The sequence below is a fragment of the Lathamus discolor genome, chromosome 5 (assembly GCF_037157495.1).
Source record: "Lathamus discolor isolate bLatDis1 chromosome 5, bLatDis1.hap1, whole genome shotgun sequence".
In the NCBI taxonomy this organism is placed as follows: Eukaryota; Metazoa; Chordata; class Aves; order Psittaciformes; family Psittacidae; genus Lathamus; species Lathamus discolor.
This window is the reverse complement of record NC_088888.1, coordinates 92,637,923-92,782,101: the sequence shown is the minus strand read 5'-3', so window position 1 is coordinate 92,782,101 and position 144,179 is coordinate 92,637,923.

Here is a 144,179-nt window from a genome sequence, read left to right as displayed (position 1 = left end):
TTCCTAAGTGCTCAGTGGGCACTGCATGAAAGCCTTATGCCTTTGGTTAAGAGGCATGAGAGGAAGGGAATTCTCTGAACATTAGGCTTCAGCACCGGGGCCTGCATGGTCAAAAAATTTTCAGCAAAATAGCTGCAATCACTTGAGGTTCATTTGCAGTTGTAGAGATTCCTGGTGTATCATTGGATGGCAGAGATATAGAAAATAGATTTGGATACACCTCATTGCTTGTCTAACATTGTGCAACTTCTTTTGTCTTGTGAAATGCTTTTACGAATTACAGGTAGCTTTGCATATAAAGTAGGTGTACATTGCTCTGCAGTACACTGTTATCCTGATCCTTTTACCATTTTTGCCCCTTTTTTTGATCTTAGTAACTGTTACTCCATCTTTTCTAATACAAAAGAGACATTTTGCAAATTGCCAGTGTGGCTTGAGAGCAGATCTGCAGGTGTTAGCTCTAGTGTTTCTAACCCAGGCTACTCACTAATTTTAGAGACTTTTTTTTTTTTTCCCTTTAAACTATTATTATGGACCATCAAGGAAAAGAAAGTGAGGAGGGAAAAAAAGAACAGGCTCCCCTCGATGGCAGTAAATAGTATGATGTTGCTTTTTAGATCTGTGACAGAAAGGATTTCGGTTTGATGGTATCACCCGAGAAGAAATCTGAGAAGGAGTAACAAGAGTAGAGGTGTTAGATGAGTCTTTACTAGCCTTTGCCTGAGTGGAAGGGTGTGAGCCCATTTTCATTCCACTCAGTGAGACTTTCTTTTCTGTATCTTTTCTGTCTACTTATTTGTCAGTAAGCCAATATGTCTCCATTAGAATGGTCAAGTATGAGTGCAGGGTATGCAAATATACCTGAGGTGGCTTTGATCACTCTGTGCTGGAGTAGCTGTAGAAGGTGCAAAGTAGTTGAGAAGATCCTCAGTTGTTCTGTTGTTTGTTTTTTAACTTTATTTTCCTGAAAAACTAGTAAGAGTCTGGAGCATGAAATTTTGTGAGGCTGATAGGCTTAGCAAGATAAGCAATTCACTTGGTTGAAGAAAGTATAATTCATGTTTCCCTCCTTTTTTGTGTTTTGCAAGTGGCTTTTTTTGAAAGCAAGTTGATTATTAAGAGCTTGAGATAGATAGTATGTTATGACAAAGTGACATAGAACATTTGTACCTAATGTGCCTTAATGAAATGTTAGAACTGTATGCTGATCTAAGACTTTAAAAAGTGTGGAAGTAACAGCGTTGTTTTTTTTTTTATGACAATATTAAAACAATATCTGTGACAGTCCTTGTTTACAGCTCATACAAGAGTGTATTTTGATGCGGAGGTCATATTGTATATAATTTACAGGACTGTAGAAAAATTGGATTGGAAAGGATATCTTGAGGTCTGGTACAATCCTCTTTTCAGAGGGGTTCAAATCAGGATAGTGCCATAATAAAAGTCTAAAGTTCAGGCTGTACAATAGCATGCAAGTATTATGGAAACACATGAGAGGTTGTGAGAAAAAAAGAAGTGTATTGTAATCAGGTTCTCTTACTCTTGTTAAATGTGATGGTAAAGTATGCTGCTATAGCTATACTGACTTCACCTGATACTGCCATGTACAGGTAATTTCATTTCTGGCATCTTCACATGTCACTGGGAATAGAAACATTCCTAGAGGCAAGAGCCATCTCTTCTGTTGGATCAGGTGGTGAAAGGGAATCCACAACATCTGCACAGGTCAGAAGGGTGGGAGGAGAGTGCAAGCTGGAGGCCAGTGTCACTGAAAAATATCCTTTAAAAACCTCTCTACCTGCTTTCTTTGTTCTGAAATATCATTTGGGAGAGGAAACTCCATTTTTAATCATAGAAACACAGTTCTGTTGCAAGTTTGAAAAGGTACAGTAGGAATCAGTACACCACCAATTGAAAGATACCATGGTTTACCAAATAGGCCCTTCCCATTTAAAGTTTTTTCATAGAATCACAGAAACTAAAGTGAAAAGTGTGAAAAAAGACGTAATGTCCGGGGGAGTGGGACAAAACAGGGAGACATTCTCCTCAGTAAACACAACTTAGAAATAAAACTGGGGCAGAACAGTTCAGATTGTTTGATTGCTTAATAAGTCTTTATTTTGTATTAAGGAATACATTAGTTTTAACATGAGTAGTGACATTGTGGAATAATGAAAACAAGCAATTTTTGTATTTCCACAACAATACATTATGCTGTTCTGTCTCCTGTGTGTTTATGCTAGTTGGTGTTAACCCTAAGCGTTGTTGGGTTCATGGATTAGAGATGATACTGAGCTTCCTGATGCTAAAATAAAATGAAAGAAAAAATAATTCTGTTGCCTTTACTGTGCATAGGACACAGATGCGTTCACATTGATTTAGGGATACAAAAATCCCCACTTTGGACACAGCTAGGACATTAAGGATCAAACTCGCCTCTTTGTAGCACTAGTGTAAATTCAGCGTGTCCAGTGATTTTACTGGCTCCCTTGAGAGTATCTAGCTATTGCTGCAAGAAGAACTTGAGTACCTTGGAAAGGATTGCAGGCCTGGCAGAATGTCAGCTGTAAACACAGACTAAGGCTACAAATGTTAATGACAAATAAAAAATATAATTTATAGTTTAAATTCAAAAATTTGGGAGGTCATTTTAAAGAACCAAAGTTTCTTTCACAGAAAGCGCTGCTTTTTTATAGCAAGGGTTCAGGCACATTTTTAAGTTCAAAATACTCTTAGGTTTGACATGATTTAGTAGTCTATAGAATCTTCACTCACCTTTAAGGTTTTGATATTTTTTCACACATGCGGTGACATCTGTTTTGCACTTGTAGTCAAAATGAGATTGTTCTCAGCAATGTCAAGAAGAGATAAAGACAGAGTCATAGGGGATAGTGAGATGTGGAATCACTTGAAGCTGTATTTTAAGGCTCTATGACTGACAAAGCAGATGTGCTTTTTCTACAGGGACCATCTTTTTTCTTGTGCTATTTTACAGCACTTAGCACAAGGTGTTCAGTTGCATGACTTGGGCTACTAGCAAGAATAACATATGCATGTTAGACATCCTGTAGAGACAAGACTGCTATTTCATTGTGAGTCAAGGTCAGCTTGGATGAAAAACATGGTGCCAATTTGTCTGGCTAACATGGGGGAAAAAGAGCTTAAACCTTGTCTCTCATGCTGCATTTCAGAGTGAAACACTTATGGGCAGTGTTTTAAAAAAGCAAACAACATGATTACTGTCTGTCTTCTCCATATCTGTAACTACAATGCCAAACCCAGCAGACTGGTTTGTGTACAGTTATAGATATTATACAGTTATCCTGTATATTGATGCCAGACCACTGAACTCTGCCTCATCAGGCATGTTTTACAGCAGCACGTTTAAGAGAAGAATCAGGCCCACTGTTGGAAAGGTAAGATACACTGTTATAACTGCAGGTGATGCACAATTCCCGTTTGCCTCAAAAGCAAGTATGTAAGTGATCCTGTGCAGGGGATTGCTGAAGATAAGCTATTTCAAAAGAGAACATCTTTTTGATGTACAGTGTACTGCCTTCTGAAGACTCAGTGTACTTTCATCATTCCAAACAATTTCAGTGGTAATCATCTTTTGATTTTTGTAATGTATGGGTGTGGAACTCTGTGGCAAGCTGAAAATTCAGCAGAAGTGTTAGTTAATTATAAAATTCCTGAATATATGATTTTTCTAAAAATAACTCTTGAAATTAAAATACAGGAATATGTCAGTCTCCGTAGTTAGAAGCTACGGTTGTTAGTCAGTCTTGGAATGAGTGACGCTGTTTGTTTCTTGCACCCTGAGGAAAACTATGGGGTTGCTCAATTTTATGGATAAGTGGTATAGGGGGAAAAAAAAAAAACAACAAAGATTTTATCTTAAAAAGAAAAAAAAATTCTCATAATGTGGTAATGCAATCTGATTTATTTGATCTTGCTTTGGGACAGAAGGATAGGCTAGGTGACCTTTTGAGGTTCTGTTTCCTGTGATTGCATAGCTGCAAAAGAAAACCAGAGAAGTACAAATACAAAAAGCAATGCAAGGAAGTGAAACTGAAGGATTTGGCTATTGAATGAGGCTGATCCTGTCTTTCGATAAGTGCAGAGGAGGTGGAGACTAGCTAGCTGCTGCAGATACTGGTAATCTACTCACAGCAGTGTGGAACTTTGTGCCGACTCATTTATCAAGGTGCAAAGTGAAAAAAGGCTAAGCTCTGATTAATTTGAGCTTTGGCTTGGATCAGTCTCTTAGGAAGGCAAACATTTTTTAGAACCAAGGAAGTTTTGTAGGGGAAAATAATTACAAGTCAAATTGTAATAAAAATATATGCAAAGTTGTGCACATCTGGCAGAATTAGTTTCATCATGGTAGCTTTGGTAGTCTAGGACTATCAGAATGGACAGTTTTAGAGGGAAGGATAGCTGTCTTTCATTATTTGTTTACTCTAGCTAATATATTTGGAAAATAGACAAGTCTGAAAATCAAAGCTCTTCTTTGATTCAGTATTGGAAGGTTCTTTTCTCTCCCACAAGTTAAAGGAAGCAGCTGTGTTTTGAAGGTATGAGAATTTTAAGCATGGTGCAATGGTCTCCCCAAGTCAATGTTCACATAACTATTAGAGCTATTTACAGTCATTGGCTGTTCAGGGTTTGTATTTTGGTAGCGCTTAGGGTATCAGCCAATTTAGGACTTATGGGGAGGGTCCTCAAATATGATAAGTAAATGTCTTTCCTATTTTGCACTCAGTGGGCGTGGGCTGGAAATGGGAGTCTTTGTGGACTGATCTTGCTGCTTCATTCAGTTGCAGCATAGAATGATGATTTTCTTATGTCCACTATCTACAGTGAGAATTTAGAGATCCAGAAGTGAAATATATCTCAGCACCTGTACGTATTTGCAGTAGTGGCATAGCCCGTTGCCTGATAGCTTGTTTGGATTACTGGTTGGGCCTCCACTGTGCATATTCAAAGTGACTGGCAAACACTGATAGTCAGCATTTAAAGAACGATCCCTTAGAGAAATGGAGAACGCAAATAGCTTTAGCTGGTGAGGAGAGACAGAACACAAGATGGTAGTTGACTTGTGGAGTATGTGAAAGAAAGGATTTCTGCAACATGCAGGAAGAGCTTCAGGATAAGCGAAGCAGTTGTTACATGAGATAGTCGATCCTGTGGCCAAACTCTGGTAGCAGATAAATGTGACTGTTTTCATGGGTGACTTAGCATAGTAGTCTACTAGTGACTAGAATGTTCTTGCATAGTGTTGTTCTGCTCACTATAAGCAATTCTATGTCAAAATTGTGCCAAAGCTGAGTTGCCTCAGACAATCAAACTGCTGTCATGCTGCATATGTAAATGCAGCATAACTCTTTTCCCCAGTTGTGCAATTTTTTGCATTTTGATTGGCTTCAGGAGGCTAATTGGCATTTTAAGACTGCAGCTGTTGCTGGGTAACAATGCAGGGAAAGGAAATCCTTGCATTTTTATGCCAATCTGAGTACAGGTATTTGCATATTCATATTTAAATGTTTCATCTAATTGCATTAGGAATAGAGAAATCTGTATATCTTATCGGCTGTTATAAACCCTGACTGGTTCCTTTACTCAGACATGTGAAGCTGTGCCGTCCAGAAAGCTCACCTATGCTTGTGGTGCTCTTCAACTGCTTCTGGCTTTAGTAATGTGGCAGGCATGAGCTGGGGAGGTGACATTGAGGAGAAACTCTGGAAGTCACAGGTGGGTTTGCTATCGACTTCAGTTATACCAGGATTTCATGACCAGAGTCCAGTGCCTTTTGAAGATTTTACTAACCATTTAATGATGGGTACTCCAAAAAGAAAATGCCCAGCAGTTCATGTTAGGGTTACTGAGCAAGTTGTTCAGCTTTGGTAGCATCGGTATCAGATCCAAAGAATGCTAGAGACAGTGGAAGGACTCTTGTTGCCGTCTCTAGATTTTGGGAAATAAAATATCGAGGCCCCAGTAAATTCTTAGGAGTTAGAAAGATATTTACTCAATGGACTATGATGCTTACAGAACTAAATTAATTAATGCTTTGAAACCTTTTATAAAATTTGGCAATATGAATCACAGAGGAGTCAATAACATGCAGTACAGAAAAGTTTGTTCAATATGGCAAACAAGCTTGTAGAGTTTGTTAGACTTTTTTTTTTGCGTATGCTTTTTTCTTTCACATACGCATGCACCCACATCCCGCATTCTTCTGTTTCTTTCTTTCTCTGACAGCATTGCATTTTCCATTTTACAGGGTGGCTAAAATACTATTTTTGGTCCTTTTGGCCTTATCCAGTGGCCATTTGCTATTGGGAAGACTTCCAAGACCTATAGATCAGGTCTTTCACACAGATGTGTTGGAAATACATTATTATTTTTCATGCATCTATTTTCCTTCCTCAGAACTACCATTTGCAAGTACCAATTGTGCTTCTGTTATGCAATGATACTTTTTAAAAACTGAAAATAACTGAATAAAGGACCACATGAAGCTATAAAAAACAGGTCCTCTTTCTGCTCTGCATAATGCAGTGGCTGTAACTGAGCTGACAAGAGGATAACTTAGGACAAAACCTAGCCCTTTGAGCTTGTGTGATTGCCTTCCCATCAGCACTTTCTGCAGAGTGGGAGACAGATGGAGCAGCAGAATCAGAGCTTCATCTTCATGTTGTCCTTGAACCTCCTGGGCTGGAGAAGATTCCAGGTCATACTGCAGCTGAGAGTGATGATCACTCAGCCACTGCCCACACTAAGAGACTTTTGGCATCTGCTTCTGATGAAGCCCTTCACCTTCTCCCCTTCTATGAGCACAGGCATTGCTGTGACAGATGCCTGAGGTCAGGGGGCACTGGATATGTGTGAAAAAGGGCTCCAAAAGAGAAACCAGCTTTAAACAGTGAACAATTTGTTTGTCTCCCATTAAGAAAAAAAAAAAAAAAAAGAAGCCCACACCAGGAAGCTTTGCTTTAGCAGGACAATAAGGCTAACAACTGTAATTAAACCTAATGTCTGCACTTTTGTAATTATTTAATCATTAATTGCAGTGAACATTTTATAGGTCACAAATCCCTTTAAGTTAAATCCTTCCATTACGTGAAACAGATATATCCAAGTCATATATTCTATCAGTTTGCTGTATTGATATTCACCATTAGTCAGTATTCTCAGAGGAAATGTGCGTTAGTAGATGTCTCTTGGAAATGATTAGTGTTGGCTAGAACTAAGTATAGTGCAGGTGGGAGTGTGCAATCTCTCAACCAGTACTGCTCATGCACTGTAGTGCTGGCAAGGCAGTTCCTCTGATATGCTAGTGTGGAATAGCAGCTATAATTCTGCTGCAAACTGAGTAGTGCTTTTGTGACAGTGGCTTTTGGTAAAGCCAAAGACTGTAAGGAAGATCTTTACATTCATTTATGTCTTTTATCTTAAACTGGACAGGGACCAAATGCATAGAGGTGAAACACCAATCCATTAAAACACTGCACCACATAGATTTCAGAGTTTGCAAGAGCATGCTCTTGCACCTCAGTATAAAGTTTTCTGTCCTTAGACATGCTGAACTAAAGCTTGATTTAAAAAAAGTGGCAGAGAGGGAGGTAACTGTCAGCTCTGGTAGCAAAGGGCAGCTCTGAATATAAAGTAATTCTATATCTGAAAGCACTGCTGCTAGTAGGACTACTTTGTGAAGTCCCAGTACTAAATCTTTGCACAGTCCTGTATTCTCAAAGAAATCTTCCCATAAGTCTCAGGTAGGGTGGTAAGAACATAGCCTAGAGCAGACTTCTTTAATCTAGCTTTCTGGTATATTTGAGGATTCTGGTCCTTGTGTGTTTTCCACCAAAGTCCCAGCAAAGGCTATTAGACATGGCTATATTAGGAGGCCACAACAGGCTCAATCAGTATTTTATTCAGTGTAATCATGCATTGGGTAGAATTTGGTGGTATTGTAGAACCATAGAATAGTTAGGGTTGGAAAGGACCTTAAGATCATCCAGTTCCAGCCCCCCGCCATGAGCAGGGGCACCCACACTAAAACATCCCACCCAAGGCTCTGTCCAGCCTGGCCTTGAACACTGCCAGGGATGGAGCACTCACAACCTTCCTGGGCAACCCATTCCAGTGCCTCACCACCCTAACAGGGAAGAATTTCCTCCTTATATCCAATCTAAACTTCCCCTGTTACCCGTTGCCCTATCACTACAGTCCCTAATGAAGAGTCCCTCCCCAGCATCTCCTTATAGGCCCCCTTCAGATACTGGAAGGCTGCTATGAGGTCCCCACGCAGCCTTCTCTTCTCCAGGCTGAACAGGCCCAACTTCCTCAGCCTGTCTTCATACGGGAGGTGCTCCAGTCCCCTGATCATCCTCGTGGCCCTCCTCTGGACTTGTTCCAACAGTTCCATGTCCTTTTTATGTTGAGGACACCAGAACTGCACACAATACTCCAAGTGGGGCCTCATGAGAGCAGAGGAGCATAGTGAGAGGCTTCTGGTTTCAGTCATCTTGTGAAGTCTCTTCTTGTCTCATTGGTTCCTTTCTTTCACTGAGTGTAAAAGCTGTGGTTTTGTACTGTCTGGTGGTGACAGAATTCCCTCAATTATTTCCAAGGCCGTCATTCAGCCAAAGGGATTAATTCTTCATTTGTGTGGGATAGTAAAATCTATGCCTTTTTGTTACCCCCCAGCAGTCCCCATCTGACACCGTAAGTCTGAAAACAAATTTCTGCATTTTCAAGGGCAAGAGGAAGGGTTATGGCTGATCATCTGAAGGATACATCATCTCTGAACTTTGTTTTCAGGAATACTCAATTGAAAGTGCAGATCTTTACCTGCTGTATTTACACCTGAATGGAAATTACCTACAAGTCTTCAGCCATTTGCTATAATTCAGAGGTAAAAAGGCAAGAAAGGGACTGAGAGGTCCTATGTTTGGTCTGCTGTGTAGCACACAACATAGATCTTCTCTTAATATTTTATGCTTTGAGCCCAAGAAGTTTCAGATAGGTACTTTTCACTGGCTTTCCTGAGCTGTCATGTTCTACTGAAGATGCAAGATACCATGGAATGGATATCTAATGATATCCACTGGATAAATGGTTGCATTTAATTTAGTAACTCAGAATTTATGTCGTGCTTAGTCTTTCGCATGACCTGTGTATACTTCTTGGAGCAGAATACATATATGAATCTATATTTGTAACGAATTTGTCACTTTGAATGCTGTGATGAGTTTTGCTAGTTTCTGCGGCTTCTTGCCAACTAAGTAGTGACCTTCTGTAGAGTGATCTGAGGCAACTTACCTTTCTCAACTACCCATCTGAATGCATCAAACTGTTTGTCTTCCTTGGAAGAAGCAAGGATGTATTAGTAGGAGGAGATGCCAACTACTGTACAACTCAAATGTCAGGTTCTTTCAAGGTCTTTTTTCCCTCCTTTTTAAATGATAAACAGTATGAATGTTGATGCAATGCTAATATATGTGAGTAGGTGAGTGATGTAACCATTTAGCCTGCAATGTATCACATGAGCAGGAGCACATGCAGAACCCCTACAGGCAGTAGCAATTGGGGAACTACAGGCCATTTATTTTTCCTCTTCCTTTCTTCTCCGCTGGGTAAACGTGAACCTGATCTTTATCATTTTAACAGCAAGGTAACTTTGCACTAGAAACAGACCCTTTTTCATATTCCTTGGTGTTTTCAAAGAAAGAGAAGTGTCCAAACAGTTCAACTTCCGATGAAGGAGCCATCAAAGGAAATTTTTAGGATCTTTTTTTATAGACTGTATTATTTGTGTGTTCTTAATTTCTGTAGCGACTATGAGGTTAATCCAGGTAATTTAGCTACTTCACTGAGGACTTAGTCTGTTCAGCAGGGAATGAATTATCTTAATTTACATCTGTCATAAAATAAATCTTCACATTCATGCAATTACAGTGGAACATGTTAACTTCTTAATCCAGAGCAACCTGTTCATGCATGTGACTATGTAGATTTTAAATCCAAAATCTTTCAAGACCTTGCAATAGTTAATAATCAAAGACTATGATCTATGATGTGTATTTACGACGTACATTAAGGATAGAAGATTTTAGATGTAGTACTGATGAAATTATCTCTTACTATCTGTAGATTAACTGAAAAACTCACTGTGTTTTCATGGCTATTTGGTTTGGAGGACAATTTCCTGACATGGCAAAATTCTTAAGGATATATTTTAAATATTAGTAAATACTTAGATATCCTATGGCCAAATGATAAATCTCACCCTTGGATCTCATTAAGATACATGGATCTCATTTAAGATACTTTAAAATACTTTTTAAGTATTTCTGGTCAAGGCCTCATTTATTACAGACTAAATATAATGCCGAGATGATACGCAAACTATTGAAAAGGAGGCAAGGGAAATTTGCTTGAACTGGTATGTTTTAATGCTTGTACCAGTTTCTTACATGGCTGTAAATAACCATGGTTGTAAGTAACCATTTTAGTGGTAAAAAGTTCTAAACAGTTTAGTAGTAATTAGCACAGAGGATGTCTTCCTACTGTGGAAAGCACAGAATCACCTGGTGTCATAGTGACAATAGTGCAAAATTCACTTGAACCTGCAGGCTAACCCATTCATATGGGCAGCTGAAAGAAGTCTTTAGATAATGATTTCAGGGTATATTCTCTGGTTTGTGCATATATACACATATATGCTGTGAGTTATGTGAAATGTGAAAGAAAATGGACTAGCGTGTAGAATAGGAAACTTACATATTTTTGTTCATGTTCTTCTTGGATCAGACCTGGGTGTCAGCATTATATCCCATGTTTTTAAGTTACTGTAACTCTGCAATGTCATGCTTCAGGACTTTACTGCAATTAGCTAGGCCTTTATATGCTATTGTTGTTTTTTGAAATGTCCCTGAGATATCCATAATTGTGCTCAGTTAAAGACAAGATGATGAACAGGGCAGAGCAATGTTCTAAAGCAGTACACATTTTCTTCTTCCTAAGAGGCCAGGCCATTTTATCTTGCTTACAGTCTCAAGGTCAAACTGATTGCCATGTAAGTGATCAGTGAGGAATTTTCCCAGTGTCATTAACAGAGTCTTCTGTGGTGGAGGTTTGGAGGATTTCTTTGGTTTGTTTCACTTGCTGAATCATCTTGGTATGCTCTGGCTGAACCATTCTTGCCATTTCAGAAGGCATTGCTTATTTGCGGAAAAGGTGTACCCTTTGTGTTTTCCTGTGACACAAAGTAGTTTGGAAGGTTGAAGTACCATGATCTGATATCATCATCTATTTGATATCATTGAGGGCACAGTGATAAGCCTGAATTCTGATTACATGGTATAACAGTTATTTTGGGTTATAATGTTATTGAAACCTTTGGCAGCTTGGGTGCTAATAATGTACAATTACTTGCTTGGCCCAGTATTTTTGTTTTGGTTCATTGGGAGTACTGAAAAGACCTTGTAATTAGCTCTAGTACTTTTTCACAAAAACACTGAAGTTCATATGCATACAAACATGTAGTCAATAAAGGCAGAAATGCCCCTGTAGATATTGAAGAAGTTGCCTCTGATGAACAGAAAATGTGTATTGTTATTTGATTAGTTTGTAGTATTGCTATGAACAAGATTGCCAAAAGATTTTATTTTGAACTTATAGAGACAAGCATATTGGTAAGAAACAATCTGCTGTAAATGTAAGCATTCGCATGCCTTTTGGTGTCCGGCAACAGGCCACTGGGGTGGTCACCTCGTACTGGGAGACCACAGTGAGCACCATGTTTCAAGGAAACTGGGAAGGAGGAATATTCTGGGAGTGCGGGGTAGAGTGCACCAGGGGAAAGGTATTTGACCTCTTGGATATGGATGATAGGGCAGACAGTGGCCTCTAGAGGACGTTTCTGGGTACAGAAGATCATTCTTAATGGTCCCAAGAGACCAAGGAGAGAATATTCATATGCTATTTCACGCTTTCTTATAAGTGACCTGCTTAGATTTATTTGGCAAAGCAGTTGCGAACAAAGAGAGAGTGGCAGACAGACAGTAGAGGACATGACTACAAGTGAGCAGTAATCACCTGGGAAAAGCTGTGATTCATTATTTGCTTGGTAGCCTGCAAGGAGAACAGTAACTAACCATAATTTTGGGGTTGGGGGAGCCAAAGGTAGCAATGAGCCAACCTAGACTATGTCAAATAGCTAATATGCCATTAAATTAAATTAATTTTCAAGACATACGTACACTCAAAATTTAACCTCTGATAGCTGTTGTTTTCACAAATGTCCACATGCATAACATATCCAATGTGTATGGAAATTGGATTTGTCAAGTAAGTAAAAGAAGAAAAAAAAATCTTTAAATGCTGTTTAAAAGATAAGCTCATTTGTATTTAATGTGGTTTTCTTTATTAATTTTGGACTCAGTCTTTAAAATGTATTTATTATTGCTCTTCTGTTTACCTTTATTTGACATTTGAAAGACTTAAAGATGTAGTTGACAAATAAACCAAACTAATGTCCTGGTATAGCATTTTAGCATGTGCTTAACATGAAAAATATTAATAAGCCCCACTGAACAGGAAGAGGGTATCAGTGATCTTCAAGCTGAGGATTTTGATCTTTGAAAGATTTAAGACTTACCGTCTTTACCTTAATAGACTTATACTAGCAGTCCACTAAATTCTGTCATATTCTCTAAATAAGAAATCAGAAATAAAAAAAAAAAAGTGAAAGAAAGATTTTGTTAGGACTCTTTAATAGTCACAGTAATTTTATGGGCTCCTTGTAATACAGTGATTATAAAATTTTCTAACAGAAGTGTAATTTTGAATCTGGTGGTACCAATTTAATGTGCAAAATGTTTATTCCTCTCTTAAGAAACTGAGCAGCTAAGGTTTAATGGGTGATTTCTTTTCTCCTCCAGCCCTGTGCTATTAATCCAGGGCAATGCTCTTTGCTTCTGTTTCACCACAGGCTGTTTGATGCATTCTGAGGTGGTCCAGAGGGCTTGTTTACAAGTTACACATGCACTTTGCCCTGCGTGTTTGTGCCCTAACATTTCTTTAACAATAAAGCTGACTGGCTCTGAAAAGAGAGCAAGAGTGGAACCGATGCAGCTAAATTACATGTAAATGTCGCTTCAAATTGAAAGCATTTACTGTTCATACTCTGAGAATTGGTGAAGCCCTGTATTCCAGCTCTAGTGTTTACAGCAATTCTAGTCCCAGCAGGGTGGAGAGCCTGCAGGACCTATCTCTGCTGACTTCTGTCCCCTGCTGCTCTCGTTAACATTGTCTGACTCCCTATGGCCTATTGCCATTTCCCTTTTCAAGATGCGATTGTATCAGAACAGTATCAATAACAGACAGAAGTACAAAAAAGGCTGTATGGTTATATATAACATTGATGTTGCAGTGAATCCACACAAAGTCTGAACAGCACACCTGACTGTTGGTCTGTTGTACTGCTTATTCCATTGGAAAGATTTGGGGTTTAGTTTCTGTGCCTTTAAAATTCTAATCACTCTATCTGTCTGCAGAGGAAGCAGCCATTTTACTGGCACTTGTTACTTAATGTCACACACTCAATGAAAAGATTTCTGTGGGTTTTTATTATACATTTAACCATTTTGTGATTTCATTGCAAACATTCTGAAAGGAAAAAAAAAGAGAACCTCAGTGGAAGAATAAGTTTTTCAGATGGAGATGTAACAGTGCCTTTGAGAAATCATGGCATGATAAAGGAAGGGATGACATTGGGTAAACCAGGCAAGAAGGTAGGAGTGCAAGGGAGATTTAAACAGGATAAATAAGATAATGAGGACAGCTGGGATATCTATGCATAGCAAACAATTTGCTTGGCAAATTTGTCCTTGTTCTCTCTTCGTGAATTGTGTATGAACAGATTTTCCTCAATTTTTTAGCTATTCAAAACTATTCAACAAATGTATCTTGTGAACAGATTTAACATATGCATTGCTGGTAGACTTTCTTTGTACTGTGTTCTCATTACTATCTTCAGATGGCTGATGGCCATATAGTATCAGTTCTGTTCCTTCTCTGACCAGGGCACAGAGCTGCTGCTTTGTGACCTAAGTGACCACTGTTGACTGCTTATTCCTCACAGTGTACATGTCAAGAACAATCCAGTAATAAAATGGTTGTTAAAAATCTCTGGTAAGATTTAGGAATACTGAACGCTGTTGGTAGGGTCAAGGTCAGTTTACACAGCAGAAAAAAAGGGCCATTTTTCCACACAGAGGATTATTTGCAGTGAACAACTTAGCTAACTGTAAACACTGTAAACCCACTTTGGCAGATGGTTAAGTCTATGCTGTGACCCCCTTTTCCACCTGAGCGTGGCCTCATCTGGGTTGGCATTTTAATGTGAAAATACTTGTTAGGATGTTGCAAAGCTGTCTAAATCAAGTTACAAAATTCAGTGAATAAGAAATGTAAAGATTACTGGAAACTTAACATAGACCTCACTTGTTTTAATTTCTCCTGCCCTTCCCAACCCGCATAACAGTGAGTACTATAGTAGTAAGCTTTGTTTATGCAGGAAACAGAATAGTTTTTATAGTGAACTTACTACTTTTATGTGGTTATCCATCTAATCTGTGTTTAAAAGACTAACAAAGAAGTGTGTGAGCTAACAAGTTCAGAACATCTGTGTAATTCCAATAAAATAACATTAAGCAAGAGTCAGTTTTTTTTGGCAGAAATATAGAACACTTCACATGCCACAGCAAATATTGCTTTAATTATTTAAGAAATGCAAGTAATATGTTAAAAGATCCATTGGAGTACTACTAGCCTTGGTGATTCTAACATGCATTTTTTGCTTACAGAATCTGTTAAGAAGGCCAGCATACAATCTTTAATCTTTTTTGCCCTGAGCTCACAGATGCTACTGTAGGAGTACTGCAGAGGCTGACGTAGTTTTTAGCAGTTATGTTGGTGTAATTTTGTATAAAAGACACAGTGAGGAAGATATGTTAAAAGACAACAAATAAGAAGGAGAAAAATCAAATACTGTACAGATTTTATCAGCTTTATTGTTACTGAGGTCTTTGATTATGACAGTGGTACACAGTCCACCAAGTCTCACCAAGTATGCCAAGTGTTATGGTGTCTAAATATTTGTGAGGTGTCCCTGCCCATGGCAGGGGGGTTGGAACTAAATGATGTCCAGGTCCTTTCCAACCCTAACTATTCTATGATTCTAGATGTAGTAGTGATAACATTTTTAGACTTAGGTCTTTCTAAGTTGAAGGCAAGGTTACCTTGGGGTCAGTGTCAAGTATCTCTCAGTTAATCCTGTCAAAGATAAAATCAACATATTTAGCAGTATATATAGGGTGTAGGTGACAAAGTGTTTGTGGGGGGCTTCAGGGGTGGCCTCTGTGGGAGGTGGTCAGGGTCTACCATGACAGGCCACAGTCAGTTCCAGGTGACTTCACACTGGACCCACCTCAGGACACAGCCCATCAACCAAGATGGTGGTACCTCTGTGAGAAGATAAAAAAAGCCAGAAATGCTGCACAGGCAGAGAGGAGTGAGGGGAGAGAGGTGTGAGAAACAACCTTGTGAACACCAAGGGAAGAAGAAGAGGAGACAGGAGAGGAAGAAGAAGAAGAGACAGGAGAGGAAATGCTTCCAAGTGCAAGGGCAGGTACTCCTCTGCAGCCCATGGAAGATCTGCAGTCTGTGGAGAGCCCATGGAAGATCAGGTTTATCATAGAATCATAGAATAGTTAGGGTTGGAAAGGACCTTAAGATCATCTAGTTCCAACTCCCCTGCCATGGGCAGGCTCACCTCACACTAAGCCATGCCACCCAAGGCTCTGTCCAGCCTGGCCTTGAACACTGCCAGGGATGGAGCACTCACAACTTCCCTGGGCAGCCCATTCCAGTGCCTCACCACCCTAACAGGAAAGAACTTCCTCCTTATATCCAATCTAAACTTCCCCTGTTTAAGTTTTAACTCGCTACCCCTTGTCCTATCACTACAGTCCCTAATGAAGAGTCCTTCCCCAGCATCCCTACAGCCCTGCTTCAGATACTGGAAGGCTGCTATGAGGTCTCCATGCAGCCTTCTCTTCTCCAGGCTCATCCTCGTGGCCCTCCTCTGGACTTGTTCCAGCAGTTCCATGTCCTTTTTATGTTGAGGACACCAGAACTGCACACAATACTCCAGGTGAGGTCTCACAAGAGCAGAGTAGAGGGGCAGGATCGCCTCCTTCGACCTGCTGGTCACGCTCCTTTTGGTGCAGCCCAGGATATGGTTGGCTTTCTGGGCTGTGAGCGCACACTGAAGCTGGCTCATGTTCGTTTTCTCATCGACCAGCACCCCCAAGTCCTTCTCCGCAGGGCTGCTCTGAATCTCTTCTCTGTCCAACCTGTATGTGTGCCTGGGATTGCTCCGACCCAGGTGTAGGACCTTGCACTTGGCATGGTTCAACTTCATAAGGACTACAACCGGTAGAAGGACCCACTGTGGGACAGGGGATGCGTGAGGAGGAAGGGGTGACAGAGAGGATCTGTCATGGACTGCCTGTATTCGCCATGCACCCGTGCTGCTCAAGGAGTGGGAGGTAGGAGGTAGAGGAGTAGGAAATGGAGTGAAGTTTAGCCTGGGAAAAAGGGGGAATTGAAGAGAGGGTATTTTAGTTTTTATCTTTGTTTCTCACCATCCCAACTCAGTCTTTAATTGGCAATAAATTAATTTCCCCCAAATCAAGTCTGTTTTGCCCTTGGCGATCATTGGTAAGTGATCTCAGTGTCCTCATCTTGATGAATGAGTCTTTTCATCTCATTCCCTTGTCGTTTTGAGGAGGAGTGAGAGAGTGGCCGGGTGGGTGTCTGGCAATGGGGCAAGGTCAACCCACCACACAGTCATATTACCAAAGCTTGCAATTTCACCTTTGTAAAAGTAATGTATCAGAAAGAGTGAATTAGTTATTTGTGCTGAAGGGCAGTGTTAGCTACATATGCACATTAACAAAGAAACAAAGGACTAGCATTGTGGGATGGTTATAATGGGAATTGCAGGCAATTGGAAATACAGGTTGAGTTTTCAGAGTCCAAGTTCAAGGATACATTCTGTGCTTCAACTTGCATGCTAATATTCCCTTTTAGTTGAGAAAGTGAGTGAAAGAAACAAGTTTGGCTAAAGAAAACTTGTGACAGCAAAAGAGAAAAATATAGCACAGAAAGCATGATTACAATTGAAAATGAGTTGTGCTTAAGGGTTAGTTTTGTTCACATTCAATTTGACGCTATTGAAGTCTAGTTCTTACAGCCTGAATGAGGTTAAGAACCAACAAGTTTGGATAACTGCAGTTAATTAGAGATGCTACTCCCTTTATCACATAAATCAGATGAGAGCCCAACTGTTGAAATACACATTCACAAACATTTTAGACTTTTCTGAGGCTGATCTGATAGACAGACAGACATGCATGCATGTATGTATGTATGTAAAAATATTTTGAAAAGTTTTATTTCTCAAGGTTTGTTAGTTGGAAAAAATGAACCATCAAAGCCTGAACACGCACACATGCACAGGGACAGGTTTCCCCTTGGTGCATCTTATCCAACCACAAGAGAGAAAAAATTTGTCTTTTCTAGTTTCTTGCATATTTTTGCTGACCAAGAGGCTTGACTATTTCACTGACATCGAAAACTTCTATTTAATTCAGGAAAGATAAGACTGATGTAATTCTATAGGTTCTGCTTTAAAAAAATATGTGATTGGTACAGGTTCATGTATTTTTTGTAGGCTTTTATAACTGAAGTTTTATGAAGTGCGTTTTACAACACTGTGTGCACTATACAGCATTCCACAGACAGCTCTTTCAAATCTTCCTTTTTTTTAGAAAAAAAAAATTAAGGCATATTACCTGGTTAAAAAAAAAAATCACATTTCATAATCTGAAGCCAAATTACAGACCTTCTGAAGGTGTCTGTCCATAAACAGAATTGAATCCAGTCTTTCTCTGTATGTGAGTGTCACTAGGAGTTATCATTTGACAGCTAATGTCTTTTGTGAAAAGAGCGGATGATGTCAGTCCAGTTTCTAGTAAAGGCTTCCATATCACAAAATCCACTGCCTTAATTAGTGCTAATTGGCATCCTTGTTGGAAGTATCAGTAGAAAGGCCAAGGACTGAATAAGCATGAAGAATGAATTAGCCTCTAGCTCCTGGAGGTGCACCCTCCAGAACACACATGAGGCACCCAGGCTTAATAGAATGTGGGCTGAATATTGAGTTGAAGGTGCTGCCAATCTTGTACTTTTCAGAGGAAGTATATTTATTTATGAAAACAAAATGAGTGGAAAGGTTACAGAAAGAGAATTGAAAACCTAGAGAGATTATTAGAGTAACAAAAGAATATTCTAATCTTTAAAATCTATAAGAAAAAAATAGCATGAGGGTGTAATGGCCAGAAAACAACACGAAAAGGAAATAAAACTGTAGGATTAATCTAAATAAGTAAAACATGTAATACAAATAGCCACACAGATGAAGGACTTGTTTTTAAGAAGAGGAGGACTTACATACATGACTACTGTCTATGCAGTTGTGATTTCACGTTCATTTACATTATTTCTTCTGTTATTCAGTGCCTAGCTTATATTTGGTTTAAAGGTATGTGTTAGGTTTTGGCTTGGTTTTGGCTCTGATGTGTGGAAACAAGTCAAAATGTATTTTTCACATCTAAACTTTTTTCCTTATTAATCTTGTTTTTCTTCCTATAAAAGGACTCTATCAGATTGTGTTGTAAAGTATAGTAGTAGATACACACTAAAGTGGTGGACACTGAAAAGATTAAATAGATCCATCTGCAATAGATGCAGGAATGTCAGTGCTGAGTTTCCTGGTACTGCACCTACCGTCTCAGATGTTTCTGAGTTCTTCCTGTGTTTATTATGTTTCACTGGGCTTGAGCTATATAATTTCAGCATCTAGGATTTGATCTTTCATTAATGCTGTGTTCAATAGCCATATTGGCTTTGACTGAGCTCTTTGCTACATCAGAAGACCCTTGAAAAATCAGCTAGCTGCATACGTTGCAAAGTGGGAGAAAATACTTTTTTTATAACAATAGCTGATTTTAAAGCATTGAAAATTGAGTATTTATGGCTGCAGCTTTGTGGACACCTTTCTTGTGCATTTGATAAACTGCACAAAAAACTGCTGGGGTCCATTCCTGTACTTGACTTAGTGTCATTAGGAAGGTTTATTTCTTGTATTTAATTAAGATGTCTCCTTCTAGAGCTCTGACTGCAGGAGTGGTAGCAGTAAAATGCCATCAGAAATCAGGAAAGTCTGCCCAGATCCTCCTTGAAATTTAGATCTCTGTCTCAGTCTCCCATTCATTCATCCTTCACCCAAGAGAAAGTCAGGAAGTACAAAGGGGTTTTGTGGTATGACTTGAGGTTAATGAACTAAGCTAGCAAAGCAATTCTAAATTAACAACACCTTCTCACTGAAAGTGCCCTGCCTTCTACTATCTCATCTTGTATATCAGAGAAACTGTTAAATTGAGTGTATTAGATCCTGGGAAACAGATCCTCTTTCAGATGTGGTCTCAAAGACCTTGATTTCTCACATCTTTGAAACTGTGTGCCACAGGTCTTCTTATTGACCCTCTTAACTGGAAGAAGAAAGAATGGTTGTCAAGGTTCTGACATCCCTAGCTGGAACCCGAGCAGACCCATGCTTGCACAACAGCTGGTACTTAGCAGTACATTTGCTTCAGTGAATACATTGGAATATAGATACACACATGCAGCAGGGAGAGGAGCTATTTAAGCTAAAGGACAGTACTGGCACAAGAATTAACTAGACATGAGAAGAGGATTTCAGACCAGCAGATCTGTGAGGCTCTGGATCAGTTGCCCAGAAGGAGTTTTATGGGCTGCTTGTGAGTGAGTTTGCATTTATAAGCTGTCTTCACAATCGGAAGGGCTCTGATTTATACCTATCCTTAAAAGTAGCCAAAAGATAGGAATGCTGTCTCCCAGCTGGCCGCAAGAACCGCACACTGAATAATGGCTGAAGGTTTCTACACTGAGCTCCAAGACAATATATATCTTTTGGCTACTTCTGTCTGATTAAAAGCTTCATTATTAATTCAGCTGCCTACTTGAACACTGTCTAGGTTTTCAGACTGCTATGGCAAGACTATTGTCTTGTTCCAGGAGACAAGACGGTATCACTGCATCCTGTGTCACCTTCACTGGGTAATTCACATTATCTCTCCCAGATCCAGCTCTGCCTCTGTTCTTTCCCAGCCTGTCTCTGCTTATTTTTTTGTGCTCCCCTCTGACCTTCTCTCCATCTTTTTTCCTGACAGTTTGCTTGCTTTTGTTTTTTTTTTTAATCTAAAGTATTGTCCCTTTCCTCTTCTAATGACAACTATGGGTAAATCATAGGTGCTGTCTTTTTTACACCTAAATATTTCCTCAGCTTCAGTCACACATCTTCTAATTTCCACATCAAACATTCCTGTTTATCACTTTAGCTTGTGATGGACTTTAAAAATTGTTCATTTAACTCCATCAGTGGAGTCCTCTGATCTTCCACAGTGACTGCTCTACTGCTTTATATCTCAGGTTTTTCTTCCTCATTCTTGCTACTGTATTTTCACAAATCTATTATCTTTTTTAGCCTCGTAGAATTGCTAAATGTAGGATCTGTTTCACTGTCTCTAAAGAATTTGCCTTTTTTTTTTTACCTTGTGCACAAGAATTATATATATCAGAAGAGAGACAGTATGCTCTATGTTTTATCATTCTTCTGTGTGCAGATGAGAGAAACAGAAACCAGTAGGCACTATATGCAGACCTATACCTGCACATGATCAACTGAACTTTGGGGCAGATTAATAATCTTGTTCATATTTGGACTCAGAGAAGTACTAATCACACTTACATAAAAATATATGTGAATTGCAAAAGCAGCCTAATTTTCATCCTCTAGAGGAAGGGCTAGTCTGATTAGGGACTTGGTAAAAGGAGAAATAAGAGCTGTTTTATGTCTTCACGAGAGGATTTGGAAATGGTCAAAAGATTATGTAGTAGTTCAGCAATAAGGAAGATGTGATTTTGAGGCCTTCAAGAACTGCACAAATCCGGCTGCTGCCATCATTTCTTAATAAACCCTAATATGTTTTACTCGATGCTTACATTAAATCAGCTCCTGAACGAGCAGCTTTAGACCCAGTAAGGAGCTGCACCATACATTGCCTTCAGTTTAATTGTTCCTGATTTCTGCTATTGCTTAGAGCAAACAAGAAACCTCTTGTCACACAGATATTTTTGAAAACTGGAATATTTGAGTTCTTAATATATCATGCATAATTTGTGTTAGTTTTTGTCCATTACGTACTGTATATAACTTTTTATAAAAGTCAATTATCATTCATATAAAATGGTCATCACTCACCTCTGAATATTGCTTGGATCAGCAGTCCTAGTGAGTTTTGAACTGGAAAAGAAATGTAATAAGGACAGATTGGTAGCAAAAGTGTTGCTCCTCATACAAAACCAGAGTAACTGATTAATATCTAAATGAGCAAAAGGGATAAGATGATAAAGTCAAATTAAGGAAAGGCATTGGTTAGCAGAAAGTAATTAAAGAAGGAAAAAAAGACCTGTGTATTGCAGTACTTGTACCTTTTCATACTCATTGTTTCGTCTAACAAATTCCTCATGTCTCTTCCTGTTAGGCCTTTTTTTCTCTAACACCTGCCTTCTTGCCACGTGCATCAGTGGGAAAGAGAACAATGAATAATTTTCTACTTACTGTGATACAGGAAAGCAAAAAAGAAAAAAAAAAACTATCTCAACTTAGAATCTCATGTATTTGTTTGGGCACTGTTAGCTCTGCTGGCTGATACCAGCCTAGAGAATATGGTCTTGTTACTGCCTTCATTCAAATGAAAGGGAACTTTCTCTTGGATAGAACTGATGTAACAGAAATGTATTACAATTATAAGACTGAATGTAATAACAGTTCTTGGAAGTGAGATTCAGTTACTCCTATTGGAGATCTGGTTCCTCACAGACCAGTAAAAGTTGTATAAGCAAGTCTCTAATAAAATTCATTGAGACAGATTCATTTGGTCATGCTGCAGTATATTTAATCCACAGAATATACAGGAAAAATATTATTTGTTCTAAGCAAAAATGTACAAAAGGAATACAAAGTATCACTTTGAAACATTTTGAGTGGTGTTTAAAGGTATGAAATTACTTAGAATCAGAATGTTACTAATAGGTAGAAAAGCATGGCTTGATAACTGAGTGCAGCTCTGTCTTTGTCTTTTAACAGGATTTAGGTTTATAACTCCTTTGAGCTACAGCTTTAAAAAAGTGCCCTTCGTGCAGCTCTGCAATTGTAGTTTGGAAAGCTGCTTCCTTCACCTCAGCATAATCTCTCTGAAGAGCAGCACCTTTTATCTGGAACAACAGACTCCCCAAACTAGCTGCTAGACAGAAGCTAGAAATCACGCCATAGTGCAAGCAGGGTTCATGTGTTAATACACTGATCCGCTGTGTCAGACACCAGTTTAGACCTATATCTTGCCAAAAGCACAGGTGAAATGTGCTTGGTAAGCTGAGTGCTGCCTTGGGTGGATGGAAATTCAGAGCTAAAAACCAGTTAATGCCAGCTAGAAATAATAGGCAGGAGTGAATTTAAGACGTAGTGGGGAAACACAGGAGCAAAAAAATGTCACTTTTGCTTATAAAGGGTGCTGGGAGAACGTCATGTAGGCAAGGAATTGCGTAAGACAGTTTGCTTTTATCTACCCACACAACATTTTGCCTGTGGGTGCACATGAGGATTCAGTGTTCAGTGTTCAGAACTTTTTACCTCTCCAAATTAAATGTAATTCAATTCTTGTACCAAGATCTCTGTAATGCCATAGCTCCCTGATCTGACAATCAGGACACAGTCTTAAGTCAGAGGCTTGTCTTTTTGCTCTTCAATCCCCAGTTTCATACAAAAGCAGTGCTTAAATGTTCATCTGAAAAGAAGTAGTTCAGACACAAAGGGCTGGGAGTGCTTAGCTGGATCCTTTGGAAGGTCAAGTAATTCAGATGATTACCCACATAATGAGTAATTTGTTAGTTTATAACTAGATTTCATCTGTATTTTGATTATCTTGAGGCTACCTTACAGATTAATTTACATGCAGTTTATGTCTGATGAGGCTGATCCACATAAGGTCCAGCTGTCTTAATGTAGATATATATTACATTTTATTCCCCACAGTTTTCAGCTATGAATACCTTATGGTGTCCTGCTAAGAAAAGGGCTGGCATATGTGCTAACACATCATAGCAATGGTAATAAGCCTTAGATTTTCACCCTGAGTCTTGGCTGATGACACTTGCTCTTTAAGAGCAGGTTTACATCCTTGGACGTGTCATCTCCTGGGAGCCCAGCAAGTTAGAAGGAAAAGAATAAAAATAGCATGACCAGCATGAGAAAATACTTGTGATCCTGCAAAAGAGGCTCTTCCTCTGCCTTCCCAGAGGTATTGCCCTGACAGGTGGGAAGGGGCACTGAAAACTTCTGCTGATGGTCTGTGGTCAGACAGTGTCTAACAAGAGCAAAGGGAACAGCAACCCACTGCAGTGCCTGCATCCACACATTTCCTGCCAATGCCATTTGTCTGCCGAGCCTGTCTCCAAGGTCTTTGTTTTGAGCTCAGGACCTACTCCAAATCCTTACAAGCAATCTGCACAATTTGGTACTAAATGCATGCTGTTATGCAGCCAACTGTGGGTGGAGAGACCAGACTGGCCACCTCTTTCCCCTCTCCTCTGGAGCACCCATTGCATATTCTTTTACCTTTCCACTTGTGGTTTAACCCCAGCCAGCAGCTCAGCCCCACACAGCCACTTGCTCACTCTCACTCCTCCGGGGGATGAGGTAGCATTGGAAGAGTGAAAGTGATGAAACTTGTGGGTTGAGATAAAGACAGTTTAATAGGTGAAGAAGAAGATGCACACATGAAAGCAAAGCAAAACAAGGAATTAACTCACCACTCCCCATTGGCAGGCAGGCGTTTAGCCATCTCCAGGAAAGCAGGGCTCCATCATGCATAATAATGACTTTCCAACCCTAACTATGCTATGATTCTATGATTCTATGACTTGGGAAAACAAACACCATAACCCCGAAGTCCCTCCCTTCCTTCTTCTTCCCCAGTTTGCCATGCCTTATGGTCTGGAATATCCCTTGGGTCAGCTGGGTTCAGCTGTCCTGGCTGTGTCCCCTCCCAACTCCTTGTGCACCCTGCAGCCTGCTTGCTGGTGGGGTCGTGTGAGGAGCAGAGAAGGGTTTGACTCTGTGTAAGCACTGCTCAGCAGTAACTAAAACATCCCAAGTTACCGACACTGTTTCCAGCACAATTCCAAAGCATAGCCCTGTACTAGCAACTATGAAGAAAATTAACTCTATCCCAGCCAAAACCAGCACACCACTATACCACTGTTAGAACATTATGCATGTGTATATATGTGTATGTAGAGCTTCTTCAAAATCCTATATGCTTTAGGTCTCAGAAGCTGACCTAATAAGTAGATTTTGTAGGTAACTTTGCTGCTTGCTTTCCATACCCTTCAAGGCACTCCAGCCCTGTCTTTGAAAGTTGATGCGAGCTGACAGACACAAACTCTGGGTAGATTAGGAGTCCTTGAAGGTCATGCAGCTGGAAAGATACATCCCAAAGACTTAGATCCCAAACTGGACCAGTGATTTAAATATATAGATATTTAATATTCAGACAGATAAAGGAATTCAAGTTTTTTATTTTTTTTATACTGCTTAATAACAGGCCAATTTTTCATACAGTCAGTGCTCAATTAGTACTTATATATTACATGTATATAAGTACATTACAGTACTTATATATTACAGTATATAGTACTTATATATTACATTATATATTACATTATATTAGTACTTATATATTACATTGATAAAATTATGCAATGGTAATAAAATTTTGCAGTTTTACACCATAAATTTATATTTTTGAATATTTGTTTACTGAAAATATACTACTTATCTTACAGTGTGATTACTTCAAACAATTCTGAAATCTCTAGTTGAGGTTAATTTCAGAGAACTTGAATTCTGCTAAGGGTAACCTTGCAGGAGGTGAAACTACAGGGATGGAGTATAAGCCTGATGGCGTGGTTCTAAGGGAAGTGCTCGATAAGTAATATTACTGATAGGGTTTTGATGACAGTCTAGTGGTAGCTTTATAATAGATACTTTAAACATGTGGTTTTGTCCTAATAGAGTGGGGTTTTTTGTTTGTAGCTATTGTTAGGTCTTAACTACTAGATTATATCCACAATATACATGCTAGTAAGAATGATAATTTTTTTAAAAAGGTTTAAAATCTGTATTGCAGAACTAAGCAACAAGGTCATGTAACCCAGACACGTGTGCTATTCACAGGCATACAATGGTGTATGGCATGCCCAACGCAATAGAAAAGCTTATTAGTATGTGTGAGTGTGTGCAGAGTGCACATGTCTTTCAGATTGGAGGAACTAAGCCCTGTACATTAGTTATTCAAACACTTTTTGCAAACCACTGGAGCTGTTCCACATTGCATGACTGCAACTATTTCTTGCGTTCGTGGAGTAAACAATATGCCTTCTCAGGGCATAGACAATAGGGAGCTTCTGCCTACTCATGATTTTACATAGCTTTTAGCTAAATCAGAAAGCTGAATATAAAATTTAGTACTTGGGGACTCTGTAGATTTGGGACAATGGAGGCTCTATCAAAAGTGGCTAGATGATATACCCTTTATCTGTCTTTATTTTTTACAGAATGCAGTTCAGTATTAGAGTAAATCAAACTGGGTTGATTCAAAGCAGGTTACCAATATAAGTTGTAATTATTAGTCCTTTCATATAACTGGTATTAAAAATGTTTTTAGAGATCAAAATTGAACAACTTATTTGTGTTGGAGAATAAATTACAGCAAATAATTTATTCGGTAAATTGTCTCTTACTATGTTTGTAAACAGTCTGTGGCCAGCTGACTGCTTTCAAAATCTTTGATGTTGTCAAACCATTCTTGGACAGCAGGTCTTATGCAAGTAAGGTATACCACTTACTTATTGGGATATCTTGACTGCCTGCAGGTTGGGGTTTTTTTTGGTTAGAATTAGCTATTCTGAGTTGCTTATAAAATCAGGCAAAGAAAGATGAAATACATCCTGTGTTTGGGGAATCCCTTGTAGATGCATAATTCCCATAGCATGTAGCTTTTAACAGCTGTCCTAATAGCACTCAAGTTTATTAATTCAAACTAGTTTTGCGCTCTGATTTGCATTCATGTGTCAGGAGTGTGTGCTAGAGTTCTTGTGGTAGGCATGCCCAAAAGGAGAATGAACACATGAACATAAAACAGATTTAAAAATAGTAATGGAAAAGAACATATTTTTACTATATGATCAGCTTTATTACTTTATAAAATGTGTGGGAGGAATGAAATGTTACAATACTGTAAAAGTCCTTGCAAAGTGAATGGGCACGTCACCTTTTGAATTGCCTACTGAAGCATGGTGCTGCCAAAATAATCCAGTTGCAGTATAAGTTCATTGTCACTCAGAATCAAAGCACACCCTACAAAACGTGCTAAACCAGGATGCAAAGTTTTGAAGTACATTGTGTTGCTCAGCTATGAGCAATTTGTGGTGAGCAGAGTTCACAAAAGTGTGAGAAGAAATCGCTGCAGTCTGAAGAGACTTCTGCTGAAGAGTGTGGAACCTGCAGTGTCAGTCACTGGTTTCTTTGTCGTACAACAGTAATCTCAGTATGTTGTGCCAGGAGAAAAGAAAAGGATGTGTACCCTATTTTTAACAGGCAAAATGTGGAACACAGGTCAGATTCAGAATTTTTCAGTGCTTTTCTAAGACTCATGAGATGCCCGAGTTCACAGGAAAATGCAGTGATAGTCGTATATTATGTCTGTATGGGATACCACAATGAACTTGGGTGATTTAGGGTGAAGAAGAGTGTTCCTTCATATAACTTCATGGATAACAGGCAGAGGAAGCCAAATAAAATCTGTACCATGACCCAGAGTTGTACAAACTGCCAGGTATTGATGCTTTTATCATCTGTACCGTTATGTCCACTGCCATTTTCAGGGCTCCATTTTGATGAATTGTAGGAGTGTCTTAAAGGCCCTTTTTTCCTCCATATCAAGGGGGAAGTGTATAATTTACCAAGAACATAAGGTGAACAATATCTTCTCATGCCCAGACAATTTAAAAGCTTTCTTGGGCTGTACCTACCAGAATGTGTACTTGTTTTTTCATTGTACCCAGTTGTGACTGACAATGAGTTGAAATACTTGTTAGATTTATTAGGGAGGATTTGATCACAAGAATGTAAACTGAGATTACGTGCCCAAAAGTAGGCTAAATACAGAGTTAGAAATGGCCAAACATACAACTGCATGTAAAGAATTAAATATATAATTTGAAAAGAAAAACTCCTATTCTGCTAAGTAAGTTTTCCTGTTAAAATACTTAGTAGAAGTTTAAGAACTGTGATTAGGTGTTCATCTCAACTAATAGACTGTTAGCCTGTTAACTACGGATGTGTGTGTATGTAGCATTTAGTCAGCAGGCTGGAGAAGGGTTTTTTTGTGTGCACTCTGGCTTCAGAAGGTTGTTGTGAACACTGTAGAGACAGGAAAAGACACGGGGGGGTTGGGGGGGGGGGGAGGGATGGGGGGAGGAGGGGCAGAGAAAGATGTGTAGTCCTAGCTTTTGCTCTTTTCGGCCTGCTGGAGTTGTAAATGATGTGCAGATCCTTTTGTAAATTCCAGGAGGGGTTCTGGTACCCTGATCCTTTTACTAAAAACACCTTATTTAAAGCTCTCTTTTAGGAGAGCTGGGGCTCCACCCATTTGACACCACTTGCCTTACATGTTAAGTGTTACGCAGTACAAAAAGTAGAAAGAAAGGCTTGAGTCTGGGAAAAAATATTCCAGACAAACCCATGTTCTAGCTTTATCACAGCACAGTTTCAATGTTGCTTTTAGTTTTGAAGTGAACATAAGGGATTGACTTTGTGGATTGACACTGAGCAGCCTCGTGTAAGGACTGTGATGTTAAAGCTGTGTGTAAGGAAATGGTGATTATAGTTTCTGCTTTCTAACATCCTTGGGGTCAAATTCTGCCCTGATTAAACCATTGCTTAACCCTTGTAACTCTCCTGGTATAGCCCAGAATGAAAACGAGAGCACAGTGTCTGTTCCCATTTCACTACCTGCCCTACTTACCAAGTATCAACAACATATTCAGCGATATTCTCTCTTACACACACATGCATATCAACAACTTGAGTAAATGCTAACATTCTAACAGAAATGACATGAAACGTTTGGTTACCATGCACATAAACATGCTTACTTTGTTTGTAGCTTTCTTTTCCGTACTGATTGAAAGAGTAAGGAAATTGTTAAGGCTAGAAGACAAAGTGGGAGAGCAGAGCCGAATCTAAAGGAATCCAGCGTGGTGGATCTACTGAGCTTTCGTTGGAAAATAATTTCTTTAAAAAGTCAGTGCTCTTTTCCTTCTTTTGTTAACCTGTTCTACTTTGTCATTTTAGTTGTGGAAGCTTTGCAAGTTTAGAAATTTAAACCTGCAGGATCAAATGAAGTCTTCAGTATGAAAATTCCTAATTCATTGCTAGAAAACATGGATCACGCAATATTGAATAGAATTAATTAGGAGATAGGGATCTCTATCCCTCATGTACTGGAGCTGCGCCTCTGCATCTTTGGATGTCCTAGAGAATGTTTCACCTCTGCACTCACTGTGTGTCTTACTTCTGAACTGTGTTTCTTGAAGAATTTTTGGTACCGGCATGGTGTGGCATGTACCACTGGTTAAAGAATGAAACAATTCTGTGGGAGCTAGTTAATCTAATGGTTAGTTGCGTTTGCATCCTTTTAAATGGAATCTTGTGTAAAAAGTGTAAAATAAGGTAAATTCTGTTTGTACATTTATTTAATGGCCTTAAATATTGTACTTAAAAACATTTAGCATGCTTGGACTAGTGTTTTTTCTTCAGTGCTGCAACATACTGAAAGTGAAACTTACTCAGGATGCCTAATTATAATATCATACCAAATAGCATCACTTCTTATAACTGTAACAGTGTTTAGTAATGAATTAATGCCTTAGTTCAAGGAAAACCTGTAACTGAGTAGCTCTCTGAAATCTTTAGCAAAGGAAGTATTTCTGAATGGATAGGAACAAAAATGCAGTTTAATACAGAACAGTATTTATTGAAACGCCACTGCTCATTCATATAGAATGATAAATAAATGAAGTCTGCTTAGGATGTAGTTTGCTAAAGATTGAATGGAGAGATAGGAATGGTAACTACTTTGGGAAAAACCAACCTCTTTCCAGACTTAAGGTGTCAAATGAAAGAAAATTCTGGAAAACAGGAAAGGTGGCTGGAGGCATGCACACACATGCACATGCACTCTGGAGATGGGAAAGGAATGTGTCTTTGTTGCAAGGAAATGTCTGCCCCTATGATCTATTCCAAGCTCAAGGAGTCTTTTATTACTTCAGTCACAGAATCACAGAATCACAGAATCCCAAGGGTTGGAAGGGACCTAAAAAGATCATCTAGTCCAACCCCCCTGCAAGAGTCGATATCACACTTTCCCATCTATGTAAAAAGAAATCTTCAATATACAAATGCCAGAGTGCAAGATTTATCCTTGAGCTCACCTGTGAAATGCCAGCCACCATACATCAAATGAAGGGAGTATCCTCATAGGAGATCAACTAAAATGTTGACAAGCTTATAGCTAGACTGGGAGATGCAGATAGAGACACGGCTGGTATATATCTGTATTGCAGTTGCAGCAATGAGACACACTGTAGTGAAATATGAAGGTGTTTTATGTTTAAGCTAGCTCAGATACTGATAGAAAGGAGCTGGATGTGGGTTACAGGCCGTGCTCCTCAGTGAGGCACTCTGAACACTCTTTGGTTGGCGGGCAAGCACACAGTCTCAGCATTTATTTATTTCAATTTATTATGACTTCCCTATAAGTGAACTTCATGCAGGAAATTGCAAGCTTAAGTACAATACAATAAGTTAGAAAGGAGTTAGGTTCTGAGAATTGTTGTATGGCAATCACAAACAGGGTGAGGAGTCTAGAGGATCTCCCATGCAAAGACAGGCTAAGTGAACTGGGGTTCAGCCTGGAGAAGGCTGTGTGGTGACCTCATAGCAGCCTTACAGTATCTGAAGGGGGCCTACAAGCAATCTGGTGAAGGACTCTTCATCAGGGACAGTCCTATACCCATAGGACAAAGGGTAATGGGTTTAAACTTCAGGGTTTAAACAGGGAAAGTTCAGGTTAGATATAAGGAAGAAATTCTTTACTGTGAGGGTGGTGAGGCACTGAAACAGGTTGTCTAAGAAAGCTGCGAGTGCTCCATCCCTGATGGTGTTCAAGACCAGGTTGGATGGGGGCCTTGAGCAACATGGTCTGGTGTGAGTCATCCCTGCCTATGGCAGCAGGGTTGAAACTAGATAATCATAAGATCCTTTCCAACCCTAACCATTTCATGAATCTATGATCCTGTGTGTGTGTTTGTGTTTCATCACACATTGCTTTTGTAACTAAGCTGCTCTACCATTTTATTCCCTAAGGAAATACAGAGAATATGTTAAATATCTTGGATAAATTATGTAATTGAAAGTAAAAGTGAAGTATTCAGTGATGACCATGCTTTTATACATGCACACAAATATCTCTCAGATGTTTAGAAAAAGCCTGCCTTTTGTTTTCCAAGCAGGATTAACCCAAACCGAGTATCGATTAAAACTAGCCTGTTATGTTAAAGCTCCTGCAGAGAAACTGTGCCCTTGGGTTACGATAGTTCTTACCCAAGCAGAAGCTTGAAGTCCTTAGGGTTATCTGTGCTGCAGATGTCTCTTCTCTTTGGTACTTGTTTTAGTGAGTCTCTCTGGGCTTCATTTTTCTCTTCTGAAGTTAGGGGCTGCCAGAATAGCATCTTACCCTCTCTGTTTGCTAAGACTTTCCTCATTTGCCTTGTGCTTATCATAGAATCATAGAATGGTTTGGATTGGAAGGGACCTTGAAGATCATCCAGTTCCAACCTCCAGGCCACAGGCAGGGATATCTTCCACTAGACCAGGTGACTCAAAGCCGCATCCTACCTGGCCTTGGCTTCTTTCACCTTCATCAACCGGCAAGTTGATTTCTTACTAATTTTAGTCTAAAAAATGGGAATAAGAGTGTTCAGATGACCATTGAAACTTTCTCTGAGCATTGCCACTTCAGTTAAGTCATCTGCCTCTTTGCTTTTGTCCTCTAGCCTTCTTTCTATAACATCAACATGCATCACTCAACTTTCAAAGCTTTTCATAGGATATCCTCTTCTTCATCTTCTATTTATTACTCCCTTCATTATCTATAGTAATATTCTATTATTATGAGCTGATTCCTTCCTCCAAAGTCTACTTCTATAAATTTACTTCTATATGGCAGCATCTAGGCACTTCCTTCTGTGCTTTCTTTTCATTTTGAGAGGGCTAGCCTAATATTATCTCAATTTTCTTCACTATTCTCTTTCAAATCCCTCTTTAAAACTCTCCTTTGCTGTGATGCGTGCAGATTCTCTCCTATTTCATTCTCCTGAGCTAGAGGGATGCTATTCACTCTCTGTTTTCTATGTTAGAGTGCTTCAGAATCAATCCTGATGTATTTCTGGAGAGCTTCTGATTCCTGTTTGGAAACTTGACATATCTTATAATTAAGTGTTTTATGCTCTGAGGTGAAAATCAGCCCCACACAGAGAGTAGGCTAAATTTAGAGCATCATTTAAATCCCAGAAATGCATTAAAATATGTTGAATGACCAACACTAGAACAAATTAACATTCTTGTTTTTTAAAGGCACGTTAAGTGTAATAGGCTGCTTTGGCTACACACCCAGGAGATTTTGACGATGGACATCTCATTTCAGTAATGTAGGTGTATTTTAGGAAACTCTCAGGTTTAATTACTTAAAAATTATCAGCCCCTTTAAATACACAGGGGCCTATAAAAAAGATGGGGAAGACTTATTAGCAGGGCCTTTTGCGATAGGATGAGGGGTAATGGCTTTAAACTAAAAGAGGGGTGATTCAGGCTGGATGGGAGGAAAAAGTCTTAAAGAGAGCGGTAAAACACTGGCACTAGTTGCCTAGAGGGGTGGTAGATACACCATCCTTGGAGACGTTCAAGGCCAGCTGGATGTGATTCTGGGCAACCTGATCTAATTGAAGATGTCCCTGCTTATTGCAGGGGGTTTGGACTAGATGAGCTTTGAAGGTCCCTTCCAAACCAAACTATTCTATGATTTTCTAATAGTTGGAAGATTCATTTTTTTGGGGTTTTTTTAGTAAGAATCTCTTCATATCATGGATTTGCATCTGAAGTGCAGAGAACAAGGATTCATTTCACATTGAAGCAGCAGAAACCTTCCTGGATGCGGTGAATGAAATGGACCCCATTATGAGTTTCATAAGCAGTAGCTATTTTAAATACATTAAAAGAAAGACTATTGTAATTCGGTGCTTTAAGCTAGACTTTTGCTTTTTTGATTGTTTGTTTGTTTGTTCTAGAATTCCTTTTAAAAATTTGCAGGTTGAAATAATACTATTCTTTAATTGGCATTAAAGCATGCCACAGGAAGCCTGCTTGGATGTGTAACACTGCCTGTATGCTGTGTGAATACACATGTCACTGCAGGCTGTCTGCTTCCCCATCCACCACTGCATCCTATCAGACTACCAGTACTACTGTGGGAGCACCTGGGGATACTCTGTACTACTTGGCTGTTGCTTCCAAACGATCTGGATTTATAGTAGCAATGTGACACTTGCATGAATTTTTATCCTCTGTTTTTCACTAGATCTAAACAGTTAAGTGAAGCCCCATCAAGGTGTATAATCTTCCCATTTATTTTTCTTCAGTTAGGCTGTGAGCTTTTTGTCTGATTAATGCTTAAAATTAGCAGAACTAGTAATGATAGTCACAGCTTTTCATGCGTGCAGAATTTGAGAGTATTTTTTAAAATAATCCTGTCACTTCCTGGCATTCTGCGGTGGATTTTGAAAACTGTCATGTTCTGTAGGAAAGTTAGTGTTAGTTTTGTGGTCTTCAGTGCAACACAGAACTGGAAAATTCGGATTTGATTTGGATATTGGGCATTGTGTTCTATATTGTAGCTTACATTTATTTGCCTGTGTGATTTGAAACTGTGCTTATTTAGTTCATGACTAGAAGTAGCAGGTAAATGTGGAAAAGAAAAAGGTAGGTGGACATTGCCAGTCATGAGCTACAAAAAAGATGGTAAACAAGAGGTACTGTATTGAGTCTAGGAAGAAAGCAGTGTGAGGGTTCATGTTCTCAGATCAGTGGCAAGGGAGGCTTTGTGCTTTCCTGATGCCTTACACAAGGAACTGGAGTATCAGTGATTCTTCTTACATGGTAACAAGTGTGTAACTCATGCAAAGTTACGTTAAAGGAATTTAAAACTGAGTTGTAAAGCAGCATTTACATATTGTACGAAAAGTAGCAGAATAGACCCCAACTGCAAAACTCAGGAATACCAAAGCCCTACAGTTTGCTTTGGGCCCACTCTTAAAAAGAATGGGTTTGAATGCAAAAAAAGACAAAACTTTGCCAATGTAGTAGCATACAGAGGGTGCATGTGCAAGTGAGACGTTATATTGTATATATCTATTAGTTTCTGACTTTCTCTAAGGGTTTGATATAGCTTTTCTAGACGTAAGCAGGCACAGTTTTATATATATGTCGTTGTTCAGTCACTATGCATTCTAAAATGGATCTAAATTGGCAAGGTACAAAGCAGTGAATGTCCATATTTTCAAGAGCAGGACTGAGACCTGAGGTTGTAAAATAAACCACAAACATACACCCAACCTGAAACAGAAAAAAAAGAGACATTTTGCATACCCTAGGCACAATCAGGACTTAACAGCACTTTGAAGATGAAGTTGAAATCAGGTACAAAAATGTTAATACTTTAAATTCGCCATTTAAGTTTTTGTGCTTTTTTTATTCCTCTAATTTTTATTCATCTGTAGACTTGTAAGCCAAGGCAGACCACTTTTTTCTTCAGATTGCTCTAAATAGGAAAAAAAAATCAGATTTTTGACCATGGAAGTTTCAGTACAATGCGTTGTTCATGTACCAGTTATGAGAATTAACCTAAAGTATTTTTAGAGGACAAGTCTAAATATATGCACTGGTGGAAATGTTCTGCTGATAGCTTTGATGTCCAATTGAATGTATGTTTAATGTGGCTTGATTTCTGTACTGAATTAGCCATAACTTGAGTGACTTAGTTGTGCGGTGTGGCACTATCCCTTTACCTTTATTATGTGAATTGGCTCAGTGATTTTTTTTTCAGAAAGAATTGTATTTTGCAACTCTTATTCAAGTTTTCATTTAATGTTAGTTGTGTAAAGTTTTAGACCACTATCTTAAGGGTGGAATTTAGTAGCCCTATAATCATGGAATCGTAGAATACTAGAACAGTTTGGGCTGGAAGGGACCTTCAGAGATCATGTAGTCCAACCCCTCTGCAATGAGCAGGGACATCTTCAACTAGATCAGGTTGCTCAGAATCACATCCAGCCTGGCCTTGAATATCTCCAGGGATGGTGCATAATGTTGTGTCCGTCTCTCCAGTCACTGCAAAGAAAGCTTTTAGATGACTCCCCTGGCTGAGTTTACTGCAGAGCTGGCTTTGCAACATGCATGGTCTGAGGACAGAAATGAGTGAAGAAGATCTATCTTGTATTAGGCCGGATTTGTAGAGCCCTTCCTTACATCTGAAGTATAAGCATCAATTTATATTACGCTTAAGTAGTTTAGCCTCTCTATCTGTCTTTTACACATCCATTGCTTTGTGAGGAGCCATGAATAGGGTGGCAAAGTCTACACTAAAAATGGCAGAGAAAGGAAATATTACCCTGGGAATTGAACTTATTAAGTGTCCCTGAAAATATGAAAAGTCTTGATCGGATTTACTCCAAATGTATATTAGATTGGCTTGGGATGGAGTTTAATCTCTTGTTGAAGTTTTACTGAGTAGAAAATTAAATAGCTGCCGGATGCTGCAGACAGGTGTTTGCAGAAAGTCTGCTTTTGCACATTATCACATACAAATTAGCACTCAGATGTGGTAGCACTTTCCATCCTCTCTGTACTTCACGGTTTCTAAGCAATCCCCACAAAATTCAGTTATGCAAGCAAGACTTGCTCTGCTCTGCCTTTTTAGAGGCAGGGTATTGAAACAAGCTGAAGGAGATGATTACGTTTAAGCAGGCGTTCCGCAGACTAAATTAAAATGCAGACAGGATGGCCCCTGATTAAGGAAAATGTTTGTATAGAATAGGGATTTGACTGCAATTGAAGGCGTTTCTGCAACTATTTCTTTAGGTCATCTTCTCACTTAGTCAGGAAGGCATGTAGCAAAACTTGTGAGCTGTGTTTTACCTCTTGCCCTTGACCAAAGGCAGATACAGTCTGTGGAAGAATGCAAAGGCCTTTTATGCATAGATGCGTTCTCTGATGTAAGCCATAAAGGACTGATTGCTCTTTTTAATTTTCAGTCAGTTAAAGTGAAATTAGGCTGCCTGTTGGTGCTGTTTGTCTTCTTTAGGCAGAGTCCAGGACTGGGGATGAAATCTCTGCAACAAATGTGGAGAGCCCCCAGGGTCAAGCTCCTGTGATTTTTATTTATTTAAAATGAGTGTTCATAGACTCTTGTAATCATAGTATTTATTAAACTTAACCTTTAAAATAGTTTTGATTAATCAATCCTGAAGGTATTTATCAGCAACCAGGTTAATTAATAAATAAATATAGAAAAATGTACGAATATTTTCGTCTTCCAAAGATCAGTATTGGTATGTCCTGAATTTCTCTGCAATCCTTATTTAATGCGTCTTCTTTGCACCATTTCCTCTGCCTTCTAATATAATTCTGTGTCTGCAGTGCATTTGAAAACCTATGGTCTTCAGATTTCTAGCAGTAGGTGTACCTGGACTCCCAGTGCTTCTGGTTTAATTGCAGTCCTTTTTCCCCTGCAGTGCTCCATTGCTGACAACAGGATCAGTTGGTGTTGCTGGGCAGTGCTATTATGGCAGGACTCCTGACTGTGTTAACTCCTCCTGCATGGAGTTATATGCTGACTCTGCCAAACAGGCAGACATTTTTAAAACTAGTTTATTAATAACCTCCAAAGTTCTACAAAGGCATTTGTAGAGGACCTGTGGGGTTATATCTGTGGCAAAGCTCACTAGCCAAGGAGCAAATCCAGCAGTTTCATCTTGAAAATGGTCTGGCTTACGGATTTTCTGTGGCCTGCTTGCCAATTACACTGTTTGTACCTACACTGTGTCCATGCAGAGCACCACATAATGTTTCACAACAAGCATCAATTAAAACTGAAGATAAGGAATGTTTTCAAGGAGGGATTTATGGAAGGGAGTTGGATCCAGGAGGTGAGGGGCAAAAGAAATTGCAGTTACACGGAGCAGCAGAAATAAAAATGCAACTTCTAACTGCAGAGGAAGCTTTCATCGTTAGAGGGCTGGGGGAGATCCCTGTTCAAGAATAATAAATAAATTGCTTTTAGGAAAAACTGTGATTTACAGATGTCAAGGGTTCCTATACCCTGTTGCGAATGTGGTATCACATTCAGTATATAGACACAAATAGATGTTTCTGTTTATGAATATAATATGGGCTCTTGCATACAAAAAGAAGGTGGCTCATAGACATCAGAAAACCTCAAAACCATTAATCTGTGAATTTGTTTGCTTAGAAAAGAAGTCAGTGTCACCTGTGTGACATCACCAGTCCATAACTGAGATTCTCCGTTATCTTGAGCTTCCTGACAGTTATTAACCACAACAAAAATATTGCTAAGTACATGCCAGATAAGGTTTTCCCAGCATATTTACAGTATCATTTTAGGATGGAAAATGTTCCTCCTGCTTGAGGAAGGAAAAGTGTTGAAAGATGAGTGCATGAACGCACACACAAGTGGTTTCTTAAAGATGCTAATAAATCATTGTTGCTGCTTTTCCTGTGCTCCTCCATGGTAATAAGAGCCACCACACAGCTTTTGTCATGCTAGATCAGTGTGTTTAGACATTCAAATACATCATTCTTTTGTAAAATATGAGTAAGCAAAAGTACCTCTAGGATAATAGCGTTGGAAATACAGGTAGGAATTCTTCACCTCCCATACAGATTTTTCACTGGAGGCCATAGTGTTGATTTGCTGACACTGGAATTTGTTCCACCCTTTCATCATGGCAAGACTCAGCTTGTGTTTTAGCTTTGTGGCTTTATGCAAGTCTGTCTCCTAATCATTCAGATCACAGATATTGTTGTTCCCATCACCTCTGTCTGTGTCATCTTTGAAAGTATTATCTTTTCTTTCTTCTAAATATGGGATTTATTTGGTAAGCTAGGCACCACACCTGAATAAGTGTGAAACAGAAAAATAAAATAATATTTAATGAGTAAATTATTGATGTTTTAAATAGTGTAAAAGCCTGATGGAAAGATAGTGTCTTTAAACCATTTATGTTGTAATTCATGAGAAACCCACCAGTTGCTTATGAAATTGTGCAAGTGTCAGAACCTCCCACAAGCACAAAAGAATGGAAACACCATGACAATAGACAGGTTTCTTAACTTGCTTGAAAAGGTTGTTTCCAGGTGTAATCACTTCTGTGAAACTTCCTGTGTTGGCAGAGCCATGAGTGAAGGTTCTTTGTCAGTTGGACAAGTGCAACAAAAGGAATGCTGTGAGGTGAAGGGGAGGTTGTTTGTGGGGTTTTTGTATGTCCCAATCCAACTAAACCTGCAAAGACTGCTGCTTGTCCAGCTTGTTAACTGCCACTGTGTGTGTGCAATGTGAATAAAAATAGAAGCTTGCTTAATGTAAGTTTTGCAATGACCCATCTTGCAATGGTTAACATGAAAAAGAAAAAAAGCAGAGATCAGTAGTCAAGCTCCAAGAGAAATACTTAAGTTCCTTCAGTTCACCGTCCAAAAAGGGACAGACGCTTCAGGAAGGTGTCTGTAGCCACTGTATGACGTTGCAGAGGCTATTCTGACTGCTGCAAAATCTTCTCTTGTTTCCTTTGAACTGGAACATGTGCATGCAACTGGCAGTGCAGAGTTACATATAAAGTATCAATTAACAGGTACAAATTTCTAGACTTGATAGAAGAAATGGTAGGTTCTTAAGTTAGAATATTCAACCATAGCAGGGAGTTGTGTAACCCAGTGGCACTCAGAATACAAGGTGATTTATGAAAGTATTTCCATCATATTATTTTAAACCTGGAAGATACAGTTCAACTGTGATGTCAGCTAGGACTTCAGTGAGATGGTGACCACTTCTACCAGCCAGAATTTGATTTTACAGAGATGAAAGTGTTGTCAACTGAGAAGCTGGAATTTCTTTAAGAAATTGGGTTACTACCATTGTCATGTATGATGAATTCAGAGCTAACAGAAATGTTAATAAGGTTGCTTTGAGCTGCAGGTTTTTAGCAATGTACGCAGAGACAGAAACCATCAAATTGTTTTCCTTGTAGGAAGCCCTTGAGTATGCTGTTAACATCAAATGCTAACAACATTAAGTCATTAGTGACCTCCTCAATGCTTGAATTGGTGACCTGAAGGAGATAGACCTATTACCAATTTACTGAAATAATCTTGTCTGCACTTAGAGTAAATTTTCAGCTGTGGCGCATTAAGAAAAATCACTGCTGCGTGGCCATCAAACTCATCCTTCCACTTGCATGATGGTGTATGATCACTGTGTGTCAGTTTGTACAATGAAGTATCGATAAGCTCACACCAGCTATCGAGAATTCATTTCCTCAGACTGCCTGCCTTGCCTGCTTGCATAGTGGCGAGCGCATCGCAGACCGCCGCTACACAGACCTGTTCACATCTCACCAATTCTGCAGTTGTCTCCCCCTCTAGTGGCTCGTCTGGGAAACAAGATTGAAATGATGGTTCAATCTCAAGTGTTGGTATTTAAATTCTAGGATGCCATTCCCTGTATTTTCAGCTGACAGCTACGGTGTGGATGTACTTGCAAGCTACAGTGTAGTGGCTAATTTCAGTCTGCCTAAAATTAGGCAGATGCTGTCCACTGCTCAGGAGACCTCGATTACAGGGGATGCCAGGTAGCATAGGTTTTTCCAATGCTTTTCACCATTTATATAAGCCGGCCAGAACAGTGTGTACGGCAGTTTCAGAGGGTGGTGGTTTGATGTTATTCATATCTAATATAAAATATTTTTCAGTATGTGTCCAACTCCTGTGTTGTTGAAATCAGGCAGTGAATTTTATTCTCAGAGAAGCGTAAACGCTATGTGGTTAAGTGACACATCAGTGTGAAGCAGTGTACTTTTTGTTACACACTTGCACAGATAGCTTCTTTGCTTTGAGTTCTATCTCTTCATGCTGATAGAAAAATATTTTCTTTAAAAGCTTTAGAGGTCCTATTTATTTATTTATAAGATCTATGTGGATGTCTGAATAATGATACCTGAACAAAAGAATTAATGGAAGCATGTGCGTACACAGGGTATTGACTCTTCACTGCTGCAGACTCTCTCTTGATACTCAAAATAATGTGCTGGAGTCTTTTGTACCTACAGTGGATGGAAATGTAACATTTAATACCTGAGGAAGGTGAAAACTGAGTTGCTGATGGAGTTACAGAGATTTGGAAGTACTATTTTATGCTGGTTTTGCTAGAAACATAGGATGCATGACAGCTCTGCTGAAAATACATTGCTCATAGCACAAACCAACTTGAGGTTAGTATAGTATAGTAATTAATTTATGATACATATTTATATTTTAAGCTTTGTTCCACTACTGCCCTTGCATTATGTATTTAGGTAGTGTTTTTTCAAGGTATCAGGAGTGGGTCAACTGAAAAAAATTCAGGAATTAAACCTCATTGTCCTTCAGACAAGAACATCTCAAGTTATTTGGTAGCAAATCCTTCCCTATGAACAGAATAATATCAGATTTCAGACTGTTGAAATTACTGCAGTACTGGTTTCCCCAAAATGCAGTAACTGGTATTCGTGATCTGTTCCTATTGCTACTTTTGGTCAATCCAGGGCATGTTTGTGTTTATTGCTCCTTACCTTTAACGGTGCTGGAATTTAGGAAAGTAAACACATAAATCTCCAACTCCAAAGTGTGGCAAGGTTGCAAAGTTGGACACTCTTTCAGATAAAAATCATCGTGAGTATTTCTAGCTTCTGTAATCTTTCTTCAAGTCTCCATCTCCTCACAGATAGTGCTTAGACACAGATTAGTCTTTCGCACTAATCAGGGTAAACAGTGTTGTAACTTTCTGTAGGAGCTATTCCTGAAATTCAAGTTTTTTTCCTACTTCTGTTGGGAACTACTGCAAGGAAGCAGTGAGGAAAGAAACTCATTAAAATGAGCAACTACCTGTAGCAATGTAAAGCATGGGCAAAAGCTGCTGATTATTGCAGAAGGCAATGATGTTTGAAATGCTAGTAGTTGGCATTCCACGCTTCTGTATACTGCTGCGTCAAAGGTCTGAGCCTTACTTGTAGGGAGGTCTGAGCTGTATGAATCAGCCAGTATGGAACTGCTTGCTTTTTTATTCATTTTACATGGAGATCTCTCTTCTGAAAGGATTTTGGATAGAACTAGCACAAATTAGGTTGTGAAATGAGTTGCCATGTGTTCTCTTCTTGCAGATCATGATAGCTGTAAATGAGATGTGAATTTTCAAAACCAGTAAGTGATGCTAGAAGAGAAGCAGGAGAGGAAATATCTTCATCTGAGAGGTTTTGTTAATCGGGGTAGTGTAACCAGCTTCTGCCTCTGGCATGAGTTTAAAACCATGAGTGCCCTAAAAGTGAGATACGTGTTTAGGGTTTTTTGTTTGGTTTTCTTTTTAATAATGGGTGTGTGGTAACCAGAGCTTCTCTGAATAATTGAGGTACTTTCCCAAGCTCTGATGGTATACTGTGTTTGCACCACAAATTCAAGTGCAGTAGAAATAGATCAAGTATCATCTCTAAAGAAGTTTATGAATCTTCCTGTCTGCACACAGCAAAAGAACTGTTCCAGCTCTGTTTATATTACATCAGAAGATACATATTGTGTTTGGGCATAGGGTATCCACCGTTATGGAAACTATGCAAGTGTCTGGAATTGGTGGGTCACTAATTTTTGTATGGAAGTAAGTTTTTCACAGGCAGAATTCCATGGAAATGCTGTCTTTTTAAGTGTGGCTTTTGGATGAGGATGTGTGAAAGGGTGTTGAGTGACAGACATCATTTGCCTCAGCCAGTCTAACTGAATCAGACAGGCAAGAGGAAATGTAAAAAAAAAACCAAACAACAAAGGAGTAAGTTGCTGGTAAGGGGAACTTGCTCCAGGAACCAAAACTGCAGTGACAGAGCTGGTCAAGAGGTGACACGAGAGAATTTGCAGGGGGGAGCCTGGAGGAGATGGGGAAGCCTAAGGTAGTTGATGTGGATTCCTTGGAGCAGAAGTGGGACCTAAATCAGACAAATCTGCCTGAAAGGGCGTGAGGAGGTGGGCAGGCCGAGAGTGGGTGAATTAACTGGAAGGAAGATGAGGAGGACAAAAGCTTGAAGGAGATGGAAGAACGGGAAGAATAGAAGGATGGATGGAGGAAAGGAGGAAGGATCGAAGGAAGCAAGAAAAGAGGGAAAAGAAAGGGAGAGAGGCAGGGACATAGGGAAGAAGAGGCAAGAGCTTGGGAGGGAGGGAAAAGTAGCTACAGAAAAGAAGGAAGAAAATGCTCTGCAACCAACTTAGGGAAAACAGTATTGTAGGGTAAAGAGAGAGGTCGAACGGCACTTCATTTGATCACATAGTACATTTGTTCAATATATCTGAGACTTTATTCATCATTCTTTGATTCAATGGTACTGAAAAAACTATCCGATACTTTCAAAAAATCTCAAATATTTTTCACGATTGGCTTTTTAGCACTGATGTCAATACCATACCTTAGGACCCTGACACTTTGTGATAAGAAGTTCTGTTACATGTTATGGCTGTGGAGTATGTTGTATTTTTTAATTTTTTTCACCTATGTGACATTTTATAGTTTGCAAAGTTAGATTGGATGCTATCTATGTAGTAAAGCCAAAGTTCAAAGCTTAATTTCAGCCACACAGCACATCTAGTTCTGAGTACTTAATACCAAAAAATGAAGTGAACACGTACGTGGTATGAAGGCATGAATTAGTATTGCTTATTCTACTGACTCAAGCTTGATCACATGATTTTGAACATTTCATTTTGTCCAGAGTAGACTTTACAGTGAATCAGATTATTCTCATCTAACTTTGATCAGATTACATTCATTTCTTTGCAGCTGTCAGAAAGTCAGGAAAACAAAAAAGCTCATGAAGGCACCACAAAGTACTGTGTGTGTTAGTTAATTAAACAGAAATGCAATTAATAAGTTCATATCTGATCTGGAAGCATTATAATGCAAGAAGATCCAGTGTTAAGGCCTGAAATTCCATTTTTCTGGGCTAAACAGGTTTTGATTATAAAAAAAAAAGTCACTTCTGAATGTTGCCCTTGATATTTAACATGTACTTAGAGTTGTAAAATTTCAGCTATTGTATAAAAAATATAGGAAGAGACTCTTACAAAGGGCACATGTTTCACAGTAAAACCTGGTATAATAAACTATGTGCAATTGAAAGACCTTAAGTGGTTTGGGCTTTTTTTAAAACCTATTTTTTTGTAGCTTCAGTACCACGTAGAGACAGCAATCCTTTTGGCTGTGGGTTACTTGAGAAATAAACAAGTAGGGTTTACAGTCTGCTGAGCTTCATACGTTTGTCTTTAAATACTTCAAGCTATGCACAAAATTGTCAGTCCCAGAAGTTTCAGTTGCAGCATGTAAAAATCTTCGGTTGCACCTTATTACATGCAGTTAAAGAATTCCTGAACTGGTTTTGCCAGGCACTAAGCAGTTGTTGACGTAAATATGTTAGAGCCAGAAATCTAAGCAGGTAGGTTATTCCATAAAATTACTCCCAAATCATAATAAAATGAAAAGCCTCTCCAAAGATTTAACTCAAATTTTTCATTCTCACTACGAATATTTAGTCAAAATAAGGAAGGAAGTCAATTACTGTTATCCCATATCCCATACTATGTGTATGAGTGTGAAATTTTACTCTGTATTACTCTCCAGTATCCCATCTAGACTATTATGGTAGGCAAAGCTCGTAAGGTCTACAGAACAACAGTCTTCTGCTTTCCTTTGGCTCGGGCACATGGAGCAGAAGAGCTAGAGTGCAGTGTCTAGAAAGGCTGGAGTAGGTGTTGAATCAAGGTTTTGGCAGCTTGTACAAGGTGAACAGTGCAATTTCCAGTTTCTGTTTTGTCTTTCAATAGAAATCTGTGTAATTACTTCTAGATTTAACAGGAATTAAATATGATTTTCTGAGTGAATTGGTTTGTTACATCTTCTGGCATTAAAAGATGAAAGGGAACTTCACTGTAAAAATTACTGTGGAGCCTGATAATATGTGGAAGTTATGAGTAGATATATTTAGGGAAGATAAAGAGGGTCATTGTTTCATTGCCACAAAATGCATGATAATAAGAGATCCGTGGGGATCTTTTCCAGGAAAGAAGCAGAGTGTTGAGAAAAACAACCCACATTTTTCTTAAAGGTAATAGGAGTTGCCCCCTGCCTAGGAATGAATGGGTTGTGGAGCCTAGATGAATTCTTAAGAGCCCGGCTTGTCAATAATGCTCCTTGGCTTGATTCATCATCATTTGGTCTCCTCTATTCTTCCTCCAGTCTCTGTTCCTACTGTGCTGGCTAGCTTGCATCCTTGCTCTTGTTTGCTCTCATCCCCTCCTTCCAATCTCACAGAGTGCCAGCTCTGTCTGCTTGGGATTTGGCTGTGCTGTAGACCTTTGCTAATGGATGTAATCAGGGTAGAAAGGAAAAGTCAAGTCAGCCTTCTGAAGAGACTAGCACATGAATGCGTTAATGCGTAGCTTGAAAGGTACCTACAGTCATGTCTTGTGTCATTTTTAGGGCTGCTATTAGATCTTGTGTGATTTCTCCGGATATTGCATATCAATTTGTATTAACCATAGGATGTGTTATGTAAGCGATGAGAGAGGTTCTCTTGTGACAGCATCACAAGTAATGTACATCATGACTGTGTTTGTGCAATATCACCTCTGACTTTAAGAATGCACAAACACAGGGGGCTCATAAGAGATTTATAGAGGAACTTTTTCTGAAGCACATACGATATGCAAATATCTCAGGATCAAAGGTAAGTCAAAGAAAAATGGCACTGAGTAGAATAAGTCAGCTCAGCTAGCAGTCTAACTACATGACAGACCCACAGGCAACTTCAGAGCTGTCAGCTTCACTGCCTGTGGAGCCCACCAAGGCGCCAGATGCTGCTGCTGGATGACTATTTTCAGCAGCTTGGCATCTGGGCCGCGTGATGGCCTGTGTGTCACGTTGTAGTAGGAGCTTTCACCGTGCTGCTGGGGATGGACACAAAGGAAAACAGATTTGTTGAGGTTAATGGTAATTAAAAATAAATTGTCGTGACTGTTTTTAAGCCAAGTTCTACCTGCCAGTTATTAAAGAGCAAAACCACCCCCAAAGCCAACCCAAAGCTTTGATTTGTAAAAGCAGACATTTAAATTATACATGTGCTGTTTATTTCTAGATTCTGTCCACATTGTACTGGGCAAAAGTGGGAAGCATATCTATATACAAATATACACATATGTAAATCCCACTGTAAATAGGGAGTTACGTGTGTGATATCCATTTGTTCAGCCCTGTATCAAACTCAGTCTTGGCACAAAATTTACCTTCTCTACCCTCAGGATTGATGATAATGAAACTAATGAAAAAATAGTCCTCGTATTTACTTCATCTGACTAGCAATTCCCAGCGCATCACAAGTAAAAGCTGCCCTTGTTTACTGAGATAGTGTTATGCATGATGCTCTAATGCTGCTGTGGTTAGAAAGATAGTTTTAGCCCTCAGCTCTGTTAATTAGCAAAAATCACTGGAAACAGGGATTTAATTTTTTCCTTTCAGTTTTTTTTAACAACAAAAGTATTTTTTTTGGTATTTGTAACAATTAGAAAAGTAATAATCAAGCATTACTTATAGCAGTTGCTGAAGTCTTCAGATATCCTCTTGACTGTCTCACCTGAAATTGAAGGCATACTTTAAACAGACAAAAAAAGTATTTGACTTACTTTTATTTACTTGGAGGTGAAAAAATAAGGACAGATTGCTCAGGGTAGCTTTCTTCCATTTTTTGTTTTGTTTTGTTTTAAGCACATCAGCTGGTAGAATCAATGAAGAACAAACCAAGCCAGTGTCTGATCTTAGGAGAGCTCTTGTCATCCATTGCACCCCCAGAACTCACTGTAACCCACAGCCAGAGGAAGGATGCTGGTGTTTTACAGTTTATAGTATGATTAACTGCAGACACAGCTAAGAGCTGCATTGGATGGGCATTGCTTAGGATTGAACATAGAATCATAGAATCATAGAATAGTTAGGGTTGGAAAGGATCTCAAGATCTAGTTCCAACCCCCCTGCCATGGGCAGGGACGCCTCACACTAAACCATCCCACCCAAGGCTTCGTCCAGCCTGGCCTTGAACACTGCCAGGGATGGAGCACTCACAACCTCCCTGGGCAACCCATTCCAGTGCCTCACCACCCTAACAGGAAAGAATTTCCTCCTTATATCCAATCTAAACTTCCCCTGTTTAAGTTTTAACCCGTTACCCCTTGTCCTGTCACTACAGTCCCTGATGAAGAGTCCCTCCCCAGCATCCCTATAGGCCCCCTTCAGGCACTGGAAGGCTGCTATGAGGTCTCCACGCAGCCTTCTCTTCTCCAGGCTGAACATGTTTCTTTATGAGCAGTCAGTGGTACTATTTTGACTGAATTCATGTTCTACGGATGGATGAAGTTCAACCCTGAGCAGGGGACTAACATAACCAGTAAATCATTTGGATCCTGTTTAACCCTGAAATTTGCACATGTACATGCCATTTGGACAAGAAAGCCTGTAATTTGGGCAAGACAATTTGCTACCTGCAATCACAAATAACTATGTGGAGAGGTGTTTCCTCAAACATAAGGGTCTTATTTTTCAATTTGATTAACCTTTTTTTTTTTTTTCCTAAATCTGGCTTCATGTATTTTTTCCTGTGAAAATGAGGTAGTATTATCTTTTTTGACTCCTGAATGGCCGGAGAAGCACTTCAGAATATTTTAGAATGCATTCAGAAACTGCTTGAGATGTGCAAAACCTAAATGCCCACAAAAGCCTTTAAATGCAGGCCAGCTGTTTGTTGTAACCCTCCTCTCCAACCCAGCAGCCCTGTGCCCCAGTGAATTATTTTAAAACACATTTTAGGCAGGAGATGCAAGGGATAAATAGGACTATAGGAGACTTTCCAGAATGTTTATGACTGTTCCACAGAAACTGCTTTCCATTTTCATAAATGTTAGTTTTTATAGGTTTACTAATAACAACTGAAAATTTAAACCTACCTGAGTTAAATGTACACAAAACCACATTAAAGCATTTGATAGGGGTTGAGGCGGAGATAGTGCATCAAAGTAGTTACATTTATTTAGCAGACAATAAAAAAATAAACAGCCTGGAAAATGGTATTTTGGGTGAAATCCTGGCTTTGCTGTGATGAACCTCATCCAGTTTGCAGTCTGGAGGAAGATTTTCTCCTATGTTAAGTGTCTGAGACAGTTGATCTGCTGTTGTTTCTTAGTCATCTTTCATGATACCATTTCATTGACTGCTAAAGAAGCTGAATCAGACTAGTCAGCTGACCCTTTCTTTCATTTATGAACAAATGATTCCATTGCTAAATATATAATATGATAGACTCAATCAATTTTGATAAAGCAGGCAGTAAAGTAGTATTAAAGCCTGTCAGGAGACCTTTTGAATCTATTATAACAGTAATAGCAACAACAACAACAACAACAATAATAATCTGGTACCTAGAGCCAGTTCAGTGTTTTTACAGCATGAATGTATTCTTTCCATCTACCAAATCAAGTCAGAAGTAAACTCTGGAATTTGCTGGCTAACTGGTTCAAGAAATTCCAGCTACTTGTACTCCTCAAAATATCCCCACAAACAAAGGTAGTATATTGTGACAGCTGTGTGTATCACAACTGTGTCATCTCTGAATTATCGTGAAATCCTGATTCTGACTGAAAAGTGATTGTTCAGATCATTTTCTAGATATTAAGAAAATCCAAACCCGAAGTGTTTATTGACATGGGCAAAGTCTTGATCATAGGCTGGTGCATATGATGAATTTCTCGTCTTTGTGTGTGTGAATGCTAGAAGAACAAAAGGGGAAAATCAGTGCTAGAACAAGTTGCCAAGAGAAGCTGTAGATGCCATCCTTGAAGGTTTTGAAGACTCAGGTGGCCAAAATCCTGAGCAACCTGGTCTGGATTCGGTATTGACCCTGCCTAGAGGAGGGTGGATAGAAACCTCTGGAGGTCCCTTTCAGCCTGGTTTTCTATTACTGTAAAAAAGGGAGCTTGGAAAAAGAAGTAAATATTAAATGAAATGCTGGGATTAGAGAACTCCATAAAGATTAAACGGCAACCTGTCTTTGCTAAAAAAAAAAAAAAAACCAACAAAAAACCCCTGAAGATTTCCCTATGCCCTGCAGGGAGCCACAGTGATTTTGAGATTGTTCCCCGACATTTCACCTCTTAAAATCCCTACTGTAAGGAGTGATATTACAACATCAAAAATAACTCTGACACACCATTCCCAGCAGGTAACCCCATCCAAAGTTAGCAGTGTGCTGAATGATGTCATATCACAGTAGGCAAAGTACTAAGTTATTACCCCTGATTTAGCCAGAGGAACAGTTAACTGATGACATTATTAAATAGGGATTTTGGAAGGAGTAAATGAGCAAACAGATTTTTTCCTACAGTTTGGTCTGTGACTAGTAAGTCTTGATATAGGGTGGAAATGTTTGGTGCATAGGTGATGTTCCTAGCTAAAACATCCACTGCTGTATTCCAGAGGCTTTACAACTGCTTCAATTTTCCTTCTTTTATTTTCTTTCTTCACCAGTATCCTCAGAAGGCTACTTGGACTAATCCACTATCAAAAAGGATGCATATATCTCATTTTTTGCATAAATTCTATTTACTGCCCATAAGATGACTTAAAAGTAGAACTGCTCTGGAAGCTTCTATCTAAATTTTATGACAGAAAAATTAATATTTATGTTGACCAAGTAAAGGAAAGAATGATTTGTTGAATCGAAATATTTGCTGAAAAATGGTCAGAGGCTCATCTACCTCAGCTAGGAAGCTGTTTTGTAGAAATTAATAGTTCAGTAGTTTTATGTCTTTGCTTTCCATCATATAGCAGATTCCTTTGCCAATCTTAGCAAGAGCACACCTTGTGATATGTGATGGTATCTCACCTGGCAAAAGCCATCAGGTTGTCTCCAGAAAATCTGCTGATCAGTGTACCTTGTGGGAGACTTTCTTATTCTTCCATCAGTTCTGCTAGCAAGAGTTCAGCAATTAGATGAAGAACAACAAAGTTAAATTTACCATGGTAAAGTCAAAGAGAAAATTCCCTCAGACAGAGGTACTCATAATTCCTGTGTACTGGAGAAACTTGCTTCCTTTCCATCAAAACAATTTACTTGTATTCTATTTAAAAAAAATGTTGCTCTCTAAGTAAAGAAAATGTGTTTTTTCTGCTTCCTGCTGACTGTTTGCCCTTTTACCGTTTCTTTTTGGGTAGAGATTAGACCAGTTGTGTGTATTATCCTAATAATGGATTACCAAAATTTTCTGGGTTTGAGGATTATAGTACGAGGAATTGAAAGACTACACAGTACACAGAGGTAGAACTTTTCTGATAATGCGTGCTATAAGCACTCTTCCTAGTGTCCCATTGCCTTCTACTTTCTGAAAGTCCACTTGCACTGCCAGTTCCTGACTTTACTGCTAACGTGCAATTTGTTCTATATGTCTTCCCTCCTGACTCTGGTAATAGGCTGTTGAAACTGCCACTAGTTTGGAACAGTGCAGCTTGATGGAGCCGGGGATCAAACAGGAAAGATCAAGGGAAGAGAAGCTTTCAGGGACAAGGAGCCCAGAAATTCCTAAGTCCACTGGATTTATCCCAAGTTTGACTATTTTAAATATAGATTGTGGAATTGTTCTATTTGAGCAATCATACCAAATGCATAATGATGAATTAACCTTTTATTACTGTTTCCAGTCAGATCTTTTGGTCTTGTAGAGGGTGAAGAATAAAAGATTGAACAACAGTAATGGTGAACTCTGTTGGGCAGAGGTAACTTACTCTGAAAATGCTTTTACGTGTTACTTTCTGTATAAAAAAATATACAAGAATGGCTATTCCTGAAAAACAGCAATGGGAAAAGTAGTTGCTATTTTTCCAGAAGTACAAAGGTGAAAATGTATGTCTGCAGCTGGAATTAATGTGAAATTATATGCCTTAGGTTAGCATAATAGTTATTTTACCTCCAACGATGTGAACTGGAAGTCTGAGAAAGACATTCCCTTCAGAAACAAAGTGTTAAACTTGCCTGTGTTCTGTTTGATAGCATACATAAATGTGAACATGGATGTTGCCCTTTAGGTGAACTCATACGCCTTTTTTTTTTTTTTTGTGCAGCCCTGATTATGCAGATCTCTGAGTCTAGAGAATGATTTAATAAAGAAGAAAGATGTATGCAAGATCAATAGATGATAGTAACCTATGAAGTAATAGGTTTGGAAAGCTGGGAAATTGGCCAATATTGATTTCAGTCAACACAAGGGAAAATGCTTACTTTATGTCCATATAATGGTATGGCTAAGTATTCAGTTTGTGTTTCTTCCACTATTAAAGGGCATCTATGAGGGTGGTGAGGCACTGGCACAGGTTGCCCAGAGAAGTTACGGATGCCCCATTCCTGGCAGTGTTCAAAGCCAGGTTGGATGGGGCCTTGAGCAACCTGGTCTAGTGGAAGGTGTCCCTGCCCATGGCAGGACGGGTTGGAACAACATGATCTTTAAGGTCACTTCCAAGCCAGATCATTCTATGATTTTATGATTCTATGATATGACCTTGGAAGGGTTTTTTGCCTTTTCAGGTTTTCAAATTGTTGTTGTCTAGATGTAAAAGTAGGAAAACAAAGATGTCATGCAATGAGAGAAAAGACTCCAGAAAAAAAGCTTACTTAGTTACAGTTAGATCAGTGTTTGTCCTCTAGGACATTATTTTACTTAGTCCCACTGAACCTATCTAAGTTCATCTGGTGCCACCTGCTCAAAAGGTATATCGCTGTTTCTTTCTTATCCTGCTCTGCAGTTACTGTTTATTATTATTATTTTTTAAATAACTGAGCAGGTCAAATTGCTATACACTGTGTTGTGATACTCAAGTCAAAGGACAACCTAAAATGTTGTCTTATTTCAAGATCTGTTGGATACTGCATTCTTAATTTGTAGCATTTAAGAGTGAGAGTGGAGAAAAAGATGCAGATGTACTTTGCTCTACATTTCAGGCTGTTTATAAAGAGAAATCCAAGTCTTGTATGTACTGAGGTAAACTGCAAAGCTTTCATTGCCTACTTCAAAATATGAAATTGTTTCAGAAAAATGGGAAAAAAAAACCCTTGACCAAGTAAAACTTGCATAAAAACCTCTATCTGATAGACACCTTTCTGGTTCATGCAGTAATTACATGTGAAATTATGACCTTTGTAATGAGAACTCCTTTTGAGCTCTATCATGTAAAGATGTAATTGGGCCATAAAATCCTTATAAAAATTTATGAAAGAAATTTGACTGAAGGATTCTGGTGGATAATTTAGAAACTTGAGTACCTCAGTCACTTTGCTAATTTATACCTTAAAATTTCTCAGAAGTGATAGCATTGCCCCATCTAGGAGATGCCGTTCACTAAATGATGGCATCAGGATCTTCTCCAGAAGATCCTATTTAGATGAATTTTCACTGTCCATTTGTTCTTAACAACTAGAGGATGCAGACTGACCAAGACTATCCAAAGTGATGAGTAACCTTTGATACCCACCATAAGAAATCACAAAAGTGTCTTGTCTTCTAAATGATAGCAGCCAATAGTCATCTCAGCAACTCGGTAATATCTTTGACTGATTATCCTCCTTTCACCCTGAGTCCATCTTCTTTGTGGATTCCAAATATCTCAGACTTGTTTTTTTAAACTTTTAGCCATTAACAGAGTAAGAGTTAATCCTCTATATTTATTTTGGCATTTTCAAGTGACTTTCTGTGTAAACCGAAAAAAAAAAAAGGGTTTTCTTCTGTTCAGGTACATGATAAAACTCAAGTTTAGAAATGTCAATAGCTCACTCAAATCTGTGCAGCTGTTTGCTCATGAGAGGTATTGGCTTGTAGTTCCTCTGTGTTCAGTATGATTTCTCACTGCCTGCCAAGTGGATGTTGGTGCAGTCCTAACTGTAGGAATACACTGTTGCAATAATTATAAACAACACTTTCACGAAAAATTATTTTTAGAACAGCAACTGTCCTTTTCAATGTAAACATATTTTTTTCTGCCATAGTGGCAATTTTAATGTGGGCAAGCAGTATTCCGTTTGATTTTTTGTAGGTGGTATCCTTAAATTACATAGAAAAGATTTCCCTTTCCTTTCCCACCCTGAGTACGCCTGGTTATTTCAAGTTTAATTAGATTCATATGAAAGGTATTAATTTTTATTATTATTTTTTAATAAGATTGGGTTTGTTTCGTTTATTTGTTGTTCTTCCACTATACTGCATAGCTGGAAAACTATTCCTGTTAACTTGCTTTCAAACGGTGGTAATTCAGTTTTACCAGGTGGTATTTAGGTAATGTTATTTGAAAGAATCTCTTGTATGTTAGATGTCAAAGATAACTAGCATTGTACTGGCTAGGGTCTTGCACTAGTTCTGTCAATCTAGCGAGGTTCTTATTAACATGCTTAACTGCAAATACATGAAGAATTACTAAATTGTGTGGACTATAAATAATTATATAAATAAACTTGGAGAAAGCAGTTGTCTCACGTAATTCCCTCAACATATGCACAGAGCTGAAGTCTGTTACTTCTGATGAAAAATCTGCTCTTGTTTGTTGAGCGTAAAGAGAGAGAAAAAGAAGAGCTCTGAAATGAGGGGAGACATCTGTAGAGAAAAGAAAGGTACATGATGGTAAATGTATGAGAAAGTTACACTATTACTTTATTTTTTTTATGTTGTTCCTTGATTTGCCTTTCAGTGCTTTCACTTTCAGTGGAAACTGAAAAAAAAAAAAAAAAAGTTAAAAAATACTTAGGTGTCTAAAGATACAAGTAGAAACAGTTACAATAAAAGTGCCTAATCTCCACTGAGATTACCTGAACATGCTTCATATACATGCCCTGGAAGCCTGACTACTTTTTTCCCATTAAAACCAAAAATCGCCATCAATTTTAGTCTGTTTTTTTTTTTTTTTTTGGTTTTTTCCCTCTGATAAAATATATTGAATAATTTTCAGCAGGTATTACCTTTCTGTTATCTCCTAAATTTCAGTATTTTGTTTTTGTGTGTCTTGTATATAACATAAATATAAAACCCATGAAAATAAATCCAGTTTATAACCAATGAAAGTGAATGAAAAAATAGAGACATGACTGTCTCTGTCATGTCCTCTCATCTTTTTTGTGTTAATGCTTGTTTTCTCATGCCACTGATTTTAAATTACTATCCTGCTGAAGCATGAGCCATTGGAATTTTCAGGATGTGGTGTGTTGCAAGAGTGAAAACGTATTTGTGTTGTATATCTGTTGGGTACAGCAATGGGTAAAGAAAGAGCTGTGACTGTCACCATTTTAGTAAAATGCATATAATTGATGGTAAAATGTTCATTGACCAAAATGGTTTCCCACCTGCTATAGGCACACCTATTCATCTTAGATATCAAAAGGGCAGACCAATGAGCTAAGCACAGAAGACATACAGAGTCTGAGTCAGAATATGGGTTTATAAAAACCCGCAAAAGAAAAAACAAGATGCAGCACTTATGATAACAGTAATATTGTATCAACAGCCAGTTCCAAATTGAGGCCTGTTCTAACAGTTCATTCATTATTTGTTATGCTTAAAAGTCTTATAACGAAAATGGTAAATGAGAGGACATTTGACTCTTAGTTATAAAGTGGTACTTATTGATAATTCAGTTGAATCAACATAAATCCTGTTGCTTACTAAATGATGATTTCTCATTTGCTGTTCAATATGAAGACAACTAATCTAATGTGAATAGATAATTGTTGGGCAAGGGCTTGTGAATATATGTATGATTCACTTAGTATTTCTATGTTCAATTTATAGACATGCAATTAGATATAAGGGGGCAATGAGAATATTCAGAGACATGCATTACTCTCTGAAAAACAGAATGTATGACCTAAAAAGCATCTTTTTTGCAGTATCTTTTGTGGATACTATGATGATCTCAAATAAAGAAAGTGTGCTTTGAATTATCAAACCACCCTGACTTGCTACTGAGAGAGAAAATATGTTTATAGAAAGGTTTTAGGTGTGCTGTTCACTAATTCTTTTACTGTCTAAAAATGTATTTTTAAGTGTCCTTTTTATCCCCTGCCAATCACGTAATCAGTTACTGCCTGTTTCTTTTCTTGTGGGGCTAAGCTGGTTTCCTCATTTTTGCAGTTCATCAATACAAAACTGATTTGAAGCTGAGCTGTATAATAATAAGCCTTTCAGCAGCCAGGCTTGACACTTGCCTTGTAATTAAGGCCTTGATGGTTGTGTTGATGGCAAATGAAAGAAAATGGCTTTGTTCTCAATTCCAGAGGCTTGATTGCTGGTTCTCATTCTCACCTGAATTCGACCCATTCTGCATTGTGCACATGATTGCTGGAGTGTGAGTAATTGCAGCGCTGGCAGATGACATTTTCATGAAGCACACTCTGCACTGCTCCAGAGGGAATTTACAGAATTTATAGCTAGAGAAGCTCATCAAACATGGATTTAGGAAATGCCTATGTGAAAAGTGGGAGCCCACAACCAAATATCAGAGCTTTTCTTTTGACATTTGCTTTTACATAAAGGACTAGTGTCTGCAACCTGTCCTGCCGTATGGTAGCAGCCTATTCCTGACTAGATTTTGTGATTAAGTACAGTTATTGAAGTTCATTAGCACTTTTGGTTTTTTTGCATGTTTTCATGTATTTTTTTTTATTTGCTTGGATAAGAGCCTTGGGAAAGGAGACAGAAAATTGTTTTCTCATGTCCATTCATATTTTTACATTTCCCTAATCTTTCAACTATGTAAAAATTATCAGCTGTTTCATGATACTTATTGCTGACAATGTATGCTTATTTTTCATTTAAATCCTCTTACTCTTCTCAGCCTTTTTGCATTACAGCATATTTTGTTTATTTTAAATGAAAATGAATGTACATTTCAACACTCACAAAAGCTTCTACAATGGAAATATACTCTAGTAATTATAAATCAGATCTTTAGAAAGAAAACGTTAATGACTTTTATATTGGCAAGTTCACAAATTTAAATTAAGGGTGTTTTGTATGTTGTAAATAAGAATTTCATACTGAAATTTTGCATTACAGGTAACATATGCCACAATATGCATCATCTTTCCTTCCCTCTGCCTTTTCCTGTCCATCTGACAATCTTTGTGCCCATCTTGTGTTCACCATGTCTGTATCTGAGCCACTGGTGCTTCTCTTTGCTCTTGTTACACAACAGCGCTTGGATGACTACCTGTGGGTTGTTGCTGTGGTTATATCTTTCTCAGCACTTGAACCAACAGAAACATGTATGGAATCCTGCTGACCTTTTTCAGTCACAACTGTTTATGCTGTCACTGACTTTGCAGGTGAAGATTCATAGCTGTGGTGACTCAGATGTATTTTTACGTTGCTGGCTGTCCAGCAAGCCAAAATATCTGCACTTAGTTTTTAATATTTCTTGAAGCTTCTTAATCATGGCAAGTAGAGATCCTTTCCTCCTTGTATTTGCTATTACTGAAAGTCCTGGGCAATTGAATGACTGAAGGTTGCAGGGTTTTTTAATTAGGCTTATTGATTAACCCCTAGGAAACGTTAGGTGAAAAGTCCTTTCAGTTTCTGCAATAAATGTTTCATTCAGAGTGGTGCTGATTATTTAAAGTATGCATAAAAAAAAAAAAGAACGAAAAGGAAGTCTAAGCTGATGAAGTTAAACTGCCTGTTGATTTGGGGCCTAACATCCATATTTCAGTAATAGAACTCTGTATCAATAATAATAAATGGCAACAAGAGAAAAATCAATCTAAACTGCTGACAGTTGTTTTAATTTATACAATAGTCCTCAGGTAATTGGGTAGCACATGGGGGCACTTTCAGATGTCTTACCTAAATTTATGGATGTTATGCTGCTGCCATTTACAAAAGTAGGATTTTTTTTGTTGTTGTTGACTTGAATGGGAACAAGATGGAACCTCTTGTAAATACGTCTTGGTTTTAGTTGTACATAGTAGATCTCCTAAAATATTTTCCTTCCAGTGTTAAATTCTGCTCTTAAATATTCCTTGAGGACTCAACACATTCAGATAGAGATCTTCAAACATTCTTAGGCAGGTTAAAAACTTCTGAGAATTTGGGTCTCAGAGACTTACTTGTTGTCTTTTGATGCCATGAAAGTAATCACACTTAAGGTCTAAGGCTCAAGAGTTGGAGATGAATATCTGCAGTTCTACATTGCATCTCTTACAGTTATTACTGGAGAGCTGAGGTGCAGTCAGATATCTTTGCACTTGCTGATACTCCTCTTGCAGAAATTTTATTCACCCCAGCCATATACATTACACTTTTTGAGGTGCATTCGTGCTCTCAGTGTCTTCCTTTTGCAGCAGTCCTTCTCATACATTGATTTTTGAGTGGCAGCTCAGCCCCAGCAGGGGAACTGGCTGTTATCTTTCACAGTGCCTGTAACAAAGCAACCCATACCTGTCCAGGAGCTGTAGTAGATGAAGAGCAGGTTGTCATCCTCTGTGTCCTTAGTCAGGATCTTTGACTGACAAAATTATTTTCTTTGTCAGAAAGAGACTTGGATAAAACCTGAAGACGCTGAAAAAACCCTGAAGAATTTAAACAAGTTTACAAATCTGTTGCAAAACAGTAAACTATGAGAAAAAGGATGAAAACAACAGCCACTGGACTAGAACAGTGAAATCTGTCAGTGAACAGAAGCTTTTGAACTTCCTGAGTTGAAGAGAAGCAGCTGCCTAATACCATTACCTTAATTATTGTGATTGTCTGAGATATACTGGGCATAGTGACCAAATATTACCATGTGTAGTCTGATTTTGGATAATATTACATCTAACACAGGAGCTGTAATGTTGAGAATTTAGTTCCAACCTCCTTCCACTAGACCAGGTTGCTCAAAGCCCTGTCCAGCCTGGCCTTGAACACTTCCAGGGATGGGGCAGACACAGCTTCTCTGGGCAACTTGTTCCAATGCCTCACCACCTTCATAATGAAGGCTTTCTTCCCCGTATCTAATCCAAATCTGCCCTTTTTCAGTTTAAAGCCATTCCCCCTTGTCCTATCCCTACATGTCCTTATAAAAAAATCCCTCTCCAGATTTCTCATAGGCCCCCCTTTAGGTGCAGGAAGGCTTCGCGGGGTCTCCCCTGAGCCTTCTCTTCTCCAGGCTGAACAACTCTAAGTCTCTCAGCCTGTCTTTGTAGGAGAATCAACTTAATGCTGTATTGTAAAATTTAAAATATTGCAAGTCATGACAAATGTTCAACTGGCATTCCTATGACCTTTTTGCCACTACCTCTGGTACTTATTTGAAAGGTTCAGCTCACTTTAATAATCCTTCTCTTACCCTATTTGTAACCTTCACCTTCTACACACATCTCATTAGGTTTCTCAATAAGGATGTTAATAAGATCTTTAATTTTCTCTAGCACTCATTCATGCTTACTTTTCTATATCTTTTCCTCAAATTTCTCCCATTTGCCTCAGTGACTCAAAGCTCAGACATCTTGTTCCCTTCCTTCATCTCTCCCTCTTGTTTATCTCCTTACTTTGCTTTGTGTCTTTTTCTTAACAGTACAGACATGTGGTATTACAATAACTTCTCAGCACTGGCTCTTAATTTCACCTGTCTTTCCTATTCTTGCCTTTCACATGCAGAAGAAAAAGGATACCCATCTTGTGCTGTTTCAGACCTGTTGTGAGATGCCTTTTTGGCATGTGTGAGGGAGCTGACTGTGCATCATCCACAGCTCTGGCTATTGTGTGAGACCACTGACTATTTTGAAATATTTTATTTCTCTCTTTTAAGTCTTGAACAGTTTTTCATTAAAGGGAAAAGTCTCTTACCTTTCTCTGCTTCCTCTGTGCTTATTGTAAAGTCCATTACATTCTCTGGCACCACACAGCATGTTACGTTATCTCCTCCTGTATCATGGTTTTCAAGCCAGTGAAGTTCGTCATCCACAATTACTTGTTTCCACTGAGAAACCCAAAGTTCTTGGACACTATGATGAGTGTATGTGAGTAGTTCTATTACTCTAAGGAGGTAATGAAAGGGAAGACATTTCCTCTGTTCATTTATAAATAGGAGTGTTCCTGTGTTTTTTGTTACACCTTCTTGTAAGCCAGCACCTTTATTTGTTATGACTTTATTACAAATCTTTTTGACTCTAAATAGAATTTAAGCTTGTCTTGCTTTGTAGTATCGCTTAATCCATAAGTTACCTATTCAACATCTGTCCTACTTGCTAGTTAAGCGTTTTTGCTTTCTCTTTCATTCGACAATGTTCTACATTTGCTCTACAGATATGCCAGTACAACTCTTTGGTATGCAGTTCACATTTTATCTGATACATCAGCACTCCATAGTTTTCTGCTTTTGACACTAATAGAAATCAATCTGTTGTAGGCACTTGCCCTACAAATATCCCATTGCCCGTTTGAGGTCTTCTATACTTGCATCAGAGAACACCCAAGGCTTTGTCCTCCTAACCCATATGTTCATAAACATATTTTGCTTTTCTATTTATTTGTTATTGTAGGTTTTGCATTGGGTTGTTTTGTAGCAATTGTCTGTCTCCAGCTAACTGTGGTATATCCCAGCTTTGCATCCAAGGCACTGTTTTAGGTAGTGATACCAGTTATTGTTTTCTTACCTGGCAGTACTAGTGAAATATGGGGAGGAAAGAAGAGTGGGTTTCTGAGCTAATGTCACCTGAGAAATAGTCTGAAACCATGAAATTCTTTAACATAGGAAAATAACGGCCATGGCTATAGTTTTTACTGTAAGTACAATTTGGGATTAATTTAGTGCTGTAATCTGTTCACAAATCATTTGCAAAGAAATCCGATCAGTGGAACAATGCTCATTTTTCTCAAGTATTTTCCAATTGTTCATGAAGACAAATGTCAGCCTTGGAGGAGAGCTACCCTTTCTGTTTACACTTACACACAATTATTCTTAGTGTTTGAATGATCATGTATTGCTTTAGGTTTCGATTTGGCTGTCTTTGAAACAACAAAATAATTGAAAGGCAATGGATAGCTAGTAGTAAATATTAGTTTTCATTTTGGGATTTATCTTCCTCTAAATACAATTGCAAATATAGACCAGTTTGTAAACATTATTTATACTTTTCTTTTTTGTCAAGTGTCACTGAAAGATCAATTGTATTTCAAACAAATTGTTGTGAGTCTTGTACAAAGTAAGAGTAAGTTTCGTTCACATGAATACTTTCTGTGATGTAAATAATTACAACTGAATATAACTAATGGTAATTTTCAGATCCAGAGTAGTATTTTAGCATTAGCCTCTATAATGTACTATAAACATGCTGAAAAGACTATCACTCATATGTTTGCTACTAGTATATCTATTTGCAGTATGACTAACCACAAAACAAACTCAATGGTTTCATTTCCACATTCAATTTTTTAAAATCAGTATTGCAGTAACAGACTTTATTCTGCATTTAATTCACAGAGTTACATGTAGTTAATGTGTTGGTCCTGAGAAACTTAAGTATCTTAATATATTTTAAAGAGGAATCAATTGAAATGTGTCCATTTGTCTTGGTCAAGGGAAGTAAGAACTTGGAGCTTCAGAGGGTCAGCTGTGGGGGTGACAAGGTAGGGCAATGAAAGAGCATCTACCCATACGTGTCTCTCTTCTGTTGTGACAATAATGAAGCAGATTTCAGCAGAGTAATGTATGAAAAAAATCACTGTTCAATCAAGCTTGTTTGCACATGTCAAAATAGTAGTAAGGCTAGTGTGTGTCCTTCCTCCTTTCACATTATAAATAGAGAGATGGATAAAAAATAAAGATCAATAGCTATCTACCTATCTGTCTCTCTTTAATGTATATGCAACTTTGCTCATTACGCTTTAAAGCCATGCGTCAGTTTTATTTTAAACATGCCTCAAGTATATCATAGGACATTTTAAGTCACCATCAAACTGAGACACAGAAAATGGATCCACTATGCAAATATAGTGTGTTTCCTGGACCAGGCTAGAACTTTCTTTTTGTTGTACTGAAAAGGCTACTTCTGTGTGTCTTTATGTTACAGTATTGCACTTTTGACTTCATTTTGTTCAAAAGATGGTCTTGCTGTTAAATAAACTCAGTTAAGGATTAAAGGAGAGAGAATAAAGAATTAACGTGTGGCAACAGATGGTAAAACTGGGCTTTAGTCCACAGAGGAGTTAGTAGGCGCTCAGTACTTTCACCTGGAGGCATTAGGTAGTTCTGATCTTGGTGCCCCTTAGGTTGTGTAAACAGCTCTGCCCAAAATCTATCATTGTAGGCACATCAGTCACACGTTTCACTTTGCCTCATTCACTTATAGTCATCAGTGTAGGAAGGTAAAACTAAATTGGCTAATCGTTCTTGCTGTATAGAGTTCATAGTCTGCAGTATGTAGGTCTGTAATCTGTAGGTTAATGTATTTTTTTTACGCTTCCATATATCTGATGGTTTTTGTTTTTTAAGATGCCATCACTACCTCTGGTGTGCTGCAGAAAACAGCAGGAAAGATCCAGAAAGGCAAATTAGTTCTCTGCCCTACATTAGTTTAACCACAGGCAAGTTGCTTTGATTACCTTCCTGATTTTCTCCTGCTCTGGCTCTTTGGGTAACACTGTATTGAGGAGGAGGTGAATCTCAACACAGAAAAAGTATTTACCCCCAAATTGACAGCCCTTAACGTAACAGCCTTTTTCCTAAAACAATCTTCTTTGTAGTAGGGCTTTAATATGCAGGAGAAAGGACAACATTTTGACTCATCCAGAGCTGTTTGCGGTGCCATCCTCCTACTTAAAGCAGTTTTCAGATTCAATATTGTCCTGGCACTGGACACATTGCTCACTTTAGAAAAGACACAAGCAACACTGCAAAGACTTCCAATGTGTTTCCACCATCCTCTTTGCCTTCTGCAGTCAGGAAAGTCCTCAGATTTTTTACTCAGGTATTAGCACACTGTGTTTCCCACTTTCTGCAGTGTGCCTCACAGTCAGGCAATAACTGTTTAACCACTGTTTGAGGAGTGTGTGCAGCCTTTCCAAAAACTCCTCTCAATGCCAGTTGTGTATTTTCCTCATTAGTTTTAAATCCTTGTTTGGCAGCAACTGATTCTTTGAACCATTTATCCTACCTAAGCCACACTTGACATCAGAAAACATGACATCCAGTATTAACAAGGATGCACATGACTGTCTGCTTTTAGTGGTTAAATTTTCCAGGAGCACTAACTGCCAACTTTGGATACCTTCTTCCTCTGATGAAGGGCATTCACTCTGCTATATTTCTATATTTCAGGCCATGTTTTCTTAATCATCCTCTTTTATTTATATATAATAGTGTTTTATAAGTCTAGGTAATATTTATTTCAAAGCAGGATTGGGACTGACTATTAGTGGATTTGCATTAAAGTTAATGTAAGAGCTTACAAATATTTACTCTTTGCAGTTTTATATGGGTTCTTGATGGAGGAAGGCAATACAGGAAATATCTAATAATAGGGAAAAGAATTTTTCACTATAGGTTCTTGATTTTTGCATTTGGATTCAGAATTTCATATTCTGGGAGAAAAAAATACTGTATTTGTTATGCAGCTAATACTTTTGAACTGATTTTTTGGTTTTATATTTCTTGATCTTTGACTTAATGTTTATTTCTAGAGGTTGGGTTTATGATACTGTTTCCATTAGAAAGCATGGTAGAAGTCTCCCTAATGTCAGCAGAAGCAGGACTAGGCCCGCTGTATTTTATTTATACATTAATCTGAATAATCAGAAGCATGAGTTTAGTGTCTGTAAATTTACATCATCTGTCATCTGCTAAAATCTGTCCATAATCACAAATATCTCATAAATATTAATATGAACTCAATTCATTAAATAATTTTTAAAACTATCCAAATATTGGAAATAGTTGTAATTATTTCATCCTTCCCTGAAGAAACAGAAAAGCAAATTAAATTGTTGCGAGCAACAACTTGAGTGACCACTACTGTTGAAATACCAGAGCAGAAGGAGGCAGAGGACGTACACAGCCCATGAAAGGCAGGTAGGGTTTGCATGGGAGTGAGGTAGAGATGGACATTTCATGGTGATTTTATTTTACTGGTTCACTTTTTCTTCTGTAGCTTTGGGGATAATAAGAATGGGGAGCTCTTTATGACCTTCTTGGGAATTGCTGGGTTTCAGCATCACTTGGAATTTAACATTTTTGTGAGAATTTTCTTGTTTGCTACTAAAATGTCTAGTGCTCATAAAGATAAAGCATCCGTCCCGGGTGTTTTTGCCATTCTCATAGTCAGTACATCACTTTGGGCATCTTAGAGACCATGGCATTTAATCTGCTTTTCTTAGGTGCTAAGCAGTACCCTATATTACTATTTCTGCAAGGGTAATTGATTTTTTTGTTTAGGCTCCTGAAACAAAGCGTTTTTATCATTAGAGAATTCTAATGAAAAAACTGTGGGGGCTTTATTTTTCCAGTATTCTCAGGGGCTAAGCAAGTTGCCTGTGGCTGGATGTGTATTTACCAAGCTGATATTGAGGCAGGTCTCTGCATAGGTACTGTACATGTGGAGACTTGATTTGTATATGCAAATCAGTATTCCCCATAAATGCAAGACTGTTGTTGGACATCATATTTTTTCAATTTGAAGTAGAGGCTCACGAGTGTGTAGTGAAAACCGTCATTGTTAGCCTCTTAGCCTTGTTTTTTACGTATTTTAACAACTGATTTATTTTCAGATCTGTTAATTCTCATTGTTTGAAATAATGAAAAGTCCAAAGTATTATAGAATCATGGAATGGTTTGGGTGGGAGTTGACCTTAAAGATCATCTAGTTCCATTCCCCTTGCCACGGGCAGGGACACCTTCCACTAGAGTTGTCTACTCCCACTTGCTCTAAGCCCCATCCAACCTGGCCTTGATCGCTTCCAGGGGTAGGGCATCCACAGTTTCTCTGGGCAACCTGTTCTGATATCTCACCACCCCCACAGTAGAGAACTTCTTCCTGGTATCTAATTTAAATATACCCTATTTCAGTATAAAGCCATTCTGTCAGACAAAAAACAAACAGAAAAAACCCCAAAACAGTGCTTTAATATTTAACAAATTTTTAATTCAGCAGCAAGTTAGGATGTCCAGAGCACATGCACTTACTTACACTGTCTCCAGAAAAAAAGTATTTTCATTTTGAAGTCAACGGCAATTGGAAGGAGCTGACAGTTGTTTCGAAGGGCGGCAGGACGGAGTTGCTGTCGCTAGCCATGGTGCTGAAACACCGGTGCCGGCGGGGTGGAGTACCTCCTGCAACGCCCCGCAACTTTTACATCATAAATATAAACACAAAAGTAGAAAAATAGACTATGTGAAGCATGTAATAGTTTCGTTGGTGCCTTTATTGTGTAAATAACTATTTCTTACCTGCATCTGAGCCTACAATTGAAGTTACAAAGCATGTTACAGCCATTTTCTCCCTAAGAGCAAATCCATCTATTCTTATGTAGGGATTTTTTTTTTTTTTCTAAGATCAAAGAGGAAAGGCACGTTAATATCACCATGAAGATGTATGTAGAACTGTATATAAGATGTTTAGTTTTAAGCAGTAAATTATTGGAATTAATGGCTTATGTATATTTCCTAACATTAATTTACTCCTCAGAATTCCATCTCAGAGTAATAATCATAAAAAACAAACTAGAAATCAAGAATTTTGCACTCTCATGAAAAGTTGTTGGGGTTTTGCATAATTATGTTTTAGCCAGCTGAACTGTGTATATAAGAAACTAATATTGAAACCTGATCCTTAAATTATCAAAGAATTTTATGAAAGAAATTGTGATTCTTTGGTTAAAGGGCTCTTTTCCTGTGTACAGTTTCAGATTTTTTCACTTAGATTCACACCTTATTTTGAAGATTAAAAGGTCTTCTCTATGTTTTTCTAAAATTGCAAAAAAGTAATAACAGCATACTAATTGATGCGTTTACATGCAAACACCTTGTTTAATAGAAAATAGCTTTTAAGTTTAATTTTGTTCCCATTTTCTAATCTCATTGAGTATTTCCTTGCCTGAAAAGTAGCATGTAAGAGATTGTGTACAGTATCTTTTAGAGGATTTATGGCAATGCTGCTGAATTTAGCTGAGCATAAACAGCATGGTGAGCCCCTCAGGGTCTCTTCATTTTCCTGACACACTCCACTGCTGCCCCATTAACACTTCGTCTGTTATTGCCATCTAGTCAGTTTAATGAGTGTCTTTGAATTTCAAGTTCAACACAAGAAACAATAGCTGAAATAACCAATGCACCTACTGCAGCTTTCAGCAGAGCATCTTATTCCCTTTGTATTTTTTTTAATAAAAAGTACATTTCTATTCTTCAGCTGTGTAGTTACATCATGACATTTCCTTTAATTACGGTAGACACTAATCAGAAGCACTGAGGAATGACTACAAATATGATGCTGTATCTGTCTTTGTAGAAGGTAAACACATGCTGAATAGCTGCTAGAAGAGGCTTTTCCTTACTTTAAAATTCATCCTATTAATACTGACTCTTTAATATGAAGAAGGAATAGGACTGCCAGAGACTGTGCTATCAAAGGAGAATATTGTATTTCTTCTAAGAAATCGTAAGACAGAAGGACTAGGTGCTGTGTTCTGATACCTGTATGAATCCAGCTAACTGCTGTCAAGGGTCAATATGTGGCTCATTAGATTGGGTTCCCAAAACTGAATTTATCACATTTCTCTGAAGACATGCATAAAGCATCTTAAATTATTAACAATAGGCTATTTTATCAGACAAGGATTGAACCTGAATTAAAGCCTGAATAATGCTGCACTATGACACATAATAGGATTTAAGACCAATTCTTATTTTGCATTGATTATTAACTGATTAACAATAGCAAAAGATTGCTCTAAATCTCCATAGATATTGTACTGGATATAGAAAGTTTTTGCAGCACCAAATAAAACCTCTGAATAATTGAACAAACTTATATTCTAAAAAACTGAGGAAATCAGTCAGGTATTGAAACAAGTTTTTGTATTAAATGCATTTATTGAAAGCCTGTTTTTAAAAGCTAAATTAACACGTGCATGATTTCTTCCAATCCTAGTAAGCTTGTTACCTTTAGTAAAGTTTTTTTGTCTTTTTGTTTTTTTTCTCTTTTAGAAAATGAGTCTGGAAGAAAATTGGTGAATCTGATCCAGGACCTACAAGCACTCTGACAGGCTCAGAGAGCAGAGTCTGTACCAAAGAGCAATTACCCCACCAAACAATTTCAGGTACAATTGACCTAAATATAGCACTCTCTTGAGATTATTGACAAGAGTTCATTTCCTGTAGTGCTTTTCCCATTTACTACTCCTGGTAACCTCTGTGATCTTATCTGCTTGGTGCTGCATGGCTTCTGGGATGCAGCTAAGAGTTCTGTTGTGCATTATCTTTAAACAGACAATTCATGCTAAGAGAGTCATTTGCAGTTAAATTAGATGATGCATATATTATTCTTGCTGCTGAAGTTACACAGAGCAGGAAAGAGAGCCTGAATCTTTTTGCACCTGGATACACTGGAATTCTTTTTATTGTGAAATCAGATTTTTTTTTTTTAGTTTATTGTAAATAAATAGGAAATTTTATTTCATTAAACTGTAACAGCAGAGTCAGCTGTGCAGGATAGATTAGCTAGGAAACTTGCTATGTGTTTCTTTATATATATATGTGTATATACATATATATATATATTTATCCATAAAGTATGGCTTCCCCTAGTGCCATCCTACCTCCAGATAATCATTGTAGTTGTTTACTTGCTGGCATGAAAAACAAATGAGCATATAAACTGAGTGTTTAAGTGTACAAAATGTGGATGAACTGAATTCAGAGGCTGGTAATGATAAACCTATTTCAGTTTTGAAGAATACATTTTTCTTAAGCATTGCTTGTAAACTTATGCAAAGTGCTTGATACGTTTGCCTCCCAAGTGTGTGGAATATAGAGCAAATAGATAGTGTTCCCTTGGTGTTTATCACAGAGATTTTTTTGCATCCCATTTCTTTTACTGAATTCTCATTTAGGAAAACCTATTCATTACCCAGAAATTCAGAAGGCTTGTATCAGATTCCGTGCTGAGCAACTGTTAGGGAGACATTTTTTACAGACCTTTCTTATCTAATATAACAGGACACAGTTGTGCTATTATTTTCTTGCATGTGCCATATGTTTTCACAAAAGAACATCAGAATATTTATTTTATTAGGGGAATAAGCTCCACTAAAAGTCATAGGTCTCACTTTTCAGAGGAAACTGAGGACAAAGCTCAGTAGAAAGACGAATAGTTTATAAGATAGAGGCAGATATATTGGTGTACTGACTTGGTTTCTTTGATGATGATGGACAGCAGTTATAAATGTAGTTAGATTCAGAAATTCTATACTAAAAGAAGGTAAAGCATGAATCAATTACATTACTTAGTAATTAAGTTATTATAAGGAAAATTTAAATATCAGAGAAAACTTACCTCTGATTCATTTTTTGACAATCTACTGTAATGAGCTGATGAAACACAACGTATTTCAGTGGAAAGCAACAGTATTTGAAATGCAAGTATAAGCAGAACAGAGCAGTAAAATAACCTGTGAAGGTGGGATGAGAATATGCAAGGCATATTCTGGACATCAGCTGGAGAGGTTAAGGTCATAGAACTTCTTGCACTGTGCTTTAGGATCCTGAGAAATCGTTGTGGTGGTTTCTGGTGGGCTGCTAAATAATTTTAAAGTTTGAGAAGTGATGGAATGTACATGAGAAAAGTAAATGGCTTTGTGAGATGATCTTTCTGCTGTAGAGTCTTCTACAGAACAAGACAGTTAAGAAACCGTGGCCTCCCTGTGTGTGCATGTGTGTGGGGGGAATAAAATCAGCCCTGCATCAACACAAGCAGAAAGATAACTCGTAAGCAGTTACCAACAGCCCCAGAGTCTCAATTGAAATATTTACCTTCTTTATGTTTAATGTTTTACAAATAGAACCTCTCACAGTCTTTCTAGCTTTTGCAGCTCTGCGAGGGCATAACCTTGCAGACTAAATGCTGATGGTGTGATTTTTGCTGTTTTCTTTTTACCTGCATAAAATATATATACATCTTTATTTATATCTGCAGAGGAATATCAGATACTCACATTTTGTTAATTATTATGTTTACATTCCAGATATCTCACATGGCTGACATACAAACAGTTGTATATACTGTAGATGACTAAATCAGTTTGAAATGTAGCAACTAACCCCTGAAAGCCTCATGTAAGCTCCCTTCTTTGTGTGAATGTGAGTCTTCGTGAGGATTGTTCACTTCAGCTAATGGCAGATAGAAACATCATTCTGGGCTTTATATTAAGCTCTATCTTGTAATATATATCAAATGAAAGGTATATCATTTTAAGCATTTTTGATGTAGTTATTTGACATCTTCAGGGGATGCCCTGGTCCCTTACAGGATGCAGATCCATAGAGGACACTATCATAGATGAGTGATTTTAAGGCACTTTATCCCTGCTGCTTTATTCAGTTTGCCCTGCCACCATGGTGAAAAGACATAGTAAAGCAAGGCTAATTAGACAGTGTAGGAATCCCTGGTATGCAGTATTCTTCTTAGCCAGTTTTATATTCTTCTGGCTTGTCCTACAGTGCCTCGGGGAATGAGAAAAGTCTGGTCCATTAATCAGAGAATTAGCTTAGATTTGGAAAAGATGAGTTCAGGTTTTGTCTATGCCACAAACGTCTTGCAAGACACTTAGCTAAGTATTGAGCAAGATTCAGCAAAACCTAGGGATCAGAGGTTGTGTTTGGGCTTTTTCTGCTTTTGCAGCAAAATCAGGTGTCCTGTCTTATTTCTGGTATCTTAGTTACCCCACTCATTTTGCATGTATTCAGAAATGTTAGCTTCCCTCATTAGCTGAAATGAATTCTCTTCACTTCTATGTCATCCTGCTCTTACGTAAGGATGTTGATGGAATGTTATGGATACAGAAAGCAAAATAATGTCTTATGTTAGTTCAGAGTTTTACAAATATAATGTCATGATGGGAAGTTTGTGTTAGCTCTTGGCAGGGTAAATTTTCCTAATATGATCTGAAAAAGCAAAGTTCATCAATCAAAATCTCACGTTGCTAAATTTACAGTTTATAAGTTACCACTGTAGATTTATGTAGTAGAAATCATCATATAAAGTTGTGCTTCTTTCTCTTTTCCTCTCTCCAGACTTAAGTGGTTCAAAAATGAGGCAGTAGGCTCTTTAAACTGCAGTTTCTAGGCAGCATCTCTGCTCCTGTGAACAGACATGGCTGTTTATATTGCATGGGCGAGCCAACTGTGATTGATCACAGGCTGCTGCTGATGTTAGCAGCTACAGAGAACAGTTATGTTAAAGCTAAAAACACCAGGTAAGGGTAACATCACCAATAAAAAGTAAGAAAAAAGAAAATTAAAATTCTTCTGTTTTATTGGATATGTACCTCAGCCTGCTAGAATATGTAATCCCTAAATCATTCTGAAAATTGTTTGGGATATAAAATCAAATCAAACCCACTATAAAAAGGGCATGGTCTCTTCTCACTGCAGTAGCAGCTACATGTATAAATCCAAATCCTACATCAAGGGGAGCATGCAACATAAATAACAATGGTTTTTAAGAGAAACCTGATGATAGAGCTGATCATTTTTGTAGCAAACACTTAGGAAATATTGGAGAAATTGGGTTAGAAGAGGTGAAAAATGATTTAATGATGTAACGACGAAGTTCTTTACTGTGAGGGTGGTGAGGCACTGGAACAGGTTGCTAAAATAAGTGGTAAATGCTCCATCCCTGGCAGTGTCCAAGGCCAGTTTGGCCAGTCTTGGGAAACAAGGTCTAGTGTGAGGCGTCCCTGCCCATGGCAGGGGGTTGCAACTACTCCAGCATTTTGTGAAGAAGGGTTAGCATGTAGCTTTTTTTTTGACCAGTTTCCAGTTTTTAGCTTTGCTATGTGATCTTAAATGATTCTTCTGTCTTTATGAATATTGGGTTGTAAATTTTGCTGTGCAAAAATATCTTAGCACATATGTGCTTTTTTCTTTCTTTCCACTTCACATGAATGTCTATGTAGTGCTTAGCTGTTTGTTGTATCCAACTGAAGTATTTCTTCTGAAGACAAGGAAGACAAGAAGACTAATTTGAAAGCCAGGTGGAGTTACGATAAAGTTTTCATTGATAAAATAGGGTTTGAATCAGGGTTGAGTTAGATAAGAACTATGCTTTTTATACAGTAGAAATAAAGCTTTTATTAACAAGCCTATGTATAAAAAAAAAAGGCTCATACACTGAGACAAAAGAGAAGTACATTTCTACAGCACACATTCATCTTCAGTGCACTGAAGAATGCCAAGGAAAGGAATATGCTTGATAAAAACTATAAATAATCTTATCCAATAAGTAGCTAAAGTCAACAGAAAGTACATGTTTCCTAGTGAGTCAAAGCTATAATGAGAAACTGTTTTAAAAAGTTCCTTAAAAGCATGGTGGCAGGGCAAAGCATGTGCAAGTTGTTATAGTTCAGTAGCCCTTTCTGTGTACAGATGCAGTTTATTACTCTAGTATGTCATTATTTATGCTGTTGCAGACCAAGTTTAAAGAAAGAAGGGTACTCTAAAAGTTTCCTCTCTTCTTCCAAAACACATTTGTAGGAAGGCGCAAATTTCATGGTCACCTTGCTCCTTTCAAGAAGGAGCTGGTCCACTGTGGTTTAGGACAGAGCAGGGCATTGCTTCTCACCAGCTCTCAGTAGTATTGTCCTCTTGATGACCTTGTGGATGGTCTCCCATTTCAAAATCATACAGAAGTTAAATATTGCTGAAAATAGCTTTCACTTTTGTGCTCCCTGTCATGGCTTTGGGGGTGAAATTCATCCGTCCTAATGTAGATGGCTTTTATATCAAAATTGTCTTTGGCTAGGCTGCTTTTATAGTCAATGGAGAGAAATAGACACTTTTAGGGCATGATTCATCTTTTCAGAAGGTAGCCATCTAAATAGGTCAAATGAATCACACTGTAGAATAGCATGTTCCTTGCTAGTGAGAATAAAGGAAACCTAGAGATCAGCCTAGATGTTGATGCCTATGTTGCAGATATTTGAAGGTAAGTGAAATGAACTCCATGTCTATAGGAACTAAGCCAGAGGAAAATATCCTACTCTTTAGGAAGCACTTTTTCCTTCAGATGTCCTTGTTTCGCTGCACCGGGGTGCATGTTCATAGTCATAGTCATGAGGTGATAAGTTTAAAAATAAAAATATTGCACCCCCGCCTTCTCCTACTTAATAATTTTAAATGTGAAAACTGAGCAGACTTTACTGTGCAAGTAGGGAATTTGTATCCATCATTGGTTTTTCCACTGGTTCCAGCGGAATCATTTTCTTACTAATCTCTGCTAATAATCTGTCTGTACAGGATCACACCACGGTTTTGATTGGTCCTTGTAAACCGTTTCAGAACCAGATACTTTTTCGCAATCCGAAATCTCTGCAGGTAGACAGTGAAGTGTGGATATGCAATTAATGTAGGCTAGTAGACTAATTTAAATTGTATCCCCATTATAATCTGTACTGTTAGTGCCAGAGTTTCACTGAACTCACCAGCAGCTGAGGTGGTTAGTGCAATATACGTGAAAGTCCCTGTGATGAATATTTTCAAGTGCTAACAAATTAGTTTAGGAGAAAGGATCTCTGCTTTATTTTAGTTATGTTTGCTTTAAGTATCAACCATAACCAGTAAAATGGAACACACAGAAACAGTATTATTTTTTATATATTTAAAGTACAAAATCAACAAATAAAGACTGGTCTAAGACACTCAAACACCAACACAGCATTTTCATATGCCGCTCTTCTCCCATTGTTTGCAAAACTCTGGATCCCAGCAAACCTGCAAGACTTCGTCAGATGCATACCCAGGAGTAGCACAAGGATGACAGCCTGGGGTAAGCAGATTGCTAGTGAGGCTAGCAGGTGCCAAAACATGCTGTTTCATGACCCAGTGTAAAGATGCCAAAAATAATCTCAAATGTACTTCAGTAAATAAATGCAGAAACCCCTCAAGCTTCAGAAATACAGCCTGCAGAACTGTCTCAGATTAAGCAAGAAACTTAAAGTTAGAAGACCAGTGTTCTAATTTTTGCTCTACAACATATTAGCTGTGTTCAGGTAGTGATGCCTTTCAGCCAGAATCTCTGTTTTGCCACTTAAATAGATGGCATGTTTTTCAAAAGGAACTGGGAACAGAACTACGATGGATTCCACAGACAAAAACATGAAATTAAGTTGAATCACATGTTAATGTTGACTAAATCTCTCTATCTCATTTTCGCTGTCTTTCAGAGTTACAGTATTTAGCCATCTTCATTTATACTATTTTCAAATGTGTAAACAGCAATAAAAAATGCTTTGTAAGTGCAAGTGTTGTAAAAATCAGTTTATCTATCTTACTATTAAAGTTAAAAGTAGTTCCATAGCTGTAGAACATGTTTGTTTGATCAGCCTGAAAAGAATTTGCTAAATAAGATCCAATTGACTGTGTTAAGCAGTTGCATTTAACTTTAAAGACAGCAATACCACGACTGTGCTAAGTGAACTTGAAAAATGCACTGTGAAATTATCAGCATCACTGAAATAGTCAGTACTGTGTGTTTAGTATGTAAACTAAGATCAATGCCATAAAATGTATGGCTGAAACTGAAACACAAAGGGAGGGATGAAACTTTATTTGCATGCTAAATATTATACTTAAATTTGAAGACCTTCTGGCACTGTAGCCCTTTGCAAATCTGCTGCTGAATGCATATTTTGCGAGATATCTCAAATTTGCTAGAAATAAGGGATAGTAATTATGACAGAAGGATGATGATTGCTGTATTTTGTAGGCACCCATAGAAATGCCTATATGACAAAGGGTGTCCTATGCAATTTTAGAATATTTTATTAATAGTTTATTTTGTTAGAGAGGAATTCTGGATTCTATAGAACACTGAATGTCAAAAATACTTTAATTAAAGTTCATAGTTTAGAAGGTGTTAGGTAAAGGTGGACATCTACGGGTATGCACAGAAGTTGTGATAGAAATTATCTGTCCAGCCAGTCTGAAAATCAAAATGGGCTAAATGAATAATTTTTTGAAGTATTTCACAAAATCTGTTAAAATAGATCCTGCATTTATGGGAATTTTCTTCTAATTCAATGAATATTTATAAATACCCTAATATTTAAATCCATTTTACTAAGTTCAAAGAAACTGCACTGTCTTAAAGAGTAGTTGATGAGTTGCAAAAGTCGATGGTTAATTCTTATGGGAAATCCTCCAAGGTCAGATGGAGTCTACATGATTTTCTTGAATTCTTCTTAGAGATTAACTGATTCTTTTCAGGGAATATTGCCACATAAAACTTATGCTTAAAGTAAACAAGAAAGTTGTATAATAAAGGAATGGCCACTGGAAAGGGTCTGCATTTACTTTAAAACAAGAACAACTAAATATTGGCTTGTTTAATGGGGTAGTGGTTTTGTTCCTGTTCTTATTTACAGTCTTTCAGAACTATAGACAGTCTGTTTAAATTTTGGGTACAGTAACAAGCACAGTTGTCACAGCAGCCTTCCAGTATCTGAAGGAGGGCTATAGGGATGCTGGGGAGGGACTATTCATTAGGGACGATAGTGATAGGAAAGGGGGTAAAACTTAAACAGGGGAAGTTTAGATTGGATATAAGGTAGAAGTTCTTTACTGTAAGGGTGGCGAGGCACTGAAATGGGCTGCCCAGGGAAGTTGTGAATGCTCCATCCCTGGTGGTGTTCAAGGCTGTGTTGGACAGAGCCTTTGGGTGACACGGTTTAGTGCAAGGTGCCCCTGCCCATGGCAGGGGGGTTGGAACTAGATGATCTTAAGGTCTTTCCAACCCTAACTATTCTATGATTCTGTGACCCAGTGGAGTTGCCTTTGGTGAGAAGGCTTGGAGAATTTGTAGAAAGGGACAAATGTCTCACTTAGGATGGTTTCCTGTGTCCAATACAGACCCCATCAGAGGAACTCCTTTAACTCTTTGATGATGAGTATTCACTGAAGCTGACCCTTCTTTACCTCCTTTTTATATCTTTATTAGCACTCTGACTTTCTGGGGTCCTGACAGACACATTGAAGTTAATAGAAGATGAATGTACTCTTTACTTGTGAGAATCAGTCATAAATTTCTTGTTGAACTCGTGTAGTTTAATTCAAGTGACCATGGCAGGCAGCAGGAACTACTGTGCTGTAGCATATTACATAGAGGATGGTGTCTAACCTGCCTATTCTACTGTCTGTGATGCTTTTTGTAAAAAAATAGGAATAATTGGTAATTAAGTAGTCATTCCAATATTCCAGTTGCTATAACTTATTCCAGTATTGCATTTCCAGTAGTCAAAATTAAATTCTGTTTTGAAGTAGATGAATAAAATACAGATGGTTAGACTCAAACTTCAGCAGCATCACCAGTTATTTCATATTAACTGTTGAAAATCTACATTAAATAGTCCAAATACTCAAAAACTAATACATGCCAGAATCAGCTTTAAGGCAAGTTAATTTAATCTCCCCCTTGCATGTGCATTATGAAGACTTCTTTAATTACATGCTGACATACTATTTTCCTTACACGATCTTTTCCTCATTTAGTGCACAGGGTATATGATAGTCTCTTAATGAGCAGCTGTTCAGTATTTTGTTTCCTTGACATTGTTCAGTGTATGGCCCCATACCTTGTTTACTACAGAGTATTTAAGCCCTGCTCTGAAGACAGAATTATTAATTAGTACTTTCCTTTTGGGATTTTCCTAGTGATCATCACTATAGCATCAGTGATGATCAAACATTAAATTAGCTTTCTGCAGGCCTTTGAGATCAGAAAGCAATGTGATCTATGTTTTATTGGTGGGAACTGCGACCCAGAGAAACTCTGCTCAAAAGGTGCCATTCGTCTACAAGACCATCTGAGGTGCTTAGGTCCAAAAGCCTCAAGACCTTACTGTAACATAAAACTTTTCCATCTCAGGTCTTCCTGTTTCCAGCTGTGTCTCTGAGCTTTCATCACTTGTGCAAATTCAAATGCCTCATCTTAGTGAGTCATACAGAAAACAAAGAATATGCTTTTAGTGACCACGTGTAAAAAACCTGGTTTGAATTACTACAGTGGGAACTTTATGGCAATAAAATATAGAATCCTACTTTTAGGCCCACATCCAATTACCTTAACCATTCTTGCAAAGCTGTCCCATTTTTTAGTGCATTTCTTCAAAATACTTCACCAAATGAACCTTCTTTGGTACACAGTTCTGATTCATCGTTCCAGCAGAGCCATCCTGTGCAGTGAATGAGGCAGGTGCGTTCTGGGCAAAAGTGGTGTTTGAGTCCTGCTATTAGTCTTCATCATGACACTCATTCACAAGATCAGGTTATATAGGCAGCCTGGCACTTCTGACATCTTTGTCCTTGATTTGGTCATGTTAAAAATTTTACTATAAAAATGTGTCTGTGTGAGAAAGAGAGAGAGAGAGATGGTGAGAGGGCGAGAGGGAGGGAGAAGGAAAGATGAAGAGCACACAGCATTTTAAAAATTGAAATCTATAAGGATATCTTAAACCCCATGTGAATTAGGAGGTGCATGCAAACTTAAAATCCTCCCCCCCCCCCATGTGAATTAGGAGGTGCTTGGAAACTTAAAATCCTCCCCCCCCCCATTCTTCTTTAAAAGGAGATCCATAGAATAATATTCTGGGAAAGCTACTGCTGAATGAATAAGATAAAAGATGCCTTTTGCATTACCATCAGACTCCACAGATACTTACTGATGGCACAGGAATACTGAGAAACTGCAGTTTGGTTCCCACAAGTCCCAGAAGGGTTTTTTAGTTATTATTGATTCTCTGCTCAATTCTCAATGACCTTTTCTACCCGTTTTTTCTCCATCTGTTATAACTCTGAGTATAAACCAATCCTGTAATCCCTGCCCATGGCAGAAGGGTTGAAACTAGATGATCCCTAAGTTCCCTTCCAACCCAAACCACTCTATGATTCTGTGTTTCTAGAATTCTGTGCTTATATGATTCTTTGCCGTTAGCAGAACAGTTTTAGTTCTCGCTGCCCTCCTGGCTTCTTCTCCCATGTTGTCCTTTTTTCACCTCGAGCATAGCCCAAGTACTTGTTCTTTACCTCCTTGTCTTCAATGCCTTTCTGTAGTCGATGTCTGTGCGTCTTCAACTTTCATTTCTCCAGGGCTGGATTCCCAGGCTTTTGTACATCCTTCTCATTCTCACTGGCTCTCCAGCCAGAACTCCATTATCAAGCACTTCTTTTTTTCCATTTTCTGTGCCTCCAACCATCTATCACTTGTCTCTTTGCATGCCTGTTCCAAATACTATTGTTAAATGTTGGCTCTTCCTCTGCTTTTCCTCTCTGCTGCTTCATTTTCCTTTGGACAGTAGGGAACTGATCAGAACTCTCATCATGTAAATGTCATTGTAAATTTGAGAGCAGTGCCTCTGTTCACTCTAGGACAACATTGCAAGAGTTTCATTTTCTTTGCCCAAACTTTGGACTTAAATCTAAATATAGGAAAAAAAAGTGATGCATCCATGACAGGTAGTTGAGACCCGACCCTGTTCCAGGCAAACTTTCCTAGTCCTGCTAGATACTTACCATGTCTGCTCCTACTAAGGCATTTCTGCTTTTTCTCTGTATTGCTGATCACATGTTACTTGATTATCAGCCTTGATTCTGGACAGATTCTGCTAAATGAACCAGATTTTTGGGATGTTGCATGGATGCAACCTCAGAATTAAGAACTTAAATGGGACCTAATGGTTATTTGAGTTACAGATGCACCTGATGACACATCCCAATAACAGCTGGGCAGGTTAATCTCTTCATGACTCAAAAGACTGTTAATGTAATGTAATAACTTGGACAGAGTCTATGCAGAAAACCACTGCAGTATCAATCTATGTGAATTGTACAGTGCCAGATACTGTTCAGTTTACTTACTGCACACTCATAAAAGATTTGAATCCAGAAGGGATCACTAGTTTATCTAGTATTGCATCTTGTTAATAAGTCTAGATAATTTTATCTTTGTATTCTTTATTGTTCTGTACCTGAAGATGGCCTAATAATTATTTGATCTTGAAGTTGAAATATCATAAGGTAGTGGATTTACTTCAGTCCTTTGTAAATTGTAAAGCTTTACATCAGTTATGAGACATTTCTAGAAATTGTAGACAGCTCCAAATTGGACTGACCTAACATCTTCTTGTGAAAGTGGTAATCCTTGTGAAAGGAAACTAGATAGCACTGGGAAGTACTCCCTTTGCATTGAGTAATTATTGTATTTAATGTATATGCTTTCAAAATGCACAATTTCTTGGAAGCCTCACAATACTGCTCTCTTCTTCTACTGCTTCCAGCTTTTTCACTCCAATGCACTTTGCTTTGTCATCTTGGTGCCTCATTCTTTTCCTGGCAAGGAACTTGGAAGAGTGCATGATCAATGAAAGGTTTGGAAAAAAAATGCCAGGACAGCTGAAGCTTGATTATGGAGTCTGTGGGGAATATCTTGAATGAGGGCAAGGATACTGGATTTGGAGTAAGACAGTAATAATGGTTAGAGTTATTAGAATAAATATGGGAAATCTGTGCTTAGTTCCCTGCCTTGGTTAGATCTTCTGGTTGTTCTTGTCTTTCTGTGATACAGTTCCTTATCAACAGAATGGGAATAATACTGTCTCATAGATATATTAAAATAGCTACTTCACAGATACCATAGAAAGAAGAAAAACATTGATTACACTCAACTAGTGTAGTGTTATGGTTTGTATGAATACTGTCATTGATGGTGTGTCTCATGTGAGTGCTTTCTTTGATGGATTGGGAAGTTTTAAACCTGAGTGAGATAACTGAATTTTTCCAGACTTTCCTTTGCATAGTTCTGACCATTGTTTTACTACCCCACTCTCCCCTCAAGTGATACTCATATTTTTATGGTCTGTATTACCTTTGAGCTTCTCACAGGTACTTGGTACTGCTCATATTTCACCACTGCTCCTGTTCTTCCAGAATTCCTTCCATCTTGCTCTTGTACTTTAAATCTGTTTTCCTGCAGGTCATTACTCTGCACAGCAGCTTCCTTCTCCATTGGCCTATATGTCTCAAGCCAGAGTAGAGAGACTTTTGGGCTTCACAAAGGTGGTGAGGCTTTGAGAACACATATCCCTGTGAGGAGATGAATGGAAATAATAACCAAATGTATATATAAATTAATATATAACTACTCTGTAGAGAGGAAGGTATATACATCTGTTTTCACAGCAGGAGTTTCTGAGTTGCATGAAGTAGCTCTTTGATCTGTATGACATGTTCTTAACTCAAGAGGAATTATTTGTGGAGATAAGGACAGCCTGGTTGTAAGAGAGAGGAACTGAGCTGTGCACTGACCGTGCCTGTACTCATAATGCTTATGCCATTGTGTTTGTCTTTATAGTTGGGGTAGCCCAAGGCAGGTATGAGTGCTGTTGATGCTACTGGGTCCTCACTGCTTTGTCACTCAGGTGTGTATATTTAGGGACATTTTCCATAGTTGTTTATGCTGAGATGTTCTAGTATTATTTCCAATTTAGTTCTAGTATGAGAAGACCCAGCTGTCTTCTGGGGATGAATTGATCAAACAGCAGAATTCAACCACTGTGGAAACAAGTCAAGTCTTTTTAGTTCCTGCAAGACCTGCAGAAAAGCAGGGCCAGAGGCTAGCTCACACAAAGGATAAATGGGTAGGGTTATATGCTGTCAAAGTTCACAGTGTCCTATGAAGGGTTAAGACAAAAAGCATGTAAAGCCTAGACTATTACAGCCTTGGCAGACGCCACCACCTCACTCAGCTTCAAGGGCAACGTGCAGTGCCCAACTCACAGTGGTCTTAAATACTGACTAACATTGCATGATGAATACCTCAGAGCGTTTTGTAGAGGTAGCTCAGAACAATTTTGTAGAGCTAAGGACCTATCCATACTAGGTCATGTTGGACAACGAATTAAAATGACATTGTTCCCTTCCTTCTCCAGGAGGTCTGGATTTTGCAGATCCCAGCTGGCATGAGCTGGTGGTCAAGAAAATTAGTCCTTATAAGAATACTAGCCAAGACTGAACTGTTTTCTGTAAACAAAGTAGACACAGGCATGCAAAATCAGTCATCTTCATACATAGTTTGGGAAAACTGGGCATAGTCTCATGCTGGCTATGTTTCTTGTTGAATTATGGCTTAAAATGTGGATGTGAACCAGGAATTATTATCAGCGCAGAAGTGTAATGAATTTTCATGTAACTAGTAAATGCTGTCCTGCCACTAGACTCGTGTAAACCTGTGTATTTAATGCAGAGGCAAAAGAATACCTCTAATGGCTGCTGGATTTCATACACGCAGTGATGACATTGTCTGATTCCTTGAAATAGAGTCTAATTGCGAGAGAACGAGATTTTATTGCATTGAAATAGGAATATTCCTATGCAGAATTTTTTTGCCCTGATGAATATGGTCTAGTTCATACTTCTAAATTTCTGATAAAAAAACATGCCAAATTTTCTGCTCATTGGTCTGAGTCTGGAAAGCGATGTTTTAAAACTAAGAGTGATGGACCTGATTCTACAACCTTATTTACGTGAATACTCCCACAGTGACTACTCTGTCAGTGCCAAGGACATCTAAGATCAGAAAGCTCTTTCCTTTCCTTTCCTGAAAAGGCAATGACAGAAATCTTTTTCCAGTTTTCAGTAAAGCTTTTAGATGCTTGGGGCTTTGTTCGTCATAACTGAGTTTACACTCCCTAATGATGTATAACATTCTTACCTGTTTCGTTTCTGACTGATGAATAATGAGTACTTGTGCATGAGCTAAGCTAGAATTGGGAAAATACATGTTGATATAAATGGGGCATTATCTTCAGTCAGAAATCCTGCCTTCTACTAACAGTATTTTTCACTCGGTACCTGCTTTTCTCCTTTCCCTTAACAAGCTGCCCAGGGAAGTGGTTGAGTCACCATCCCTGGTGGTATTTAAAAGATGTGACACTTAGGGACATGAATTAGTGGTGGACTTGGTAGTGTTAGGTTTACAGTTGGACTTGATGATGCATCGTTCCTGGAGACATCCAGGCTAGATGTAGTTCTGGGCAACCAGATCTAGATGAAGATGTCTCTGCACATTGCAGGGGAGTTGGACTAGATGACCTTTGAAGGTCCCTTACAACTGATACTATTCTATGATTCTATGATGATCTTAAAGGTCTTTTCCAAATAAAATGATTCTGTGATTCTGTGTATTTAGGTAAACCTTTGGAAAGTAATTTTTTTGTTTGTTTTAGCATGATTTGGAGTCACTTGTAAAACTGGAGTCATGCACAGATTCTGGAGTTGAAGGCAGAAGATGTTAACGTCAAAAGAACAGCCTTTTGTTACATAAATAAGCAGCTTTGATTGTGGTTTTGATACAGAAAGCGTAAGAGAGCATTTCACTACTCCTATGCATGCCATTTGTTTAAGATCATGTGACACTTAGTTTTCTTTGTACTATTATTACTTAGAGACTGTTATATTTTACAGGATTCCTCCAAGGAACATATATTCAGCAGCAAAACTTGCTGTCACTCTACCTGTACTTGCTAAATATTATTAAAAAAAAAATATTTTATTTTGATTTCTTTAAAGATTTTGAAAGAACTTGACCTTTTGGTTCACAAAAAGAGCGGGTTATATTCCAACCAGATATCCATTGGAATGCAGAAAGTCACTTCCAATCACTATTTTTCCTGAATTTACCTGGTGTTAGTAATTGGTAGCAAATGTACTCATTATTGTATGACGAAATAACAATAGTCCTGCAACAGCTATGAGCAGCTAGAAAAGGTTAGAGCAACCACTAAACTGCTCTTAACTGTATGAATGCTGCTGCAGAAAAGATCCTACCCTGAAGATGTGGTACTTACTGTCTTCTTCTGCATAGTTAGGAATCTGGGTCTCAGTTTTATAGTTCCAGCCATTTGACATTGAAACTTCAGAACATGTATTCTGGTTGGAAGCACACATATGTGAGGTATAATTTACCAGCAAAAATGCCTTTGGAAATTCAGGTCTTCTCCTGCATCTGTTCTCTCCTTGGAAGAAGAATAGTGTTAACTAACCCGGAAATCTAACATTCTGTTATAGCACACTCCTGGCACGGCTGTCACAGTTCCTTTCTCATAATCTTCAAAAATCCTGATTAAGTCTGGGATTTTGATCTACTCACATGTCTCATTTTTCATATCTCTGGTGTCAAATATTAAGTGAATCTAATCTTGAGGAAAGATTTGCCTAGATCCCATATTGTTAGCCTATTTACTCTTTGCCAGAGAGCCAAGGGACTCTGAAATTTCGGTGTGGTCATTAACATAAGAATGTTTTATGTTAATAAAAAAAATCTATTATACTTTAAAGAGCAAAGACTTCCAGAAATGTATTGCTTACATCTATGGTAAAAGGATTCCAAACTATTTATGATTTGCTTATAAATTATTAACTGTTAGACTGAATAGGGTGAATTTTTATACGAAGTATAACTATTCAATTGTTATTTATCTTTATTTTTCCCTTCAGTTTCCTTTAGTTTTCAGTTTGGATCTGCTATTCTTGATATCTCAAGGTCAGATTTCAAAGGTGTTTCACATTCCTTAACACATGTACAGTACTGGCTGGGATTTTGTAAAGGGTCTGCACTGCTAAGCTGCTTATATAGGAAATCTCATCTCCATGGCTGAGGCTAGATATAAGCACTCCTGGAAATACCGCTAGATACTTAACTTCACTTTCACTTGTGAAAGTACCTTGGAAATTCTGTTCCTAAGGGCTCATGTTGTATATAAAGCTATATTAAAATCCTGATGATTCCTTTACACACATCCAAACTGATAAACTGAAATAATTACTGCATCTCTCCAGCTAATCTCCCTATCTTCTGTCCTTCCTACACAGAAGTTGGAACAGATCTCTGAGGTCATCTAGTCTACCCTCTTTCTCAAAGCCAGCTTCAAAGGTAGTTCAGGTTTCTTGGAGCATTGTGCTGCTTTGAATGTTTCCAAGGATGGAGGCTCCAGATTCCGCAATATTCTATCTTTCTATGTACCCTGTTAGAATCATAGAATCATAGAATAGTTAGGGTTGGAAAGGACCTCAAGATCATCTAGTTCCAACTCCCCTGCCATGGGCAAGGACACCTCACACTAAACCATCCCACCCAAGACTTCATCCAACCTGGCCTTGAACACCGCCAGGGATGGAGCACTCACAACCTCCCTGGGCAACCCATTCCAGTGCCTCACAACCCTAACAGGAAAGAACTTCCTCCTTATATCCAATCTAAACTTCCCCTGTTTAAGTTTTAACCCGTTACCCCTTGTCTTGTCACTACAGTCCCTGATGAACAGTCCCTCCCCAGCATCCCTATAGGCCCCCTTCAGATACTGGAAGGCTGCTATGAGGCCTCCACGCAGCCTTCTCTTCTCCAGGCTGAACAGCCCCAACTTTCTCAGCCTGTCTTCATACAGGAGGTGCTCCAGTCCCCTGATCATCCTCGTGGCCCTCCTCTGGACTTGTTCCAGCAGTTCCATGTCCTTTTTATGTTGAGGACACCAGAACTGCACACAATACTCCAGGTGAGGTCTCACAAGAGCAGAGTAGAGGGGCAGGATCACCTCCTTCGACCTGCTGGTAACGCTTCTTTTGATGCAGCCCAGGATACGGTTTTCTTTCTGGGCTGCGAGTGCACACTGCCGGCTCATGTTCATTTTTTCATCAACCAGCACCCCCAAGTCCTTCTCCACAGGGCTGCTCTGAATCTCTTCTTTGCCCAACCTGTAACCGTGCCTGGGATTGCTCTGACCCAGGTGTAGGAATTGCACTTGTAATGGTTGAACTTCATCACGTTGGCATCAGCCCACCTCACAAGCATGTCAAGGTCCCTCTGGATGGCATCCCTTCCCTCCAGCATATCAACCAGACCACACAACTAGGTGTCATTGGCAAACTTGCTGAGGGCACACTCAATCCCACTGTCCATGTCAGCGACGAAGATGTTAAACAAGACCGGTCCCAACACCGATCTCTGAGGGACACCACTCATTACCGGTCTCCAGCCAGACATTGAGCCATTGAACACAACTCTGTGTGCGGCCATCCAGCCAGTTCTTTATCCACTGAGTGGTCCATGCATCAAATTGATATCTCTGCAATTTAGAAACAAGGATGTTGTGTGGGACAGTGTCAGACGTTTTGCACAAGTCCAGGTAGATGATATCAACTGCTCTACCCTTGTCCATCAGTTCTGTAGCCCCATCATAGAAGGCCACCAAATGGGTCAGGCAGGATTTCCCCTTAGTGAAGCCATGCTGGCTGTCACCAAGCACCTTGTTGTTTTTCATGTGCCTTAGCATGTTGTCCAGGAGAATGTGCTCCAAGATTTTACCAGGCACAGAGGTGAGACTGACTGGTCTGTAATTCCCCGGGTCTTCCATTTTCCCCTTCTTGAAAATGGGGGTTATATTTCCCTTTTCCAGTCATCAGGAACTTTACCTGACTGCCATGATTTTTCAAATATGATGGCCAGTGGCTTAGCAACTTCATTTGCCAGCTCCTTCAGGACCCGTGGATGTATTTCAACAGGTCCCATGGACTTGTGCACATTCAGATTTTTAAGATTTTTCTACCCTTATTTTAATTTTTGTTTTTATACAACTAGCTAGATTTGCTACTGTTCTCCTGGTCTTTTGACACAGCTGTAGATGCTTCTTATCAATTCCTCTTCTCTCGCTCTTACATTTTCATCAGTGATCCCTTTTTACTCTATTTCTTGACCTCTCCTACACTTGTTATCGTTTTCTCCTGATTGTCTCTTGACAATGTCTCTTGCTGATTTCTTTCACAATTCAAAAGTGTTTTAGTCTTTTAGATGGACCACCGAGTGGTCGATCCATCAAAATGCTGCCTCTATGTCTCACGTTTAAATATTTCTCATGTTTAAATATTTCGTATTCCTTTCTTAATAGCACATCTGAGCTGGGGTTCATTATCCCATACCAGTGAATTTGTTGAAGTTCTTTTATGTTGTATCTACACAGTTTGTTACAGCATACATTCTAAGGACCTGTCATGATGTCTGTGCAGTTTTTAGTTAAAAACATTTGACATTATAGTAATAAAAATTATTCACATTTGAAAATATATGTGAGTAGATAATCTCTGTATTGTTTAAGGTGTGTGAATATGGTGCCATTTTTATATAGGGTTAGGTGTAAAAGGTAGAATAGTTGCAGTAGGCAAACTAATCTCAGGAAGTCCACTTCAAAAGTCTTAAATTTCACTGGCAAGTATAGTTTAATTTTTTAGCTTCATCCTTGCTTTTCTGCTGCACTCATTGTGTAAAAATATGCATTACTACTATCCTGTTTATCCACCATTTTGTTATCTCTGAATTTGCTTGGTGTTACCATGCATAGTTGCATAACAGAAGAAACTAAGGCAGGATCCTTTGCCTTGGGTGTCCGTATTTTGACAGATATTTATCAAATCTGTAACTCTGTATTTGTGTTTCCACATTAAATCTGCAGTAAAAATTCACTTTCCCCGTAAAGCAAACAGGATCCTGAAAATTTGCATGCTGTTCACCTCGTGTGCTTGCTCTTCATCACAATATTAAACATGTTTCTGAGGCTGAAAAATAAGCTTAGCAAAGCCAACATTTATACCAGTAATATAGTAGAAAATGTAAACTGTTTCCAAGCTCAGAAGTCGAATGAAGCTGACAAAACGTAAGTAAATGCTCAGGACAAATTTAGTTGTATCATGCTCCAAGCATATATGTATTTATTCCTGGGACAGACAGACAGTTGTGTGAAAGACAGGAAAAAGTGAAGAGTAAAGGAAGAGTAAAGGAAGAGGACCTTACACAGTTTTGATATCACTACATCTCTAGTATGATTATAATAAATTCTACTGCAGCTTTGAAATAGTTTTTCAAGACTATTTAAGGTCTTGAAAATATCACAATAGTGATACTGATGCTTTTAAAAGCAATTGCTGACATATTTAGTCTTAGCATAGGTTAGTGTTTTGAAACTGTAGTGCTGTGAAGAGTGGTGTGGTGAAAGCCTTTGTTCAGTGTAGCATGGCTGTGGTAGAGAAATTGCAGTTAAGCATAAAAATAATCCATAAAGTTGATTCTGTCCCTCTGTCCTTTCTCATATGCATATTACCTATCTTTCTGAAGAGGGAGTCGTCTCCTTTTCTTTGTATGCTCATAGCTCATATTGATAGCAGTCAAGGTCCACTGGTGCTAATGAAATCTAAATTGCTGTACAGTAATAAGTTTAAGTGCCCTAAGCTTATAGTATTTACTACTTGCAGAGAAGGTAGACAGTTAAGATTCTATTCCCAGGGCTTTATTTTGCCCTCTTTGTTAAAGTCTGGAGTCACCCTAAATAATAGGCAGGAAGAAGAGTTGTGATTTGACAGTCAGTGCAGAGGGAGCTGGTCGAAGATCATTGTATCCATTTCACATAGGCCACTGAGCAGCTCTCAGACCATAACAACTTTCAGCCATTATTTTAGCTACATTGGATTTGAACTAGTAACATAAAGGTGAAGGGCCGTATGGACCATTATCAATCCCTAATCACATAGACCTCTTTTGCCTGTCTTCTTGAAATTCTGCTTCATCTACAAATGTGATTCTAGCACAAAGTATCCAGAACTTTTGGTATGGACTGAACAGACACTGTAAAGCACCTGGGAACACAAGGAAAGCTTCTCTGAATAATTCAGGCTGACTTTAATGCACCAGATAAACCAGCTTTTTATGTATTTAGTCCTTAAAAGTCTCATTAGTTTCTCCCTCCTCCCCCCACCATTTTCTTTACTTTGCAATAGTATTTTCTGCACTGATGTGAAATTTGAGATCTTATGTAGAATTTTTAATTTGTCTCACTTATGTTCCTAACAAAGAATAGTAAGGTGAAAACCAATGGGAAGAAAAGATGGATTATTGCAATTGTGCCTCTTTTATTCACATTATGTCTGATTGTGTGTACAAATGTGTGCTTGTATGTGTGGCCCCACATCCTTATTGTCTCTGCTTGGGATTATATTACAAACTCTATAGAGCAGCACTGAAATGAAGGACTAACCTTGCTTTAGTATGGCTTTTAAGTAACAGTGTAGGACCATGTGAGTACTCAATATGTAACTGCTGGTATAATTTTGTGTAACCACACTGGTACTCTGCTACAGTACCTGCCACAAAACCCAGATGACATCTTCTGAAATCTATTACTCTTTAAATACTGCATATAAATTATGGAAAACCAATTAGTTGGTTACATCTTTCTAAGCCCCAGAAAATAGCTATTATTCAAAATCTCTGCAACAGCAACAACAAGAAACCCCTTGGCAATCAAAACAATTTCAAAATTATAAGTATTATTAGTGAACTGGGAATGAGGAGGTTTCAGGCTTACAGATCAATATCTATTCCTATTTCTAAGTGGGGAGGGTGTATTCTTTCCACATTTATAAGCACAATTAAGTGTTTAATTCAATTAAAGGATAGTTTGTAGCTCTGCAGCGTGGAAAGCCATGTAAAACCCTGGAAGCTGTGAAAATTGGCTACATACCCGGTTTGCTCATGCAGCAGAGAATTAGCTGAAATGGGAAGGTAATTAGCAGCAAAACTTTTATGCAGCACTAAGCTGTAGGCATTCAGTTAGCCAACTAGGAGTTGTACAGGCTGCACAAATGAACCCTTTCTCTACTGACACACACCAGTTTTAGGAAACCCTGTAAATTTATCTGCTGTTTCCTTGCTACTTAGGAATGTATCTTGCTACTTAGAAGTGATATGTAAAGCTGCAAAACTGTCCTCTTTTCCGAAGGGACCTTTGTTGCTCTCCTTTAGGATAAAAAAAAAGAGTCTGGAGTTCAGGTGGTTATTAATCATTAGACTGTGGTGATCATTATTAGCAAATATCCACCCTCAGAGCAATATCCACATATTGCATTCTGAGCCCAGATCTGTCACTGTCAGCACTGGGTTTTCTTTTAACATCTGTGATTCTGTGTTTTTAAATCTACATAATGAGTGTATCACTTCTTCATAGCACTTAGATGGTGAATCACATCTTGCATGTCCAGCACAAGTACCAGCCTGCGTGGTCAGGCTCGTTCTGCTTGATGTCCAGGCTGACTGGATGTCAGCCAGGTCTGGCCCACCACTCTTAGGGCTTTGTTAGAACAATCTTCTGCCTGAGCTAATTAATTCCTGACCAAATCTGCTTTGTGTCTGGCCAGGTTGAAGCATGGGCAGAAGAGCGGGGGTCTGTTGCAGTCCTGGATGTGCATAGACAAGCCCAGAAGGAGGGCTGGGTGGCAAAACAAATCATTTTCATAAAATCAGGTTGGCAGCTCTTATTCCACAGATCCAAAATTGCATTAACTCCCACAGCTTCTGTTTTATTGGCAGGGGTTTCTGTTTTCCACCTCATTGTGCAGTGTCACGCCGAATGCCTCACTCCACAGTTTAGTGCCCTCTTTATTCTGCGTGTTAGGAGATGTTCATCTGGGGAGGCCCTCTAACTACCGCAGAGAGAACAGGATGTGTCCCTGGATGTTTGTAATACCCTTTTGAATTCCTCAGACGAAACATGGAATATGCATGCAAAGTGTTATTATTGCAGGGATATTCAGGGGGAATATTGAGTGCCTGCAGGAAAATTAATTTAAACTGCGATCCTTTCTTTGGATTCCATCTCAACATAATCAGGGTACAGGATAAGGACTATAATGAGAATCTATATTTGAACAAGGAGTTTAAAAACAGCTTTTCAAAAGGTCTGAAAATGTGTTTTTTCACTCCCCTGATCTGAACTTGGCACCAGTGTAATCCCTGGGGGCTGCCATTTCAGTGACAGTTCCAACAGGAGACCCAGCCTAATGACCTGTATCAAAGTGAGAACAGTGCTGCAGCCAGACACACAGAAAGCTGCTGCTGCCAGGAGACACTGAGAACTGGGGATGGTTTCTAGAGCCATTCAGATGTGGGATTTGCTGTCAGCCCTGAACTGTACTCTGAACAGGATGTTTATGTTATTTAAACACAAGAAACAAGGAAAAAAGCACAAATTCTAGAACCTGCAGAGAGCTGTGAGAAGCCTGGTGCTGCTTCACGTCTTCTGGCAGCAGCTTTGATTTCCTAGATGTAACTTTTGATTTTCACATTCCATGTTAAGCCATGTTAATTGTAGGTCATTTAAAATGAAATAATTGTCAGAGACTTAGCTTTTGTTTAGTAAAAAATAGCGAGTTTCATTCCTAAAGTAATTAGGAAAATATTTTCAAGGTTCATCTATCTGGATTTTTTGTGTTCTAAGCTGTAAGGCATTTTTGATTTTCCTCTAAAAAGTGCCTTCCTGGATGACCAATGCTATGGAATCAGAATAGTTAGGGTTGGAAAGACCTTAAGATCATCTAGTTCCAACCCCCCTGCCATGGGCAGGGGCACCTCACACTAAACCATCCCACACAAGGCTTCATCCAACCTGGCCTTGAACACCGCCAGGGATGGAGCACTCACATCCTGGGCAACCCATTTCAGTGCCTCACCACCCTTACAGTAAAGAACTTCTACCTTATATCCAATCTAAACTTCCCCTGTTTAAGCTCGAACCCGTTGCCCCTTTTCCTATCACTGCAGTTCCTAATGAATAGTCCCTCCCCAGCATCCCTATAGCCTCCCTTCAGATACTAGAAGGCTACTGTGAGGTCTTCACGCAACCTTCTCTTCTCCAGGCTGAACAGCCCCAACTTCCTCAGCCTGTCTTCATACGGGAGGTGCTCCAGTCCCCTGATCATCCTCGTGGCCCTCCTCTGGACTTGTTCCAGCAGTTCCATGTCCTTTTTATGTTGAGGACACCAGAACTGCACACAATACTCCAGGTGAGGTCTCACAAGAGCAGAGTAGAGGGGCAGGATCACCTCCTTTGACCTGCTGGTCACGCTTCTTTTGATGCAGCCCAGGATACGGTTGGCTTTCTGGGCTGTGAGTGCACACTGAAGCCAGCTCATGTTCATTTTCTCATTGACCAACACCCCCAAGTTCTTCTCTGCAGGGCTGCTCTGAATCTCTTCTCTGCCCAGTCTGTATGTGTGCCTGGGATTGCTCTGACCCAGGTGTAGGACCTTGCACTTGTCGTGGTTGAACTTCATAAGGTTGGCATCAGCCCACCTTACAAGCGTGTCAAGGTCCCTCTGGATGGCATCCCTTCCCTCCAGCGTATCAACCGAACCACACAGCTTGGTGTCATCAGCAAACTTGCTGAGGGTGCACTCAATCCCACTGTGAATGTCACTGACAAAGGTGTTGAACAAGACTGGTCCCAACACCGATCCCTGAGGGACACCACTCGTTACTGTTTTCCAGCTGGACACTGAGCCATTGACCACAACTCTTTGTGTGCGGCCATCCAGCCAGTTCTGTCTTAGCTGTAAGCTGTAGAGGAGAAAGGCAAATTCTTGTTATTCGTATTAGTCTTGAATGTGATCAGAGACTGATTCATTTGGCAGTAAGGGAAGTCATGTAGGGAATTCCCTAACCGTAGCACTCAGTCTGAGTAGAGTTATGCCTATCTGTTGTACTGAGCCGGAGTACACTTGCTTTTCACTTAATGTGTTACACATAGTTCACAAAGTCTGATTTGTCACCACTTCTCTAATAGCATAGATTATTCTCAGGCAGCACATAGGTGGCTACAGCCTTGTGATCACAGCGGTGGAGAACTGGAGGCATTTATAGAATTTTAATGCTTGTTAAAATTTATCGTTTCTATTGTTAGACATGTCTTGTTATTTTTATGGAACATCTGCCATACCTATGCTGTTAAAATGGATTTAGAAAGAGCAGAAACTGTTTTTGCTTTTTAGTTTCGTTGTTATCATTCTTTTAGTACTGTACATTGTTTTATATAATATAAACTTGTCATAGAGTAGCTAGAATTTTATTCCAAAGTACCAAGGAGAACTGCCACATGGAATTTAATCAGTTCAAACACAAGTTTTTCAGTAGTTTTCTTTGTCCTTTGGTAGCTTGTCAGGTATTTGTTTTAGACAAAGATAATATTTTGCTATTTCTTTAAGTGTTGCTTTCTCTATTAGAAGACCACCACAAAAAGTAAAGATAGATGGCTACACATGGAGAAACTGTACCAAACTATAACATGTTGTTTCGATTTTCATAAGTGGTTTGAGAGCAGCTTGCAACCTGCAGTGCTGTAAGCTGTGATCTGAAGTGGGTCTTTGGATCACCCTGGGCTCTTCATGCAAAGGACTACTGCTAAGTTTTGCCCCACTCCCCTCCCAGCAATGTCCATAGGACAGAATCACAGCTTTTTGTCTATCTATGTGATGTGACATTCGAGATGTGGTGCTGCTGCATAACTTGGGCACACATATCACTGCTATGTATTCCCCAAAAAAGTTAGGAATTAGGTTTTTTCTGGTATGGTCTAAAGGAAGAGATCCATCCAGTGGGTCAAACATCATGTGATTTAATATTGATCAGCCTATGCTTGGTATTGTGCTTCACATTTCATTCTAAATGTTTTAAACTTCAGCCCCTTCCTTGGCTGTGGTTAACAATGTTTGAAACTGGCTAGATGTCAGTTCACTTCTGCAGTCTCATGCCTTCTCTAGTCCTAAATCCCTCCATTAGATCCACAGTATGGATTTCAGATAAGCAGCTTAAATGAAGTATTAACTTGGGTGTAATGTGTTAGAGGGCATTCCCAGGATGCTTTCCCTCCACACTGTTTGTCACTGGACCTTAACCACTTAGTCCAAAGGCTAGTAGGTCTTCAGAACCAGACACGTCGTCATAAGGGTATAGGTTGATAACTGTTCCAGCATCCAAATCAGAATGGTTGTAGGTATGTTAGTTGAAAACCCTTTTACTGCTTTCTGCCCTGACTTCTTTACTCCTCTGCTATATAAAGATTGGAGGTAGACCCATGGAGAGAAGGGGGAATCATCAACTGGGCTTGTTTGTTGTTTCATTGTTCAATCTACTTGGAATTTAGACAATATTTAAGCCTGTAAAGTATGCCTGTTTACTGACATTACTATAAAGGAAACCAAAATACCTTTCTTTGAGTTGTTGACTTAATATACTACATGCAGAAAGTCAGGATATTAGAGTTATTGAATGCAAATTCTCGTATTGTATGCATAAATCCTCTTATTCTATGCATAAGCAGTTTGCTAATACAGTAGTGAAGAAATTGTACAGCATTTTACTACATGCATCAATCAAAGTACTGTTGGTGTAAGGGAGGAATGCAAAGAGAAGATTTTTAATGAGTCCTATTGGAAGATAGAGATAGTATAGAATAAGTAAAGCACTATATTTAACATTTGCCAGACAAAGGGATGGGCTTTGCTGATTTCCTAGTCATTTGTAAAACCTTGTTTTGACTTTGCAAAACAAATCCCAGCTTGTAGCAGTCGTTATAAATGGCCAGATTAATGTGCAAACTTCTCTGATAACCACTCTCAAACACTGGCCTGTTCCCCTTTAATATCAGGGAATAAAGGGTTTACATGCCTAAAAAGGACTATATATTTTTAGACATCAAATATTTCCTTCACACTTTTATCCTGGAACATTTTTGAATTATTAAAAAATAACACAGGTTCCACTGTTAGTGCTAGTTACTATCGCTTAACGTGACATTTTTCATTCTCACATTAAACTGTAGTCCCTTTTACCTGTTAAAATCCCTTTATCTAGCTGCAGTTAACTGCAGAGTTACAAGCCACATATAGGCTTTACATGTAACACGGAAGGCAGGGAGATCTGCTGTGCGACAGTTTCCTCTGCCCTGGTGCTGCCAGTGCCCAACAGCCTGCCTGGGAGGCCATGTTACTGTGGGGATGCTGGGGCCCAGGTGGTGCCCCCTAAACCAGTGCCTTGCCTAAACTGGCTGTGGGGAGGGCTGAGAAGAGGCAGAGACTGCAGGCAGTAGAAGCAGCTGTAAAGCGGCCAAAGCGGTAGTGACCTTCACATAGCTCTCACTGGACGTTCACTGCCTGGAGCTGAATGACTCTTGTGCCCATTTCCTCTTTCCCTCACGCATAGACTCTTTGCACCAGCTTTGCTCCATGCCTTTACTTACTCACTTTTTTTTCTTCCATGCCTGGTCCTTTTTCCATTTCCTTCAATGTTTGGTATTGCTGTCCTTTTTCCCACTAGTTCATTAGTCTGTACCAAGCCTCCCCTAAGTGGACCCAGATGGAAATCACACTTCGTCTGTGTGTGTGCTCACTCCCCTGGCTGCCTTTTGTCTGCTTGCTCTCTTCAGACACTTAAGTTTTCCTGGCAAGTGCTGTCTGATGCTCTCCACTTGTGTAATTTGCGCACAGTAATGCCGCTGTCTTGACTGTTCCATTGGTCTGTGCTAATTAATGAGACAATTAAGGGTATATTGTTTTCAAAGTTTCTATTAATTCATTCTAAAGCTATTTCAGCATTATAGAATATACTGTTGTCCTTGAATGGTGTGAAGATATATTAATGTTTTTCTAATGCATTGCCATTGTTCACTAGTTTTAATAATGTATCCCTCACAGTCTGTCTTTCCTATCTCCTCTCTGCGATGAATGCACCTATTACTCCCACAATCTAACAGGAATATTAAGAGGCATCTCATAATATATTGTCCTTTCTGGGGCTATGTGTTTCTCCCCAGTACTGTTATTTAGATGAGAAGGGCAAAATTAAGCACAGTGTTCAAGTACACAGTCTACATCAATTAGCATTACATATTTGCAGTCGATTTTTAATGTTGTTCAGTATCCTGCTTGAATTTTTCTGTGCTTTATTGTGCAGAGGGCAGGTGTTTCTCTAAGAATACGTGGTTCACATGATTTTAAGCTGGGGCAGGATGAATTTTTGTGCAGTAACTCCCAAAGTATGAAAAGAATTGGTAAAATACACCTGGGTGCTGGGACGGAGCACAAGAAATACAGGAGAATTCTGAAAAGGCTGAAGAATTCTGAGCAGTTCTTGCCTGCAAGTGGGAATACACAACCAGAATGGATTTACAAAGCAAGCGAATACTGTAAAATATGTAGAAAAGCATATTTTTTGTCTGAAGAAAGGGAATACTGAGATAGATGCTGAAAAAAAGAAAATGACAGAATAGAGAGAAACTAAAAAAGACAGGTGTGTTTGGCCTGCTAGCCTTTTCTTCTTACTAAAATGTCTGATGTTCTTATGTTCACAACTTCTGCAATTCCCATTGTCATGACCCTGCTTCCAAGAAGGCTGGTGGTCCCTAAGGCTTTAATGAACTCTACAGTAGGGTGACAGAGAGCGCGGCAGTCAGCAAGCAACCCTTTGTTCCCTTTTCTCCCGAGGCTGTAGGCCTGTCTTCTACAACACTTCTGGTTTCATAGGTGTAAAGCTGCCAATATCAACACCGTTATGACAACAGACTTTGAAATACATGACCAAGAAACTAAATGGAAGAGAAAGCAAAAATGAATTGCAGGGGAAATGTTAGACTGAATGTTTTCTGGGTATGAAGCTTATATAAAATATAGTTTCTGCCTAGCCTTTTTCATGTCATTTATTTATCATCATTATTAGAGGAAAGGTCTATGTGAGGCAGAAGTAAATTTACATCTGAAAAATACTTGTCTTATATGCACCAAATATTTTCTTTATACAGTGTGCCAAACCTTCTTTTCCCCCCTTAATTTCATCTCACCTGACAGCCCCTTTAAGTCATTTTTACCAATGTATGTCTCTCATTTTTCATGAACTCCTTTTCTCTCAGATTTTTTTAGTAGTTTAATACTTGTTTATTTAGCTTTAAGCCTGTGAACAAATGAATGTTGTTGTAATTGTGACTTGCTTTCTCTTGGTTTTAGTTGAACACGTTGGTCATTCCTCCCCTAACCTGAGAATTGTGAGCTCTTTGGAGTGTGTATTTTCTTCACTGAATATGTGACATATGCTTAAGAATTCCACTAATCCATAGCATTATATATGCTTAGAGCAGTGGGATTCTCATCCCTAATGAGATTCATAGATATTGCAACAACAACAGCAGCAATATAATAAATAAGACATAGGAATAGTAGGATTCTTTTCTTTTTCCTGTTCATGAAATATAGCCATGAAATCTGGCAAACTTTGCTACAGAAATTAGTCTTCTGAGCTAAATGACTTGCTCCCTAAGGGCAGGTCTTTGTATAGTTGTAGCAGTGAGAACATTCCAAGCACCGTTAATTTTAGCTTTAATGATGTATTATTCTGTATTATTTATTCAGCACAAGCACAAGATATGATTATCAGGAAACAGTTCTTTCATTAGTTTACAGTCTAAACAGATGAAGCAAGGAAGACTTACCCTCAGTGCAGAAGGGAGTTAGGAGCACTTAAACAAACTGGGCATACATAAGTCCATGTTTCCTGATAGGATGCCCCACGAGAGTGCTCAGAGAGATAGCTATGTCATTGTGGAGCCACCCTCGATGGCTGGTTCTCAGTGACTGGAGGAGGTTCCTGGAGCTTGAAAGCCAGTGTCACTCATCCTCAAGAAGGGCAAGAGGGTAGATCCAAGGAACTACAGTTGTTCCAATCTTCCACTGAAGACAAAATTATTAATTTTCTCGCTAGTTTCGCTCTCTTGCTTGCTGCTGTTGTACCTAAGCACTTGCAGTAGCTGGGTAAGGTAAAATGTGGCATTAGCTGCCTTTCTGATGGAAAACTGAGGAATAAAACCAATAAGATTCAGTGATTTTGGGTTGTTAGTTTATAATGCCGGATTTTTCAGAACGCTAAGTGTATGCAGAACTCATTATGTTCAAAGCAGAGTTTATGTTGTCTTTAGTAGGAGTGTCTGATCCTGTTGTTTCTTGCAATCGGACCATGTGGTGCCAGGCTTGGAACCAGAGGTAGAGAACATGGCTGGTGTCACCTGCTCAGCATCTGGTTGAAATGACCTGACTGCTGTGACACGGAATCTCTGCAGCAGAGGCAGAGACAGCTGCAGAGTCTTCAGGCAGGATATAGCTGCCTTAACCTTTCTGTTCTGGCTCATTCTGCTCTAGTTCTGATATACCTAGAGGACAATAACCTACTGCTGCCATCAGTTGCTTCATATGCTTGCATGGTAGTAATTAGTGCAGTGGAACAAATGATTCCAGCTTGGCAGATAACCAGTCTTGGCTGTGTGAGGCCATATGATCAGATTCTAGGGATTTTTATTTTCTGAGAAAACCAGAAAATATTTAACTAATAATCCCCTCCCCAACCTTTTAAAAGAATGATCTTAGCTCTGTCATTTCCCAGTCTTAGTGTGTTTGAATTGTCAAACTTAATGGAAACTTACTTTTTCCATCCTGGTCATGGAAAAAGCAGCTTACTTCTTAAGAAAGTAATGAACACAATCCAAAAATCTCCATTATTTAGAAGCTGTAAGTGTATTTTAATTTTTCATATTTTTTGACAGCCTTACTGTAGTGCATTAGCCTTTAAATGTACCAATGTTTTCCCTATTCCCTTTTTTTCCATAATTCTTCTTCAAGCAAATGTGAGTTTCATCTATAATTACATTTAATTTTGTGATAAATTATGACATATGGAGAACATCTTAAAATGGCATACCAAAAACAACATGAAATCAGAAATTTCTTACCGCTTCCACTGGAAACTTATTTATTTATACCAAGGAAAGTTCAGACTTTATTCAACTTTAGCTTAAAAAGTTGTTTTTCCTGAGATTAAAAAGTTTTACCTTGTTTAAATTAGTTAGTCTAATGTTTTTATATTAGTATGCCATCCAACTTTTTCAGAGTTTTATATGTTGGTCACATTACTGAATGAGAGTAAAACTAAATGGTACAGAATCACTAAAGCAGATTAGTTCCAGGATGATTCTACTGTTTGTTCTGGTATTTGTGCAACATACTTCAGGCATGGTTTGAGTGTTATGTGTAGGTATACATAAATCTTAGAAGGTGGGGAAAATTGTTTGGTGTGAATTGGTGCTTTTTTAGATCTAAGTCTATTATTACATTTTTCTCTCTTTTCATCTTTATTTCCCCCTTCATTTATCCAGCATCAATGGTGAAGAAGAAGAAAAGAGTGAATACAACCTTTCAGTGAAGAACTGTCAAGTGTGCCTGAGGAATAGACAAGTGATGAAATAGATTAGATGGGTGGGAGCTCCTTCTGCTGGGTCTGGGAAAAGCACGTGATTGGCATGTTGATTCAGTATGGGATAGTCCTGGAGAGTCTGTATAGTGCTCTGTGAAGACATGTTGTGTTTGTGCAGGTTGTGTTGGGAAGAGCTAGGGCAGACAGAGACAGGAAGTAATTACCCCCTGAGATTTCATATATGCCTTTGACCAAAGGGACTGTTGGGAAGAGGTGGAGTCTGTGGGGTAGCACAAGAAGAGGGTAACACAAAGCATCCTGAAGGACTGTCTACTTGCTGTAATCAGCAAAGAGAAGATGATAAGACAGCAGAATTTCTTTGTGTTTGAAGGGCCAAATTATTTAGTTGGTTGAGTTTATGTAAGGAGCCTTAACTGTGCAGTTGTGTTTATGTGCCTCTGAGGGAGAGTGAAAGAAAGGTCATTTGGAGGTGGGATTTTGTATGAGGGAGAGAGTATGTAATTCCCAGCTCTAGTATATTTATTTGCAGCATTGTAAACTTGCTGTATCATGTTCGCAGCAGGGCTTCTGAGTCTGAAAAGGAGCCAGGTAGTTCAAACAATATGAATGGAAAGCCAAGTAAACCATCAAAGCGTAAACATGGACAAATCTGGATTAGAGTATCACAGCTACATACCAGTAGTATTGAGAAGAAAATCTCAGGAAGCCTAAATGAGTGACGTGTAACTCATGTGCATGTAAACAGAGGCAGATCCTTACATAGAAGGTATTTGTTTATTTTTGCTGGGTTAGGAAAATAGCAATACATGACATGCTAGCAACAGTAAAGGTATAAGGCTAATTCTTGTTCCACTGTATCTGTTCAGGTTTGATTTTGTCTTAACATTACAGAAAATATTTCTAGATCTCGTTTTTTATTTTTATTATATTAAAGTGTAATTTTTCTAACCAATGGAGCTACACCTATGTGTTGTGTAATAGAGTGGGGGATTGTCCCTCGTGGTGGCAGATTTGTTTTCCAGAGAGGAAACATCAAAGATACTCAAAAGCTCAGGCTCAGCGCAAGGCTACCTGCTGTGCATCCTGAGGCTGTGAAGTGTTTGCTTTCTGATGGATGTGTGGGAATGCCAAACAAACAGGTACTGCTCACTTTTATATGATCTGAGCAGAATATATGACAGGCAAAGGAGTGATGCCCCAGTTCTTTGCACATAAAGCAAAGGCTGTTGGGTACACATTTGTCCATGAGCAGACTGTAAAACTGTATTGCTAGTTGATATGAATGAAATTAGTACAAAACCCCTTGATATCATGAAGCCACAAATTAAAAGGAAAGGGCAACTGTGAGCTTCTGATGACCTGTTTTGTGATGTTAGAGCTAAGCAATCAAAATCACAGTCCTAAGACTGGATCTTTGCGTTCTAAACTACACCAGTTTACCTAGAGGTGTTTAAAAAGAAGAGACAAGAAATCAGAATACAGCAGATGCTGTTATTAGTCACCAAGTGTAAAGTAAGTCTAACCCCATGTAAGTTACTTTTAAAAGAAGAAAATTGCCACATACCTCATATGCGTCCTCACTCCCCGAAATACACACCAAACAAGTACGGTGATTCTCTGACTTCTACGTGTGCTGTAAATCTTTGGCTTCAATAAAGTGAGTCATAATGATGTTATAAGAAAATTGGTCTCAGTGTCTGTGTCTATACAAAGTAAATAAAAAGTGCTCTGGCTCCCTGTCTGGCCCTGAGGCCAAGTGACAGAGTATGGCTTACATCCGTATGGCTAAACCTTCTTCTTCACTAAAACATGTCAGCCTTGTCTGTACTGCATATTGGGAACCATCCCAGGGTTGCCTTACCCTCCAAACTGTGCCCAGGTGTTGCCTGGAAGAGTGCTGGCTCCCATGAGTCAAATCTATGCCAAGGAGTGTACTAGCAATTAAGTAATATGGACAGTTGCATGCCATAGTGCCCTGGCCCTATTTAGTTTACCAGCATAATAGTTTACTAGATGATGTCTGAAGGGGAAGCTTCTGGCACAATAAAACCAACAAGAGTGGTAACTGTTAAACTGTTTGGATGCCAGTTAGCTGGATCTTTATAGGACCAACCGTTGAGTGAAGGGAATTGAGGATAATCTTTTCAGTATGAATGTCATAATAATATTAGTGTTCTGGAATAAATACTAAGCCTCCAATACTGTAATGTTCAACTCTGCCATATCTCTGTATTGCGTTTGAAAAGTACACATTCAATGGCAATTTCATGTATTTATTATTCTCCCTTCCTCACTTCCTAGGGACAGTTTTCTTCCATAGAATTGCAACTACTGTTTATTAGCCAATATTTTCCATGGATGTATGAAATAAGTTTAATCAGTTCCTCTAGAAACAACGACTGCTCAGTAGCTCCTTTTTGTCTTTTTAGTCCTCTCGCTTCCAGGACAGACATCTCTGGGCTTACATTGCAGATGTTGGACCCTGACACATACATAAGAACTTTTCAGCTACTTTTATCCTTGTTCAAAAGCTATGAGGAGCTTGGCAGCTCTGAGCAGAACCTCTCTACTTCAGCAGTCCATTCAATCAAGTGAAGTTGTAATGACCAAATGATTCAAAAACATTCTTCATCAGAAAAAAAGGCTATTGGAGTCTGTGACCTCATGGTTCAGAAGAAAATTTTGCAGCCTGAATATTCATTACTTTTACTTTGCTTCTGAGAAAGCGTATATTTTAGTACAGCAAGGCATAGAATCATAGAATCAGAACGGTTAGGGTTTGGAAAGTCCTTAAGATCATCTAGTTCCAACCCCCCTACCATGGGCAGGGATGCCTCACACTAGACTATGTCACCCAAAGACCAAAGCAGAACCTAGAAGACAATTTGCATTTTTATTCTGACTTTTGTTTAGGAAGCTAAACAGAAATTACTTTGGGGTGTATTGAAGTAAAGACAGGGAGAGAATACAACCTATTACATTTTTTCTTCTTTTTTTAAACTCTTAACAAGCAAGCTAAATACTTATGCTGATTCTGCATTCACTGAGGTGAGGACAATTTATCTAGATGTTGATGCCAATGAAACATATACTTGTGTGCCATTTATCACAGTCACAGCCATGTCAAATTGAAGGTCTATCTGTCACTGGTGCTAAGAAGGAGGCTATATATGGCATATATGATTTCTACAATTTATAACAGCTGTAGATACTGGAATTCCATAGCATTATGGTTCTTAAAAAATGGTTCAAAAGATAGTTTTAGACTTTGAGAAGAACAGAGGTAATTTCCTTTGAAATTATTTCTTGGAGTCTATTGATGCTGATAGAAAGTTTATGGAAAACTTAAAAAGCAGGACAGGGAGACTTTGATACCCCATACATACAGAGTAAGATAATTTAGTGCTGGTATTCTTTTTGCTACATGATTTTTTATAATTAAGCTTTGAAAATTAAGTTTATAACAATTTGGCTGTAAAATGGTCATCGTTTTTGGATTTTAATTAACCTGTATGGGATCAAATCTCTGTGACTTAGTAAGATGAAAATGAGAGGAATTGCTGGTCCTAAGTAAGAAGCAAAAAATATTTAGTGTCTCTGTTGCTAGCCTGTTCACTAGAAATATATTAGTGATTAGTAGTTGACAATCTGTTTAGAACAGTGCTTTAAAACCTGCCACATTTGTTTCAGGCTTGAAATTCTTTAAATAAAAAGATTTTGGAAGTAATATGTTTTCAAATCAAACACCTGCTTTTTATAGGACAGAGGAAGCTTTGCTGGAAATTAAAAGATGCAAGAAGGACTCTTAATCAATGATGTAAGATTTCTTTTGATGGTGGAAACTGGTCCCCGTCTACCTTTAGAACAGGAGTAAGAAATAATGGTTAATTCTGTTACAAACCCCTTTAAAATAATGGTAGTAATAGATGGATTTCAAGAAATTTTCTTTCAGTTCTAAATCTATTTCTGTTAATGTTTGTTTAATATAATCTACAAAATGGGTTTGTGTTGTTCTTCCTTGCTCTGAGTTAAGTTATTTAAAGTTTAAATGAAAGTGGTTGCACCATTCATATTGAGGTTTCATTTGAAAAGCTGCTGGGTATTTGGCCATTTGAATGGCTCCTTCAGGAAGTTAGGGACAGTCTCTTTGAGACTGTATTCATTGTCTGAGGTGAGAGTAGGTCCACGTTTTATATAGAAAATGGTAGTTTAGTTTGCCTTTTTTTGTTATCATACTTCCAGCTTGCGAGCTTTACTGTGGTCTTCAGGGAGATTATCTCCCTGAAAATGGTATAAGCTTTCCAACTGCACCACCAAAAGATAATGAAATACTGAAAGCAACAAACAAGCAGTCTTTGAAACTTCACATTTTCTGGCAGGTTTTTAGAGTTTCTCATTTCTGAAAGACATGAACAATATACGTGTCCATTAAAATTGTAAATCAGATATCTCCCAAATATCATTCTTAATTTGTGCCAGTCCTGTGACAAGGTTACTGAATTATTTGATCTGGTGGGAGCTGAAAGGTCACATCAAGTGCCATAAGTGCATTGATCCTCACTGCATGGCAAGCCAGCCTCTTAAGATAACAGGTTGGTCCGTTTTAGAAGACCACACTTGTCGAAGAGTTAGAAACAAGCACTTTCATTACTGCAAGTTTCTAAGATGATGGGAGATAAAGTCCTTGCATGAAAGCATTCCATTGGTCTCCAGTCTTGTAAAAAATGTCTGCCTGCATGAATATTTGTGGAAATATTTTTGAGATAGCTTCTCTATCAATTTTGATGGTAGAAGGTAAGTGGGAAAGAGAAAGGCCACAGGATCTTAGTTTTAAATAAATACAGATGAAAGTAATTGAGGAAAGTGTTGCTTAACAATTTTTTTTTAATACTTTGTTTTTCTGTACATTTTGATTCCTTGCCTTGATTTATTGATAATTTCTTCTAGCTTTTTACTGCTCATGATAGCCATTACCTTCTCTTGCTCTCCCAGCAGCAACTTACAGTAAGAACATGCAAAACACAGTTTCCTTTCCAGGAATGCACCTACATTAACAGCTGTAGGACTCAACAGTAAACAATAATCAGGGCCATTTTAACATTCTCTACATCTAATTGTAACCTCAAGTCAGACAGAGAGAATTTATCCCCATAAGAAAAGCATTTTACCCCAGGCTCTGTCTCATAAATTGTGGCCATTTTTTTAAAAACAGCTGAGCAGCTGCAACTCTCAGAACCTTTGATTGATTAATGAAACTACAACAACTCTAGCTGGAAGCTTTTTACATCTTCATTTACTTATTAGATGGGAGATAAGGTCTCTTGAAAATCTGACATCAAGATTATAATAAGAGTTTATAAAAACTGAATTCCAAGTTGCATCTGTGTAAGAATCTCTAGTTTCCGACTTCAAGGGTTATCTGCTAGTGTTTGGAACTGACTTCTGTAGCAGAGGCCAGAAAGCTGGGAATGGCCTTATATGAAGAGGAAGATTTATTCTACTGAATAAATCAACACTAGTACCAATTGAAAGAGTAACATGTGGAATTGTTCCTACCTTTTCCTGTCACAAGCACATTTCCCTAAAAAGGCATTTCTTTCAAACAGGGCTTCACTTTGCTACTCCTCCATATCAAAAGAAACATCTTTGAAATGTTTCCAGAAAAAGCAGGTGTACGCTAAAGGCTTCATACCATCAGCTTTCAGCATGTAAACTGTGTTCTCTCAATGAGACTAATCACATGATACCAGGCATAATAGTGATACTGGGACCCACTCAGGCTGGCAGAACTGAATAGAAATCAGACCGATCACTTGACTGGGACCTGTTCCAATTTTATTTTGGATTAAAATCAACTTGCTCTGAAACATTCCCCTCCATTCTCTTATCTATACCCTCCAATCCTCTTCCTCCTGAAAAAGGAGAGTAATAATTGAATCACATATTTCATTATGCTTTCAGGCATTCGGCAGAAATTGTTTGTAACCTACTTTTTTGTGGTTTTGTTTTTTTCTTATGGAGTACCTCAGTGGTGGTGCTTTTTATGGAAATGCTGGTTCATCTCTATGCAGGACCGATTTCTATCTTCTGCTTTTAAAAAGGAGACTAAATTTGTAGCTTCAGGACTTCCGATGTTATCTTAAAACTAAGTTATTCTGCTCTGTGTGGGCTCCGGGTTACTATGCTGGTGGCTTAAATCTAGGGGTTGCCCATATTGTCCTAAGCCTTAAAGTTCCTTTCTCTGTTGCTGTTGCCTACTTTATGCTTGCCACAGAGATGGCTGCGTCTGTGTGCTCTGGTATGCATGTAATTGAAAACATTCTGTAATCTAGGAGGATGAAAGCTGCAATATAAATGTAAATTATTATTATTGAGCATATTAACCCCATATTAAAGTACAGGGGGTTGTATTTTCAAAATAGAATATGAGAGAGAGAATTCTAAAACCTATTTCTAATCCATGTCATTCATTAATGGGATTGTATATTTAGACATAGCAGATGACTTTAACCTATGCATTCTGCAAGTATAAAATATGGCATAAAAGTGACTTAGGATATATGAAGCCTTGTGAGCTTGGAAAAGAGGTACCTTTGGACTTACCTTCCAGCCGCCCCCCATTCCAAATCCTTCTTCTTTGACATTTCCTGCTATCTTGAAAATAATTCCAGAATAAGAACACATCAAGGGTTGAAAGAAACAGATAACTCAGACCTGCAACAAAGTCTGCAGCAGGAAAAAGAGGTGCAAACTTTGTTTATGTGACAAAGTTGTGGGCAACAAGGAAGAAAGCAAAACACACTGTGACAGCCTGAAGATGTTATTCATGGCAATTCTCAGTTGCCGTAATGCTGGTAAGAGCAGCTTATGATGTGGAAGGCACATTTTCATCCTCATGTTTTTGACTTCTCTCTGTAGCAATTTGCCATTAGCAGATCCTAAATAGGGAGTAAACAAATTCAGCTGTCAACAAATATCAGGTTCTGATCACCAGTGTCTTCAGGAGATTTTAGCCATTTTGAATTTTGTTGTGTGAACTGATGAAAACCTGCTTGAATAAGCTTAGTCTTTGATAAGGAGTACTACTAAGTTGTCGTTCAGACCCTAGGGGCTCAAGCAGCCCTGCTGAGCACTGCTTGGCCTTCCCCCAGTCCTCTGCCACCCTCCTTACGGGCCTAGCACAGTGGGGCACATGGGGCAGTGTAGGACCTTGCCCCATGGTGGGGGCTATGGGACCTGCCCTTTCCATGACACCAGACCTTGCCCTAATGTTGACCCTTTCAATTCTCTCCCCATTCTTCTGGTAGAAGTGGGCGAGTGGCTGCGTGGGGCTGAACCCCCTACTGGGGTTAACCCACAACAGATGCCCAGTCTATTCTGTACAGCATTTTATTTTTAAACATCGAGAGATTACTACACACATTTCTAAAGCACGTTCTTATATGTACTCTTCTTAAGAATAAAATCTGCTCTCTAAGGAGGTAGCCAGTGTTTACACATGTAACTGCAAACACTGTCTACGCCAAATACTGGGAGCCAAGCGTTACTGTAGCCATGTATATTAATCCACAATTAATCCATGCTGCCAGGCTGTTGACTTTTCATGGTTGGGAAGGGGTGTTTCTGACCAGTATAACTTAATCGTTGTGTACATTTGAATTTTGTCTTTGCGTATACTACAGAAATTCTACTGTCATGGCAAGAGGAAATAACAGTTCCCAACTGGTGAGAACAGTGTTTGTGCAGTAGTTGTATGGGTTTTGAGGGAGTAAAATGTGAATTAGTAGCAAGATAGAAATACAAGTATAGCTTTTTTGTGTGTTTTACTTTGAATTCTCTAGAAGCTTCAATATTTATATCCTTCAGAACAAGTTGAAAGAGTTCAAAATTGAAAGTTTTGACACACAAATCTTGGTTTTCAGTATCTGCTCTATTATTTAATAAGTACTCTGAAAGGTCTGTTGCTAACTCTGAAGTACTCCTGTGTTATAAAGGAGCAAGGAAATTCCCAGATTTCTGCAGTTAGGGACTCCCCAGAGTACAAGCTGAAAGAAGCCTAGTCAGGTCATCCAGCATGCCCCTGAAGTAGCCAGGACAGGGAGAAAAAGGCTGAAGTTATACTGCAATTGATCTAGGGCTGCAGCTGCCTGATACAGTTTTGCGTAACTTTGAGGCTGTTTCAAATGACATCCCATGTCAGGGAGACATAAATAACCTGCTTTCTCAGCTGAATATTGAGGATTTTTATTAAAGAGGAAAAGGTATATCTTTATGAAAAAAATATAATTACTGCTCTTCAAAATACAGAGAAGATATATTCAACTCTTTATTAGATGTACAGTATTAACACATTGATGCCCTAACTGAGGTGGGTATCCTATTGTGCTGCATGAACACAGAGTGAAAAATGGTACCTGAACAAATAAATTGCTATCTGAAGAGACAAGATAGGAGGATAAAGGGAGAATTATTATCCTCCTGCTACAAAAGCAGATGAAATGAGTAGTCTTGTGTCATGCTGTAAGTCTGCATATAGCCTGAGGATGGCATCTGGGGGTCCTGGGTCTGTGTGCTGGCCTCACCACCACACACCTCTGAATCTGCTGGGGGACAGTGTGTGGGGATTCTAGCTGCCCCTCTCTGTCACTCTTCCTTGGCACACCATTCATGCCCTGTCACATAACAGGCACAGCAATTCTGAGCAGGTGTAAAACATGGTCCACAACAGCAAGGCGTAAGTTCTTTTGTGTTTTGCTTTATATTTAATGCATTTCTAGTTCACCCGTTACATTAGCTTTGTGACCAGTGTTGAGCAATAAAAGGAATTCGTGCTTTGTTGTTGGATACAGTTAACTTCTCTTGGAGTGAGAGACTGTTAAATGAAGATTGAGCTGGTAAAAGAGACACTGTGTATTCTCATCTCCAAGATCCAACCATGGGTAGCAGAAAATAAATTTTCTCTTCCAGAAGTGCTTACAAAGGTAACTTTCAACTATTAACCAGGTGTGACTGAAGCGATGCTGGCTGAATCTTGGAGGGGAGCTTTCAACAATAGCCAAATAAGTGGATTCTATTGTATTCAGCGCAATTCAAATAGGCATAATTTACATTTAAGTAGCGTTAGCTATTTCAAAGTTGATTAATGTTCATTAGAAAAATATGCCATGCTGCAGAGATCATGACAGTCTACTGTGAGAGACGTCTCCCTGTAAGGTCCAAGGAGGCAAGTTGAATCTCATCCAAGAAGCTTGTCAGTTGGAGTGACATGGAGGAGGATCCTAATGGTCCTGGGCAGGGAAAACATGAATATCATTTAAGTATCTGTATAATTTTCTATGAATTTCACTGTTGTTGCTTCAAGATATCTGAGCTTTCAGCCTTTTCTGGTGTCCCAGAGTTCACCAAATACATTGAGATAGTCGTATCCTCTCTACCCTCATTTTACATCAACCTCTTTTGCATTAAACTAATATATTAACCTACTATATCACAATTACTGAACAAACAGCATATTCATCACCAGCCAAGCAAGGACTGCAGAGAGTGTCTGCCTGTTTGGCCCTGCCTGCCCTCAGTGTGCCAGCCCTCTGTTACAGCTAAGCCTAACAGCCCAAAGTCATCCACAGGTCTAAGTGGTGATCAGGGGACACTTCCAAGCCCACCAGAGCCATCTTGTGGCATTTTGAGTAGGAGCTGGATAACCCAAGTTGGTTTTTCTTTTGGCTGCATTTGTTCCCTGGCAAAGCAAAATTGATACTACCCTCTGCTCTCACCTGCTACGGGCCACATCTTACCTGCAAGCATCTGCCATCATGTTTCTCACTTGTACACTACTGGTAAGATTGTCTGGCTGTGCACCTAAGCATTTATCTCTGAGAAAATTGTATTGTGTCTGCACTGCGCTCAGATTTGTGTGGATGTGAGATATAACCCTGCATGTGTGACATAAGAGCTCAGTATAATGACACATTAAGTCAGTACAGTGACACATCAAATCAATATGATCTACGCCTTGTAAATGCTTCATTTTCTATATTCTTGGGGTTAATTGAACATACGTAAACTGAAGACTTTTTATATCTATTAGAGAAGTGTTAATAGCTAAACACATAACTGTACTATGCAATATTTAATTGTATTGGTTTTGTTTACATATAGGGGAAACAGCCCAAGGAATGTAGTGTAGCAGCTGTCCTGAACTCTGTCAGATTATTACATTTAGAGAAGACAGAAATGTAAGCACTTCAATGTAAGAATCATGTATACCTGGATTCATTTTGGAATTGTATTCTTTGCTGCGCTTGCATGTTGAGGTGACATGAAAAGCAGTGTAAAAAGTGGAATTTGAGTTAACATTCCTTTGAGATGGGTGCTAAAAGACACATGCAGGTTGATTTGTCTCTTCTACAGCTTAAATATCTGTATTTGAGCTCAGTGCCTTAGGCCTCCTTTCTAGTCAGCAGCATATAGAATGCTGAGCTTAGAGTCTTCTATATTACAGATACTTTCATTTGGTCAATGAATGCTAGCAGTCTCAAAAAACTAAGAGGTGGATGTTTGGTGCAGTAGGCTGTGGAGCACTTGGCTTTATGTGCCAGCAGTACAGTTTAAAAAACATTCTCTTCTATTTTTTTTGAAACTACTGCTACATTTTTATAGTTGGAGGAAACATTTTCATGAAACATCAGTGGCTATAATGGACATTGCTTTTGGCAATGCCAGGAAAAAGGCTGAGAATTGAAAGCCTTTATAACATTCAAGGTTGCATCATTCAAGGCTAAGTGAGAAAATATTTTCTGACATGGTCTTTGCTTTATCTGTTCTGTGGCTAGTGACCAGTGGATTGATTACTTGCTCCCTTACCATTTTTATGTATATTTACATTTATTAAAAGACCAAACATGACAGCCAGCTTTATTTCAGTGTTCCGATCACATAGATGTAGGTGTTTGGTCCACTCTCTCTCAGGCAAATACATAAATGTGTAAGGAGTACTTTTAATTACAACACCATGAACTGTGCTCCAGTGGCATTTTTACTTCAATTAGAAAGCAAAAGCTTCTGCTCATGATTGTTTCTTTAAGATTGTACATCTTTTTTATTTAGGGCACCAAGAAGTGGTAAATCCTCCGTTCCTGGAAGTGTTCAAGGCCAGGCTGGACAGAGCCATGGGTGACACAGTCTAGTGTGAGGTGTCCCTGCCCATGGCAGGTGGATTTAAACTAGGTGATTTTAAGGTCCTTTCCAACCCTAAATATTCTATGATTTGATGATTCTATGATATCTATAGAAGCCCTTCCTGTTATTTTTGACATCCATGGCAAGACTCAGTTCTAACTGGGCCTTAGCTTTCCTGACCTGGTCCCTAGCTTCCCTGACAATGTCCTTGTATTCTTCCCAGGCCGCCTGTCCTCGCTTACACCTGCTATAAGCTTCTTTTTTCCTTCTGAGTTTTCTCAGCAGCTCCTTATCCATCTGTGGAGGCCTCCTGTCCTTCTTGCCCCATTTCCTTTTTATCGGGATGCAACATTCCTGAGCTTATAGCAGGCGATCCTTGAATATCAACCGTCTTGGGCCCCCCTGCCCTCTAGGGCTCTATCCCATGGAACCTTACTAAGCAGGCTCCTGAAGAGGCCAAAGGCTGCTCTCTTGAAGTCCAGGGCAGTGAGCTTGCTGCACGCTCTTCTCATTGTCCTGAGGATCTCGAACTCAACCATTCCATGATCGCTACAACCAAGACTGCCCTGGAGCGTCACATTTCCAAGCAGCCCTTCCCTGTTGGTGAGCATGAGGTCAAGCATGGCACCTCTCCTTGTCGGCTCCTCTATTACTTGCAGAAGGAAGTTGTCTTCCACACAATCAGGGAACTTCCCGGATTGCTTGTGCTAGGCCATACCATCCTTCCAACAGATATCAGGGTGGTTGAAGTCCCCCACGAGAACAAGGGCCTGCGAGCTTGAGGCTGTTCCTATCTGTCTATAGAGTGCTTCACCCACTGAGCCCTCCTGATTGTAGCAAACTTCTAACCCTATTTATTATGGGGAAATTGGTTTTCCTTTTTGTATTGTTTGAGTTCTCCATGAACATTTAAAGCTTAGTTCAGATTTCTGTAGTAAGCAAGTTATATTTTGTGCTATGTAAACAAAGTTGTAAAGGGTTGTGCATCACACGTAGTATTGGTGGTAGCAACATAAAGCTAATATCAGCAAATGAGAGAATGGGAAACCAGTTGCCTCCTCTTTCTGGTGTGCAATCAGTGTAAGAGTCTTTATGATAGGCAATTACTTTAAGTGCCTGCCTAAAGCGGCAGCGAGTTACATGATCAGTCCAATGCACAAGATTATACACTCCCCACTACTTGATGAAGAAATTCTGTCTGCACTGATAGTTATCATATAATTCCAGCATGTTGCTTTTAAACTTGTTAAGAAGCCAAAAAAGTACTAAGATAACCCAGTTAGAAAGCAATGTTAAAAATAGTATTTTAAACATCATAGAACTGTCGAGGCTAGAAAGGACCTCAGAAGATCATATGATCATAACTTTTGTGGGAAAGGGAACCTCAATGAGATTATCTAGCACCCCGTTCAATTGCATCTTGAAAACAAGGGTTAAGAACTCAAATATCCTGTTGCAGTTAGTGTAGCACAGAGTGATATGGTGATTGCTTAGAATCAGATTGTGAAAGCTTTTTCTTTCTTCTGAAAAATCCCAGACGTTTCCTTTTTTTTTGCATTAATTTCATTTAACTGACATGGCTTTGTTCTTGTTGAAATAGATAATAAAAAAATGCTATACTTAATTTATAACACAGGATATCTTCTTCTGCTTGTGGTATTTCTAGCAAAATGAAATCACGAGCATTCCTAATCCTTTGTTTCAGTCTGTGCTGTTTTAGTAATCTGTGAGGGAAGAAAGCCAAATAAACAGCTGGCATGTTTTAGCGGTTACTACTAGCTTCTCTCTTGGCTGTCTCTGTCGAATAGGAGGGATTGCCTGGTGAATTTAAACGCAGGGCTGGGTGCCACACATTCTCATCTTACACTTCAACTCTGCTGTTATATTGAGCAGTTCTGGCACAAAGGAACTCTACAAGCAATGTGGTTGCTGATTGGTAGGAGAGAGTGAGCTTTCTCTAGGGCTAACTGCAAACTGTGAAGCGAACTCCTAATAAAGACTGTCACAAGCCTTTGCAATTCTATGTTAGTGTAGGGCCTGTTTCCCTGGCCAAATTCCCTGGGATAAACACACTCCAAAATGTATATGTGAACAGAAGTAACATCCCTCAATACTTCAAAAAGGTGAGGGAATTGTGCAGTTTTTGGGTGCTGATGAATAAGCATAAAATGGATATTGGGCATGATAATGAACAACTGGTGAAGGGGATACAATATGTGATGTGGTAGTGAAAAAGACTGTTTCACTTCTGAGAACATCTCCCACAAGGAAAAATTAAGACTTAGTTAATATTCATGCATTGGTATGCATTGTGACTGCAGGCAACAGAGCATTTTTTTGTGTATACAGTGTAGTAATATGCAGACTAATATAGATTATTTTCATTCAATCTTCCATAATTTCTATTTTAATATTATCAGATTTGGTCTGTAGAAATTGAGAAGATCAATATTTCTTTATTGCCTCAGTGTGTTTTTTAAAAAAAAATCATCAATGTTCAATTAATTAACACCAGTGAATAGCACATGATTCATTTCTGTAATCGTATTCCTATCTGAGTGGATTTTATCTTCCTTTATCCCTATTTTTCTGTCATAATATCTCAACTTGTTGCATTGTTACTTTTTGGAGTAGCTAGGATAGTTACTCATAGTTAATAGTTAATCATAGAATAGAATCATAGAATAGTTAGGGTTGGAAAGGACCTCAAGATCATCTAGTTCCAAGCCCTCCACCATCAGCAGGGACCTCACACTAAACCATGCCACCCAAGGCTCTGTCCAACCTGGCCTTGAACAGTGCCTGGGATGGAGCATTCACAACTTCCCTGGGCAACCGATTCCAGTGTCTCACCACTCTAACAGGAAAGAACTTTCTCCTTATATCCAATCTAAACTTCCCCTGTTTAAATTTGAACCCATTACACCTTGTCCTGTCACTACAGTCCCTAATGAAGGGTCCCTCTCCAGCATCCCTATAGGCCCCCTTCAGGTACTGGAAGGCTGCTATTAGGTCTCCACGCAGCCTTCTCTTCTCCAGGCTGAACAGCCCCAACTTCCTCAGCCTATCTTCATATGGGAGGTGCTCCAGTCCCCTGATCATCCTCGTGGCCCTCCTCTGGACTTGTTCCAACAGTTCCATGTCCTTATTATGTTGAGGACACCAGAACTGCACACAGTACTTCAAGTGAGGTCTCATGAGAGCAGAGTAGAGGGGCACGATCACCTCCTTGGACCTGCTGGTCACGCTGATTTTGATGCAGTCCAGGATATGGTTGGCTTTCTGGGCTGCAAGAGCACACTGAAGCCGGTTCATGTTCAGTTTCTCATCGACCAGCACCCCCGAGTCTTTCTCCACAGGACTGCTCTGAATCTCATGTTTGCCCACTCTGTATGTGTGCCTGGGATTGCTGCAACCCAGGTGTAGGACCTTGCATTTGTCATGGTTCAACTTCATAAGGTTGGCATCAGCCCACCTCACAAGCGTGTCGAGGTCCTTCTGGATGGCATTCCTTCCCGCCAGTGTTATACACTGCTGTGAAATCAACACTGCCATTTGATAAGCAAGGTGCTACACTGAATTGGTAATGATTTGTACTTATTAATTAGTAAAAATTTACATAAATTTCTTAATTGACTTTAGTAAAAAGTAGATTTGTTCAGTGGATGTGTATAGATTTCTGCCACTGTTAGCATGAGGATGTTCCACACCTAACTGTGGCTTCCTGTTGGTGCTATAAAATATGCACATTGAGGTACGAGGTTTAACAAAGCATGAGTGTGACCTGTGTAGTCTTAATTCTGTTTGGCTATGTATGTGGTTTTAACATTTTTATGGCAAACTTTTTTGCATAGCATTTCATAGCTCTAGAAATTTGGTTTTACTTTCAAAATCCTGATTGTAATGCAGTGTGAAATGCTGTGATCCCTAATGTACATTTTTTTCTTCCTGGTCCTTATGCCATTAATGAACTGCTCTCTTTAGGTAACTTCACCTATTTTTGTAACTTGTTTAAAGGTCAGCATCTTTTCCCAAGTAACACATGATAGGACAAAAGGTAATGGCCTCAAGCTGCATCAAGAGAGGTTTAGACTGGATATTAGGAAAAATTTCTTCTCATAGAGGGTGACCAGCGTTGGAACAGGCTGCCCGGGGAAGTGGTGGAGTCACCTTCCCTAGAAGTGTTCAAAAAATATGTAGATGAGGCCTTCAGTGATACAGTTTGGTGGTGGACTTGACAGTCCTGAGGTAGAGGTTGGACTTGATCTTAGAGCTCTTTTCCAGCCTAGTTAATTCAATAATTCTGTGATTTTATAATGACTGTTTATATTTAGCCTGTTATGTCCAGCAACCGTAAATTTTCAGCCCAGCCCTCCTGTCTTTATTAATTTAAGCCACTCATTCAAATACGGAGTTTTCTATATTCCTTCGGCATATTGTGAGCCTGGTAATAACTGCCCATACCTTTATACATATCTTCAGTTCGTGCTGTGTGAGTCTTGATTTAGAAACTTACTAGTACATCAGCCTAATTACAATTGCACTTCAGAATAATGCAAAATAATGCATACATATGTATGCATACAACACTTCTCTGAGTAAGGATTTTAAACTCAGGCAATAAGCTTTAAATTTGGTAATTTAGTTATCTGAACCCTATCTTAAACTGAAGTGTCAGAACTGTTATTCACACGTGTATGAACACAAACTCTTTATCTACAAAGTTTTGCCTTCATTTAGACACTCAGTGCACTACCAGTGCTCAGAGTCTCTCTCATTTCAGAGCTTTCTGCTCTTTGTACCCTAACCCACACCATTCTAAAGTCTTTTACCCTCAAGTCTCTTTCTACCCCTTCCTCAACACCTAATGAACTCTGGTAAGTGTGGTAAGTCATCTGCTGTGGTAATAATTTTAGTTCCCAACTTAGTTAAAATGTATGAATACAGTATATTTCTGAGTGCTGGGATACAGGCCATCCAATCCTAGAATTGTTCATTCCTTTTCACTGACTGATTCCTTTTTACTTATTCTGGTGTCACTCTTCATTTCATTAATTTTTCATTTTCTGCCTCCAGGAAACTTCTTTCTGATTCTGGCATGTTTCCCTCTTTCTCCCTAGTGAACATACTTGAGACAAAGAAATCTTTTAGCTTTGCAGCACTCTGCCTCATCTGTCATCAACTTGCCTCCATCCATCACACCAAGAGACTAGAGTCTCCCTCAAAATCCTCCTGATCCTTATCTGTTTATAAAACCTTTTGTTTGTCCTTCTACCATTGATTAGAATACTTTTATCATTTTGCTTTCTATTGTGGTGCTTTTTGTTTTTACTGATTCAACAGATGTCTCAATTATAGCACTAATACTATTTGACTGTTTGTAAGCACAATCTTGGGAGGAAAAAGAAAACACGTAGTTAACAGCTGCAGAATGCTTTAGCACTATATCCTCCTGCAGATTTTTCGCAAAACACCCATTGACTTTTCTGCAATAGCAGAAGACTCTCCTGTTTTTTAAACAAAGAAGCTGGAGTATACACAATGCACAGTTCAGTATAATGGCAGGGAGAGAAGCTCAGCCATTGTGAATTGCCTTAGCTACACTAAAGATCACAGTTTAAACAATTTCCACTGGTTTGCATCAGGTGAACTTATTGTCTGCCACGATCTTTTATGCAACCAGTTAAACAAAAAATGTGAAGTGGTCAGAGAGTTGAATGAGGCTCAGGTTCCTAATTATGAAAGTTAGGTACTAGAGATAATGGAAGAAAGAGGAGACGTGAATGTATCCTGACTGTGAACAGTGGACAGTTTTGTTAGATTGCCTGCCTCTGTAAGAGTCTCCAATATGGACTTGAATTAAAAAATTTCAGATGAACACACAAGATACACCAGTGGCTGACAAGCTTCTTCAAAAACTTACCTAATATTAACCAGCTCAGTTCTGCTACTAGAGTCTGATGTAGTGTACCAGGCAGTGCTTTGATGGGAGGGACAGGGCAGGTGCGCATGTACTTTGTGTAACGGATGAGCAATTTAGGATTAATGTGTAAATTGTCAGTATGAAACTAAAAGTGTAGCCTTTATTTTCAACAGGTTTTCATGAGTCACACAAAAGGGCTTCAACAGCCCTTATAAGGTGAGAGCATTCTCTTCTCTGTAAGGTATCCCTGAGCTGAGTACTCCTAGAGGAGACAACATTTAATATTAAATTAATTGCATCTGATTGTTTAATAAGTAAGTTTTGTGAATTTTACTGTCTCAGTGGCATCTTGGTCTTGTCTTGTGGACAAAGATGTGCCTACCATCAGCTTGGGTAGACAAATACAGATCCAAATACAGTCTTTAGTGTAAAGAACTAGGACTGTGCCAAATAAGAGGTGAAAAGAACATTGATGGTGAAGCGCAAGAAAACTGGAAGACATTTGAGGTCAATGCTGCAAGCAGTGATCACAGTATTCATGCTGCCTAATCTTTGTCAAGGTTTTGCTTGAGAATTACCACAAATGAAAGATTCAAGAAGCATTTAGAGATTTGCAACCAGACAGCTTTGCAAATGTTAATAAGAAACAATAATATACAAGAGACAACCCAGAGGAAATGTCAGAGGGTGTTAGAAAACTAAGCAGTTGCATGATGGAGACTGGCATTTCTACTTCAGAACTGTTTTTTTCCAGGCAAGGATACTCTATACAGCACTTGCTTCAAATTTCTTGTTTTCTTCTAAATCTTACGTGTCTGAATACTCATTATCATTGTTAGATAATATTGCTTTGATTAACTGATATGTCATCAGTTTGGACTTGAATCTTTGTGATTCTGAGATATTTTGTTCAAATCTCTAAAGCATCAACCAAGTTATATTCTCATATAACCCATTATTTTATTTAAGAATATATAGATTTATATTGGAATATATTTCTAGTATACCAACATATATTCTAATATATATAGTTAACCCCTACCCTCAAACCATCCTGACAATTTCTAAGCCTATCTAAAATCGTATTCAGAACATATCTACTGTTTCCAAAATGGACATTTTTTTAAAAGACTTTCTCTCTCCATATGTAGAATTACAGAATCACAAAATAGTTATGGTTGGAAGGGGCTTCTGGAGATCTAGTCCAATCTACCTGCTCAAAGCAGGTAAGCTAGAACAGGTTTCTCAGGCTGGGCTTTGAATGTCTCTATAGAGGGAGACTCCACAACTCTCTGGTCAGTCTCTTCCAGTGTTTGACCACTCTTATAGTAAAAAAAAATGAAAAATCCATCAATTCTAATGTTTAAATGGAATTTCCTGCATTCTGCCCACTGTTTTGTTCCTAATGCCTGTTTTCCTATTACTGGGTATCACTGAAAAAAGTCTGTCTCCCTCTTCTTCCTATGTCCCCATCAGGCATTTATACACTGGTAAGGCCACCCTAAGCCTTCTGTTCTCCAGGCTAAACAGTCCCAACTCTCTCTGCCTCTCCTCATGTGAAAGATGCTTCAGTCCTTTAATCATCTTTGTGAACCTTTGCAGGACTTCCTTTAGTTTGTCCGTGTTTCTTTTGTACTAAGGAGCCCAGAACTGGCACAGCACTTCAGGTGTGTCCTTACCAGGGAAGAGCAGAGGAAAAAGATCACCTCCAATAACCTGGTGGCAGTTTTGTTGGCCTTTTTTGCCCCAAATATACATTGCTGACTCACAGTCAACTTGTCCACCTGGAGCCTTGAGCCCTCTGCAAAGCTGTTTTCCAGCTACTCAGCTCCTTGACTTTTCTGATGCCCAGATGCAAGAATTTGCATTTCCCAGGTAACTAGGTCCTGCATGGTCACCACGTAGCCTCATTTCTACAGTTTAAGTCTTTCACTTTCCTTTCCTGAGACTGCTGTTTCACGTACGTAATCTCAAGTTTAGGATTTTACATTATGTACTTTCTGAAGACTTGTCATGTGTGAATCAGATTCAGTGATGATCTAACCCAAATTCTAGGGGTATTCAGATACAAATTTGGTTTCTTACCTCAAATTATTTTGGTTTTGGATTGTATAATTAAACAATGGTAAAATGTTTTCTGATGCATAGTTCCAGCCAAAAAATTCTGCAATCTTACACCATATATGTGTTTATGGAGGACTAAGAAGAGAGTCGCACATACCCTTTCCTGACAGAACATTCATCAAGATAAAAACCATGGTAGTTCTCACTGTCTAGCTTTTTGTGTTGTCCTCTTCTACTTTCTGACTTTATTATTGATCTTCCACAAAAAAATATTGGCACCAACTCTTCTATACCCTTCTGTACCTTTCAAGGCACTTCATTTAAAAGCCCCTTGAGTTTCCCAGTACTAGACCAGATGGCATAACATGCATCACCATGTGGACCTGTTGGAATTAGTCCGGAGGAGGGCCATGAAGATAAATAGAGGGCTGGAGCACCTCTCCTATGAAGACAGGCTGAGAGAGTTGGGGTTGTTCAGTTTGGAGAACAGAAGGCTCCAGAGAAACCTTAGAGAAAAGGGGCCTACAAGAAAGCTGGAGAAGGACTTTTTACAAGGTCATGTAGTGATAATAAAAGGGGGAATGGCTTTAAATTGAAAGAAGGGAGATTTAAATTAGCTATAATGAAGAAGGTGAGGGTGGTGAGACACAGGAACAATTTGCCCGGAGAAGCTTTGGCTGCTCCATCCCTGGAAGTGTTCAGGGCCAGGTTGGATGGGCTTTGAGGAACCTGATTTAGTGGAAGGTGTCCCTGCCTGAAGACACTATTGGGAAATACCTAAATATGTTGGACAATGAGAACCAGCACAACTTATTGAGAAGCAGCAGAACACTGGTGAATCTTTTTGTGTCTCTTCAGTTTGAGGAACTGGGGGGAAAGGCTTTGCAGGGCAAAGGAGTAAGCGGAACACAGGTTTTAGGTGTTGGTTATACAAGAGAAAAATGGGGCAAAGATGGAATATACTCCTACAAAGAAGCCTTTTCCCAGTTTCACATAGTCACAGTTACCCCAAGGGTCCTTGCATAAGAAATTCCTGTATAAAGTATGTATTTTTAGACATCACTCCTTGTTAACAGTATCACTGTCTGTACTGGCAGTAAGTAATGTTTGTTTTCTTAAAAACAATTTTAAAAAATATCAGTATGGCTATTTTCTGGACTAAATGACATTTGGACTTTAAACATATCCTTTCCTTCTTTTACCCTAGAAGACAAATGCCATCACTTTATATCCTTACTCTGGGTCAAGCTCTTAGCTTCTAATATATAAAAAACATCCTCAGATGACACTGAGGGATTGGACCAAGACTATACTTGCAGGATAGAGCAGAAGCATCTGGCATCAGAGCCAGGGAGCATGTGGAGGGAGGAGAAATGCTGGAGTGTGGCTGGGTGACATCCTCCAGTGAGGCACTCAGATTTGGCAGGTGCTTGGGGCAACTGTCTCTTGCTCCATTCTAGGTGGTGAGCACAGCAGTGGTGCCTACTCACTCCTTTTGCAGGTTCAGAGTCATACTTTTAGCATGACTACTGGAGGAAAGCCAAACAGGAACAGATGGGTAGGAAAAGATGTGTGTGAATTTAGATGGTGGAGATGGCATAAGGCTTCATGCAGAGGAGCCATGGGTACAGCTAAATAGTGTTTTATAAAAATTACTTTTTTAGTAGTTGCATGGGCTGGGAATCTGTCCATTTCTGCTGTAAGGTGTGTTAAAACCCTTGAAGACAGATAGGAAAGAGTACAGGAGAGAAAAAAAGGTCTAACTTTTCAATATTGAGTTTTATTAATGAATGAGCAAGGTATTCCAGCATGGGTTGCATGGTCTTGTCCTGCTTTTTATGGTAAAACCAGGAAGAGTTTCTTAAACTTGTAAGTACAGAAAAGTGGGGTATAACTGTTGAGAGGACAAGACATTTAGAAGGAATAGTGAGAGAGAGATGAGAGATTTTCAGCTTTGAAGTAGTAAGTTAACAGTCATGAGACCAGGTGTGGATGTAGAGGAATGCACTTATAGTTTAGATTCGCATCACTTTTGTTTCTGAAACTGTCCATCACAGTTGTACTCAGATTTGTCAATAAAGAGGTGAGGGCCTTCCAGGCAGGACATAAATGCACACATAGGCTGTGAATTGCACAGTAGGCCATTGTGGATTTGATGGATTCTGATGCTGAGTCAGTCTTGTGGAGAGTGCTAGCAGGTCTTGTCTTGTTGCAGCTACCTGGTTTCAGCTAGCCAGTACATTGGCTCTACAATGCTCTGTGACAAGTGCAATGATGTGTTTGTCAGACTCAAAATGCTTTGCCACAGGCCATCTTCCAGGGGTTAGGATAACCTGCATCTCTTCTGGGATGATAACCTGCATCTCTACTGGGATGGGGTCCAGAGGTAGGTATGCTGTCTCTTTAGTACCACCTCTAAATTTGGCATAGAGACAGGAAGGTGGTCTTTCATATTCTGGTCAGTGACTCATTTAAGGGGCATTGTGAGCTTGCTATGCCAATTGTGGATGACCAGTTCCGTTCAGACACAGTGACCCTAATTTTGGCAGTGGTATGTCTGTTCCTGCCTAGGCTTCAGAGGGGCCTCTACTTCTTCTCTTCACATCACAAATGTGTGATTGTCACACAGGAAAAGTCACAGTCTTCACCTGAAGGGAAAGAATAGAAAGGGCTTTTTATGCAGGGTTCAGTATTGTTCAGGGCTTTGGATGTGCAAAATACAAGGGGTAGGTGCACCAAGTGCTACAAAGGCTTTCTAAAATACTCAAGACAGATTATGGCATTGATACCATTGCTGGTGGTGCCTCATTCCTAGTCCTCAGGTGCCCTAAAAATGACTGCAATGTAGATACATGTAGGATATTCTCATCTGGGAAGCAGTCGTCATGCTGATGTAACCAAGGAGCTCTCAAAGCTGAATATATGAGCCAAAACCAAGAAAAGTTCTTGTAACAGGGGCATTGCAAAGTTTTTTATTTTTTGTACCACAAAAAAATTAATATTAACCAAAACTCTAGTACAGAAGGTAAGGTAATTATCTAGTCTGCCACACACAGTGATTCCCAGTTGAATGGAGTTACGTGAGAAGGGAAACCAGAAAGTTGGTGCATTCTTCTCTTGCATTGAGATTCCCAGGTGCCTCCTGTACCAGGCCAGTTTTGCACATCGGTCAGGATGTTAAGAGAAACATGCATTGCTTTTTTTCTTATAAGGCTTTAAAAGTTTTTGATGGTAGAAGACTGGTGTGCTTTCTATGCTAGGACTTAACAAATTGAGATCTTTTCTGTAAAGTATACTGATCAATGCTGTAAAATACTGTAGTTAACCTGGCTTTTAAAGCTGTTCTGTGATGTATTATAGCTCTTTTGTTTGTTTGTTTGTTTTAATAAAGAAAACAAAGAAAATATCCCTGGTCTGAACCTGGGACTAACTCTATGTGGGTGCACTTTATTTCAACATGAAAGTCTACTTACATACTTCCTGGTGATTCCAGAGAAGCTGGGTGAAAGTCTGTATGGTTGACCAAATTAAGATTTCTGTTTTAAATTTAGCTTTTTACCTTACCACAATACATATGGTTGTTTCTGTAGACAGTGAGAACAAAGGAATATGTTTCCACAGTGACACCAAAACAACGTAGTAAGGGCAGTAACACCACCTGTTCTGTGTGTCTCTGTGGCACATTGCTGCTTAAAACATTATGGAAGGAAGCTCATACTTGTAAATCAAGTAGACAATATCAGCACCTTACTGTCACAAAGAAAAAATAACCTTAAATATGTTCTCATTGTTACACTTTGCATTAGTAGACTACTAAAAATACACTTCAGATATTTTGATTCCTAGTTTCCTTTAGTAATTGTAAATTAAAAGTCTTTTCCTAAAGTAAGTGTAGATTTTAGTGGCTTACTTAATTTCACATATTTTCTTCTTTCTGATTGCTTTGTGATCAGCAATGAAAATCTGTGTAATTCATGTATTTATATCTGAATGCTCATTATAGAGTATGTTTAATAAACTGGTCCACAGAGTAAAGACTGCACAAACTTATGTCTTAGGGACACAATTTTCGTCATCTTTCAGAACTACTGAGAGACACAATGGACTATTTGTGGTTTTGTTTAGTGCTCAGTTTATTTTTGACATCTTGGTGGTATTTAATAAGAACAGGACATAAAGGCAACACAATTCATGTAAATGTTACAAATGGCAAGAATGCAGGCTACAGTTTTATTAGTAATGATAATAATAAAGGAAATAGCCCACATGAAATGGATACAAAGACACCAATAATAAAGCAGTGTATGATTGCTAAAATAAACTACCCTGGACCAATTAAACAACTCCCTTAAAGAAAATAAATGCATCAGACACAGAAAGGCAGAGCAAGAGCATTACAATTTAACAGTCTGATGGCCAGGGGTTTATTCCCTGAAGACAATGATTAGACTTTCAGAATGTACCTGAATTAAGCTCTGGAGTGATGCCAGTACTGCAGAGTCCTTAAGAGAGTTCAAAGATGTAGCCTAGCAGCTTTCACCTTTGTTGTGCTGTGTCTCCTCTTTAGATTTTACTCTGGTGATGCTAACTGCTTAATTCTGAAGTGAAACACTGAGATCTAATCCACAGGAATCATTTATAATGCAAATTATCTGTCTGATATGGATTATCTGATTTTACTGAGTAGAAGAATTTTGTCTTACATCCTTGAATATAGCATGGCAGTTAGCATACTAGATATAAATATCTAGTTAGAGAAAAACAGTTTTACTCATTGATTTTGTCTCTTTTGAACGATAAACTTGCAAGCTCTCTGCTCAAAAAACTTCCAAAAGTTCTGGTGTTAGCTTTAAAAAAAATTCACCACTGCACCTGGACCTGAGGGATACTAGATTCAGTAAAACATGAGCAGGTTTGTTAAGGAAGGAAAGTTCAAGTGAATATAGTGAGAAAAACAGTAAGCTGGTTTACAGTCTTTCTTACTTGAATACATGTTGTTTATACACCATTGTTTCTTTATAAGAGACATAGGGTATTAGTGACCAAAGCTGCATGTGTGTTAATGTTATCTGACTATGCTAAATAGGACACACAGATATAATATAATGACAGATAGTTTCTTCCTCTCTCATCCATAAATCAGCAACTGATTTGTACATGGAAAATGGTACAGACTACCCCAGTACATACTGTATAGCTCACATGCTTAGAGCACTTGCTTTTGAAAGACTGGTAAGATTGTCAATATTAGTCTTTCAGAAACTTGTGACTTGCTGTTTAGATTATATCTTAGAACTCCTTTTTATAAATAGTTGGGAATGTTTAGCATTTGAAATATCAGGTTAGAATGATTAATCTTAGTTATGCACATCTCCTGTTAAATAATGCAGGTCTTGACCTATAATAAGGTTTGAGATGGCAGGAGGTTTGAGCAGATTAAGCTTCCTTGCAGGAGGAGATTCATCTCAGCTGAATCCAGATACTCAACAGCAAAGGTCTTGTGGTCCAATGCTAGAACAGCTTGACGTGTATAACTTCCACTGAAATCTGTTGGACTAATAGATACTGAATAAGAGCTATTGTCTTGTACATAATACAAGATTTGAAAACAGAGATATAAATCTTTACAGATCAATTCATTTTCTTGTGCTTTTAATCCTTATTACTATATTTTTCAAGTTTCAGCAAAGGTGCACTTAATTTACTGCCATAAGCATTTTTCTTTAACAGTCATAATAAAGCTGATTTGTAGGTAATTGCAGATTGGAGCCTTAGAGTGTATTTCACCTCTGTAAAATGATAGTCACAGGATTGAGTCCACCATATTATTGTACAAATTGTCATGATGATTGCCATTTCTGGTTCTTGTTACAAGACATGTCACAAGTAATGGATTAAATTTATGACATTTTCTGTTGTCCTAGCTTTTGTCTTTACAGACAGAATGTATTATCAGAGACAAACAGAGATGCAACCTATTAAAAAGTGAATGTAATTCCTTTTTTGTCACAAATTTTTATAAAAAGAAAACCTGGCATATAGTTAACCCCCAATTATGGAATAAATTAATTTAATATTAACTCAAAATAATTATGATTACTGATAACGTAATCACCCTTGTTCATTTTTTGGTAGCACACATTCTATTATTGCTCCATAATATCTTCAGGTTGCTGCATTTTAAAAATATATATTTGCAAACAGTAAACAGAAGTGGTATTTTGGAGTACATCTGGTACAGTTTTGAGACAGTTTAATATATATAAAATCATGTAATATTATAGCTCATAGGAAATCTGGCTGATTTTAAATTTAGTCTGCCTTTTAATATCTGCTGTATTTAGAAAAAAAGTGCTATGTAATGATAATCATCTTTATTGTCACCAGAGATTGAATTAGAGACCTAAAAAAATAAAAAAAAAAAAAAAAAGAGTGAGAGTGAGCATTTATAATTTGAAATTGAAAAGGTAAGACTGCAAGATAGAACCCTTTAAAAAACAGCAGAAGTGTTCCTTCTGACTTTGATGAAAACTGGATTATGAGGGTGAACAGGCATTGGCTGTGGCAAATTTGTTTCTATGGAGCAGTCATGAAGAGTTCTTCCATTCTGCAAAGGAGATTCCAACAGTAGTCTTACTAAGGAATAGTGAGTGGTTAATCAGATAATAGGAGGAGAAATGGGAAGACTTAGGAGAAGAAAAAGATACTTTCAAGGAAACAAAGATGTACTGAGAAGGAAGAAGAAAAAGGAGTTAAGAGCTTACTGAGAGATAATGAAACAGTGTAAAGGGCAGGAGGTACAATGGATGGTATAAAGTGGTATACAGTGTGAAGGACGATAATGGAAAAGGAAATGGCTACTGGACTACTAAGGATAAAACAAAGGACTGTAGAAAACAATGCTGATGTCCTTTCCTGCCAGCAGCAGCACCTTGGGAACTTTGGTTTCCAGAACAGATGAGTGAAATCACAAGTTCTGGCAAGGAATACACAGATCACCTCACAAAAGGTAGGAGAGGTAATCAGGGACATGTTGACTTGTGGAGGTAGGTAGGGAATTGAAAAGAGGATTTCATACACTACTGAAAAATGACTGTTGGTATATTTTTAAATGTGTGAAATTTTTAGTTTTTTTTCTGACAAACTAGCAACAATCATGTGCTCATCTGGGATCTTCAGTTGTTCAGCTTGTTAAAAAACTAGAGAGAACATTGACCAGAAGCACTCTGTAGACTAACTTTCTGAACTATCAACCTTACTTTTAACTCCCCTAAGTCTTCAAGGCATTATATGCGACATCTCTGTGCACTTCTGAAAAATGAACGCTAACTGCTGCTGACACAAAAGCCAAAATTTATCCTTGGTGTATCTACAGAGAGTACTACCAGAGACAAATTCCCCCTGTATTCTTAAATGAGGCACTCAGTATGCAATTCAGTTTTTCCTGACATTATTATCTATGCTATGCTGCTAGACCTGGTTGATATTACAGGCCCCATAGGTTGTATTCCCCATTTGTTTCTGTAACCGTTGAATTTTGCGTCAAGACTTGTGGACAATTTAAAGATTAAATCTAAACTGTTCAGTGCACTATTTCAAGATTCATAGCTACAGAAATGATGAGAAAACAGGAAAGGCAATTAAGAGCAATTAAGAGCAGCTAGGAGGTAGGACCACTACCACTACCATCCGTGGGAGGAATTAATAGGGAACTAGATAGTAAGAGTTGTCCTGGGAACTGCTAACTAGTCCCACTTCAAAGAAGAATATTAGCTCTGAATGGCACCCCCTTTTCATATTGCGTAAGATGCACAGGAATGATGTGAGGCGAAAGGAAAAGCAGAAAATGCTGAATTTAGTTTCAACTTATGAATGAGAATTAAAAGATGGGTAAAAAGCCTGCAACAATTTATTATTTCCTTGAAAAAGTCTTAATCATGGGGACAACTTACACTTAGCTTAGACTACCTCCTATAATGTGAAAGCTAGGACCCGAAGAAAGTCTACTAACTGCAGGCTGTTTATCTTGTCTTTCACTATCTATTTAAAACATAAAACAAATTTTCAAACTTAGTGTTCTAAGTCCACATGTTGTATGGATAAAACAAGATCCATAGTCAAGAACTCTTGAGAGTTGTCTGCCTCTGTTCTCTTATCAGGTTTTCTCACAGTGAGGTTCAGACATCTATTTAAATGAAAATCTGTATTATGTCATATTCAGATATCATTGTACAGAACAGACAGGTAGTTATGAGGCTTATCCACTCACATTAACTGCACCAAAAACTACTGTGCCTTTCTTGGGCATGGTGACAGTGCTCAGAATGACTCAAGCTTGAGTAGAAGTTGGCTGATGAGTAAAGCTGACGGAAAACCAAGATCTGTGTCTAGAAATACCCCTGTATATGAATAACTTTTCTCAAAACAAGTATGTAAAAGAAATTTCTGACAAATGAATTATCAGTGTTACATTATTTTCTATTTAAAAGAGAATGTTTATGTCTTGAGGCATTTTGTTTGGAAACAGTACGGTATCGTACTGTTTCTGTGTACACCACCATTGTCTGTCAGAGAAGTCAGAGTTCAGGGATTTCATGATCAATTTTCCTCTAGGAAACAGTGTCCTTGTCTACACTGTATCTTCCATTGTGCCTTGCAATTACGGTATTCCTGTAATACCTCAAAGCTGTTGATCTAGATGATGGAATAGGATGGGTGGGGTTTGGTTTACTGAACCCAAAATAAAGTAAATAATGTTAATATCCAGAGCACTGGTAAATAGTAATAAGTAAAACTCAAAAGCATTTTACTTTTGAGATTCTTCTATGTGTCTTCCTATGAAATACTGACTAAAGTCATACTTCTAACCCATGTGAGAGTCCTATGCTGATTTTAGCACCTGTGCCTTAGGCTTCTCTTAGTATCTAACTTGTTCTCCCTCCCTTCTAAATTCTGAGATATGTTGTAATTTCTTTTGAAGGTTAAGGTGCATTTCATAATTGCTACTACATTGCCTGCATTCTATTGGACTGAAACAGAATGTACAGAATTCTGATGTTCATGATAAGGAATGTGAGAATGGCAAAGTAGGCAACAATGTTCAGTGATTAAAAGAGTCATTAAAGGTTTTGCCTGACTAGATCACATGGAAGGATAAACTCCTAGAATGGTTAAGGGGGAGCTTGTTTTTATGGAATCTATTTGTATTGTCGATATGGGAAGAAAAGAACAAAGATCCCTAAAATCTGAATTTAAACTGATAAATAAAAACTTAATGTAACAGTAGTCTTCTAGTTATTTCTGAACAGATTCAGCCAAACAGGGACAACCTCAAAGTCTCAAAGTGCTGTTCAGGAAATGATGGTTAAGAAGGCCTAACTAAGAAATAGAGGTGTTTCAAAAAAGAACATTATAAAGGTTTCATTTTGTCTGAATTAAGGTGTAACTATACTTCTAACATGTTATTTTAATAAGGTTGAGAAAAAAGTGATGATTGAAGAGCACACATACAAAAAACACCTCTCAAGTATGTAAAAAAAAACAGTGGTCTCAATCTTTCCATTAAAGTGTAACTACAAGTGAATTAGAGAAAGAATAAGGAAAGAACACAGAGGAGACTTCTGATAAATCTACCAGTATCATGGCAGAATCTTGGTCAAACCCAAAAGCTATAGGTATATGAATATAGAAAAGGGGAAACAATAGCTGAAAAGTTTTATGAAATAGATCTAATTAAAACAGGAAACGTGAATAAAAATATTGGAGTGATAACCATAGTGCTTGTCTGCAAGGTATATTATACCCATCTGTGAAACAGACTTGCCAGAATAAGCAAAAGCATAGCCTTATGTGCAAAGGGTTACACTGGTTCCAGAAAAAGCAGTTCCTAATGGAGCTGATGACACAATTGTATCTATATGAGTGTCAATCCCCAATTCTAACTCTGTCAGTATAGTAAAGAGGACTTGCCTTGATAAAAAGTTGAGTACACAGTGTTCAAATATATCAGTTTATTATGAGTTATTTAGTTAAGAATAGGATTTACAGTCATAACAGTCAAGACCAACAGCAAAAGAGAAGAAATAGCTTCGTAATCTTAAATCACTGTAAATTGTAATTCCTAACCTGTATTTGACATTACCTGAGAGTCACAGGTCTCCTGGCCAGTTTAGGAAGCAAATTCTAGTATTGGTAAACTCCAGCTATCCTGCATAAAAACCTCTTTAAATGAGTTTGTTTGGGGCTTTTTTAATAGTGACTTCTGATGTATAAGGTGCTGCACTTCATGCTGTATATAGACAGATACGCATTTTTGTACTTCAGCTGTGTATACAAAAATATAAAGTTTGAAGAATCTGTATACATACAGTTTCATAGTCTGTAAAAACATACAATGGATGAAAAATTAATAATTAAATGGATGTAAAGATATGCAGTGATAGATGTTTATATGTAAGTTAAATACATCTAAAAAGTAACAAGTGTAAGTGGGAGTTTAACTTCTGACAGGAGTGATCCAAGCACTGAAGCATGTAATTGTATCATCAGTATTTACCTGAGTAAATTAAATTTTTTTCACCTCACAGAAGAGGTAGTGTTTTAAAATGCAAACATATAAAATAAAGGATACAATTGAATACAGTAAGATTGAATCTATTTTGCAGGCCTAACTGATGAGACTCATGAAAGACTATAAAAAATGCCACTGTGAGATTAGTTTTTGCAGATGTATGTCAAGTATTCAAGCACTATCAATGGCTGTAGTTGGGGACAGTGTTAGTGGTAACAATACATATGATGTGAAGACCTTGAAGGACTTCATCATAATAAATCATGAAGTATAGATGTATACAGTATGTCTGAAATGTTGGTTGGAAAAAGTACTGCAAATTCTAAGAAAAAAAAAATAATCTCAGTGTTTCCTGTTGATCTAGAATTTGTTCCAGAAGTTTAGAAGCAGATAAGCAATCTCCTGCTCTTGAGGACAGCAGACCAAGCCTAAATCTTGTTTTATTAACTGCTCTACTGTTTCATGCCCCCATGTTTGCCTGGAAGATGAGGCCTTATTGTACTGCACATGGTTTACTACTAAGACCACTGGAAAAGATTTAATTGCTTCTGACATGATGAAACCCTTACAGTGAACATAGAACTGTAGAATCATAGAATAGTTAGGGCTGGAAAGGACCTTAAGATCATCTAGTTCCAACCCCACTGCCATGGGCAGGGACACCTCACACTAAACCATGTCATCCAAGTCTCTGTCCAACCTGGCCTTAAACACTGCCAGGGATGGAGCATTCACAGCTTCCTTGGCAACTCACTCCAGTGCCTCACCACCTTTACAGTAAGGAATTTCTTCCTTATATCCAATATAAACTTCCCCTGTTTAAGTTTGAACCCATTACCCCTTGTCCTGTCACTACAGTCCCTGACGAAGAGTCCCTCCCCAGCATCCCTATAGGCCCCCTTCAGGTACTGGAAGGCTGCTATGAGGTCTCCACGCAGCCTTCTCTTCTCCAGGCTGAACAGCCCCAACTTTCTCAGCCTGTCTTCATACGGGAGGTGCTCCAGTCCCGTGATCAGGTGCTCCAGTCCCCTGATCAAACATGATCGAACATGTATCAACATGGGACCCATTTACATTTGGGACATTCTAAACCATCTGTAGCCCATAGCATAGGAAGCCTCCCATTTTGTTCTCCCTTTGGTCAGACTATCCGGTAATCACTGCTTATACTAAATAAGTGATGTTATCCTTATCTTAGACCTGGCAGTAATGGAAACCCATGCAAACCCTTCCTCAGTGTAATAGGGTGAAGAAAACAAGCTCCCAGACGTGCTTTGGACTGGGCACTTTACAGCTCTGCTGGGTACTTAGAAAGTGCATGGAAGGAACAGTTTTTGTCCTTGGTCACAGAAACTCCAGACTTTAATTATACACCTCAGCAAGATAGATGAACTTGGCAGCAAAATCTACTGTTTGCCTTTTTGTTGCAGCTAAGTAGACTGGATGAAACTGATGCAATTCTTACTTCAATCTGTCTTACTATGATCTGACCTCTTTCCACACAGGGGCTGATGGGAGAGTAACAGTACAGCTGTGACAGGTCACATAGGATAACGTTCACTGGGGCATGATGATACCATCAGGCCATCTCAAATATATCTTTCTGAGAAGCACTGACTGCTTCCCATAAGGCGAACTCTGTTTTATGAAAGAATATGAAAATGGTATTAGTGACGATCGATATAAATTTGAAATATCAAATTATGTCTGGAAAAATATAATATTTTGAGCAAATAGATTTTGATATATGTATAATACTTTAATCTGTAGTTATTACAAGCATTTTAACATTATAAATGCAAGGCATCTGCGTTGTTTATGTGTTGCTTAAAAGTCATACTAGCAAATAGCCTATTTTCTCAATAGCTGCTCAAGAAACTTTCAAATGGTATTGATTTTGTAATAGAGAAAAAGGTCTTATCAACTGTCTCCAAGAAGGTTTCTAGGTTAGACTATCAGGTCAAATCATCACAGTATCAATATATATATTCTTTTACTGAGACACACTTTGCAAAGCACTATGAGGCAATTTTAATTTGCATTCAGGAGAGAGTGTCTGGAGTTGCTGAGAAGTTTAATTATGAAATAAGTATTTTTTAATCTCTAGGATGATGCAGTTTTATTGGGAGTAATAGTCTTCACTATACTAACCTGTAATTCCTGGCTTTAAATAAAATGGAGATTTCAGTCCTAATTTTGAGAGAACAATTACTATTAACTGAAACAATGAAACAGGTACTAAAGACTGAAAGGACTACTTTCACACCTAAATAAGTTAAGCTTCTGTATCAAGTCTACTCAGTGTCATTTGTCTAAACTTTCTCTAGCAGAGGACTTTGTCCTCCAGAGCTGCTGATCTGGCAGTTTCAAGTTTAACTGCTGGGATTTATGCACATGCTTAATCTATGAAATCAGGGCTTGAAGATAAATGTAAAAAAAATTAGGTATCTAGGCACTTGGACATATTCCATTTCTAGATGTATTTTTAAATCTAAACTGAACTTTTTCCTCAGTAATACTGCGACCATATTTTAGGAGGCCAGGTTGTATGGCAGTCAAAATCACTAGAGGCCTGGTTGGAGTAAATACAGTAGCTTAAACTTTAATGATCTGAATGATTAATTAAATTGTCTGATATTAGTTACGTATTAAAGACATTTATTCATTGTTTAGTAGTGCATTTGGGTTGTATATGCAAGCAATGTGTAACATACCTTAAAGGGGAAAGAACTGCATGAAAGTCTAGGGTAAGTATGGACTATGTTACAATAGTTAAGTGGTAAGCAGGGTTTTTTAGTAAAGGTTATATGGTAGTAAACATGTTGAGTAGCTGCATCAAAAATCTTGGTATAGATGTGACTTTTCTGTAAGTACTGATTCTACAGAAGGAAAGAACAAAATTAATTTTCTTAAAACCTCTCTTTGGCAAGTCAGATATTCTGCTGGCAGATGGCAATTGGACTTTCATCAACTGACCCCATTATTTCATACTGAAAAAAAGAAGTAGAAATGCTGCCTTCGGTTGCAGCGCTATTTGAGTTGGTAAAATGTGGTTTGCTTACAGCAGAGTTAATCTTACTGACACAAATTTCCTGAACTCTGGGACTAATACAGTTTAACAAGTTTGAGGTCGGAACTAGATCATCTTTCAGGTCCCTTCCAACCCAAACCATTTTATGACTCTATGAATTAAGTATTCTGTGTTGACACTTATGGATTCAGTGGTCAAATTTCGTGCATTTTTTATTGTATCTCCTGCTTACCAACTCTTGTTTGGTAGCTGGCTGACCAAAGTGAGTTGTATTTAATACTTGATTTCTGGACCAACTTTGTCAGCAGGACTTCCAGATCATTGAAGGAGTAGCACTAATTCAGCTGGAAATAAGATATAGTCCAGATTAAGTCAAGGGACAATAATAAATATTCATCAGTGTTAAGTCAGGACACTTACTAGGGTATGTAATTATTTAGTTTTATAATCTTTTAAAAATACGAAGAGTCATGCAGATTCACTCAAAACTAAGTGCCTGTCATCTCCAGAGAACAGCAAAGAAAGAGATCTGGAAAAATCATGTAGGAGAGCTTCCTACAGGATTTCTTTTTTTTGCAGGTGAAAGAGCGTTTGAATGGGTAGTAGGCCAGATACAAGCTTTTTAGCATGAATATAGTAACATGAGTTTTAGCTTTCCACTATTTGATGACCAAGAATCACTTTATTAAAGCTTGTATGATGGCTCTACAGATGTGCTGAGCAAGCATGTTTACAAAACTTTTCAGTAATGAACACATTAATGTCTTTCATGGTAAAAAGTAAAGCTGACTGTTAGATGTTCAATTTCTGTAAAACCTTGTTCCTACTTTGAAATGAAGTCTAATATTGCCTTCCTCCTTTGTGACATGCTTTAAGTTTACAGTAGCTAAAAACTCCAATTGACTTGCAAGAGGGATAAAAACAAACAAACAAAACCAAGAGTCCAAATATAGGCCTCAACGCCATACTGTCCTGTGGTAACTTTGCTTTTGCTGGTCTCTTGCTGCCTCTGCATTAGGTTTGTTGTGGGAAGTAAGAAATTTTTGTAGTTTTCTGGCCACATTTCTTCTGTTTACTAAGCAATGGCAATGCAAACTGACCTTTTCAATAAAACTCTTTATTAACATATATCAAAACACTCCACAGAAAAAGTGAGCATTGTTATTCCCATTATATAGATGGGGAAACTGAGGTGTATAAAGATAAGGTCGTTTGGCAAAGGAACCCACCTACAAAAATAAGACTAGGACTTTCACCACAAGAATTCCTGTGTCACTGGGTCACATTGCTCTATTTTCTTTAATAGAAGTACTGCGCCAATTAATTCTGATTATTCTGTCTTTCATCAACCCTTTCCCATGTAGGAAGTAAAAGCTTACTCAAGCTAGTGAGTCTTTCCAATGAGGTTGTATTACTTCAGATAAATCATGTGATGGTTGGTAATACATATAGTATTCTGTGGAAAAAATACTCCATTTACATTTCTCATGCCTCCTAAATAATATGGCCAAATACTGTACCTCAGGATACTTATGAATAATAAGCAAGCATTACAGAGTTGCAATCATTCAGAAGTTTTCTTCTCATAATTCATACAGGGGATATTATTGTATTCATAGAGTTTGAGGACTGGATCAAAATTAACTGAAAGCAATACAAATCCTTAGATCTTAAGCTTGGGCCTTTATTGAGACTTTTATGTGGAAGCCTTTTCGCCTTGATTTGAGTTCATTCAAATCAATTTTTTCTTCACCTCTGCTGCATATTCCCCAGTTTATTCATTGTGGGGGGCAGACTGAGAAACTGAGAAGGCCTTGACACTGCGTAAACATGGTTCAGCAAAAACTAGAAGATTAGTGCATTATCAGTATTGTGTTGGTCAAAACCCTAAAACAGCCCCATATGAGCTAATACGAAGAAAATTAATTCTATCCTAGCCAGGCCCAGTACACATACATATAAGATTCTTAACACCAAGCAGGTGCGCTCTTAAACTCTTTCTCAGTATAGTACTCTTTTTAAAAGATACCCTTGCCATTCTTAAAGAAGAAAAAAAAACCCCAAACCTTCATTTTCAGGATTTCATTAAGACTTTGGTGGATACAGGGACCTCAGGATTCTTGTGGGAGGAAGGCTGGGATCTTTCTGTCAGTTTAAAGCATATTTTTAAATGACTTTTTACATTTTGTTTTATCAGTAAGTGCTCTTCCCTTCTCTTCCGTCTTCCTACCAATATATCCATGCATGCGTGCTGCTCATTTCTCAATTCTGACGTTTTCACTTTTCTTTCTAACCAGCCTTCTGTGGTGGTGACTGCTGCTATAGCACTTTTTTCCTTTGGCTGGGCAGGCAGAGTGAATCCCAGTGAAGCAATACATCAGTTATGAAACTCCCACCAGAAATTTTAATACCAGCACCTGTGATCGATGAAGCTAGTCTTCCAATCAGTGTATGGAGGATTTTAACACATAATTTTCACAGTGTTAAAGTGAGCTACTCATATAAATCCTCAACACAGTATATCTGTGTGGGGAGCCTGGTTGCCTGGAAGAAAATCTAGTGTGCAATACCTATTTTTTTCAGCATTAGCATTCTTTCTCCCAATCTTTCAAGGTCCTTCTCCTTTCTCACTGCCCTGTCCTATACATATGTAATGCAGTGCCCTAATTTGGTCACAACTCTTCCTATTTCATATATACCCATGCACATTTATGTACATGTCAGTGTAATACATGCCTAAGCCATCTGGTATCTTTCCTTGCAAATGTTCACACAGAAAATTGACTGTGAGTAAGGTTCTGAACCTGCCTGTCCAAATGATCCATATTTGTTTGATTTCTCTAGCAAATGCATAGATCCTATTAGTGAGACTGATCCAAGATATTTCCATGTGTCAGCTGTACCTGCTGCAAGTGTCATTCTGTTCAGTGATAACAGGACTTGCATCCTAAAATAGAGAGAAAACAAGAACATCAGGTCCTTTTGAGGATCTGAAATGCTTTTTCTACCATCTGCTGACCAATGCTTTGAAAGAAAGAAAATAAGTCTGTGTCTGGATTGACACCGTTCTTCATTTTCAGCCAATAAAAGATCAGCCCATAGAAGAGCTTAGACATGCCATGTTTGCAAAAGAAGCTTATTAGAATGCAAAATGTCAGTGGTATCATATTTTTGTAACTCATTTCAGTATACAGGAGCTGATACAGGTATTCTATTAGTGTATTAGTTATATTTAATTATCCTTTGATTAATTTAACTGTGATATGATTAATTTAAATGTGATAAAATTCCATTTTATTGTTACTCTAGATAGTGTGATACAGAAATTGCACAACAAGTTGCACAAGAGGAGGAACAGATGTGAAGAAAAGTGATGTTTGAATCCCTTGTTTCATTGCTACAGTGTGAAGACATATACTTGAGAAAGAATTTTTTTGCATATTCTTGTATGAATAATTTTTCATTAGTAGTTACACAGCCAAAGTTAGAAACTGTAGGAGTTAGAAGTTATACTGCAGGACCCATTTTAATCATCATCCAGTGTATCTAGTAGAAATGTTTTCATGGTCAGAAGGAGTGTTTGGGGCAAAGGAGTTCCCTTCTCTGAAGCATCTAATATTAGCCGAAGAACAGTACTATTTTAGGTGGACCAATGACCTATCCTAGCAGAGTATATAGAATAAGGAAATTAAAAACAGTTTCCCTGGTATTTAAATTTAGATATCCTACATGTCATGTATGTAGATATGAGCTATCCTCACTTCATTCATCATTTTTTCATGTGAAATTTGTTTCATATGAAATCAGCAATTATTAAATTCCACTCTAGATGTTATCCAGCAAGACACAGTCAACCACCCAGGGAAAGGTAATCGTATATTTTAGTCCAGTAAGATATCTTTCTTTATTAACACATTAGTTTTAGTTGTAAGCATTTTCTTAAAACAAAATTTGCTTGGTGGTAATTCTCCTGCCTTCAGTATAATATTGACACAGTGAGCTCTTCTTGATTTCAAAATACTGTGTAACTGCTGCAATCTAACCTTAAATCCATTCACTTTATTGAATTACTGTGGAATTCTGCCTGGAGCATGTACTCATTGCAACCGTAACCTCACAGACAGGGGTCTACTACTGATTCAACTCACCTTTGTGCTCTCGCAGTCCCAGCGTACATCTGATACTGGGAAAGGCCATGACTGTTTTTTACTTCTGCTGGCTTACGAGATACTGTTGCTCTGAGGTATTATTGAGCACAGCCACAGCACTGTTGCTATGTGAAATTCTGCTGTCCCTATCATAGAGTCAGAATTTGGAGGCAGTCACACACTCACCACTGAAAAATTCTCCTTCAAAGGCTTTAGGGGTCTCTTTTGTTGCCTAGACAGGGTGGAACTCAGGAAGAAATAGTTTCACTCATCTTCAGACTGATCATGCTAAGAGGTGAGCTATTAAGCCATCTCTACCTCTATAATTGATACCATATATATTTTCTTTGCCATTTGTCACACAAAATGCTTGATACTTACTCCACAAAGGGCAGTCTTAGCTGAGCTGCCACATCTACCCATTAGCAGGAACAGCTGTAGCAAAATTAGTGGAAGAGATTTATTTTCACATGTCTTAGAATCATAGAATCATAGAACAGTTAGGGTTGGAAAGGACCTCAAGATCATCTAGTTCCAACCCCCCCTGCCATGAGCAGGGACACCTCACACTAAATCATGTCACCCAAGGCTCTGTCCAACCTGGCCTTGCACACTACCAGGGATGGAGCATTCACAACTTCCCTGGGCAACCCATTTCAGTGCTTCACCACCCTAACAGTAAAGAACTTCTTCCTTATATGCAATCTAAACTTCCCCTGTTTATGTTTGAACCCTTTACCGCTTGCCCTATCGCTATAGTTCCTAATGAAGAGTCCCTCCCCAGCATCCTTATAGGCCCCACTTCAGATACTGGAAGGCTGCTATGAGGTCTCCATGCAGCCTTCTCTTCTCCAGGCTGAACAGCCCCAACTTTCTCAGCCTATCTTCATACAGGAGGTGCTCCAGTCCCCTGATCATCCTCGTGGCCCCCCTCTGGATTTGTTCCAACAGTTACATGTCCTTTTTATGTTGAGGACACCAGAACTGCACACAATACTCCAGGTGAGGTCTGACGAGAGCAGAGCAGAGAGGCAGGATCACCTCCTTCGACCTGCTGGTCACACTCCTTTTGATGCAGCCCAGGATACGGTTGGCTTTCTGGGCTGCGAGCGCACACTGAAGCCGGCTCATGTTCATTTTCTTATTGACCAACACCTCCAAGTCCTTCTCCACAGGGCTGCTCTAAATCTCTTCTCTGCCCAACCTGTAGCTGTGCCTGGGATTGCTCCGACCCAGGTGTAGGACCTTGCACTTGGCATGGTTAAACTTCATAAGGTTGGCATCAGCCCATCTCACAAGAGTGTCAAGGTCCCTCTAGATGGCATTCCTTTCCACCCAACACCGATCCCTGAGGGACACCACTCGTTACTGGTCTCCAGCCGGACATTGAGCCTTGCATCTGCCTTCCAAGACTCGGGTGATGTGGTCAGAGCCTTTGCCAGTGCAGACCGAGGCAAAGAAGTCATTAAGAACCTCAGCCTTCTGCAAATCCAGGGTAGCCAGTTCTCCTGATAGCTTCCAGAGAGGGCCCACTTTGTCCCTAGTCTCTTTTATTTGCAATGTACCTACAGAATCCCTTCCTGTTATCTTTCACATACCTAGCCAAGTTTAATTCTAACTGGGCCTTAGCTTTCCTAACCTGGTCCCCAGCTTCCCAAACAACATCCCTGTATTGTTCCCAGTCTGCCTGTCCTTGCTTCCACCTGTTATAAGCCTTTGTTTTCCCTCTAAGCTTCCTCAGTAGCACCTTATCCACCCAAGGAGGTCTCCTGGGCCTCCTGCTGCACCTCCTTCTTATCGGGATGCAACACTCCTGAGCTTGTAGCAGGTGATCCTTGAATATCAACCAAGAGTCTTGGGTCCCACTGCCCTCTAGGCCTATATCCCATGTAACATTACTAAGCAGGTTCCTGAAGAGGCCAAAGGCTGCTCTCCTGAAGTCCAGGGCAGTGAGCTTGCTGCACGCTCTTCTCATTGTCCTGAGGATCTCGAACTCGACCATCTCATGATCGCTACAGCCAAGGCTGCCCTGGAGCATCACATTTCCAACCAGCCCTTCCCTGTTGGTGAGCACAAGGTCAAGCATGGCACTTCTCCTTGTCGGCTCCTCTATTACTTGCAGAAGGAAGTTGTCTTCCACACGATCAGGGAACTTCCCGGATTGCTTGTGCTAGGCCATACTGTCCCTCCAACAGTTATCAGGGTGGTTGAATTCCTCCATGAGAAAAAGGGCCTGCAAGCGGGAGGCTGTTCCTATCTGTCTATAGAGTGCTTCATCCACAAAGTCCTCTTGATCAGGCAGCCTGTAACAGATTCCCACAGTAATGTCTCCCACAGCTGTTTTCCCTTTAATCCTGACCCACAAACTCTCTGTAAACTGCTCACCTGCCCCCAGACAGAGTTCCATACTCTCCAGTTTATCCCTAATATAAAGGGCAACTCCCCCTCCCCGCCTGCCAGGCCTGTCCTTTCTAAAGAGCCTGTAACCTTCCATTCCAACACTCCAGTCACAGGAGCCATCCCACCATGTTTCCGTGATGCCTATTATATCATACCCCAGTAGATGTGCATACATCTCTAATTCCTCTTGTTTGTTCCCCATGCTAAGGGCATTTGTAGAGAGGAATCTGAGCCGAGCTCCAAATGAAACCAGCTCATTGGCTGGAATGGCTGAAATATCTCTACATTGCTCCGAGCATTTATTATAGGTGCTGGCAACTGACTGGGTGTGTTGGGATGGAATGATGCCCCCCTCCCCCAACAGATCTAGTTTAAAGCATCCCTGATACCAGTCTGGCAAGCCTCCTACCAAAACTGCTCTTCCCTTTCATTGTCAGACCAGCTCCACCAGCCCCCAGTAGACCTGGCCTACTAAATTGAGTCCCATCTTCAAGATGCCCAAACCCCTCACTATGGAACCACCCTTTTAACCATTTATTAACCTGGCCAATCCCCCTGGCCTTTTGAAGGTCCTCCCCTGTGTCCTGGAGAATTGACGAAAAGACAGTCTGAGCTCCAGAGCCCCTAACCACCTCTCCCAGGGCTCTGTAGTCCTTCTTTATGTTCTCTGGGGTACTGCTGTCTATATCACTAGCACCCACATGGACCACTAGAAGTGGGCAATAGTCTGTGGGATTCACTAGATGAGGCAGCCTCTCTGCAACATCCCTGATCCATGCCCCTGGTAGGCAACACACCTCCCTTGAGACTGGGTCAGGCTGACAGATGGGGGCCTCTGTGCCTTTCAGAGTCCTCTACTACTATGACCCACCACTTTTTCCTGGCAGCACCAATAGAGATCTTCTTTACCAGTGCATCAGCCAGCTTTTTCTGGTGCGAGTGTTTTTCCCCACAGAACTGCAAAGTGGTTCTGGGTGGGGACAACAGATTTAGGAGGCAGCCCCTTGCTTTTGTCTCCTTTGTCTCTTGTTTGTTTTTTTGGGGGGGGTTTGTTGTTTGTTTTGTTTTGTTTTGTTGCTGTTTCCCAGTTTCCTGAGTTACTGGCCTCCTTCTTTACTCCCTGAGCTACAGTGGCCGCTTGAGGCCCCTGCACAGTTTGGGCCTGGAGCAAGCAGCCCTGCTTCCTCTCAGCTTCCCTGACATCTTGCAGCCCATTGACAGCGTCCCGCAGCTCAGCCCCTGCTGCAGGAGGGCCTCCCTCAGGGAGCACCGAGCGCAGCCCTGCCCATCGTGCACCCTCCCCTCACAAGCCCAGTGCAGGCTCTCTCTACACCCCGAGCTCTGCACTGCAGCCTCCCCTCTCACCGGCTCTGTCTGGGTGCCTACGCTGGGCACCGCCGGGGCAGCCGGAGCAGAGCTCCCAGAGCGGGCCCTGGTCACAAGGTGAACGCTCGCTCGCCCACCGCGCAAACTGCCTCAAGCCGCCGTGGTCGCTCGCGCTCCCTGGGGCAGGTTTTTACCCAGTCAGCGCTGGTGCCGCTGCTCCTGGCTCCGCCCCCTGTGAGTCCCTGCTCGCGTCCGCGGAGCTGCCGGCTCCTGGGCAGGGCCTGTCGAGGCCTTGAGGCTCCCCCGGTGGCTGTTGCCGCTCTGAGCTGAGGCTCCTGGACGCGGAGCTCCCCCTGCTCGGGTGTTGAAGGGTCCTCGCTCGACCTACTCACCTCAGCAATTGACCCAGTTATCTTATTGATAAGCTACTTGAATTCACTTCTGTTTCTTCCATTGTACTTTGGATATCACCTGCACAGAATTTGCTACTCCCCTGTAACTGTTTATATTACACACTGTAAGGAAATAGTAATTTTGACTTGCTGCTGTTCTAGGACAGACACTAGACCTTATGTGGTGTGCTTATGTGGCATGATGCTGCAGTGCTGTGCAGGCTCATGACCCAGAAAAATCTTAACTGTGTTAGCATGACTGAGCAAAGGCTAACTATCTCTTCTTTTGATTACTGTAAGTAGTCTGACTGCCCTACGGAACCTGCTATTAGTATACTGCCTTTGGTGCCAGAACTAGCTCATCCTGTGCTATCTAGGAGGAAGGAGCTGGGGACTTCTTGCAGCAGTGTGTTGCACAGTGTAGGCATATGCTTGAAATCCTCATGCGCATTTTATTCTTTTCCACTAGGGGCGAAGGTGCCCCTAACAGTGTTTCAGTTTCCCCTTGTATTCTACCTCTCAGCCGTATCTATCTCGCTTTAATGTCAGCATCCCCCTGCTTAGTACTGCTGCTCTTACCTGCCTGAGAGGTGTTTTGTCCCACTTCTGCTTATACCTTCTCCTTTCTGAGTTCCTGAGCTGGCAATTATGGCTGCTGGTACTGGCGATGTTCATCACTTGCATCACTGATGGTGCTTGGTTCTAGCTTTTATTCCTAGTACTCCTATGCTTCTCATGAAAGTGGCTTCTAAGTTTTTTAACAGTCCATCCCTTTTATTTTCTGCCATACATTTGTCAGTTTTGTGTCCTTATCTAATTTATGTTTCATTTCTTTTGCTAAAGGCACAAAAGGAAAGGTGATAAGCGATGAGGGCATGAGGGGAAGAGTCACAGCAGTGACCTCCAACCTGTTCCACAGCCATGGGAGGGGTGAAAATGAAGAGAGAAAATAATTCGGGCTGATGGCCAACAAAAGCAGGCAATGCCAGCTGCATTACTAGGGAGCCAAAGAACACGGCAGAAAGCCAGAGCCTAAGTCCAAATGCTAGAGGTTAGGCAGGCCTGGGCTCCAGTCAAACCTTCTTGCATGGACTTATTAAAACCCCAATCAAATTTTTTGCATATAGTAAAACCCCTGGAATTTCTACGCTCTCCCTGTCCCCCAGCCTATTCTCACCTGCTGCTTACATCTAAGGGCTTTTCGTCCGCTGTTTCACAGGCCTGTGTGCTGTGTGGGAAGTTCTAGCCTATTCAGAAACTCACAGGAAATAAGCTCGGAATTACTGTATGACCATCCTTTACTGAGCCAGCAGAAAGAAATGTCACTTTTTACCAAATCAGAATAAAGCAACACTTTAAAATAGCAGGTCTTAGAATGTGGGAACAACTATTCATTGAGCATATTTTGGCTAACAAGTTGTGATTTTTTCATGTAGATTCTACAAAGAAATAAAAAAAAGTTGAATATAGTAATTAATACTTCAGCCACTGATGTCTAAATAATCTGACATGATTACTATTGTAGTTGCCATTTGCTGTTCCTTATTATCATCATTTATCATAGCATAGAAAGGTTATGGTCACATGATTGGTAAAGACAGATATAGAAACATATTAACAATCAAATATTGTATACACTGTGAAAAATAAGGCATGTTTAGCTTCTCTTTTCATCAAAACAGAACTAGAGCTGAAAGCACAGTTTGAGTACTTAAAGGCATTTTCAGGAGTGTATTTCCCAGAAAGTTGGAGATGTAATGAAAATGTGTCTGTCTTCTGCATGGTTTGTTGCTTTTTTCTCCCAGGGAGATTCCACGTCACCCTTGGTCTGTGACTGCACAGGTGCATCTTACAGTGAATAAATTCTGTGTGCTAGTGAGCTAAGGAGAAATGGCAGTGACACGGAAGTCCAGAACAGTGACAGCAGCAATGTCACCTGCTACCACCAGAGAAACAGAGCATCACTCCTTCCACTCCTTCGGGTCCCATCATCTCAGTCCTGAAGTGACTAGATCTTATGCTACTTGCTTTAACTATGGAGAAAGTTAGTTCCTTTCATTTTTCATATGGCTCTCAATCATGTATCTGTGTTTTGTACAAGCTGCCTTTAATTCTTGAAAGGCCACAATAAAGTCTGCCTGGAGCCTTCTTTTCTCGAGGCTGAACCACCCCAACTCTCTCGGCCTGCCTTTGTAGGAGAGATATTCCAGTCCTTTAATGAGTTTGATACAGAATCACATAATTAAGAGTGCTGGAGAGCACTTAGTCTTGGGGGTAGATTTTTGATACAGGAGTGCCAGGCTGTAGCTAAACAACCAATAGTACTTCTGGTAAACATTCAGTGGGGATTGCTCTTTTAAACAGCTTCTAGCTACAGGTATGTAACTATTTCTTAGTGTGAGGGCTGAGAGACTTGCCCAAGTTCAGTTTATCCCCTCTGGCAATTTACAAGTGAACGAGGTCCAATCCAGGAACTTTGTGTCAGCCTCACTGTATTGGAACAAATGGTCTCCACATCTGAAGTATATTTATGTCTCTGAGATAAGCTATGGCATTACATTTTTTTTTCAGTGCTGAAGCCATTTTAAGGAGTAACTGCCGCTACTTGTTCCTGCCCTGTGCTATAGGTTGCTACCCCCTCAATTATGGTAGTACAGCTAAGTGGCACTTACCTGAAAACCAAAAGAGGGATATTTTCAATGCCTAACACCACAAATAGTTATTCGTTAAAATGCTTCACAGGCATAGAAATGAGGGGTTAGATTAGGAAATGGTCTTCTTAAATCTTTCACTGCTAATTTACCTCGATCAGGAAAAGGTTTTGACTTTCCTGTCCCAGTGATCTCTCTCCTCTAGTTTTAGGGATGCTTTTTCCTGAGCTTGTTCAAATGCAACTATCACCTGCCTCAAAGGTAACTGAAGTTCAATAACTTTTCTGCCTTTGGTATGGGTCTTGGCCAGCCATTAATGAATCATTAATCCATTGTCAGGTAAAACACTAGTAGGACACAACTATTTGGTTAGAAAATGTTCGAAGCTCAGTATGATGATCTTGCCAGACTGAAGACGTATTTTACATAAATGTGCAAATTAGCAACCCCATTTCCTACAGGCACAACTGAGATAACTTGTTGCCTCTTCTTTCTTGTTTGAGAATGGCATAACAGTAACTGAAGCACTTTGAGATGATGTTTAGCCTGTCCACCGTGTCTTTAAGGGGTATTATTGACAATGGTTACTTGGAAATGTTCCTCCTCACATGGGTGAAGAATGACTTTGTATAAATGCAGTGATACTTATGATCAGTTCCCTTGGGGAAGCTGTGCCTCAGAAAGCCTGATGAGCCTGCTCACAGTCTGGGCTAAAATCTGTTAATCTTTTGATAGGGAAACTACGTAATTGCCTAGGCCCTGTCATTAATCCTTGTTGACATTCAGTACTTTTATATTATACTTTTCCTCATGGAGAATGTCATGGATGGGTTTGTCCTTCTCCCTCTGGCAGTTCCATGATCTCCATCTCTTTTTCTTTCTCTTCTTTCAGCCTGAAAGGTCTTGTTTGCCTCATGAATAGGCTGTTTCAGTTAGAAGGGGCCTACTTATGATTTGCTGTTTTCTACCATGTGGCCGATGAGCAGAAGATACCGCTGCAAGCTCTAGCAGTCTCTCTGCTGGGCTTAGCATATTGCTCTGTTTGCTCTAAGACCTCCTGCTAAAACTTACTCCAGATATTTTGCAGACACCTCAAGCATTGGGAATATCTGATCAGAAAAATATAAGTGTGCTAGGCCCAGCAGCAAGCCCAGATTAATTCCAGGGAAATCAACAAAGGTAATAACACAAACCTGTCACCAGGTAGTAGAGAAAACTTACTCAAACAGCCTAAAACTTTTTTTTTCTTCAGATATAAGGAAGTTTTAGGACTATGCTTCTTCTGTTTTTCAACAGTTCATTAACACTAAAACCATTTATGTGTCCATGCCAACATTTCTGTTAATCTTGCAACTTTTACACAGAAAGGCCAAAGAACTGGCATGAACCCTCACAACCCAAATAGAGGCGTTGTGTTGCTACAGTGCGAGTTAGTTGTAAATGGTCTGTCCATTCTTGAAACCAAGGCTTGCTCAGCAGTTGATGGGTCTTTGGAAGTTAGTATTAGTGGAATTTTAATGCTACTCATACTTTAGATTGCCATATAAAAGGTAGATGCTTTATTTAATTCACCATCTGTGTAGTGAAATCAATAATAGGAAAATTAGGCTCTGCTTTAATTAGCTGTACTTGCTCAATTAATTAGTTTGAGATCATACAGTACCTGTATTCACACACTGGGCAGCTTCACAGCTGTGTAAAGCCTTGTTCTTGCAGAGTTCTATGTATCTACTAAGGCAGTAGTTTACATATGTTCCTTTGAGGCGCAGTCATAAATGTTTTTTTTGGCTCCAGCATTATGTGTAGTAATTGTATTATGTGTATTTGTATTCTTGCAATGACTGCCTTATGCATCAGCTGTTCTGAGATCCAGCACCATGGTGTGAGATGGATAGCCTGTTATTTTTCCCTTGTGTTGGGATTCCCACTCATTTCCATGGAAACCTGAAAACCAGGAGGAATAAAGCACAGAAGCTATTGCTATGTTACAGTGCTGTGCAGCTTGAAAAAGCAGCTATCACCATGGTGCCTGTGAATGCTGGGATAGTTGTAGGTTTGTCTGGATTTCTAGCCTAAAACCTGTATTTTAAGGGGTTTATGGTTTAGATTTATTCTTATTCAAGCTAGGTTTACTTTCTTCATAAAGAAAAATGTGTTATAAACACACCTTACACACGTGCATTTAGTAATAGTAATAGAAGGGACACACATGAATGTAAATGCATACAGAAGTATGTAGACATATGTGCATACATTCACATGCATACATACACAGACACACATGCACATATGTCTCAGACAAAACCATATTAAAAATAAAGCTATTAAAATATGGACGAAGTGTATTAACTGGTTCATGCAGTAATTTTAATGGCTATCAGTTTGAAGGCTTTTTTTTTAATCAAAAGCAAACAAAAACACAGCACTATAGTGTGTTCTGGATCGATAATGAAATATATATGAATATGACTAAATACACTTTTTAGCAAAATAACTTAAAATATATGTATGTCTCCTCTACAAAAAATCAGAAATGTAACCATTTAATTTTCCTCACGAACAGCTGGGGCACAACAAATGCTGTGAGTATGAAGTTTAACCATGCCAAGTGCAAGGTCCTGTACCTGGATCAAAGCAATCCCAGGCACAGCTACAGGTTGGGCAAGGAACAGGTTCAGAGCAGCCCTGTGGAGAAGAACTGGGGGGTGTTGGTCAATGAGAAACTGAACATGAGGCAGCTTCAGTGTGCACTCACAGCCCAGAAAGCCAACCGTATCCTGGGCTGCATCAAAAGGAGTGTGACCAGCAGGACAAAGGAGGTGATCCTGCCCCTCTGCTCTGCTCTCGTGAGACCTCACTTGGAGTATTGTGTGCAGTTCCGGTGTCCTCAACATAAAAAGGACATGGAACTGTTGGAACAAGTCCAGAGGATGACCACGAGGATGATCAGGGGGCTGGAGCACCTCCTGTATGAAGATAGGCTGAGAAAGCTGGTGCTGTTCAGCCTGGAGAAGAGAAGGCTGCGTGGAGACTTCATAGTACCCTTCCAGTATCTGAGGGGGGCCTGTAAGGGTGCTGGGAAGGGACTCTTCATTAAGGACTGTAGTGATAGGGCAAGGGGTAACCGGTAAAAACTTAAACGGGAGATTTATATTCGATATAAGGAAGAAATTCTTTACTGTAAGGGTGGTGAGGCACTGGAATCGGTTGCCCAGGGAAGTTGTGAATGCTCTATCCCTGGTAGTGTATAAGGCCAGGTTGGACAGAGGCTTGGATGACATGGTTTAGTGTGAGGTGTCCTTGCCCATGGCAGGGGGGTTGGAACTAGATGATCTTAAGGTCCTTTCAGACCCTAACTATACTAAACTATTCTATGATTCTATGGAGACATCCAAAAGAGGTAATGAAACTGGAGGTGAAAAATAATTTAGAAAACAATGAGCATGAAGAAACAGATCAGAAGACAGAACCGATCAGGGCAACTGTTTTGAGTATATTTTCTCTGTGCTTTCTCTGTGCTACTTTTCAAATTGCACTAATAACCCTAGGTAGCATAGAATGATAATGCTTGCTGTAACCTCTGCTACTAGTTTTTACTCCTTTCTTTTATGTTGTAGCAGGAATATCTGACTGCATTTTGAAATGATCTGTCCTATGGTTATATTTTTTCCACTGTAAAGACACAGAGATTGGAACACTGACTGAAAAAATGTGAAAATTTAATTTGGAGCTACACAGTGTGGTTAAAATACAGTTCCCCCTTCAGACTGCTTAATTCACAAAAGGGTATGATGCATGCACTCAAGAAAGAAGGAAGAACATCGTTGCAAAACTGCTATTATATAAACTATCTATAGATGTCCTCAGTGATTTCAAATGAATACACCTTCTGAAAATAGGCGTAAATGCAAAGAGTTTAAGCTACATGTAAATTCCTGTAGCTTTAATTTCCTAATGTCTGGTTTTCAGCTCCATGAGCTGCCTCAACAATAGCAACCAGAAGGTTCTAGGACCTGGGTGGACTTTTAAGATTCGTGACTGCATCCTGTAGGTAGGCAATGTCAGCTAATCCCACAAACATATTATTGTGGACCAACTTTGGAGAACTTTAAAAGAGAAAAATGGGGATGTTTCTATGGTATTTATTTAGCCTAGGTTTCTGTCATTCTCATGTAACAGTTCTCTGTTGAGTGACAAATTCATAGCTTTTAAGAATGAAAAGTGATAGGTATTGCATAACATACATTTTAAACTCATGTGGAAGTGCTAAGGATCTGGTTTAACCTCCTTTAGTTTACTAAATCTAGTGTTCTCAGAAATTTGTGGCGTTTTCCCCACTGTCCTGAGAATGCATAATTAGTAAGGAAAAAGAGAAATCTAAGTAATTTCATTACTTGTTATGAAGATACAATTTCTGCCTTTGTTTCCACTAATGTTCGATTTCTTCCCTCCAGTTTAAATAATACCATCCTCAGTTAAAAAAAAAAGACTCTATTTTTTCAGAAATCTAATTGTATTACTATGTCTTTTGCAACTCTTTTTCTCCATGGTATTTTTGTCCTTATGTATCTTCAGGCAATTCTAGTATCATAGAATTATAGATTCATAAATTTGTAGATTTGTAGATTCATTCGAAGGGTGGGAAGAGATCTTAAAGATCATCCAGTTCCAACCCCCCTGCTATGGGCAGGGAAAACTTCCACTAGACCAAGTTGATCAAAACCCCTCCAACCTGGCCTTGAACACTTCCAGGGATGGAGCAGCCACAGCTTCTCTGGGCAACCTGTGCCAGTGGCTCACCATCCTCACAGTAAAGAACTTCCTAATGTCTAATCTAAATCTACCATCTTCCAGTTCAAAGGCATCCCCTGCTGTCCTATCACTACCTGCCCTTGTAAAACATCCTTCTCCAGCTTTCTTGTAGGCCCCTTTAGAGATGCTCCAGCTCTCTGATCATCTTTGTGGCATCCTCTGGACTCACTCCAACAGATCTGTGTCCTTCTTCCTTTGGGGACCTCAGAAGCTGAACACATGCAGGCTCTGGTGTTTGAGTTTAACCAGTCTCTATCTAGATTTTTGTTTCCTGTGGCTTTCTTCTCTGTTGGCATGAAAACAGTAAGATGTTTACATGTAAAGTACTTCTGGGGTATACATTGCCTACCATTTTTCACTGGGAGCTGATAGGCTAAATATCTCTGCTCAGCTTTAAAAAATGAGCCTATGTGTACATGTTATTACTTGTATTA